The sequence below is a fragment of the Scyliorhinus canicula genome, chromosome 5 (genome assembly GCF_902713615.1).
Source record: "Scyliorhinus canicula chromosome 5, sScyCan1.1, whole genome shotgun sequence".
In the NCBI taxonomy this organism is placed as follows: Eukaryota; Metazoa; Chordata; class Chondrichthyes; order Carcharhiniformes; family Scyliorhinidae; genus Scyliorhinus; species Scyliorhinus canicula.
In genome coordinates, this window is record NC_052150.1 from 84,313,681 (window position 1) to 84,457,859 (window position 144,179).

The following is a 144,179-nucleotide window of genomic DNA, read 5'->3' on the forward strand; positions in this document are numbered from 1 at the left end:
AAGTCCCGAGGATATCAAAAGTGGATTGGGGACAGGGACTAAACAAAATTAACTTAGGAAAAACATAGATGATGAGGAAATTAATGGAACTAAAGAGTGACAAATCTTCAGGCCTGTTGGTTCCTGTCCGAGGATGTTAAAGGAAGTAGGAGAGCACATTGTAGACACCCTAACTATAATCTTTCAGAGTTCCCAGAAGTCGTCCATCTGGATTGGAAAATGGCTCATGTCACTCCACTTTTTAAGAAGGGCGAAAGAGGAAAACTAAGGAATTACAGACCACAGGGAATTACAAACCAGTTAACCTGACATTTGTGGTTAGGGAATTGTTGGAGTCTAGAATCAAGATTAGGGTAACTGAACAGCTTGAAAATTTTCAATCAATCACGGAGAGCCAGCATGGATTCATGACGGGTAGATTTGGGGTGGGATTCTCCGCCGACGGGATTCTCCGTTTTGCCGGCGCCCGGGGTTTCCCGAAGGCATGGGGCTGTCCCACAATGGGAAACCCCATTGACCAGCAAATAGCGAGCATAACGGAGAATCCCGCCGGCGGTTCGAGGCAGAAATGTGGCGCGGCGAAGGGGAGAATCCAGCCCCATGTCTGACAAACCTTATTGAATCTATTGAAGAGGTAACTAATAGTAGACAGGGGAATCTCTATGGATGTTGTTTATATGGACTTTCAGAAGGCAGTTGATAAAGTCTCACAGAAGAAACAGTTAACTGAGGTAAAACCGATGGAATGGAGGGCACATTACGGACTTGACTGAGAAATTGGTTGAGTGGCAGGCGACAGAAAGTAGGGATGAGTAGGTACTCAAACTATCAGGATGTGACTGGTAGTGTCCCACAGGGATTGGTGTTAGGGCCTAAATTGTTCACATTATTCATTAACAACTTGATTAACAGCACGGAAAGACATATATCCAGATTTGCTGATGACATAAAGTAGGGTGGCATTGTCGACAGTGTCGATGACTGCATTAAATTACAAAGGGATATGAATAGATTAGGTGAATGGGCAAAACTGTGGCAGATAGATTTCAATGCAAGCAAGTGAGAGGTTATCCATTTTGGACCAAAAAAGCATAGATGTGCGTACTTTCTAGATGGGATGAATCTAAATTCAGTGGATGTCCAAAGAGACCCGGAGGTCCAGATGCATAGATCTGTAAAATGCTACGACCAAGTGCAGAAAATAATCAAGATGGCTAATGGAATGCTGGTCTTTTATCTCGAGGACTGAAGTATAAGGAGGCAGAGGTTATGCTTCAGCTTTACAAAGCCTTGTTCAGACCCCACTTGGAGTACTGTGAGCAGATCTGGGCACCACACCTTGGGAAAGAGTTTTTGGCCTTGGAGGGAATGCAACGTTTACAAAAATGATGGTCTGGAGTCTCCGGTACCCCAGCCACGTGTTTCTCGGTGGTGCCCTGTTCGCTGCCCACAGGATTCTTTACTCCCGTCACTTTTCAATGGGTTTTCCCACTGAAGCCATGCCGCCGGCAAACCGATGAGCGGGAATGTGTTGCCGGTGAAACCGGGGAATCTCAACAGCTGGAGAATTCCAGCCAGTACCTGGACTTCAGGAGTTAATTTATGAGGTGAGATTATACAAATTAGGCCTGTTTTCTCTAGAATTCAACGTTAAGGGGTGATCTGATCGAAGTCTTCCAAGATATTAACAGGAAAAGACAGATAAACATAAACTGTTTCCACTGGTTGGAGATTCTAGAACTCAAGTCCACAATCTAAAAATGAGGGCCACACCATACAGGAGAGACATTAGGAAACACTTTTACACACTTAGGTTGGGAATGGTTTGGGTCTCTTCCACAAATGGCAATTGATGCTAGATCAGTTGCTAATTTTAAGGGCACTATTCAGTAGCCTCATTGAGCTTGAATTAGAGCGCGGCAAGGCCAGTGAATAGCGGGAGAGGCCAACAACGGGAACCGCGCCGGGCGTCAATCCGTCTGCCATGCAACGGGCACGCTTCTGTAGGCAAAATTGGGATTTTGCCGTAGCGTGGCGAGAAACCAATTATCACCACTTGAGCCCTATTTCCACATCATTAACGGGAGCCACCCCATATCCAACGGCCTCCTGTGATCCAGCCACCTCCCCAGCAAGCGGTCACACTGCTGCCGATTAGTACTCCTTTTGAAAAATGTGAATCTGGCGGAAGGGCTGCCGTGGGCATTCGAGAGGTGAGTAGCCATCATCACTCTCAGGCAAAGGGACCGGGAGCACTGGGATTGTTGCCCTTGTGCATGGTGGGGTGGGGGGGCGGGACACCCTAGACTGGGGTGGTCTGCCATGGGGAAGGGGGGGGCGGAGCTGGGGGGGTAGAGGTGGTCCGCTGGGGGGAGCAACACCGTGGGACTCTGCAATGCCAACACCTGGATCAAGTGTACCTGTTACGGGAGCAACCCCTGCCCCTGCCTGTCTGCCCCACCGACTACCCATAATCACCACTGACTGTGGAGGCCTCTGGTCATGCGACTGAAGGATATTGCTAATAAGGAATTGTCAATCGGAGTTAAGTGAGCACTTCACAACTCCCAAGTGGATTCCTGCGATTAGGCATGCCATGTAGCATGTAGGAGTCATTGGCTAGTATCCCAATCAGACCATGATGTCTGCTCATTCTGCCCGAGGCAACACCATGAACGCAGCAGCCAACATCTGGTCTCGGGTCCGGTGAGCGGGGCCCCCCGCTGCTGCTGGGTGTGCATCGGCAGGGCGATCTGGGGGAGGTAGGAAAATAAATGGTGGAATGGAGGGTCCTGGGGTGGAAGCTACTGGTACTTGTCAGTCTAACACCCTCTCCCTATTCCTTACAGATATTGAGCGGTATGGATGGTACTTTGCACCCCGTGGAACTTGTTCAAGTGGTGCTGCTGGGAGGCCAGGCGCCAGAGATGGTGGTGGCAGCAGAGTCGACAGACACTTGAGGCGGTAGCCCATGTGCAGTACCTTGCTCCACACCCTGAACATCTAGCTGCCAATCAGGCCAGGGTGAGACCCCAGAGGGGGAGGCCCACAATGGCCCAAGGTGTAGAAACATCACTGGCAATTCGAGCAGATGATGGACAGCGCGTGCCGCAGGAGGCTCCGTCTCAACAAGGAGATGATGTGGCGCCTGTGCCATGTCCTCGCGGACTTTGCACCACGTGGAGGATGAGGACACCCGCGCCCGGTGGCCCTCAAGGTTACCGTGCCCTGAATGTTTACGCCTCTGGATTATTTCAAGTCTCGAGGGGGGGGGGGGGCGCGTGTGGCATCTCTCAGGCTACAGCACACAGGTGCATCCGACAGAATGCCCCATGTCCAGGGGCTGATAGATTGCAAGCATGTCGTTTAACATGGACCGGGTTATCTGGGAGTGCCCTACGAGAACAGGAAGGGGTTCCACTCCTTGAACAACTAGCTCGTGTGTGACCATCATAGAGAAATACAGCACAGAACAGGCCCTTTGGCCCACGATGTTGTGCCGAACTTTTGTCCTAGGTTAATCATAGATCATAGAATATTGGACACTAAGGACAATTTATCATGGCCAATCCACCCAAACTGCACATCTTTGGATGTGGATCAGATCACCAGATGAGGATCACCTTCCAGAGAGACTTCCCAGGGAGTGTGCATGACAGCTACTTCCTGGGGCAGTCAGATATCCCCGGCCTCTTCGAGGACCACCTTAGGATGGGTGTCTGGCTCTTCGGGGATAAGGGAATATGCTCTGCAGCACCTCGGCAATGCCCACTTGTGACTGCAATAAGTTCCGCAGAGCCTCAGCCATTCCCATCTGAGTCCAGGACATGTCCCACAGAACCTCATCAAGGTCAGCCTCGTATTGGGTCATATCCCTCATCGAGTCGGACAGTCTACCAAGGCCCTCAGCCATGGCCGTCACTGACTGTGCAAAGCCTTGGATATCTTCACTCACGCTGCTGACACCATGCACCAGGCTCTCCACTGCAGTTGCTATCCTAGTTTGCCTCGGTCCCACGCATTCCCGGTGACATCTCCTGCGCCTGTAGCCTCTGGGATTCCTCTAATTGGCCAAGGGCCTACTAGAGTATTGTTCTGAATGTCACGGCCGCACTTTAACGTCTCCATCAGCTCCGGGTAAACATGTTCCACAGGCTCAGCACCTGACTGGGACCCAGCAGAGTCCTGGGATCTAGCTGACCTCCGATTGGTCTCTCACCTGGGTGTCCCTCAACTGTGTGGGGCTCACCAAATATGCCCCAGAAGCCTGAGGTGTGTGTATCTGCACAGGTGGAGGGTGGGGATGACAGCTCTACCACGACTATCATGGTGACATCCTCGGTGCTCTCCTCCGAGGTGGTCTCATGGCGGGTGACAACCCTGGATGAGTAGGTGCTGTCGGCTGGAGGTCATGCGGGAGAATGGACATGTGGTCAGTGAGAGGGATGATGGGTCAGTCTGAACAGCATTAACAACTCATGTGTGACAGTCCATCTGGGCAGGGCGGTGGCTCCTCACCTCTGTGGCAGGCACCAACCTCCGCATTGGTGGCCGCTATGTCCTCGGCCAACCCCAGAACCTCCAGGGCCCGATCTTGAAGGTGGTGAGGATTCGAATGCCTGGCACCCCGCCACCAGTCTGGGCCCTCTACAAGTGATTGTGGGACAGTTTCTCCTGCAGAGACAATGAGAGGGCATTGTTAGCCGCATGAGTGGTTCAGCATGGCTGGGGGGTGGGGCGTGGTTGGGGAGGGGGCTTGGGATGTGGGGGTAGAATGTTCCGGGGAGGGGTTTGGGGAGGAGGCAGTGTGGGCGGCCCGGGACATAGCCCGGTGCTGGGGGGGGGGGGGGGGGGGGGGGTGAGGGTGGGGGGGCGGCAGTGCTCGGTGCAGCTCATGAAAGGGGGGCAGTGCCAACTCACCCGTGCAGCCCGGTGCAGGCCGTTGACCTTTTTACAACACTGGGTGCCAGTCCACCCGGTCACGCTACCCGAGCTGACGGCCGTTGCCTGGGACTTCACCCCAGGCATCACTGTCTGCCCTGTGGGTCACCCTCCGGGACGCTTGGGGGAACAGGGGATCTCTCCTGGCCTCCATCGCCTCCCCAGGTCTGTGTCTGCAATTCTTAGGGTCTGACGTCTCAATGGAATGGCTGCGAGCTGAGTGGGGCTGGCTGTGCAAGTGCTGTTTAAGTGCTGCTCGGCCTTGTTAGCGGCTAGTTGCCGAGCACGGTCCCGACGAATAACCTCGCGAGCCTTCATTTGTGGCGTGAAGCCCGTGGAGCCTCCATAAGTGGACCAATTAACTTTGTATTGCAGTGATGGTCTGGCCGGACTGAGCCTATGCTAGTTCCTGCTCGCTACTACACTTACAAACATTTTGGCTGAATCGTGCCCTAAATCAGAGATAGATACATTTTTGTTAAGCCAAAGGCAGGTATATGGAGTTAGGGCACTGAAGCCCTGGCCCTGCTAACATGCTAAGATGGCACTGTAAAGCCAGCAGGTGGACTCCCAGGTGTGCAAAGGTGGCAGGGTCAGGCTGGCTGGGTGGCACTGCATGGTCAGGCCTTGAGGGGCCATGCCCAGGAAAGGAGGGTGGAGAGGGGGATTGTGAAGTGTGTGGATGCAGGGCAGATACACGGGGCCTCTAGGGAGGTTTGGGGGGTGAAGGGTTTGGGTCCTGGTAAGGGGTGGGGCCCTTGGGGACCACATAGTGGGGTGTCATCACTTGGGGGGTGGGGGTGTAATGCCCATGTGTGTAGGAGGGTGGCACTGCCCGTGGGTGTGGGGGACTCTCAAGCTCACTTAGAGATTGGGGCACCATTTCAAAATGGCGGCCCTATCTCGGAGGAGCCGGTATGGTCAGCGAGTTCAGCTCGCCGGTGATGAAAATAATTTGAAGTGTGGGCTCAACCAGTGAAAAACTCCCCAGGGCCCAAAACGTGACTCCTCGGTAGATAGCAGTGGGGAATTCGCCGGTGGAAACTCCCAACAAAACCCACCACAAATGACACTTGAAACTTTTCCATTAAATCACACCCTTTGTCATTTTACAGACTTTTGTGGAAGCATTATCAGATAATTATACCACACTCATGAAAGTATCTCTGTCCTAATTTTTTTTAAAAAGATAAACGTGGTGTAGAATCGCATCAGCAGTAAGACCAGATGAACACCTGAAACTCTCATTACTCATAAGACCGACCTCTCACGAAAATGACTCTATTGGTTACTGGGCAACTGATTTCTTATAGCCATGATGTGGAGGTGCCGGCATTGGACTGGGGTGAGCACAGGTGTCTTGCAACATCAGGTTAAAGTCCAACAGGTTTGTTTTGAATCACTAGCTTTCAGAGCACAGCTCCTTTCTCAGGTGAGTGATTTATTTTAGAACAACTGCTTCTGCATGAGGTGGCTAACTCTGTATGTGGCTTCTGCCTACAAAGGGGAAATTTTCACTTGGTGACAGTATCTGGGAGGATACAGAGAGCAGCAGTGTTAAGCTTTGCTGTTACTATTTTATGAGGACGTTTTGGTTTGCTGTCGGCGCAGCTCTGATGCTCCTGGTATAATCATGGAGGTCTAAGTTATAAACTAGCAATTTGGGGTTGCAGTCTTAACCTTATCCTAACCACTTGTCTACTCGGCATAGAACATCAAATACAGAAAAAAGCTATTTGCTCTGGGGGTGCAGATTTTTAAAAAAAAGTATTTTTACTGAAGTTTTTCATTTGAACAAACACACAACAAAACCAGAGGAATACGGGGGGGGGGGGGGGGGGGGGGGGGGCAGAGCATCAATAAGGCTGATCCAATACAACTTTACACTCAAACTGGTGCCTCTACATGGACCACCAGAGAATAAAGGAGAAAAGGATGAAAAAAAAGGATGAATGACAGGTGAGGTGAGAGTGACTGTCCTTCACATCAAGGCAGCATTTGACCGGCCGAGTATGACCTCAAGGAACCCAAGCAAAACTGGAGTCAATGGGAATCGGGGGAAAGCTCTTCGCTGGTTGGAGTCATACCTGGCACAAAGGAAGACGGTTATGGTGGTTGGAGATCAATCATCTCAACTACAGGACATCACTGCAGGAGTTCCTCAGAGTTATGTCCTAGGCCCAACCACCTTCAGCTGCTCATCAATGACTTGTCTTCCATCATAAGGTCAGAAGTGGAGATGTTTGCGGATGGCTGCACAATGTTCAGCACCATTTGTAACTCTTCAGATAATGAAGCTATCCCTGTCCAAAATGCAGCAAGACCTGGACAATAGCCAGGCTTGGGCTGACAGATGGCAAGTTACATTTGCATCACACAAGTGCCAGACAATGACCATCTCCTGCAAGAGCGAATCTAGCCATCACACCTTGACATTCAATGGCATTACCATTGTTGAATCCCCCGCAATCAACATCCTGGGGGTTACCATTGATCCAAAACTGAACTGAACTGTCCATATTAATACTGTGGCTACCAGGGCAGGTGAAAGACTAAGAATCCTATGGTGAGTAACTCACCTCCTGACCCTCCAAAGCCTGTCTACCATCTACAAGGCACAAGTGAGGAGTGTAATGGAATACTCTCCACTTGCCTGGATGAGTGCAGCTCCAACAACTCAAAAAGCTTGACACCATCCAGGAAAAAGTAGCTCGCTTGATTGCTCCCCCTTCCACAAATATTCAAGCCCTCCACTACTGGCGAACAGTGGCAGCCATCTGTACCATCTACAAGATGCACTGCAGTAACTCACCAAGGTTCTCGAGACACCTTCCAAATCCACAACCACTACCATCTAAAAGGACAAGAATAGCAGATACCAGCGAATCTAACCACCTGGAGGTTCCCCTCCAAGTCACTCACCATCCTGACTTGGAACTATATTGCCGTTCCTTCACTGTTGCTGGGGAAACATCCTGAACTGCTGAAGGACAGCAGCAGTTCAAGAAGGCAACTTATCACCACCTTCTGAAGGAGACGTAGGGATGGGCAATAAATGCTAGCCTAACCAGCGACACCCACAGCCCGTAAATCAATTTAAAAAGCAACATGTAAAAAGGTGCACAGCTTCCCTTGTGGCGATTGTTTGCAACGTCAAGAACAAAGAAAAGAACAGCACAGGAATAGGCCCTTTGGACCTCCAAGCCCATGCCGACCATGCTGCCCGACTAAACTACAATCTTCTACACTTCCTGGGTCCGTATCCCTCTATTCCCATCCTATTCATGTATTTGTCAAGATGCCCCTGCTTCCACCACCTCCTCCGGCAGCGAGTTCCAGGCACCCACTACCCTCTGTGTAAAAAAACTTGCTTCAGACATCTACTCTAAACCTTGCCCCTTGCACCTTAAACCCATGCCCCCTAGTAATTGACCCCTCTACCCTGGGAAAAAGTCTCTGACTATCCACCCTGTCTATGTCCCTCATAATTTTGTAGACCTCTATCGGGCCTCCCCTCAACCTCCGTCGTTCCAGTGAGAACAAACTGAGTTAATTCAACTGCTCCTCATAGCTAATGCCCTCCATACCAGGCAACATCCTGGTAAATCTCTTCTGCACCCTCTCTAAAGCCTCCACATCCTTCTGGTAGTGTGGCGACCAGAATTGAACACTATACTCCAAGTGTGGCCTAACTAAGATTCTACACAGCTGCAACATGACTTGCCAATTCTCATACTCAATGCCCCTGCCAATGAAGGCAAGCATGCCGTATGCCTTCTTGACTACCTTCTCCACCTGTGTTGCCCCTTTCAGTGACCTGTGGGCCTGCACACCTAGATCTCTCTGACTTTCAATACTCTTGAGGGTTCTACCATTCACTGTATATTCCCTACCTGCATTAGACCTTCCAAAATGCATTACCTCACATTTGTCCGGATTAAAATCCATCTGCCATCTCTCCGTCCAAGTCTCCAAATGATCTAAATCCTGCTGTATCCTCTGATAGTCCTCATCGCTATCCACAATTCCACCAACCTGTGTCGTCTTCAAACTTACTAATCAGACCAGTTACATTTTCCTCGAAATCATTTATATACACTAGAACAGCAAAGGTCCCAGCACTGATCCCTGCGGAACACCAACAGTCACAGTCCTCCAATTAGAAAAGCACTCTTCCATTGCTACTCTCTGCCTTCTAGCACCTAGCCAGTTTTGTATCCACCTTGCCAGCTCACCCCTGATCCCGTGTGGCTTCACCTTTTGTACCAGTCTGCCATGAGGGACCTTGTGAAGGCCTTACTGAAGTCCATATAGACAACATCCACTGCCCTACCTGCATCATCTTTGTGACTTCATCGTAAAACTCTATCAAGTTAGTGAGACACGACCTCCCCTTCACAAAACCATGCTGCCTCTCATTAATATGTCCATTTGCTTCCAAATGGGAGTAGATCCTGCCTCGAAGAATTCTCTCCAGTAATTTCCCTACCACTGACGTAGTTCAGTGGCCTGTAGTTCACTGGATTATCCTTGCTACCCTTCTTAAACAAAGGGACAACATTGGCTATTCTTCAGTCCTCCGGGACATCACCTGAAGACAGTGAGGATCCAAAGATTTCTGTCAAGGCCTCAGCAATTTCCTCTTTAGCCTCCTTCAGTATTCTGGGGTAGATCTCATCAGGCCCTGGGACTTATCTACCTTAATATTTTTCAATTCGCCCAACACCTCGTCTTTTTGGATCTCAATGTGACCCAGGCTATCTACACACCCTTCTCCAGACTCAACATCCACTAATTCCCTCTCTTTGGTGAATACTGATGCAAAGTATTCATTTAGTACTTCGCCCATTTCCTCTGGCTCCACACATAGATTCCCTTGCCTATCCTTCAGTGGGCCAACCCTTTCCCTGGCTACCCTCTTGCTTTTTATGTACGTGTAAAAAGACTTGGGATTTTCCTTAACCCTATTTGCCAATGACTTTTCGTGACCTCTTCTAGCCCTTCCTGACTCCTTGCTTAAGTTCCTTCCTACTTTCCTTATATTCCACACAGGCTTTGTGTGTTCCCAGCCTTCTAGCCCTGACAAATGCCTCCTTTTTCTTTTTGACGAGGCCTACAATATCTCTCGTTATCCAAGGTTCCTGAAATTTGACGTATTTATCCTTCTGCGTCACAGGAACATGCCAGTCCTGAATTACTTTCAACTGACACTTGAAAGCCTCCCACATGTCAGATGTTGATATACCCTCAAACATCCGCCCCCAATTTAGGTTCTTCAGTTCCCGCCTAATATTGTCATAATTAGCCTTCCCCCAATTTAGCACATTCACCCTAGGACGGCTCTTATCCTTGTCCACCAGCACTTTAAAACTTACTGAATTAGAACATAGAACATAGAACAGTACAGCACAGAACAGGCCCTTCGGCCCTCAATGTTGTGCCGAGCCATGATCACCCTACTCAAACCCACGTATCCACCCTATACCCGTAACCCAACAACCCCCCCCTTAACCTTACTTTTTATTAGGACACTACGGGCAATTTAGCATGGCCAATCCACCTAATTGTGGTCACTGTTCCCGAAATGCTCCCCTACTGAAACTTCTACCACCTGGCCGGGCTCATTCCCCAATACCAGGTCCAGTATAGCCCTTTCCCTCGTTGGACTGTCTACATATTGTTTTAAGACGCCCTCCTGAATGCTCCTTACAAACTCTGCCCCGTCTAAGCCCCTAGCACTAAGTGAGTCCCAGTCAATATTGGGAAAGTTGAAGTCTCCCATCACAACAACCCTGTTTTTACTCATTTCCAAAATATGTCTACCTATCTGCTCCTCTATCTCCCACTGGCTGTTGGGAGACCTGTAGTAAACCCCCAACATTGTGACTGCACCCTTCTTATTCTTGATCTCTACCCATATAGCCTCACTGCCCTCTGAGATGTCCTCCCGTAGTACAGCTGTCATATTCTCCCTAACCAGTAGCGCAACTCCACCACCCCTTTTACATCCCCCTCTATCCCGCCTGAAACATCTAAATCCTGGAACGTTTAGCTGCCAATCCTGTCCTTCCCTCAACCAGGTCTCTGTAATGGCAACAACATCATAGTTCCAAGTACTAATCCAAGCTCTAAGCATCCTCGAGAGTTCAGGATAAGTTCCTCACATCATTTTCGGGTGAACACCAGAACGTAACTCCCTCAACTCCAGCTACACCAATGGCACATGAAAAATGAAACATTGCGACCCCTCTCGCCTTGAATATCAGACCCATCTGTACCCTGGCGGGAGCCAATCAAGGATTCTTTAACCACATCATAATAATAAAAATATATAAAGTTCGCGAGAACTCCATTCCTTGGAGGATATTTTACATTTACCACAAAGTGCAACAAAATCCCCACCCTCAGGCACAGTACAGAGCGATCATCGATCCCCACATTCATACAGAGAAGACCAGCAGCTATCGATTGGACTATACTCAGTTTGGTCAGCACCTCCAAACAACCTAATCAACACAGGACAAAAGGAAATGGAAAAACTACCAGCAGCAGATCTCAGGATAAGAAGGACCAAGGCACAACCATAGATCTGTATTCCTTTGGCACATGCCCACAACTGTATAAAAGAGAAATGGCTGTTCGTTTAGGGAAAGCCATGATGTGGAGATACCAGCGTTGGACTGGGGTGAGCACAGTAAGAAGTCTTACAACACCAGGTTAAAGTCCAACAGGTTTGTTTCAAACATGAGCTTTTGAAGCACTGCTCCTTCCTCAGGTGAATGGAGAGGTATGTTCCAGAAACATTTATATAGACAAAGTCAGAGATGCCAGACAATGCTTGGAATGCGAGCATTTGCGGGTAATCAAATCATTACAGATCCAGAGATAGGGGTAATCCCAGGTTAAAGAGGTGTGAATTGTCTCAAACCAGGACAGTTGGTAGGATTTTGCAAGTCCAGGCCAGATGGTGGGGGGTGAATGTAATGCGACATGAATCCAAGATCCCGGTTGAGGCCGCACTCACGCGTGCGGAACTTAGCTATAAGTTCTTGCTCGGCAATTCTGCGTTGTCCCGTGTCCTGAAGACCACCTTGGAGAATGCTTACCCGGAGATCAGAGGCTGAATGCCCTTGACTGCTGAAGTGCTCCCTGACTGGAAGGGAACATTCCTGCCTGATGATTGTTGCACAATGCACGTTCATTCGTTGTCGCAGTGTCTGCATGGCCTCACCAATTGTGCATTAATGCGCCAATAAACCAAGGATACATTAACACTTGAAAACTCAGCCTCTCAGGATGTCCCTGATAAACGGAGATGCAGATTTTGTAGAACTGCCAACATTAACAAGTATCATAGAGCTGTACTTGCTTGAGGATTATCTGTCTTTCCAGTCATCTTTTCCAGTCTGTTTGCCTGGATATAGATCATGTGACTCATGAACCAAAGAGTTCCATGCTGGCAAGAGCTACTTCACGGACGAGAGGAGTTAGAGTATGGCCAACCCTGAATCAAATTTGAGAATTTGTTTTCCTTATGTGAAAATAATTCACTGTTTGCCCACCTACTGTTTAACTGTATCTGCAGCATGCCACCAATGTTCATCATTCAAAGGGGAATTACCTACTTTGCTGCAAATAGCAAAGGGAATTACATTAATTTTGATAAAACTGATTAAAACAAGAAACCAAATACAGCAAAGCACATTTATTTTTAATCAATGTTGCCAAAGACATATTCCTTTCAAAGGATGACACAAAGAGGCATTGTGGTAATTTATGTCTACATGGAAGTAATCGAGCAGTGCAGATCGGGTGCTTGGATTTCATCCCATTGAAATGAAAATGAAAATTAGGCAGTTCTATTATAGACAGGTGATGTACTCCACCAGATTATGACACAGACACTGAAGAGGAAAATCCACCTCATCTTGCACAATTCCACATAAAACAGGCTTCCATTTATAACACACCTCATCACCTCTTTCAGAAATGCCTCAGTGATTCACACACAATGAATTACTGAGGTGCAGTGACTCATGTCAGCAAACGTACACAGATTGAATTGAAACATTTTCTGCCAAGATCTAATTAAAAAATGTAGAATTCTTCATGTTTATAAGCTGTAAGTAAAATTTGTGGGCAAATTCTGAAGCACTTATCATGTCATTGCTTACCTCTGGTACATTTTGCAGAAAGCTGCTGAATGTTAAAAGGTTGTTTTGCAGATCTGACTTTTTACAGTTTTAATGTGCAATCTGCCTAGGCCAGCGCAAGCCATACTGTTGCTTTCTCACATTTAGTATGCAGTGGCATAGCTGTACATATTAAAGTTAGAAGCATAACTTGAGAAGGGAAAATTAAGCAGCTTGCAAGTCAATTAATCATCAAATTGTCAGCATTAATGACCAGAACAAATGCAAATACTTCAAAATAATTCACTATTTTTAGTTTATTTGTGCCACTGATTCAACCCAGAATTACATTTATTAAAATAAAATATGCATTTAAAAAAACATCAAATTTCACCTGCAAATACTTTTGGAAATGTTATCACGGGTGTTAGTGTGAAAGCTTACATTTCACATGGAGGTGTTATTTAAGTGTAAATTTATCACTCAGAACAGACTGAACACTCCATGCAGCTGCCATAGATTGCAGAATTACTGTTGGGCTTTTAAGTCGCCCCCAGCTCTTCCAGACTTGTAGACAAATGTGGCTTTGTAACTCTAACACACATTGGACAAATTTGATGCACTTTGATTGTAAAACCCGCCCATAAACTGGTGACAAAAACAAATTGTCTTTTTGGAGATTGTGACTTTCCCCACCCCTAAACCCAAACTAACTTCAGACAAGGAGTGTCTTTCCCGGGGGCCCACCAGTGGGCTCACCATTTAAATCCATCATGGTGGAGGAGGAGCTGCAGCAGCAATAATGGTGGAGTACGGGGGCCCAGTCGGTACCACACTGCATCAGGCTTCATTCGTCCATATGGACTTCATCATGGAGCATCACCTGTGTTAACTATGTGCACACCAAATGAATGCTCCCTTTCCTGAAAGACTATCACGAGTATATGAAACAATGCATAAGACAACTGAATAGTGCATTTCAAACAAACCGGATGTGACTTTCTCTATTGGCCTCCCCTCATGAATAAGTGTGCCTTCATCATGCCTATCCTAGGCTGGATCTAAGTGCTGGTGATGTAAGAGGTAGTTGGCTGCTCAGGTTGTACGAAAGCATTGTAGGACTGAGGTAGGCCTCAGCTCATTGCAACTGGCTCCAGAGAGTGAGTTGCTGCTGTTGTAACCCTGCAGCATGTCCTGAGTAGCCTGGTCTCACTCCCATCATATGCTGATGGGGCACTTTGAGTGGGACAGCAGAGTTCTGGTATGTACAGCTGCCAAAAGACCTAGAACTATGAGGCCAATAGAGTTGAACATGTTGCCATTCCACTGGGAGCATGATGCACCACTGTCCCTCTACATCTCATCCCAAAGCAATACTGGAAAGGGGAACAAGTAGCACCAAGGAGCAAGCAAGTTGGCGATTGGTTTTGGGACAGAGGTGAACGGAGTGGCTACAGACTGTTGGCTTTATGGCTCAGTTGTTCTTCTTCATCCTTTACTTCCATTTCATCCTCTGTTAGATGTATGCCCACGAAACCACCTCCTTTGTTTCCTCAGTATGGTATCCCTCATTGCAGGCTTCTGTTCCAGCAGTGGATCTGCAGGCTAGGATTACAGAATGTAAGAAAGAAAAAAGCTAAAGGGGTGGAAAGTTGTGTGTGCGAGGATAAGGCTGTCAGTTGAGGTGCCTATGGCAATTGTGATGGGATAGGTGCAATGAGGCATGTCGGGGGGCAGGGGGTCAAGTGCTTTGGGTCTGTGCTGGATAGGTGGCATGAGTTAGGGGAATTGCAGATGTCTTTACTGAAAGATAAGTGTGACGGGCTAGTAGATGGAGTGTTATTTTAAGAGGACAAGGTGGCATACTGGTGCCTCGGGTCACCAAGGAGGAAAGACTGGTGGTGTGGCATCATCAGCTGTCATGATGAACTGTGAGGGAGTTGGGAGTTTGCGTCATTGCATTGAGTGAAGTTAATGCCAGCCTTTCTGCTGTCATCTCAATTAATGTTGAGGTCCTATTAGGTAAAAGGAAAATCCAGGAGCATGAGATACCTGTTTTGTAATTCTTCAGCCTGCTCCTTACCATTGTTCCCAGTGGGCATAACTGTCACCAAACCTAGCATGATGATGCCAGTCTGGGCTGATGCTGTGGTTGAGAGATACCTTCAAATTATTTGGTAGAAATTACCACCAAAACAACTTATTAACTGCTTACCTTGTTGGGCAGTGTTCAGTGGCTGGGTGTCTGTAGAGGTTTTCAAAAAGTCTTGCCTTCGTGCGGCACAGTGGTTAGCACTGCCGCCTCACAGCTCCAGGGACCAGGTTCAATCCTGCCCTTGGGTGATTGTGAAGTTTGCACTTTCTCCTCGTGTTTACGTGGGTTTACTCCCACAGTCCAAGGATGTGCAGATTTAGTGGATTGACCATGTTAAATTGCAACTTAGCGTCAAGAGGTTAGGTGGGGTTACTGGGTTACGGGGATAGGGTGGAGGCATGAGCTAAAATAGAGTGTTCTGTCCAAGCCCCAATGCAGACTCGATGGGCCGAATGGTCTCCCTCTGCACTATAGGGATTCTATGTACCTAGGAGGGAATTGCTAACCACTGCCCGTGGATTTCCCGATGGCTTGGGGTGCCCACATTTGCCGGCTGCCAGGACAGAGGATTCCGCTGCTAGCGGAGGTCCGCTGCGCCAGAACCGCGTCCAGTATCTATATTCAAGTTTCACCAGAGGTACATCCAACATCATTCATATTAACTTACCTCAGGAAACATGCGTGCGCCTCTCTCTGCTGGTGGATAATGTAACTTTATGGCTATACAACAACCCATGATTTGCCTTAGGGCTTACTGTGTTACTCTTTTATTTGTGTAAGGCAATTTGAGATCTATCACAGTAACCTGCCTTTAACCCAAGCTGGCATACACAGTGGTAACATTTTATTCTCACCCAAATACCCATTAGATTTGTAAAGCAAATACACTTCAACTTTAGACTGGGTTATCTATTCAAGATCTTATTTATGTCAGAGAGAGTTTGTAATAATTTTTAGGTGCTCTTATTATGGCCAAGGAAACAAATTACAGCCCTAGCAAGGACTGCGTTAAACAACACCTCGAGTTGGACTTTGATAATGATATGGTACAAGTCCATTTACAACCTGACTTTCATGACAATTGGTCACAAGCGGTGACCAATGTTTGGTTAATTCAAGGAATCATATAATTTCCATTGTGGACAAAATTGAAAACTGCACTGCCAAGATCAGTTTTCCAAAGAACAGCAGTCAATTCAGCAGCTGTAGCCAGAAGATTCTCAACATCAACCTTCTGTTCATAATGGTACCATGATATCAATTCCCAACTTAATTCTAGGTAAGAAAAGCATCTTTGCGTCAAAGATTTAAAATAAAGCAGTTTTTTGTTCAATAATTGGATCAATAAAGATTTACTTTATTCAGCAGCATAGCTGGATAATCCACTGATTAACATATTCAGACATTTTACTGGCAGAATCACATGCCTAAATCTATAATCAAGGGATCCTGCATGCAACAAACAAAATAAAACAAATGTGAGACTCTCACTCTATAAAATCTGAAAAAGCACCGATAATAGGTTCAATTCCACAATTAACAAAATGTACAAAAGATCAATCTGGTTTAATGCGGCAATTAAATGAGATTTGTAAATTGTGTTTCTCAAACATGATGACTCATTCTTCATTTCACGATTACCAGGTCTCATGTATATGTTCCCTCTGTCAGTTCTCCTTTCTTGAACAGGCACTCGGCTACATGCTGCTTGGTACTTTCTGCTGTCTTTTCTTCGAAGGAATGCCTGTTTGACGGAATTCTTCCCTCTCCTTCAGATATTCCTGTTTACATTCTTCATATAATGCTGAATCTTTATAACTTAAAAGAACAAGACAAACAACATTATTTTAGCACAAAACTAATTTGTAGTAAAATACAATGGAAAAATAAACCAAAATAAAACATTTGAAACATACCGTGAACAAGAATTACCTTTTTACAAGCACTTTATAGTCTCCAGGCAGCACCAAAATGTTTTTCTATTTTATTAAAAGTAATGTTTTCCAGGTAGTTTGGAAATTAGCAGACATTTGAGAATTCACACTTATAATTGTTCATTTTCAGTGCCATAGAGGTAGATTGGTCACCGATGGTCAAACACTAACCTTCAAAACTAAGAATACCAGCAATCTGACTGTGGAAAAGAGGATAAGATTCTGCTGTATCAGAATCCAGTAGTCAAAATGTTAGGAAATTTATTTTCCTTTTAACAGTTTACATATGTGTATGGTAATTAAAATCAAACATTTATGACACCCCGAGGTATATGCTTTTATATGCTATTGTACTAATGCTATATCCTGAATGGATGTAGCACACTATGGCAATAAGTGGGCGTTTAAATATCAGGGCATATTACATCTGAATTTCTGCAAATTAGTTCTAAACACGTATCATTAGCACCTGTATTTGGACTCAGTGTTGTGCCTTGCATGCACAAATAATGGCCCAGATTTTGATTTCAAAATAGAATGAAGCTAATGGCACTTTCTGTTATTTATGAGTAAATGGTACAGCTGTTTTCAATACGATTTAGATACTTTAATTGCGGTTAAATCGGATATCAAATAATCGCTGTCTGGGTTTCACCAATACATTGTTAGCCTCTGAAAACAGCATCTTGCTTTCTGCCTCAACATGGACATGCGTTGAATTGCACCAAGTGGCTGCGATAGAGCAATAGGTAAACTAAATTCGTCACAGTAAATTAACTCTTGCCACTTCAAGTGTAAGTACCATTTTAATTGCACTGTAAATGCTAATTACTGCCATTCGACCTCTATGGCACTGAAAATGAACTATTATAAGTGTGAATTCTCAATCCTTCATGCTTAATTGTTGAAGACAAAAAAATATATTAATTTAACTTTTAAAATATTCTCCCACCTTTCCTTCCTCCTCTTTATTTTTCTTGATTTGACACTGAATTCACCTATTCTAGTTTACACATCTTTCTCAGTCCTTGCGCTGCTTCTTTCTCTAGCCTTTAATGTGATTGGTTAAGGAGATTGTGTTCCATGTTCTCTCAGGTCCCAGATGCTTTTATTGTTGTTACAGGTATTAGCTCACTTCCAATGATCCAAGCAGATTTCTGTCAAGATCCAAATGTCCATGGGCAAGTAGAATTGTTGGCTGGCAACATTACATACCCTGCTGCACCAAAATGTAGCCCATTATATTGCACTTCGTTATTCATAATATCCATATTTGTAATTTACAATGTGACACAAATTTTTAATACTTCACAACAGTATGTACATTTTAATGGTGAGTCCCATGGGATTTACCCGGTGGACCATACCATATGAAGTGAAAATGGACTTGGACTGGTGAAAGATCAAGGGTGGGAATTTCTGCGTAACCCACTGTGTGCTTTTCAGCAGCAAAGGCAGCCCGCTAGTAGGATCTTCGGGTCCCACCGTTGTCAATGGGATTTCCCGTTGAGTGCACCTCTTTTCGCCAGGAAACACGAGAAGGGGGTGCGCCGCTGGCGTGATCAGCCGGCAAATTCCGGCCCAAGTTTCTAAAATGTCTGTCTTTTTAAGCAGTCATCATGCCATGATTAAATTTAAAATGTGCTTAAAGATTTTCTAAATCATGAGTTGTACGAGGGGAACATTGCTTCTCCTCTTTGGATGAGTGACAAAACTAACAAAAACAATTATGAATTTTCAAAATTATGGTCTACACTACTTGCATAAAGTCAATGTGTCATTAACATTTATGCTTACTGTGTTTGAAAAGGAATTAAAATAAACTGGTTAAAGAAAACCATCCCCACGTAAGGCAAGTGTTAAAATTACTGATCGCTTTTCAATAACTTAACTCAGCGTTACCCAAAAGTAGAAGATATTTTAAGAAAATTTGATCTAACAAGATATTGTATGGAAGCCAACTTTGATCTTCATTTACAGTCTAATTAAATTGGTATTTCAATAGGAGACTTGCAAAAATTCTGTTGGGGGCGCACTCTGCCTGCGTGAATTGGAAGCAATTTCCAGCCAAGCGGGCGGTATAACCGCTGGAGCCCGAATAAGCGCGAAAGAACCTGATGATGATTACTTAGAGAATATGATGATTACTTAGAGAATACCTGCTCCCCCACCACTCCCTCCCCCATCCCAGTCGTCACATTTTGGCGCCTTTTCGGGTACAGGGAGGGAGAATTCAGTATGTCCAAAACCCAACAGCACATCTTGTGGGCCACACACTCAATCCCGCCCTTCCGAAAAGCGACTGGGAGGAGGCGGCAGAGGCAGAGAGTGCTGCTAGCCTTGCCAGGAGGAGACAGCCGGTGATCCCGAGGGGGGGGGGGGGGTCACAGATGAGGCCTCTGCCCTGAGAGGGACAGTGTGCCTGGAGGGTTCCAAAGGCCATGGTGCAGATGTCTTTTAGTTGGGGCGAGCACTGCTATTCCCCTGCTTCCTCTGAGTGGTGCTGCATTTCTGAGCAGCGCCAACACCTGGTGGATCAACGATTGAGCCATCCCCTTGATGATACCGCTCATGAGGGTTTCCAAAGGGACAGCCTGGGTGGACTCTCACATCACTAGAGGCTCTCTGAACATTTATAGGACACAGTGAGCACTCAGCAGTCTGAATCAGCAGGAACCTGTAAGTAGCACCAAAGGGGCGCATTTAAATAACATTCTGCAGCAATAGATATCTGAACCAGGCCACCCCGATCCCAGGGGGGAACATCCCGAATCCACGGACGTGACACCCAAATCGTTCCCTGCTATTGCCCCCAGCCCAGGCAACCATCCCCAGCAAGTGCGCCAATGTTTTGAGGCTTCTTTTCGCCTCTTGCACTCTCTCCTTCCCTCAATAGTCCAGTCCCTGCTTGTTCACTTCTGCCTGAAAGTGGTGGAGCAGCACGGAGGGGTGGAGCACGAAGAGTCCAACCTGTTAAATCCATGCAATCAATGGTTTTGCATGACCCCGTTGGCGCATGGTGTAAACTTCGCTAACGCCGCCAGCGCCAGCGGCGAATTGGAACATGGCGACGGTTTCGGCGCCTGGAGCAAATCTCGCGTTTTCACTTACATGCTATTCTCCGCCCGATCATAATTCTCAATGCTGGCAACGAGACGCAGAGAATTCAGCGTATAATGAAAAGATTTTTTTTTTGCAAAAACAAGGACTGGTTGTATATATAAATATCTGATTTTGATAGAAACAGAGGTTTGACCAGACTAAGAGAAAAATAAAGTCTGTTTTCACACCATATCAAAGTTGCAGCACACTCTAGACATTTATTTTGGCACCGGCAAGTCTCCTTCGCTCAGTTTTGTACGCAAAGTGAAAGTTACTCTTTTCTGGCCATTTGCAGACAATAGTAATGTCATACATTTTCTACTTAATGTCTCACACCTGGTTAACCTTTTTACAAGTCTTAAAGCAGTTTCATTTCTCACACCTTTTATCTTTAAAAATCTTCAGATAAAATTTCAGAAATTCCCAGGACTTACAAATTCAATATTTTTAACCGTGAGGCTGCTTGATTGAATACACATAAATATGTATTCAGCAGGTTATATATTAAATAAAACAGCAGCATAAAGTAAATGTGGGGAAAAAAAAGAGTGGCAAAATAATCTTTGTTAGTGAAGAAAAAATCCTAATGGGGAATATTATTCTGATCTTACTGTGTTTCAAATATTTATTTCATAGAATCCCTACAGTGCAGGAGGTCATTCGGCCGATCAAGTCTGCACTGGCCCTTGGAAAGAGCACCCTACTTAAGCACACACCTCCACCCTATCCCCGTAACCCCATTTAACTTTATTTTTGACACTAAGGGGCAATTTAATGTGGCCAATTCACCTAACCTGCACGGGCGCAATTCTCCGCTCCCCACGCGGCGTGGGAGAATCGCGGGAGGGCCCCCCGACAAAATTCGTGCCCCCCTGACGCCCCCCGTGATTCTTCTCCCCCTGCTCGGAAGAATCGGCGCTCGCCGTTTTTCACGGCGATTCTCCGACCCGGATGGGCCGACCGGCCTGCCGTTCGTGACCGTTTCACAACGGCAGCAACCACACCTGGTCACTGCTGTCGTGAAACGGGTGAGATATGCCTGTTTGAGGCTTGTGGGGGGAGTACAGGGGAAAGAGCACCACGACTGTGCTCGGGAGGGGACAGGCCCGCGATCGGTGCCCACCGATCATCGGGCCGGCGTCTCAATCGTGACGCATTATTTCCCCTCCGCTGCCCCGCAAGATCAAGCCGCCACATCTTGCGGGGCGTCTGAGGGTAAGACGGCCACAGCGCATGCGCGGGATCGAGCTGTCAGCGTTGTGACGTCAGCCGCACATGCGTGGGTTGGAGCTGGCCAACTTACTCATGCGCGGCTGACGTCATTAGGTGCGCCGGCCGCGTCATTCTCGGCGCGACGCCCCCGCAGCCGAGATTTACTGAGTGCTGCTCCTAGCCCCGCCGGGAGGGGAGAATAGGGGGCGATGAGCGGCCTCCGAGGCCGTCGTGAAACTCTGCCGAATTCACGACGGCCCTCCCGATTTTTCCCGGGAGCGGAGAACTCCGCCCCACATCTTTGGGCTTGTGGAAGGAAACCAGAGCATCCGGAGGAAACCCATGCAGACACAGGGAGAAAGTGCAAACTCCACAATCACCTGAGACTGGAATTGAACTGTGTGTAACAACAGAACTCGTGCAGGTCAATTGCAAACAGATGAATGACTGATTCACTCTGAGGACTGTGGGAAAGAAAATGTGACGGGGATAGAAAGGGGGGGGGGGGGGGGGGGGGGGGTGGTGCTGGAAGTGCCCCAGAGGGCAGGGACTTGGTGCAGAAAAGTAGCAGAGGGAAACATGCACTATTTCTGTTGTATAAACCCCAAGCCTTCAAGGAAGAGTAGGAAGCAGATACTTTGGTCAGCCACAGTTAGTTTACAAGCAGACTTGAGATAGTATGAAAAAAAGTAACTTTTCTCGAATGCAGAGGGAAATGAGAGTTAATACGTCAGTGGCTGACCCCATGTACTCTAAAACTCCCCAGAAAACGGAAGGTTTTCCCACCAGTCATCAAACTGGACCTTTTTACAATTCACATCCATCACACAGTAATAAATGACAGTATCTCACTGCTACACTCTTTACAAATGCTCCTATTCCTGGCTGTGGTTTGAAGCTGAGTTTCTCCTCCCTCGGGTCTTCCCACTTTCTTGGGTACTTTATTTGGAAACTTCATGGATGGCATATGCGAAGTACTCCACATCGGCAGAGGTGACTCCAGCGACAGAGATTCGACCATCCTTGGTCATGTAGACGGAGAATTCCTTTGTTAAACGCTCTACCTGGTCCTGTTTCAATCCTGTGAAACAAAACATTCCAATCTGGTCGGTGATGTGCTGCCAGTTGTGGATTGAACCTTCTTTCTTCAGGTTTGATACCAGCTGGTCTCTCATACCGATGATGCGGTTTGCCATTCCCTTCACCTCCTCTAACCATTCTTTTCTGAGATCGGCTGTGTTCATAATGGTTGCAGCAATGCGTGCTCCGTTCATCGGCGGGTTAGAATACATAGGGCGGATCAGAATCTTCAGCTGTGATTCCACCCGCTTTGCCTCTTAGGTGTCACTGCAGGCTACTGTGAAGCCACCAACACGCTCGCCATACAACCCCATGTTCTTGGCATAGGACTGAGACAGAACCAAGTTAATGCCTTGATCAAGGAAGAAGCGCACAGCCCAAGCATCTTTGTCAGCATTTCCACTTGCAAAGCCCTGATAAGCCATGTCGAAGAATGGGAAGAGATTCCTTTTCTTGACCACAGCTGCCAGATCCTTCCACTGCTCGGACCTCCGGTCTACTCCTGTGGGGTTATGGGCACAGGCGTGAAATAGGATGATCGACTGCACTGGAATATTCAAAATGTCCTCTAGTGCTCCTGCAAAATCAAAACCACAAGTCTTTGGATTTTAATAGCAGTAACCTTTGACTTCCAAACCAGCATCCCTGAAGATAGGTGTGTGGTTGCCCCAGGATGGTTTGGGTAGTTAGACCTCTCAGCTGTTCTTTTAGAACTGTTGCAGAAAATTGGCCCCAATCCTCAGAGAACCAGTTCCTGAAATGGTCTGCACAGTGATATACCTTCCACTCTTAATCACGTCACTGTTGTCACCTAGAGCCAACTCCACACAGGCCTTGTTGAAGTCTGCCAGACCACAAATAGGGAGGTACTCCTTGTCCACCTTCTTTGCTGCTATTTGTGCCTCAGCCTTTCTGACACAGTTCAACACGTACGGCTTGCCGGTGTCATCACGGTATCCACCGACGCCCAAGTTCATTTTCTTGGGGTTGCTGTCTTGCTTGAAGGCTTCGGTAACACCCAATATGGGATCGGGGGGTCCATTTCCACATGTGACCACACGGAACTGGCTCGGGCGGAGAGCGCGGCCAAGCCCGGATGGTACGTGGCTGTGGAGAGGATCCTGCAGCAGTTAAACATCGCCATGACCGGTGGAGTGAAGAGAAGCAGCGACGGAAGGCTGAGCGGCAGTTATTTATCACCTCGGGAAAACCGGCTTGACGAATCTTTACAATAGCATGCAGAATTAGGAAATGAAAGTTAGAATATTTAGTTCAATTAAGTCATGTAGAGAAAGCAAAATAGAGGTATAAAAAAGTTGGGATTAAGAGGTAATAACATTTTAAAAACATTTTATATTTCGAACAACAATTAAAATCTGAAGAAGTGAGACTCCACAGATATAAAAGCTAATTTTCAGTACAGGAGAACAAAGAACAAAGAAAATTACAGCACAGGAACAGGCCCTTCGGCCCTCCCAGCCTGCGCCGATCCAGATCCTTTATCTAAACCTGTCTCCTATTTTCCAAGGTCTACTTCCCTCTGTTGCCGCCCATTCATATACCTGTCTAGATGCCTCTTAAATGATGCTATCGTGCCCGCCTCTACCACCTCCGCTGGTAAAGCGTTCCAGGCACCCACCACCCTCTGCGTAAAAAACTTTCCACGCACATCTCCCTTAAACTTTCCCCCTCTCACCTTGAAATCGTGACCCCCTTGTAACTGACACCCCCACTCTTGGAAAAAGCTTGTTGCTATCCACCCTGTCCATACCTCTCATAATTTTGTATACCTCAATCAGGTCCCCCCTCAACCTCCGTCTTTCCAACGAAAACAATCCTAATCTACTCAACCTTTCTTCATAGCTAGCACCCTCCATACCAGGCAACATCCTGGTGAACCTCCTCTGCACCCTCTCCAAAGCATCCACATCCTTCTGGTAATGTGGCGACCAGAACTGCACGCAGTATTCCAAATGTGGCCTAACCAAAGTCCTATACAACTGTAACATGACCTGCCTACTCTTGTACTCAATACCCCGTCCGATGAAGGCAAGCATGCTGTATGCCTTCTTGACCACTCTATCAACCTGCATTGCCACCTTCAGGGTACAATGGACCTGAACTCCCAGATCTCTCTGTACATCAATTTTCCCCAGGACCCTTCCATTGACCATATAGTCCGCTCTTGAATTTGATCTTCCAAAATGCATCACCTCACATTTGCTTTGTTTTGGCAGTAATTAAAATTATTCAGACTATTAAACATTCATTGACACTTGAATAGACAAGCTTTAACTTTGTCTGCCATGTTCAGTATGTACAACTTCACGGCCTTTGTGTGTTTCGATGATAAGTCTCTTGGTGAAATACTGTTATCGCATAGTTTATGGAGGATCAGGACAACTAGGACAGATACTTCTGGATTTCCACATTTAACTGCATTTGTGGGTGCTGGAAATTGCTGTCCAAATTGCTGCCTATTATTGGTCAGTACTGATAGCCTCACCATTATCTTTCAGGCAAAATCCGGGCCAAATTGTTTCCTCTTCTCACTGCTAATCTGTATTGCTATATTTGACAACTGAAGTAAATTTCTGAGCTGACTAACGTAAACTAATCCCTTAATGAACAGTTCTCACAGTGGCAGTGGGTATGTGTATGCAGCCAGATTCTGGGAAAATTCTTGTGCAGTTAAGTAGAACTGAAATTTTTAATTGCTCAAATTGCCTACCCCAAATCAGAACTCTCACTATCAGGAAAATGTCCACACTCTACACCCAAGTAAATACAAAATTACAATTTTATTTGATAGAATTTTAAATTGATATTTCAATGACTGGCACGCTCATGTTGGTCACCATTAGAAAAATCACAGCTCGATTACGATGGTTTCCAGATCAGGTTGCAGCATTTGAATCGCAGTAATGATCATCTATCTCAGTAAGGATAGATAAGAAGCAAGGGAAGACACATGTCCTTTCTCACACTTGGGGAATTGCCCGAGTACCCTTGTACAGATCTTTGTTTGCCATGCAAAATAAAGGAAAAAATACTCCATGAATGTTATTTTTCTTATTTTAGATTCTTGATATAAAGTGAAATTATTCTTCAATTTATTTTCCAATCGGTATGAGAAGAAAGTTTGATATTAGTTAAATCCATCCTTCATGAGGACTGGGTGTGTCCCTCGAAAAAAACAGTCCCTTCACATGTGGGGTATGAATTTGAATCCAGCAAAAAACTTGACAGGTAGGGGGAAAGTCCATCTTGGATGCAATAATTTGTATTTGAAGTATTCTGTACAGTCTCAATCCATTTTTTATCTACAGTACGTGGGTGGCCATATTTCAGCAATTATTCTCAATAAGAGATTGTAAGTTTGGTGCATGAAATGAAAATGATATTGTGGTGTGACAGGAAATGTAGATATGTACAAAACTGGAAACGATCAATGGGGCTTCACTGTTCAGGAGGAAAGCTCATTTTTAAAGTAATTATGTTTCAAAAATAATGTCCTACAACAGGTGAGCTGCTACTCAAAAATACATCATCATACAATGTCATTATACAAAATATATGACTTTGGCCTGCTCAGTAAAAAGTACTAGATTTAATTCAGAAGGAGTTTGCTGCTACACACCACCTTAATTCTGAAGATCCAAACTAGCTGCAGATCAACGCGTTTAGTAAAGAGGGATGTCTATTGGAAACTGAATTGAGTTAACCAAACTCAATACACTTAGGTCCCTCATAGTTTGCAAAGAGAAGAGACTCTGAACTAAGCCAGGCTTCGGCTAAACTTTACATCAAAGCCCTCAAATCTTGTACTTAAATTAAAATTTCAAGCGTTTACATCCATGCTTATCTTCTGTGATGCCATTTTTCATTTTGATAATACCAAGCTTATGGTTGGACTACATTCATAGAATCCACAGAATCCCTACAGTGCAGGAGGCCATTCAGCCCATTGAGTTTGCACTGATCCTCCAAAAGAGCATTCTACCTAGGCCAACTCTCCTGCCCCATCCCACCACCTAACCGACAGACCTTTAGACACTAAGTGGCAACTTGATGCATGAAGATTTCAGTTCTTGCATTGGAAACAATGGAGGTTTATGGATTGAAGCAATTTATTTGTTCTTAATCTCTGTGGCTCAGTTGCATCAGGTACCAGAGGTAGGTCCAACCAAATAGTCCCGTCTCTCCCTTTCTTGAAAAGGTCTCCTTCCCTGGGGGTGAGGGATTTAAGCTGAGTGGGCTACTGAGTGGGTGCCAGTCTTCAGTTCCTGATATTATGATCTGAATATCTCCCCACATCTGCTTTGGCCTCTGCCCCATCACACAGCTCACCAACATTTGTTAGCCTATTTGCTCAAGCACATTTCCCCAGCCAGTAGTATGTTGGCTGTTGCAGAATGTCAAGTATGGATGCCAGGTTTCCCAGAATACCATCTGGAGATTGAGTTTATATTTATAGTTGTTGTTTTGCTGCAACGGCAGTAGGCAGTGAAGGAATGATGATATATTTCCAGGTTGGTATGTGACTTGGAGGGGAATTTGCAGGTGCACCTGCTGTCCGTATTCTCATTTTTCTCATTACTAAGTTTCATTGTTTTGGAAAGTGCTGTGATTTTGGTGAATTGCTGCAATGCATCTTATAGATCATGCACTGCTGCCACTTTGTGCCAATAGTAGAGGGTGTGAATGTTGAAGGTGTGATAGAAATTGACTTTTCTAATCAGCTATAACCATGACAGTAAGGGAAGATGAAAGAGGTTTAATTGAGAACTCATTAAAAATAATCAACTATAATCATATTAAGCACTACTTCAGTGCAACAATAGCTGGGAATCCACGAAGTGTTAATCCAGATAATACTCTTTAATTTTTAAGGTATAATATTTTGCAAGTTGCTTGAGACTGCAAGGCCAGTGACGTCAACTAGCTAAAAGGCCCCATTATATGGTTAAAAAATGGGCGGATGTCCAGAACAAGTAGTCCCGTTTCTATAGTAACAGCTAGTCGAGGGCTGATAATTTCTTAACGAAAACTGTGTTTTTCTAATTAAATTGGCAAGCAACGGAATGAGAAATTGGCACCAATACATTTAAATACATATATCTCTTAAATTGATAGACAGACAGTTTGGCCAAATTGAGTGAATTATAAATTAGTTAAAGCCAATCAATGGTAAAAAGAAGGCCAGACCTTAAGATAATCACTTACCGAGATGGAAAGACTCATTCCGGAATCACCCTATCTATATTTCTGAAACCTATTTCTTTGCTGCTTGCTAATCGCTATCTTTCTTTTGTTTAAATCACTTGTTATGTTATCCTGTGTATTATGATTTGACGAATTAACACGATCTGTAATCGAATGAAAACTCAACCACTGAATTCGCTAAAGACAATTAATCTGACTAGCTTGCTGCAGGGCTAGTCAGAACTTCCTAAACGTTGTATTGAAAATAAGCTTATCAGTGGCACAGCTGATAAATAAAGTACAAGTGAACTTTGCCAAAAAGCACAGACTTGACCTCTGTTATTTGGGAACTGAGAAGGGATAACGAATATCCAGGCTTCCCAATAGACACAGAGATCCATCAACTGGCGCTGTGAGCAAGGTGGTAGGCGGGGTGCCAATAAAGCAGGCTGCGTTGTCCTGGGAGGTGTCAAGCTTCTTTAGCGTTGTTGGAGCTGCACTCATCCAGGCAAGTGGAGAGTATTCGGTTACACTCCTGACTTGTACCTTGTAGATAATGTACAGGATTTGGGGAGTCATGGGGCAGAACTTTATGATCTCCTATGGGCATGTTTTTAGGCAAGGAGCCTCATAAAAGTCTATGGATGCCTTTCCCACCACATACCCTCCTGCCACCCTGACCCGGTCACTTAAGGGCCATTTCCCACCTGGCCTCAGCTTTGCGGCTGGCAGAAGGAGAGCGGCAATCAATGTGTGGGAAATCCAGCATGTTAGCCTGCATGGGTCTTGGGTGGGAAAGGGGTGGTGTGCCTCCTTCATGGGGCCCCCTATTCTGATCACAGGCCACACATCCCATTTCCCCCTCCAGAGAGAGCTCCACCATCCCCTGTGCAACTCTCACCTGAGTGCCCCTTACCCATCCGGCCTACGCAACTAGCCCCATTGCCCTGACTTGTCCTCCTCGCCTCTCAACTTCCCCATTGCCTCTTCTGGTCCCAACCTACCTGTCATCTAGTTCCTGGTTCTTTATCAGGGGCTGCATGCTGCCCTAATAGTGACGACAAATCCCGGTGGCACTGCTGGGGCCAGACGGCTGCCAGTCAGATTGGCTAGTAGCTCTTACAGACAGGATTTCCTCCGCAGATAGGGCAGGACACTCACCCCTAGCTAATGAATGCTTCGCAGGGCATTGGCTGGCAATTGTGCAGCCTGCTGGAGCGGGGGAGAATATCATCATGATTGGTTTTGGTGGCAGTGTGGGAAATCCTGCCACCTTAAAAATCCTGTCCATGAGGTTAGCAGCTCACAAAGAATGAACAGCTTCTGATGTGTTCTTGTCTGTGTGTGTGTGTGTGTGTGTGGGGGGGGGGGGGCCGGTACAGTTAAATTTCTAGTCAATAGTAACCCCCGTTATGCTGATGATGGGGAATTTAGCAATGGTAACGCATTAAGTCTCAAGGGGGTTTAGTTAGATTATCTCTTGTTAAGAGTTGGTGTGGCACACTTATTACTTCCAAATACTTGTCCAAGCCTGAATGTTTCCCACTTCTTATTGTATGTGGACAAGGACTTCACTATTATCGAAGGCATTGCAAATGGAACTAAACACCCTGCAATCATCACTGAACATCTCCACTTCTGATGTTATGATGAAGGGAATTCATTGATGAAGCTGCTGAAGATGGCTGGGTCTTGGATGCTACTCCCAGGGACTCCTTCAGTGATGTCTAGAGACCGAGATGATTGGCCTCTAACCCTCCTGTGTTAGTTATAACTCCAGCCAGTGAAGAGTTTTCCCCCGGATTCTTACTGACTTAAATTTTACTTGGTTTCTTGATGCTACATTTGGTCAAATGCTGCTTTGATGTCAAGGGCAGTCACTCTCATCTCGGGAATTCAAAGTTTTTGTCTGTAGTTGGACCAGTGTAATTGAGGTCTGGAACCAAGTGGCCCTGGCAGATTCCAATTTTATCAATGAGCAGGTTATTGTTGAATAAGTGTTGCTTCACAGCACTGTCAACGACATCTTCCATCATTTTGCTGATGGGTGAGAGTAGACTGATGGGACAGCAATTAGATTTGATTTCTCCTGCTTTTGGTGGACAGAACATACCTCAGCAATTTTCCACTTTGTTGGTTGGATGTTAGTGTTGTAGCTGTATTGAAACAGCTTGGTGAAAGACGCAGCTAATCCTTGAGCATACGTCTTCAGCACTACAGCCAAGATGTTGAGGCGCATAGCTTTTGCTGCATCTACTATTCTTAGCCATTTCCTGATATTATGTGGAGTGAATCAAATTGGCTAAAGATTGGCACCTGTGGGTGTGGGGGCCTCGGAAGGCACTTACACGTGAAATTGCTTGCAAACGCTTCAGCATTATCTTTTACATTGACATACTGAGCTTCCCCATAACTGAGGATGGGAATGTCTGTGGAGCACCTTTCCTTCCCGTTAGTTGCTTATTTGTCCATCATGATTCATGACTGGACGTGGCAGGACTGGAGACTTTGATCTGATCCATTATGGAGTCTCTGTGCTCTGTCGATAACATGCTACTTTTCTGGTGTTTAACATATGTAGTCCTATGTTGTAGCGTCACTAAGTTGGTACGAGGGTACCTCACTTTGTTTAGGTATGCCTGGCGCTGCCTATGGCTCCTTGAACCAAGGCTGGTCCCTTGACTTGGTGGTAATGGTAGAAGTGAGACATATGTCAAATCGTACAGTTACACATAAATGGGAAAATATAATTCTGCTGCTGCTGATGATGGCCACAGATAATTTGATAAGTTTTTTTTCCCCTCTGTTGAGCCCCAGGCCCAGTCTAGAAATATACCCTGCTAACTTGCCAATTAGGTCAGCAATGGTGCTACAGTAGTCCCCCGTTATACCGCGCTCCGCAATACCGCGGTTCGCGATATACCGCGGGGGGGCTTATGGACCCCAACTGTCAGTTGTGTCAATTTCAGCGGCCGGCTGATTATTTCAGTGAGAGCAGCTTCCCTCTCTGGATCAAAGTGAGCCGGCCGCTGAAATTGACACTGCCGGCTGCTCTCTCCCTCCAATCAGAAACATTAAAACTTAAAAGTTGGATTGGAGGGAGAGAGCAGCCGGCAGTGTCAATTTCAGCGGCCGGCTCACTTTGATCCGGAGAGGGAAGCTGCTCTCTCACTGAAACAATCAGCCGGCCGCTGAAATTGACACTGCCGAGGGGGGGGGTGGGTGTTGGGGGGGGGGGGGGGGGGGGGGGGGGAGAAGAGGGGGGGGCAGGTGTTGGGGGGGGAGAAGAGGGGGGGGCGGGTGTTGGGGGGGAGAAGAGGGGGGGCGGGTGTTGGGGGGAGAAGAGGGGGGGCGGGTGTTGGGGGGGAGAAGAGGGGGGGCGGGTGTTGGGGGGGAGAGGAGGGGGGCGGGTGTTGGGGAGACCCCCCTGTGGGTGTGGGGGAGACCCCCTGGGGGTGTGGGGGAGACCCCCCTGGGGGTGTGGGGGAGAGAAGGTGGACCTGCGGGTGTTGGGGGAGAGAGGAGGGCCCTGCGGGTGTTGGGGGAGAGAGGGGGTCCTGCGGGTGTTGGGGGGGGGAGAGGAGGGGGGCGGGTGTTGGGGGGGGGAGAGGAGGGGGGGAGAGGAGGGGGGCGGGTGTGGGGGAGAGGAGGGGGGCGGGTGTGGGGGAGAGGAGGGGGGCGGGTGTGGGGGAGACCCCCCTGTGGGTGTGGGGGAGACCCCCCTGGGGGTGTGGGGGAGAGGGTGGACCTGCGGGTGTTGGGGGAGAGAGGAGGGCCCTGCGGGTGTTGGGGGACGGGGGAGGAGAGGGGGGGGGGGGGGAGGGGGCGAGCCGGAGGGTGTGGGGAGGGGGCGAGCCGGAGGGTGCGAGGGGACAGGGGGCGAGCTGGACGCTGTGGGGGAGGAGGGTGTGGGGAGGGAGCGAGCCGGAAGGTGTGGGGGGAGAGGGGGCGAGCGGGACGCTGTGGGGGAGAGCAGGAGGGTGTGGGGGAGAGGGGGCGAGCCGGAGGGTGTGGGGAGGGGGCGAGCCGGAGGATGTGGGGGGAGAGGGGGCGAGCCGGAGGGTGTGGGGGGAGAGGGGGCGAGCCGGAGGGTGTGGGGGGAGAGGGGGCATGCCGGAGGGTGTTGGGGGGGGGAGAGGGGGCGAGGCGGAGGGTGTGGGGGGGGAGGGGTCTAGTTGGAGGATGTGGGGGGAGAGGGGGCAAGCCGGAGGGTGTGGGGGTAGAGGTGGCAAGCCGGAGGAAAAAAAAAGAAATTGACACTGCCGGCTGCTCTCTCCCTCCAATCAGAAACATTAAAACTTAAAAGTTGGATTGGAGGGGAGAGAGCAGCCGGCAGTGTCAATTTCAGCGGCCGGCTGATTTCAGTGAGAGCAGCTTCCTTCTCCGGATCAAAGTGAGCCGGCCGCTGAAATTTTAATTAGATCCACGATGGGGGTTTTAAATTTATTTAAAAATCTATGCTAGCGCTTCCCATTGTGAGTCTACGGGGGTCTGACCTCTCCCCCCGCCCCCCCGTAGACTCTCAATGGGAAGCGCTAGCATAGGTTTTTAAATAAATTTAAAACCCCCATCATGGATATCCGCGGCTCGGATACAACGCGGGTGGCTGTCTTGGACCCCAACACCCGCGTTATAAAGGGGGACTACTGTACTAAACCACTCTTGGTGAGAGACAATGCAGACCCACCCAGAGTATATTCTGTATCCTTGCTACCCTCAGTCTTTTTTTTTTAAATTTAGAGTAGCCAATAATTTGTTTTTCCCAATTAAGGAGCAATTTAGCGTGGCCAATCCACTTAACCTGCACACTTTTGGGTTGTGGGGGTGAAACCCACGCAGACATGGGGAGAATGTGCAAACTCCATACGGACAGTGACCGAGGGCCAGGATTCGAACTCGGGTCCTCAGTGCCTCAGTCCCAGTGCTAACCACTGCGCCACATGCCGCCCATCAGTCATTCTTCTGAATGGTGCTCAACATGAAACAGCATGATTCATATGCTGAGGGAGGGAAATCGGTGGTAGTCAGCAAGAGATTTCCTTTCCCATCTTTGACATGGAGCCTTGAAATTTTATGTGGTCCACAGTCAATGTTGAGGGCTCCCAGGACTGCTCCATTCTAAATGTATATCACTGTATTACCAGCTCTGATGAGTCTGTCCTGCTGATGGGAGAGGACATAACAAAGGGATGATGATGGAGGTGTCTGGGATAACAGAATAATACTTTCCACTATGAGTCTGACTAGATCAGTCTGTGCCTTCACAAGACTGTGGAAAAGTCTCCTAATTTTAAAGCGTCCCCAGATGTAATGAGGAGGAATTTGCTGAGGCTTTTGGACTGGGTTTGCTTTGCGAATTTCCAGAGCCTAGGTTTATGTCATGTGGTCTATCAAGCTTAATTCTTATTTGACTTTTATGTTGCAGTTTAATACAATTGAGGACTTGCTAGGTCTTTTCAGAGGACAGTCGAGAGTCGACCGCATTTTTGTGGTTGCTTCATGCCAGATTCGGCAAAGCATTGCTGAATTCGAGGGAAAAATACTGACCAAGTTGGTAACAGCAACATTTGTCAGTGGCAGAAGAGGACAGTCTGGTTTTCATAGAAGCTGGCCTAATTTGATCCATTTTGTCTATAAAGCAGAGATCAACTGAGGGGAGTGCTCTTTGGGTGGTTCTCATTGGGGAAAGACCTGCTGGGTCCTAAAGATCTCTTTGAAGAATGCAGACCTCTTTCCGGGTAACGCTGGGATTCTTCTGGATCTTTGGTATTCTCTTCTGGGAATATGTAAAGTATAAGTTGAACAGATGAGTGTGAAGATCTGAAATTACTGGGTCTGGGATGCCCTTTAGCATCTGACGTTTAGCAGGCTGAGGAACTTTTCTAACTTTGGAGGCTGCACGTGCTTCTGTTGCACTCGTATCCAGCGGGACAAAGAGATGCAATTGTCCAGATTGTAGGATTCCTGATTTATCAATCTTGAAATCAAATTACTTTGCAAAGTTCTTAGTAAAGTTCTATTCTGCAACTTTGTTTTGAAGAAAGCTTATTTTTGAAGAAACTGATACTTCCTGATATCATCACAACAAGAGTGACTTCTAGAGTGGAACTCAGTGCAGTCACTGAAAAGTGTTACTGCCTCTCAACTCCAGGGATTATTTGATATACATCCAGTTAGTGATACTCCAGATCATATTGTATTCTGCAGGCTACATTGCACCCAATATCAACTCCAGAATGCAGGCTGTTGTGTTATGCTGCTTCGGATAACACAGGCTGCTACTTGATGCAGTCTTAATTAAAGGATGCTCCAGACTCTGAAATGAGTTCAACTGTTTATTGAACTATTAACACAGTTCTCAAATGAGTTTGTCTCTCTGCTAATCTAACTGTAGTAACTCAGTCTAACTGTACCAGCTTGCTTTAAGCCACGTGCTGGGGTGTGATGCTACTGATCAACCCTGTCTAACTCTCTAGATGTCTGTCTGTGGAAAGAGGCAGGGTGTGAGTGCCTCATCCCTTTTATAGTGTCATGCCCCCTTGTGGTGATGCCACCTTTGAGTGTCCTGACTGCCCATTGGCTGTGTCCTATTCTGAGTGTTCATTGGTTGCATGTTTGCATATCGTGACACAGGCTATCTGGATTCATTTCAATTTTAAATAAAATCCTTCTGGAGGAATGGTTTCTCAAGCTAATGATTCATGCATCAGTGTCCTATCCTGGATGGAATTCTCCATTTGGGAGACTAAGTTCTCCTGCAGGAGCTGAATTGCGCCAGTTTTATGATTTCCTTGAGGTCGTAAAGTGGAATGCTGGCCCTGGGCACCTTATATCATAGCTTTATCCAGTCCACAAACCTGGATCCAATTCCAAACCGCTCCAGAACTGCCATCAAGTGCCCTCATTCTACCCGGTCAAATGCCTTCTTAGCATCCAATGCCACAAACACCTCTGTTTCCTTCCCCTCCGCCGGTGCCATAACCACATTCAATACCCTCCAAATGTTCGAAAAGAGCTGCCTCCCCTCTCACAAACCCCATCTGATCTTCACCTATCACCTTCGGAAGGCACTCCTCCAGCCTACCTGCCAGGACCTTCACCAATATATTTGCGTCCAAGTTTAAAAGTGATATGGGCCTATACGACCCACACTCCGTCGGATCCTTATCTTTCTTAAGTAACAGGAAAATCGATGCCTTCCCCAAAGTTTGTGGTAACACCCCCTTCCCTATCACCTCCTCAAACATCCCCACTATCAGCGGTACCAGCTTATTTTTGAATTTTTTTATAATATTCCACCGGAAACCCATCCGGCCCTGCCACCTTCCCCGACTGCATCCTCCCAATCACATCTTTTATCTCCTGTTCCATTATCACCCCCTCTAATGTAGCCCTGTCCCCTTCCCCTAACCTCGGGTACTCCAGCCCATCTAGAAATTCCTGCATCTCCTGGTCTCCCTCAGGTGGCTCTGACCTGTGCAACCTCTCATAGAATTCCTTAAAGACCTTGTTAATCTGATCTGGAGCTACCGCCAACTTCCCTGCCCTGTCCCGCACTTGGACAATTTCCCTTGCCGCAGCCTCCCTATGGAGCTGACCCGCCAACATACAGCCCACCTTCTCTCCATGCTCGTGAACTGCCCCCCTTGCTCGCCTCAATTGGCGCCTTCCTGGTAGATAGTCGGTCAAAGCTCGCCTGGAGTTCCTTCCTCTTTTCCAACTGTGCTGGGTCCCTATCTTCTGCATATCTCCTGTCTACCTGGTCTACATCGTTTTCTTAATACTTCATTATATTTCCTTGACTGTTTTCCCCAGAACATAATGCAGAATTGGTTCAAAGAGCAATACAGACTTGGCTGCAAGTGCACGAAATGCAACATATATACTGGCTATGGTGGTAACTCACATTGATGCAGGGCTCACTATATTGTTTAACATTGATCTTCATGGTGTTGTATAATACTCACTAGTAAGTAAGACATTCCTTCAGTGCAGCATTTTCTTTTCTGCATTTTACAACCATTAATAAGCCCTCTTCCTGGCAGCATTTGGTAAAGGCTGTAATGACACAAGAGTTCAGTCAGCCACAAATTATTAATGCATTCGTTCTTGTGAATATTACCAAAGACATGAATGAAGGTGTTAACCTTACACAGACACACATTGTGATATGGTTGGATCCCTTATAGAGGTTGATTGATCAAATGACTGATAAAAGATTGAAATCAGGTCAAATTATGCCATGGTATAGTTCTTCACCATCTAAATGAACCCAGAAGGGAATAAGTCCTGATTTGGAGCAATAACTAATTCAAGGAAAGCACCTGCTTGGTTTAGCTATTTTATAACAGCATTTGGTCAATTAAGAACATACATACAGATATAGTACTATCACAGTCTTCATTCAGCATCAAAAAACAAGATAACTACCTGGACACTGTGGTTTCAAAGAACCTCATCAAAGTATTAGATAGCTGTAATAATGGTTACTAGGGCAGAAAACTGTCGTAATTAGATATAACTCAATGCACTTTAACAGTGTGCTATTATCTGTCATTTGTTGGTGCTGAGACTTAGCTGCTTCAAAGTAATGAATCTAGAATCTACCCACACTGCTCAGCATCACTCAAATGACGTTATAACCTCTGTTGCCATATGGCCAGGTAAGGGAGAAAATTAAGAAAAAGGAAATGGTGAAAGACAAAAAAAAGGAAATAAACAATGGGAAGCAGTACAAGAAAGAAAAGTAACATGAGAAAGAAAATAAAGTACTATTCTTTAAATCCTGAGTAGTGACAGCCATCAACACGGCAATACCCACTCAGCATTACACTAATCAAATCCTCGTAACAGCCCAGAATAAAACAAAACATTCATCTTGGAACTGTTGTGTTCAATAAATTATTAATCCAAATTACTGATAGGAACTAGATATTGTAGCAGTATTCTGTGTATCACATAACTTTAGAGTTCTTAATTCTCTCATTGAATAAATCATTGTGCAGGCATCAAAGTAGCAAAAATTGATGGGATTGTCTCAAATGGGATTCTACCTACCTCCCTGGATTAGTCAACATAACCGTACCTATTTCAAGAATTCATTTTCATTTTCTACCTTTATCAATCAAGCTACTTAAATATCAAAAGGGAGAATGCTGGAAAATCTCAGCATGTCTGGCAGCATCTGTAAGGAGAGAAATGCGCTAACCTTTCGAGTCCAGATGACCCTTTACCAATTTACATACGACCAAACGAAGAGCAGGAGGAAGCCACTTGGTCCCTGCTCCGCCAATTAATAAGATCATGGCTGACCTGATTGTAACTTCAGTCCCGCATTCCTGTCTACCCCAATAACTATTTTGAAATTCTGGAACTTGTATTGCAAATAACTACAGCAGCCATTCAAGAATGATCTGAAAATTTGTTAGCAAATTCTTCAATCTAATAAATAAAGTAATTTTCATTCGCAGTGAAACAAGCTACTGCACTAATTCCAACAAGCAGTTTCTACAGCTGACTTTTTGCAATGGAAATTCTTAAAAGGGACTAAAACAATCTTGCTGCTCAGGTTAGTCTCCTATTCTTGAAAGGAGAAGGAAAATTAAACATACTGCCGTGATTTAATTGAAATTTTTAGGGGCACAAAAGGTGCACTTAAAAAAGAAATATCCGAGTGCTTAGAGAACACTGGACTTAAAATAAGGTTGCCTGCCCAAGTTACTTTTCAGTTCAGACTGCTAAACCTGTTAAAATGGAGTGTGATTAGTTCTGAAATGCCAAATTAAGGAATTCAAATTTAACATACAGTTGCATACTGAAATACTACTCGGTTTACCTACTACAAATGGTAATAGCCCCATTAACTCAGTTTCCAATTTTGTAAACATTCTTATTGCAAATGCTTTTTCTTTTCAACACAATGCAGAAGGTTGCTGAATTTATCCTGTGATAAAACGGGCAGAAGCCCTTAGCACATTTAATGGATGAAACCTTCCATCTTCGTTTGCAGCTGGGATTTCCCAGTGCTGCTGAGTGAGTTTTGGCTGGAACGCCAAGCTTTCCATTCTCGCTCACGACGGATCCTGCCATGGACCAGACCGGAGATTCTCGCCCAATATCTTTTGCCCAAACAAGCCAATGTTTTCGATGGGCGACTATTAATAAACAATTCACTTACAACTTAAATTTTCAAAATCTCAACCATCCAGGTTTTGGCTCTTTATCCAATGCAACATTTCTGCAGCTACTGATCTGTTCAAAAATACATTCACCTCCACCTTTGATGCCCTATTTCCTGTTGAAATTATTACTCATTCTCACCATTCCTCTAGGTTCAGCCTTAATCTCCGCTTCTAGAAGTTTAAAAGTTGGAGATTTGAATGGGTATAGCGGACAACTGGTTTAGCCCTTCATTCTCTGGGCCACGTAAAGTACGATTGGGCCTTGCTTATCAGCCAAAACTATTCTACTTCATTGTTCCATTTTCATTCAGGAATACAAAGATAACCCCAGCTTTTTCTCCCTAATGTAAACCATATTCTTAAACATCTCTATCATCATCAAGTCAGCATCAAACCTGACCGCTAAAGAGTGACATGCACAAGGCAATCTTCAGTTCAGCAAAGACTTTTTGAGGTGAATAATGAAGACAAGGAGTACAATCTGGAAGCAAGAATAGGGGTGTTAGGGCAAGGGCTCATAATGGCAGCAGAGGGGCAAGTAGGTGGAAGAAGACGACGAACAAGAGAAGGCAGAAGGAAGACTGAGTGGAGGGAATTTGCAGACCAAAATCCTGCATGAAAAGTTCACAAACAAGTGTGTCACAGGAATACCACATCATTTACTGGAAGGGAATGGATAAAGGCTCCAGAAATGGTGGATAGATGTCTAAATGGGGCATGGGTTTTCACAGGTGATGGGCCCGGATGGGGAAAAGATGGTTGAATTTAGGAACATACTTCTTCTTGAGGTTGTTAAGACTGGGCTGCTGGCATCCTTAACGGTCTGAAGATAGGTGGGCTGGCGAGAGTGAAAAGAGTATGCTGGATGAGTCCCAAGGATGAAAGGAGACCTGTAACCCCCAGCTCATCGGTTTGCTCAGTATTACTTTCCGAGTGATTGTAATTGTACCAAGTTCCTCACTCCTCTCCAACTCTCAATTTACAGCTAATACTGGAATGTTTCTTGTATCCTTTACAGTGAAGACAGAAGAAAAATATCTGTTCATTACATCCACCATTTCCTTAATATCTACAATTAACTCCCCATTCTCATTCTCCAGAGGTCAACACTCACTTTACTTACTCTTTTCCTGTTTAGATACCTATAGAAACTCTTGCTATCTGTTTTTGCATTCCTAGCTAGCTTTCTCTTGTACTTGAATTTCCTTCTCCTTTCACTCATACTCCGCTGTTCTTTATATTTAGACCAGTTAGTGACGGACAGTGAACTGCCAAGCATTGTTCAAAATTAAACCAGGCAGTTTGACTGTGATTAGTCAAGGCCTTGCCCTGTGGAATGAACCAGCAAATGGCTGTCACATACTTTGTTTAGTTGAAACAGGCACAATGTGTGCACATATTTTTCTGTCTGCAAAGAACAGAGCCCTGTGCATTAATGTATTTGGCGCTTCCAATTCACTCAAAAGCACCACATTGTGAGCCCGACTGACAATCTTAAAATTGGTTGTCAGTGTAATTCTTAGCACAATGAGGAATATTTAACAAATTTTGTCCAATCATGGAATCACATCTAATGTTGAACTTTGTGTTGTGGGTTTTGTAAATTATCCCGATGAGTGTAAGATTAAACACTTTGACAATGCGATGCTAGGTATATAGGCGGCACATCCCAAAGACTGGTGAATCATATCAAACAACATATCCCTTATGTACGGCCCTGTTCAACTGGTGCATTCTCCATGGTAATGCATATACTGATCAGAGTCCACTTGCCAACTAATCAGCACTCTCTTCTGGTACAGTATAAATTTGTCTCCTTTGGATTTTATTCTTGCAAAATGCCCTGATGAGTGCAAGAAGAAAAATGTTGACAAAATTATATTTTTTCAGCAATAAAAGTTTATTAATACATTCAAATTGAATAATTATTTTATACATTCCTCATACAGTGAACACTGCAAAATTTGGACTATGTTTTCTGGGGCCCGTAGGAGGGGGTAGGAAGTGGGGAGGAGGGAACCTAAACATTGGGAGGGAGCACGGGGGTGGAGTGCCCTTTGTCTTTCTGTCGCAATGGCATTCTGCCAGCAACTGCGTACTCCCACCCAGAGAACTATGGAACCACTTGAACTACCACATAAGGTCTCTTCTCACCACTGCTGTCAATTTACCAGCAATGGATGGGTGGACCACCTGGGAATCCATAACATCATAAGACATTGGAGCAGAAATAGGCCATTTGGCCCAGCGAGTCTGCTTCACCATTCAATCATGGCTGATATTTTCTCATCCCCATTCTCCTGCCTTCTCCCCTTAACCCCTGATCCCCATATTAATCAAGAACCTATCTATCTCTATCTTAAAGACACGCAGTGACTTGGCCTCCACTGCCTTCTGCAGCAATGAGTTCCGCTGATTCACCACCCTCTGGCTCAAGAAGTTCCTCCTCATCTCTGTTTTAAAGGATTGTACCTTCCGTCTGAGGCTGTGCTCTCAGGTTGTAGTTTTTCCTACTAGTGGAAACATCCTCTCCACGTCCGCTCTATCTAGACCTCTCAGTAATCTGTATAAGATATCCTATGTGATCAAGGGGGAAGGGACCCTTCTAATTGGACATTCTGTGGCCCACAGAGGGGTCTCCCAGCAGCAATGGCCACTACCACGGCAATACCCCCACAGCCCTCATCAACCTTTCTGCTTAAAGATCACACTATACCCTTGTACGCTTTAATAAATGAAAATACATCAATTAATTTTAATATTAGTTCAATCAAATGCAAATTCTGAATTTAGCTTAGTACTTTTAGTATCAATTATTTTGCTGGAAAAAGCATTAAGTCAATTTTTGTGGTCAGTTAAAAATAATCACAAATCACCACTCAAAGCACAAAATTTACATAATTTGAATTATCCGTTAACTCAAATTAGGATTGTGTAAAAAAAACTCCTGCACTCTTTTTTCAACATTGCTTAACTTGAACTACTGAATAATTCAAATGATGTTTCAAGCAAAATCAACTTTGAATTAACAAGAATAATTACATAAATGTACCTTTACCGTCATTGCTTTAGCATATTTGTTCCAGTCCAGTATTTGTGCAAGTATGCACACTAGCATGGATTTACCAATCGCATTCAATTTTCATACTCAAAAAGACAATATTGTACATTTTTAATTACCTATTTAATACTCTACTTTGCATATACCAACAGTAGATTTTAAACCTTAAATTAGCTATTATCAATGTTTTGTCACTTGTTTAACAAGAAGATTTTAATTAGATTTTTTCAGTAATCTGATAATTTGTTTGCTGGGAAGATGCAACAAGACTGCAAACCAATTACCAAGATTACACATTGCATGCTAATCCAATTTAAACTCTTAACAAATTAATTGCTGCCAATCCTGATTGATAAAGAACAAATCCTGTAGTTTCCATGTCATTTACTAAATGATTCTTCTTGCTTCCTTCCTCCTTATTCTTCTCTTACTCTCATCCATATTTACCCAAACAAGACAGACAGCCTATTCTCGGCCTCTGACATTGAAACAGATGGAGGAGTAATAAACAGAGCAGGCCAAAGTTCTTGACAATTTTTTCAAGTTTATTTTGCTTGTCCTTTCTCCTTTCGATGGCCGTACCATGGAACAAAGAGAGCTCATTTTACCGATCAAGACTTTTCTCTCAACGAGTCTGTAGAGTTCATCCCACCAGGAGAAAAGCTCCTGTTAAGAGTGTCCACACTAAAATCCAGACTCACTGCCTAGACTTGCACATGAAGAATGGCAACCTGGAGATACCAAAGGGCCACCAACCTCAGGGAACCATATCTCAGCAAGCTTTGCTTTTTCCCCCTGCATTTTCAAAGGTATGGAAGAAAGCAAAGATTAACAGCCCATACAGGTGTGATAGTCCAGTAGTTTTCTACCAAAATTACATGCAAAAGGAAATTCAATTCAGTTAGTACCCCAAAGGATAAAGTTCTCACACTGGGATACAGATATGGGTTTACTGTTAATTACATTGTAAAATAGTGAAACTATACACAATAAATTTCCCATATTTACTTCAGGCCTCATTTGTAACTGACTATATAACTCAAAACTGTGAGCTGCAAGCACAGCAGTTGAGCCATTTGATTTTTAGAAGGTCTCAAATTTAATAACACAAATTCCCAATTTAAAATACAATATTTAACATGCATGGGCCAGAAAGGTTCGCAATTTACATGCTATTTCAAATGTGTGAAGTATGAAATTTATTTCACATGCAAGGTAACAACTAGACAAGAATTAATTTCCTGCACGTCAGTTTTAAAATATCAATCAGCAAGTAAATTATTTACAATGACGGGAAAATTCTTCTTCCTTTATAAGGGAAAATGTTATATTCTGATTTTTTGCATTAAGAAAGCACTGGATACTTCAACAAATGCACTATCCGTCTGTTTACTGAAATAGTCTGCAAGAGTATAAATGTGAACAAAAAATGCAACACTAAACCAAAGTTTTGTATTCATTGGAAATCTAGCACAACTACTAGAAGTTCAGATCCTCATGAACATTATATGAACTGCGTTCCCATTGATCCTAAGTTATAGTGCTGTAGAAGACAAAGAAAGAAGATGTAGTAGATTTGTAAGCCCACAAATAATTTAGTACTTTTAAAAAAATTCATTTATGGGATGTGGGCGTCACTGGTTAGGCCAGCATTTATTGCCCATCCCTGGTTGCCCTTCAGAAGGTGGTATGAGTTGCGTTCTTGAACTGCTGCAGTCCTTCAGGTGTAGGTGCACTGTTCGGACGGGAGTTCCAGGATTTTGTCCCACCGACAAGTGAAGGAATGGCGATATATTTCCAAGTTGGGGTGGTGAGTGACTTGGAGGGGAACCTCCAGGTGGTGGGGTTCCCAGGTATTTGCTGCTCTTGTCCTTCTAGATGGTAGTGGTCGTGGGTTTGGAAGATGCTAAGGAACCTTGGTGAGTTACTGCAGTGCATCTTGAAAGTGGTACACAAGGCTGCCACTGTTCATCGGTGGGGGAAGGTTTGAATGTTTGTGGAAGGAGGAGCAATCAAGCGGACTGCGTTGTCCTGGATGGTGCCAAGCTTCTTGAGAAGTTGTGTGGCTGAAAAAGATTAACCAAATGAGGCAGAGTGGAGAGATCTGAAAACAAGGACCTTGAAATTGATTTCACTGGGGCACACAAACCAATTGCGAGTAGACAAGGATGGGTGTGCTAGATTTTAGGCAACAATGAGAGCACAGGACCTTTCGGCATGTGAAGGAAAAGAGGCTGACAAGAGTGCATTTTAAAGTCTTACAACACCACGTTAAAATCCAACAGGTTTGTTTCGAATCACCAGCTTTCGGAGCACTTCCTCAGCACCTAATCAATGGGGCAACCATACATATGGGTCGGTGAGTTAATGTCACAAAATCATAGAACGGTTACAGCACAGAAGGCCGTTTGGCCCATTGTGTCTCTGCAGGCTTTCTGAAGGAGAAATTAATGGAGAAATTGGTTCAGAAAGTACAGTAAAATTAGAACAGAATAGGTGAACTCAAATGGTATTGAAACCAAGGAAGTTGAGGAATTGCTCAGAAGGAGAGGCTGGAGGAGGAGAGGAGTGACAACATCTCTATTAGAAACTGGTGTCAGGGCTTGTTGGTTAGAGGTGTAATAGAACAAGAATTCTGAAGGAGAAGCAAGAGGCTTAGAACAAGGTGAGGTATTTAAAAGAAGAAACAATGGTAGAGGAACTGCCGACAGACCCAAGCTGTGCTCTGATGGTAAGGGCCACAACCTCCACCGCAATAGTTACAGCGGCGGCTGATGGAGAGACGTGCAGGGAGGCTTCACTGAAGAAAAGATGTTGCCAAATTTCATTCAGTGACAGGATCCCAATATGATTACCTATAGTTATAAAGGCATTGTTCGCAAGTGAATGGACATTTCGAGGGAACAGCAGAAACAAGGTTATCTGTTGAGCAACAATCAAATTTCAAGACAGCAGTAAGGATAAGTTGAGTGAGAGGGGAAGAAAGTTAGATGGGTGTCGGCAGCGCCGGCTCTAGGGTTGCTGGCGCCCCGGGCAAGCTGAACTTCGGCGCCCTTGGGGGGGAGGTCGGGGGGGGGGGTGGCCGGGGGGGTGGGTGACGGGTGGCCGGGGGGACGGGGGGGGGGGGGCGGGCGGGGGGGGGGGCGAGGCCGAGGAGGGGCGGACCCGAGGGGGGGGGGGTGGGGGGGCGGACCCGAGGGCGGGGCGGACCCGGGGCTGGGGGGCGGACCCGAGAGGGGGGTGGACACACGGAGGGCGGACCCGAGGCCGGTGCGGGGGGGCGGACCGAGCTGGGGGGCCGCCCTGGGGGCGGGCGGCCACCGCGCATGCGCTGGTTGGCACCGGCCCAACTGCGCATGCGCAGGACCCGAGTCTCTGGCGCCCCCGAGCACATGGCGCCCCGGGCGACTGCCCGAGTTGCCGGTGCCTTGAGCCGGCCCTGGGTGTCGGTAAGGAAGGTCAATAAGTGAAGAAGCTTTTTGTGTAGCAGCTCACAAGGAAACAGAACCAGCTCCCTGGATGGGTGCTTTGGAGAATGGCTCGAGAGGCACATCGGTTTAATCATGGAGCATTCAAGATTGGATTAACAGCAGGAGAGTAGGAAGGATACAAAGTACCCAAGAACAGATATGAAAGGCGCAATTTACGACCACGTCCCGCCGGAATCGGGATGGGCCTCAGCTGGTAGACCCCACGACAGGCCTCTTCAGGGTTTCTCGATGATCATTACGCCTCACGAGATCAAACAAGATCTGGATCCAGCCCACAATGGGCAGGACCCAGACTTTCAGAATTGTCTGCCCACGCCAGATCTATGGGCCTCACCGAGGATACCCGAGTTGGGTGGCGTTTAGCACTGGTCCCCACAAATGGGGACCAGGCGGAATGGCACTTGCGGGGAGGGGGGGGGGGGGTCTCCCAGGCGCTCACAGGCCCTTGGGTGGTTTGTATTTGGGCAAGGGGGCATCCTGGCATTGCTGAAGCCACCCAGGCACCTTGGCACGGCCAGTGCAACTTGAGCACCACCCTGGTTTGGCAACTACCAGGGTGCCCATCTGGCACTGCCAGGTTGGCAGGGGCGCTGCTTGGGTGCTAGGCTAGCAGTGCCAAGGTGCCCGGATGGCATACGAGGTGGGGTTCAAGGATCCCCCAACAGGTGATGGGGGGGGGGGGGGGGGGTTTCCGGGGATCGAGAGATGGGTGTCCTGATCTCTCCTGCACTGAAGAGCGGCGCTCTTCAATGCAGGAAACACGATGGAGTGTGGCCTTGGAGGGGCCTCCCGGCTGAGGCCTGAAAACAAAAAAAGAGTGCCGTTAGATAGCTGAATCATTCCCTCTGCTATAAGCACTGGGAACGCCCAGAGCAGACTCTTTTTCATCAGATTGTGCCCGAAAGACGACATGACAGAGTGACAGGAAGGCAGAAGACAAGGTTCCAGAGAGAAATCAAGCGGGTGATAAAAGCGGTAGAGGTCATGGCGTCACGTCCATAATATCAACCAAAATGCTTGCACAAATACACACTGACAATTTGGGTTACAGACATCGTCCCAAACATTAACCATCTCGAACTGCAAATAAAATTCAATTCATTGCTTCAACTCTCATCATTACATTTTTCAGAAAGAACACTACAGTTGCTGTGATTCAGTAGCCTCTCAAATCCAGAAATAAACTCTGAGGTCATGTTGTTCGATTCGCGAACCACAACAGCATGGGAGAAAAGAAATGCACTCAAAGTTCTGCATACCAAACTATGATCTACTAATTTAGAAAAGAGCTTCGTTCGGCACACATAATTTGCAATTCAGGAATAAAGGGAAAACTTCAGTGCAATTAAGGAAATATGTTGGCCTCAACGATCTCACTTACAGCAGTCCCAAGCTTAAGTTTTGATGCTGAAATCTTCCAATACTGGGAAGATAATTACTTCATTGGATTAGGAATTCATCGGCATTAAGACAATTGGGGTTAACAACGACATTACATTGCTACGTTACAGCGAGTACATTCCAAAAGTATTTAATTTGCTATAAAGCACTGGGGCATTCTGTGGTCAAAGCTCCTCTCCAAAGGAAGGCTTTCATTCTTCCATTTGAAATCTTATCAAGATCAGCAAATGGAGCCAAATATTCAGTGTATTACAAAAAATGCACAAAGCCATATTTTGAGTGGTTTCTAAATGTCCAAGAAACTCGACACACTTTACACGTTGCTTTTCCCCTACAGCATAAACTACTGCTTTGCCAAGGCAGAGACTGCAAAAAGGACGTGGTTACCGCAGACGATTCGTTGGCAATCTTGCCTAGCCAATTTACACCAGTGCTATGATTCTACTTGTGAATTTAACTCCCACTGCAGGTTCTCGGCGATGGAGGGTGGATTCAATGGGAAATCCCATTGACAACGGCGGGACCTTACACACAGAAAATCCCCCCCCTCCCCTTGTGTCTGCTGTATCACCGAGAAAAGACTGCAGTCTGGGTGAAAGTTAAAAAACAAGACTGAACTCCTGCCCCACCACTACCAATTCCACACATTGAAGGATAGGGCACAGCATTTGTGAGTGACTATATCTATTGCATTACCGACAGGGAGCGAGTACTAAATGGTTTTGTGCAGCAGCCTGGCAAACTCATTCCCTGTTGATTAAACCATCCATCATAAATGGGGTGGTTTGTCAGAAAGAAGCAGATATCCCAAAAGTGTAGACTCTTGGAAAAATCACTTTATGTTTAGAATGTTTGGTATATCGTGGTGCACAAGTACTTAAAATGACGTACCAGTTTTAAGCAAAATTAATAGTTACTTCAAAAATGGGATTGGAGAATCTCAAAATGCAGTATGTTATTGAACTAACAACTTAATTCTTATTCCCATCAGTGACACCAGAATGCTGCGAAACCTTCAGTAATGATCCTGTCTTTTGAAAGCTCTTTATAGCAAAACCTCCACACGACAGGAGGTCCCTTTTGCTTGTTAAGTGGAACTGGACCTCCCCCCACCCACCCCAGTCTTGATTGTAGGAGCCGTGCTTGCATCACCAAACAAGATTCAAGACACAATGCATTCACTCTCCAGCTACAGAAGGCACTGCCTGTTGGTACATAACCAAAACTGCATAGAAACTGGTCACCCAATGAGCTTCAGATCATTAAAACATGATAAAATGGCTCCAAGCTACAAAAAGAAAATAATAATCAATGTCTCCTTAAAAAAGGCTGCATGCTGCAGCATATAAACACCCTGCTGCTTTAATTACTCATTTCACTTCTCTATTACGGGTCTGCTTAATCCATCAGATGGTGGCTTAGGAACAATCATTGTAAAACAAGCTCATTAACAAATGGTAATCAGTAGTCAAGAGGCTAGGGGCATCCCAATGAAATATCACATGGCAGAAGAGATTTATTTTATTTAGAATATTTTCTATAATTTCTTACTAAACAGTCATAATTGCTCACAATTAGAAATGTACCTCATGTCTTTTTACTCTACTGATTCATCAAAATGAATTTGAATGATGCGAGAGGGGTGGCAAAACAGGTGTACCAAACAAAAGAGTTTATTCAAAATATCAAATTCTGCAAATAATTTAGGTATGCGTTTAATGTAAAATGTTTCCATTTGATGCTCTCTAAATAAAAACACATTGATGCTTCATTCACCAAAATGTGGCTTGCAATGATAAATGAATAAGTATTTCTAGTTCACAATATTAGCTATGTGCTTCCATTAAGTTATGTATTTCAACATTATCTCATCGGAGAAAGTTTGTACTGCTCCTATCAATGCTATCAAATAGCGTCTAAACAGGTCACACAAAAAATACCAACACAATCTTCCCATTACTACACTGAAACCTTGGAAGTCACTTGATAATGAAGCAGGGAACAAGTCAATAACAGTGGAAATGTAATTGCAGCTAATAGGGAGTTACTAATTTACAATGCATACCATTTATTTGGAGTTCACCTGTTTATTGTAGCTCGAGATTGTAAACAAAAAGTATTAAAATAAAAGTTTGTTGTTGTTGATCCCACAAGTCTCCAAATGCTAGACATTTCAGTGAAAAGATTTAAATTGACAATAACTTTCAATGAAGTTCCAGAATATTTTTAAAAGAAAAGTTTATCTGCTAAGTTAGAAGTAACTTGACACTCAGTGAAGAAACACAATCGAAAAGGTTAGTGCTGGCCTGAATGGTACTAACACATGGGTGATTATTACATACTACACAGCAGAAGCTATTTGACATTTACAATGCCACGACAATCATAGCTTCTAGATTGATCAAGGTTCAGTTAACATCACTGAATATCTAATATTCCAAATGTATTAATTCTCACCTGATGAGGAACAAGAAGATATTCAAACTAAATCAGCTCTCCAGTCAAGTAGAAAAGGATATTTCTGATCTCGCTTTTAAATTAACAAATAATAATATCTGCCTGTTTGGTATGGCTTGAATGGTGTTTTCTTTTTTCAACTTATCATAGCATGCATAAAGCTTCTTATTACAAGACTGAAGACTAATTTGAAATAGAATGAAAGACCAGAACAGATTAATTTGATTTAATAGAAAAACAGAATTAAGTTACCACATTCATCATACAAAGAGCCAATGTAGAAAATTAATAATGAATCCAACAGTGCTTATGATAAATAAATTTCATGTAAATAAGGCAACTTCATGGTTATCAACCATTCTAGCTTCCTAAAAAACTAATTAATATTCTATGGATAATGGCAGAAACTGCACTGATTTCTTTTCAGGAGCACTTTTACTATAATGCATTCAAAGGAGAATTTCAAAACTAAAAGAAAAAAAGTATTAATTTTTCAACTAATTTTATCCTGAGAAAGGATACTTATCAATTTGGGTGGGAATAATTTTACAACTCAATTTAAATAACTTTGAAAAGTACAGGTGCTTACTTAACTCTTTTCACAGCCATGTAGCAGCATTTCCATCCTGCTATTTAAGAAGTTGTATTTTGGAGGTGGTTTATACATTGTTCCTCAGTCACGGTTTGGTAAGGAAGGGGCAAGAAAGGTATCCACATAGGCTGGAATGTTGATGGTTACACTCGGTAGGAAAAATATTTTATAAGTGGCAAAATTCCTGGCGTGTGTTGCATTTATACTCTTACTTTAAATGCTTGTCCGGATAAATTTACCAGTGTTAAATTCAAGTGGAACTTATACAAATCAACAGCTTCTGATTGATTTTTTAAACTTTGCACCATCATACATTACATGCCCAAATTTAAAGATTAAAACTTGAATTGTGTATGTGTCTACTTATTATGGTTTAAACTACCTTTGACCAAAACCAAGTCAAGATTGACACTTCCTTTACAAGTGCAAATTCACATATGAATTGTCTAAGAAATCAGTTTAATACTGAAACACAACAGAAAATAATAAATGGTTCCTTGTTATACTTTTTCACATCGCTTAAAATCATTTAATGTATTTTCTATTGTTTCCCCACATGATTATTTTTCATCCTTTATCAAAATGTCTGGTGCTATTTATCGGAAACAATAATGAATAATTCTCTGGCACACCTTGATGATAACTTGGTATGGCTTGAAAGGTGTTAAAATTTAAATTTCAACTTGTACTTGTACAGTCTTTTTATTTTATTCATTCATTGCATGTGGGCATCACTGGCTGGGCCAGCATTTATTGCCCATTCCTAATTGCCCCTGAACTGAGTGGATTTGCTGGGCCATTTTTAAGAATCAACCGCATTGCTGTGGGCCTGGTGTCACATGTGGGCTAAATTAGGTAAGAATGGCAGATCACCTTTGGATATTAGTGAATCTGATGGGTTTGTCTGACAAATAACAATAGTTTCATGGCGGGGTGGGGCGGTGGATTCTCCAACCACATTGTGCCCTGCACAAATCCTGCTATATCGAGAGAATTGTGGCAGAGCCCTGAAAAAGAATTTGTGCCTCGCTGGGTGTGAACCAGAATGGGCGGCAAGGTAGCACAGTGGTTAGCACTGTCGCTTCACAGCGCCAGGGTCCCAGGTTCGATTCCCGGCTTGGGCCACTGTCTGTGCAGAGTCTGCACGCTCTCCTCGTGTCTGCATGGGTTTCCTCCGGGTGCTCCGGATTCCTCCCACAAGTCTCGAAAGACGTGCTGTTAGGTGAATTTGACATTCTGAATTCTCCCTCTATGTACCCAAACAGGCGCCGGAATGTGGCGACTAGGGGCTTTTCACAGTAACATCATTGCTGTGTTAATGTAAGCCTAGATGTGACACTAATAAAGAATATTATAATAAAAAAATTATTAGCACTATTATAATCATGATATAAATAGTCCGGGACTGTTCGAAGCCAGATTCTCCTGGTTTCTGGTATTATCCCATTCACTGGCACAACATAGAGCCAGTGAGAATCAGTATTGTTTTTCACCACTAGAGACCAGATGTGATGACCACGCCGGGGGGGCTCTGAGGCCATAGTGGCTCCCGGTACTCGGGGACATGAGAATAATGTCGACAGAAGATTTCAAATTTAAACAGAAAATATGATTTTAAAATATATTTCATATCTTTAAAATCTTTTTTTTAAAAATCACTACTTTATAGTCAGAGTTTTTCCAAATAAAGAAATTTCAATAGTCTGGAATAATCAGGAAAGATGTTTATTCACAAAATATGCAAACTCATGTACTTTTGGGGGGGGGGCGGGGGAAATCAATGATATATTGTACATCATAAAGTATAAAGTTCCTGTCCATTCTAAGATAACATAAGGTTTTAAAAACCCCAAAGAAAATCATATTCTGTAAACTAAAATTCGATACATTTTCACTTAGTGTTTTTCTAAAATGGCAATATTCGAACACCAAAGAATGCTCATTACTTTCTGAAAACACCAACATTTCCTTCTGAGGTAAAGGGTGGCGATTTCCTGTATATCAGAAATGCACATGTTACTGACTGCACAATGCGCACATCAGTGCAAACTAGGCCTTAGATTCAATGTTTTTTCTCTTTGAACAATGAGTTTTGTCTTTTCAATAAATGATAAAATTTCCACCATCACTTGCAGCTGCAGACCTGCTCTCTGTGGCAAGTATAGGTACAGCAACAGAGCATAAACTCCAGGTTATAATGTTTCTCCCCCTCTAAGTTCCCCCACCCACCATTGTCTAGAACATAGAACATATAGTGCAGAAGGAGGCCATTCGGCCCATCGAGTCTGCGCCGACCCACTTAAGCCCTCACTTCCACCTATCCCCTAACTCAATAACCCCTCCTACCCTTTTTGGACACTAATTTTAGCGTGACAATCCACCTAACCTGCAGGAGAAAGGGTTAACCCACCCTTAGATGATCTTTTCTACCTGCAAAATCACCTGGAAGCCCCTTACCACTTCCGCTAACTTTCTCTCTCATCTTCCAAAATATCAAGTCTGAAATCACAATCTTGTATGTGTATATCAAAAAACCTGCTGTGGACTTCCGGTTGCGGCTATGACTAGCTAAGCCGCACATTTGGAAGCTCCTGCAACAAAGGTGTTTTTGGGCCAATTGGAGGGCCCCAACGGCGCTGAAAAAACGAATCCCGGTGGGGGAAGGTCCCCTGAGGAGAACTAGACCGATTTTATGGTCGGTACCCGGAGTGGAGCGGCAAGAAAAACGGCAGCAGCTCCCCAAAAAAAGCGGGGGAAGAAAATCAAAATGGCGGCCGGCGGTGCACCGGAGGAGTGGAAGAAATGGGCGGAGGAGCAGCAGGCCGCTCTCCTCCGTTTTTTCACGGAGATGAAAGTGGAACTCTTAGAGTCCATGAACGCGACGGCCACCAGGTTGGTGGGAGCCCAGGCGATCCAAGAGGCGTCGATTAAAGATCTGCAGCAGGAGATGGCCGCGAGGGAGGAGGAGGCCACAGTCATCGGGGCAAAGGTGGAGGTGCACGAGGCACTCCACATGAAGTGGCAGAGCCGCTTCGAGGAGCTGGACACTCGGATGAGGAGGAAAAATTTGAGGATCCTGGGCCTGGAAGAAGGCCTGGAGGGGTCGGATCTCCCGGGATATGTGGCGGAGATGTTGAGCTCCCTGATGGGGGAAGGGGCCGGTCCGGCGCCCCTGGAATTGGAAGAGGCATACCGGGTCATGGCCAGGAGGCCTAGGGCAAACGAGCCCCCGAGGGCGGTGCTGGTGCGGTTCCAGCGGCTAAGTGATCGAGAGAAAGTCCTGAGGTGGGCTAAAAGGGAGAAAAGCAGCAAGTGGCAGAACTCGACGGTAAGGGTGTACCAGGACTGGAGTGCGGAGGTGGCAAAGCGGCGGGCCCGGTACAACCGGACAAAGGCGGTGCTACACGCGAAAAAGATCAAATTTGGAATGTTGCAACCGGCGCGCTTGTGGGTCACCTACAAGGACCAACATCATTATTTCGAGTCCCCAGAGGAGGCCTGGACCTTTGTACAAGAGGAAAAGTTGGACACGAACTAAAACCTGGGAGCACCGGCGGTCGTAGCCGCCGGGGGACTCTTGATTGTGCAAGTGGCCCTTTTCTTTTTCAGGCCAGGTCGGAACTGGGTAACAGTTTCGTGGAGTGTTTGGGGTGTTTTTTCTCGAACGGTTGACTTTTCTGAATATTTTGAAGGTTTCGAGTTGTTGGGTGTTTCTGTATATTTGTACTGTTGAAATCTCTATTGTGGGTCGTTGGCTTCTTATGGGGTGTTTTTTCCCGTTTCCAATTTCCCTTAGTTATTTACCCCTCTTACCCTTTTTCTTTGGGTGCTTGGGGGGGTTTTTTGGTTCTTTTTTTTCTTTTCGGGTTATGGTTATCTGCGGTTATTTATACTGTTTGATGGAGGGTGATGGTTGGGCACACTGTTAGTTGATAGTTAGTTAATTATTTTGTTATTTAAGTATGTAGTTAAGTATTTATGTATTTAGTTGCCATTGGGTATTTGTATTTATATCGTTAAGTTGGGGAGACGGGACGGGGGGGAGCGGGTTGATTATGCGGGTCTTTCTCGGGGGTTTTAAGGGGATCTTTCACGGGCGCAGATGGGGTGAACCGGGAGGAGTCGGAATGTGGCAGGAGCAGCCGGGTCAGCGGAGACCAGCTGACTCTCGGGAGTACGATGTGGGGTACATCGCGGCTAGGAGGGGTCCTAGCCAGGGGGGGGGAAGGGGGGGGGGGACTGGGGGGGGACACCGGGTTGCTGCTAGAAAGACCAGGGACGAGAAGGGGAGAGCCGGGGGGGGTGGGGGGGGGGGGGGGGGGGGCCATCGCTATGGGAAGCGGGTCAGAAAAGAAGGGATGACCCGGGGCGAGCAAGGGACAAGACATGGCTAATCGACAGGGAGTAGGGACGGGTCGCTCTGCGACCCGATTGATCACGTGGAACGTAAGGGGGCTGAATGGGCCGGTCAAAAGATCAAGGGTCTTCTCACACCTGAAGGGACTGAAGGCTGATGTAGCAATGCTGCAGGAGACTCATTTGAGGGTAGCAGATCAGGTCCGCCTGAGAAGGGGGTGGGTGGGACAGGTGTTCCACTCAGGCTTGGATATCAAGAACCGGGGGGTGGCGATTTTGGTGGGAAAGAGAGTGTCGTTTGTGGCGGCAGAGGTGGTGGCAGACAAGGAGGGCAGGTACGTGATGGTGAGGGGTAGGCTGCAGGGAGAGAGTGTGGTACTGGTAAATGTGTATGCCCCGAACTGGGACGACGCGGGTTTTATGAGGCGCCTGCTGGGCCTCATCCCGGGACTGGAGGCAGGGGGCCTGATCATGGGAGGGGACTTTAATACGGTGTTAGACCCTGGGCTGGATAGATCGAGTTCCAGGACGAATAGGAGGCCGGCAGCGGCAGAGGTGTTAAGGGGGTTCATGGAGCAGATGGGAGGGGTAGACCCATGGAGATTTGGTAGGCCTAGGGCGAGGGAGTATTCTTTTTTCTCCCACGTCCACAGAGTGTACTCTAGGATCGATTTTTTCGTATTGAACAGGGGGCTGATACCGAGAGTGCAGGACACGGAGTACTCGGCCATTGCGATATCGGACCATGCACCACATTGGGTGGACGTGGACATGGGGGAGGCGCGGGACCAACGCCCGTTGTGGCGCCTGGATGTAGGGCTGTTGGCGGACGAAGAGGTGTGCAGAAGGGTGAGAACGGGCATTGAGAACTATCTGGGTACGAATGACACAGGTGAGGTGCAGGTGGGGACGGTCTGGGAGGCCTTGAAAGCAGTGATTAGAGGAGAGCTGATCTCCATAAGGGCACACAGAGAGAGGAAGGAGAGGCAGGAAAGGGAGAGGCTGGTGGGGGAGCTCCTAGAAGTAGATAGGAAATATGCGGCGGCGCCAGAGGAGGGGCTATTAAGGGAGCGGCGTAGCTTGCAGGCCAGGTTCGACCTACTGACCACTAGGAAGGCGGAAATGCAGTGGAGAAGGGCGCAGGGTGCGGCGTATGAGTACGGGGAAAAGGCGAGCAGGATGCTGGCACACCAGCTTCGTAAGCGAGATGCAGCCAGAGAGATTGGGGGAGTGAGAGAGAGGGGTGGGGATGTAGTGCAGAAGGGGCAAGAGGTGAATAGGGTCTTTAGGGACTTCTATAGGGAATTGTATAGGTCTGAACCGCCGAAGAGGAGAGGGGGAATGAAGAACTTTCTCGACAAATTGGGGTTCCCAAAGGTACAGGAGGAGCTGGTGGAAGGGTTGGGGGCGCCGATAGAGCTGCAGGAGCTAATTAAAGGGATAGGCCAGATGCAGGCGGGGAAGGCGCCGGGGCCGGATGGGTTCCCGGTGGAGTTTTACAGGAAATTTGTGGACTTGGTGGGTCCAGTGCTGGTGCGAGCCTTCAATGAGGCGCGCGAGGGGGGGGTTCTGCCCCCAACAATGTCGCAGGCCCTGGTCTCCTTGATTTTGAAGCGGGACAAGGACCCGGTCCAGTGCGGGTCCTACAGGCCTATCTCCCTCTTAAATGTAGATGCCAAGCTGTTAGCAAAGGTCCTGGCAACCAGGATAGAGGACTGTGTGCCAGGGGTAGTCCATGAAGACCAGACGGGGTTCGTGAAGGGACGCCAACTTAACACAAATGTCCGGAGATTGTTAAATGTGATTATGATGCCAGCAGTGGAAGGGGAGGCGGAGATAGTGGTAGCGCTGGACGCGGAGAAGGCATTTGACAGGGTGGAGTGGGAATACTTGTGGGAGACGTTGGAAAGGTTTGGGTTTGGGGAGGGATTTATCAAGTGGGTAAAACTGCTCTATTCAGCTCCGATGGCAAGTGTGGTAACAAACGGGAGGAGGTCAGAATATTTTGGGCTCCATCGAGGTACTAGGCAGGGATGTCCCCTATCCCCCTTACTCTTTGCATTAGCGATTGAGCCGTTGGCGATGGCACTGAGGGGTTCAGGGGGGTGGAGAGGACTGACAAGGGGAGGGGAGGAACATCGGGTCTCGCTCTATGCGGATGATTTGTTGTTGTATGTGGCAGACCCGGAGGGGGGAATGCCGGAGGTAATGGGGATACTAGCGGAGTTCGGGGACTTTTCGGGATATAAATTAAATCTGGGGAAAAGTGAGGTCTTTGTAATACACCCGGGAGACCAAGGGGAGGGAATTGGGAGGCTCCCCTTCAAAAGAGCAGTTAAAAGTTTTAGGTATTTGGGGGTGCAGGTGGCAAAGAACTGGGGGACCCTACACAAGTTGAACTTTTCCAGACTGGTGGAGCAGATGGAGGAGGAGTTTAAGAGGTGGGACATGGTGCCGCTGTCGCTAGCAGGGAGGGTGCAGTCAGTTAAAATGACGGTCCTCCCGAGGTTCTTGTTTTTGTTCCAGTGTCTGCCCATCTTCCTCCCCAGGGCCTTTTTCAAGAAGGTAACGAGTAGTATCATGGGGTATGTGTGGGCACATGGCACCCCGAGAGTTAGAAGGGTCTTTTTGGAGCGGAGTAGGGATAGTGGAGGGCTGGCGTTACCCAACCTTTCAGGATATTACTGGGCGGCAAATACATCGATGGTACGAAAGTGGATGATGGAAGGGGAGGGGGCAGCCTGGAAGCGCATGGAGAGGGTGTCCTGCGGCAACATAAGCTTAGGGGCACTGGTAACGGCACCATGGCCGCTCCCTCCCACGAGGTATACCACGAGCCCGGTGGTGGCGGCCACCCTCAAGATCTGGGGGCAGTGGAGGCGACACAGGGGGGAAGTGGGAGGTCTGATAGGGGCACCACTAAGAGGGAACCACAGATTTGCGCCGGGAAACACAGGAGGGGGATTCCAGAGCTGGCAGAGGGCGGGTATTAGACAACTGAGGGACTTGTTTATAGAGGGGAGGTTTGCGAGCCTGGGAGAGCTGGAGGAGAAATTTGGGCTCCCCCCGGGGAACACGTTCAGGTACCTCCAAGTGAAGGCATTTGCCAGACGACAGGTAGCGGGGTTCCCCGCGCTCCCCGACAGGGGGGTGAGTGATAGGGTGCTATCAGGGGTCTGGGTCGGGGAGGGGAAGATCTCGGACATCTATAAGATTATGCAGGAGGTGGAGGAGGTACCAGTAGAGGAGCTGAAAGATAAGTGGGAGTTAGAGCTGGGGGAACAGATAGAGGACGGGACATGGGCAGACGCCCTGGAGAGGGTTAACTCGTCGTCGTCATGTGCGAGACTAAGTCTCATTCAATTTAAGGTACTGCATAGAGCCCACATGACGGGGACAAGGATGAGTCGGTTTTTCGGGGGTGAAGACAGGTGTATTAGATGTTCGGGAAGCCCTGCGAATCATGCACATATGTTTTGGGCATGTCCGGCACTGGAGGAGTTCTGGAAGGGGGTGGCAGGGACGGTGTCGAGAGTGGTGGGGTCCAGGGTCAAGCCAGGATGGGGACTTGCGATCTTCGGGGTTGGGGTGGAACCGGGGGTACAGGAGGCGAGGGAGGCTGGAATATTAGCCTTTGCGTCCTTGGTGGCTCGGAGGAGGATCCTGATTCAGTGGAGGGACGAAAGGCCTCCGAGTGTTAACACCTGGTTAAACGACATGGCAAACTTCATCCAATTGGAAAGGATCAAATTCGCCCTGAGAGGGTCGGTGCAGGGGTTTTCCAGGCGATGGCAACCCTTCCTAGACCTCTTGGATCAGAGATAGAAACTGAGGCCATGACAGCAGCAACCCGGGAGGGGAGGGGAGGGCGGGAGGGGGGGAGGGGGGGGGGGAGGGGGGACAACGACGAAGGAAGTACGGTAGCGGCGGTGGCACGGGCAAGGCCTGCCCGAGGACGCTGCTAGAAATGATAAGTTGGTCTGACTGTCGGTTCGCCGGCGGGGGGGGGGGGGGGGGGGGGACGCGCGGGTAGGGGGGGGGGGGGGATTCTTTTTCTTTTTAAGTAGGGGGGTTTGACTTTGTTTTGTTATAATTTAAATGTAAATGTTAAAATGTTTGTATTTTGAAAAATTCAATAAAAATTATTTAAAAAAAAAAAAACCTGCTGTGTAAAACTCATCTCGACTCACTGGCATATAAACCATTCAAGATGTCAGAACTGCTATTTCATTGCCTATACAGAAAGATGGTGGTACAGTGGTTAGCACTGCGCCTCACAGTGCCAGGGACCGGGTTCGATTCCAACCTTGGACGATTGTCTGTATGGAGTTTGCACATTCTCTCCATGATTGTGTGGGTTTCTTCCGGGTGCTCCGGTTTCCTCCCACAATCCAGAGATCTGCAGTAGGTGGATTGGCCATGCTAAATTGCCTCTTAGCGTCCAAAGGCAAGGTGGGATTACTGGGATAGGCTGGGGGAGTTGGCTCGGTCAGGTGCTCTTTCGGAGGGTCGGTGCAGACTTGATAATTCTATCTTTATGCTATCTCTTTTTATTCCCTTCTCATAAAACATTTTAAGCTAATTTAAAACAGATTTATTTTTAAAAGCGATGATGAAGTGCTAGTTAATAGGGCCTGGTTTAACATAGTGGGCTAAACAGCTGGCTTGTAATGCAGAACAAGGCCAGCAGCACGGGTTCAATTCCTGTACCGGCCTCCCCGAACAGGCGCCGGAATGTGTCGACTAGGGGCTTTTCATAGTAACTTCATTGAAGCCTACTTGTGACAATAAGCTATTATTATTATTATTATTATTAATAATAATCAACCAATATAATTTTGCATAGAACCTGCTATTATGTCTTTTTGCCTCTAGATGGCAATTGAGGTTCATTTGTTTGTGTTCTTCAATTTCTGAACTGTGCCTTACATTCAGTAATTAAATACTGTATGATTTACTGAAATTAATATCAAAAATGCAAAATTCATGTACATCTTAAAAATTATATATATTTAACACAAAGTTGGTATATATTTTACACTCAACATTTAAATAATTTTCTAACCACACACAGCTACATGTCCATCTCAATCAACTGGATAAAAACTGGCAACATATTCAGTGTTTCTTTTGTTATTCAAAGATTACTGTTATCTGGGAGAGCAGAATCCAGTATCCAATATACCAGAATGCTTTTGCTAGATCTATCGGACAAATTATAGTCAGAATTGTTTTTAAAAATCTCCTAAAATGCACTGTTCTCAATACAGAAAATATGCTAAATTCTGTATTGTGATGCGACTCACCGAGATCAAAATCATAAAAAATTCACAGTACCCAGACTTAGTTCCTCTATTTGCAAATATAGTAATTCTAAAATAGAAACTGCTGGCCTTTCTGCTCTTAGCATCACCACTCTGTAGAAACAAAAATAATTGTCCTTCTTCAGACCAAGAAAGTTTGGAATTTATCAAAAAAGTTTGTAGGCAGTTTTGTTTGCGTTCAGCAATAGCAGAGAAAACAAAACAATGGAAAGTGCAATCCTAACTCATTGCAGGAACAAGAACAGTAAAACAAATCATTACCAATGATCAGTGCCAATGGTTTATCGTCAGTAAATAAGTCAAATTCCATTTGTAAAAAATTGAGTTTTTGAGCGACATTTAGGGGATTGTATTGTCAAATTTCACTTATTCCATTTGTGAAAACTGGAAACCTACGACAAAGGGCATGAACTAACAGAATTGCAACAGAGTCCTGTGTCGAGTGTTTAGCCAGGTGTTTCCTGGCACTCACAGCGCCAAGGAAGGTCACGCTATCAAACGGGATTCTGTTGCAAACCAGGATGCAGGGAACACCCTGCCGAGGCCGCACTTGTCCTGTTTCCTGCACTGAGGAGCTCCGCATGCCAGGAGATCAGGACGCCATTTTAAATGGCAACCATCCCCCCCACCCCGACCCCCAAAAGCACCCACTCATCTATAAGAGGGTCCAGGCGTCCCTCCCCCATACCCCACCTCACACGGCCAGAGCACCCCTGGGCCTGATCTCCTGCACGGCACAATGCTAGCCTGGCACTGCTGTGCGCCTGGGTTATCGGCTGGCAGTCCCAAGGTGCCCAGGTGGTACCAGCAGTGCCATCCTGCCCAGAGGCCAACCACCCTGGGAGACCCCCCCCCCCCCCCCAAGGACCCTGTTTGTGGGGGCCAGTACTGAATGGCGCTCGCAACAGAGGTCTCCGAGTCAAAGGGGTTAGATTCCAACGCCTCGGGTAGATCAGGCGAGCTGAATATTTGAGAGACAATGGTCAGTTAGTCCTGCACGTCAGGTAGAGAAAATACTAATTTAATTGTTCTCCATGTGGAATGCAGGTGGGGCTCTCAGTTTGGAATTAATTAGGAAAAAGAGCTGCAAGATTTGCTCCAATTTGCAGCTGATGTAAGAAGTCTACAGTCCCTGAAGAGCCTTGTTTCTAAATGCAATCATCAGAGTTAGCTTGGAAACCTGTGGTACGGTAGTTGGGTATCTGCAAGCAAACTGATAAAGCAACAGAGGCATCCACAATAGTGAGGTATGTAAAGAAAAGATGGAGGGTCGCATAGCCAAAGAAATGATAGGCTAATGGACCTCCACAGAACCTTACCTTGGAATATAGCTGGAACACTGTGGATCATTAAAGTGAATTCTAGAGGGCTATGGCTTAACTTTGGATTGGCCCCAGGAAAAATAAATTAACCTTCAAGATTTTGTAAGATACAAGTGAACTCTTGTGGGGAAGTAAAAAGTAGAAGGGCATTTACATCATAAGCCCTTAAAGGCTAGTGTTAAACTGGTGGTGCTTGCTTGGTTTAATTTCCCTTTATAAAAAATAAAGATAATTTTTGTTTAAATTTCCAGGTTTTTGGATTTCTTCTTTAAATGTTAAAATCCTTAACAGGACTGTAACAGCATTCACTAAAAAAAGAGGCTGCAGGCACTTTGGTGGTTGAAGCTTGCTCTTTCATCCTCACCGAACAGCAACCAGTTTTTTGAAGTAAGAATGGCTACTTAAAGAGATACACTATTTCATATTCACTTGCTGCGGGAGCTGTGAAGTCAAGCTCCGAAACACATCAGGAGAGTTTCTTGGAAACTTTGCCACAACCTCACCGACACACTAGCAGCAGTTATTCTGGAAATTCTCTGGAGGGCCTCACCTAAAAAAAAAAATGGGCAACTCTACATTAAAGAAGTCATTAGCAAAAGGGGACTGATTAATTATCGGCATCTTCCTAGGTCCTCCTTCTATTCTTCCTGCAGATCATGAGGTTAGATAGAGCAGCATTAGCTGCTAAGGAGTAGGACGTGTGGGCAAAGAGGGCAAAATGGCTTCCTTCCTCACTGCACATCAAGAATATCTCACTTCCTCAGGACCCATCTCCAGCACTGTGTGTGAAAATTTGTCCGTTCTCTGCCTTGGTCCTGAGTGCCAGGCACTCCAAACCTTAGTTATAAGGAGTCCACATATTTTATGGGGCTCCTCACAGCCCTTCCATCACTTCAGATGATAGTTTGCCCTGTGGTGGTAGTCAACCCGTTGTTAAGCATCACCTGGTGGTTCAGGATGCCCACTCTAGCATGGTAATTCCTGCCACATCTGCTACAGAGGTAGACAATGGACTAAGAAGGTGCACAATTTGCTCGTACCCATTTTCTCTGGACCCTCCTTTCAGCGAGTTGAGATTTTCGTATCTGCTTGCCTTTTGTCCAGGTTTCACCACGAAAGTGGCGTGCACAGCAGACACAGGCTTAGTAGACTCACAGTTTGGTGCTCTGTCAGGTTTCTGTTGTTCCACGCTCTCTTACTCAGCTTCGAGTTAACAGCTGTAGCCTTTTTGATGTTTGTGCCGATTTCAGCATCAAGTGAAAGATTTTTGGTGGTTATAGAGCTGAGATATGTGAAGCTATCAACAAACTCCAGCGTCACATTGTCAATGCTGATAAATGGTGATATGACAAAATTCTGGACCATGACATTTGTTTTCTGATCAAACAAACTACTTTACAGGCATGATCATTGGCCACTGCAGATGTTCTTCGATATGGAATGCCAGTGCAACATCATCAGCATACCGCAACTCTGATGAAGCCTTGAAGCACCTTTGGCTTGGAATTTATGGATGCAAAGCTAAACAACTTTCCGTCAGTTCTGGTATGTAATTAGAAACACTCTGAAGGCATACAACAGCAGCAATGCCCGATACTTGGGATACTGTTTGATCCCAAGGTAATCATAGCTGACCTTAATAGTCATGTCATGGAAAGGGGACATCATATTGAGCAGCTTTGGCAGGCAGCCAATTTTCTTCAGCAGCTTAAATAGACTCTGCTCACATGGTCAAATGCCTGGGTGAGATCAATGAACACAATATATAGCAGTGTCCTTCATTCACAACATTTCTCTTGCAGCTGCTGGAGATCATGTCAACTGTGGATCTTTCAGTTCTGATACCACACTAGGATTCGGGATCAATGTGTTCAGCTACGATCCATCGTTTGACAAGGACAACATGGGAAAATATTTTTCTCAGCATGTTCAGTAGGGAGATGCCTCAACAGCAATGTTCGCAGTCATGAAATGAAAATCGTTTATTGTCACAAGTAAGCTTCAAATGAAGTTACTGTGAAAAGCCCCTAGTTGCCACATTCGAGCTCCTGTTCGGGGAGGCTGGTACCGGAATTGAACCCGCGCTGCTGGCATTGTTCTGCTTTACAAGTCAGCTCTTTAGCCCACTGTGCTAAACCAGCCCCTATACAGACACATAATATTTGCATCATATCCAGGGACACTGTGCCCTCCCTCCAGCAATGATAGAGAAGTTTGTGCAGACCATGTGCAGAAGGAGGCCATTCGGCCCATCGAGTCTGCACCGGCCCTTGTAAAGAGCACCTCACCCAAGCCCACACCACCACCCTATCCCTGTAACCCAGTAACCCAACCTAACCTTTTTGGACACTAATGGCAATTATCATGGCCAATCCACTGAACCTGCACATCTTTTGACTGTGGGAGGAAATCGGAGCACCCGGAGGAAACCCACGCACACACGGAGAACGTGCAGTCTCCGCACAGACAGTGACCCAAGCCAGGAATTGAACCTGGGACCCTGGAGCTGTGAAGCAACTGTGCTAACCACTGTGCCACCATGCCGTTTCAGGTATGCCAGTTTCCTGTGCTTGGTGAGTTTAAATGGTATAGCATCAGCACCTAGAGCTTTGTCCTTCGCAAGGTAGTCAATAAATTCTTCTCGATATCCACCTCTGCCATGACAGATAGACATGGTGCTTAGAGCTTTCTCGGTGACTGCCGAGTATAACTCAAGATGGTGTCCTACCCATCTCTGTTTATTGCAGTCTCAGACCATCCCTTGCCTTCGTTTTCAATGGAGCCGTTTTTTTGCTGATGGACCTGTTGCCTTTTCGATCATGCTGCGCAAAATTATGTCTGATCATCACTTGACTGCTAAACCTGCACATGTCCAGTTTAACACCTCCAGTCAAGTTCAAATTATGGTAACCAAAGAGGACCAAGATTGTATGCATGACCAAAATTGTATGTCGATTCCAGACTTCCAAACAGGCTAGCTTTATTAGCACAGCACTTATTTTGCACCTGCTTTAGCCCTTTGGCCAAGATAACACAGAGGACATAAATTCTGAAAAAGATGAAGGTGCATAACCCCTGTTAGTCGCAATGTTAATCTTTAATTCATCCACACAGCTGTGTCATAAATAGCATTGTTTCTAGTACAAAAGGCCGCACGATTCACAAGAAAACTTCTCAATTCCCAAACTTTGTACCCAATTTCAGTTTCTCCATTTGGATAAACTAAAGCGGTGCTTACTGCTTATAAAATAAAAGCAAATTACTGCGGATGCTGGAATCTGAAACAAAAACAGAAAATGCTGGACAATCTCAGCAGGTCTGACAGCATCTGTGGAGAGAGAAGGGAGATGACGTTTCGAGTCTGGGTGACTCTTTGTCAAAGCTGTACTGACTGCAGCCTTGGTTGTGAGGTGTAATTATGCTTTAGTTCTAACTGTACAGATAAGAGATTAAGTTAAATTTCTATTCAGCACAAATTAACAGATTTTAGCCATGGATGGCAAGGTGGCAGTGGTTAGCACTGCTGCCTCACAGCTGCAAGGACCCGAGTTCGATTCCAGCCTCAGGTTACTGTCTGTGTGGAGTTTGCCCTTTCTCTCCGTGTCTGCGTGGGTTTCCTCCGGTTGCTCCGGATTCCTTCTGCAGTCCAAAAATGTGTAGGTTAGGTGGATTGGCCACGATAAATTGCCTCAGTTTCCAAAAGGTGAGGTAGGGTTACTGGGTTATTGGGATAGGGTTGAGATGTGGGTTTAAGTAGGGTGCTCTTTCCAAGGGCCGGTGCAGACGCGATAGGCTGAATAGCCTCCTTCTGAACTGTAGGAGTTCTATGATTACAATGATTAGCTTCACTAACTTTGGATCAGGGTTTCAGAAAACTAGGGCCTGAAATTTTTGTCTTGCTTCCTACCATACAAAGATTTGGCAGGGAACACATCCCTGCCGACTCCAAGTGTCCTGCAGCATTTCATACTCAAATGAACGTGAAATGACTGCAGGCAGGACTTCTGCCCCTCACTCAGTAGGATGTCCTGCCTGAGAGAGCTGTCAGTCAAGTTGATTGGCCAGCATATCTCCAGTTCCTGCAGGGCCAAGAGCTGTAGTGGAATGAAGTGGAATTGCATGCGGACACCAGAGTCTAATTCAAGGCAGTGTGTGCGCTTGTGTGCACCTGGGGGTGCCCAACTTAAGAAAAGGGCTTCTGATGGAGGCATCCCCTATTCCCCTTCCTGCCCTAGATTCTGGCCCAGAGTTTGCTTTCGTTCACCATGCAAAGGCATCTGATATTCTAAGATCCATTCAAAGGGACAGTAATGAAGCTGAAAATTACAAAGGTGAAAAATTAAACAAGTTCTTTGAAATGGCAGCCTGCTTGCGTTTTAAAGCTTGAAAGTTGGAAGCAGGAACGAGTGAGGGAAGTAAGGAGTTCTACAGTGCTGAGGGATGAGAGGAAGAACACAGAGTGTAGTGCTCTAGGTGTGTATTTACTGTTCAACAGCTGAACAACAACACCACGCTCTGGAGCTATTGGAATTCCTGCTGAATTCCTGAAAAACGACAGACATATACTCCTGACATGGCTGCACAGCCTCATCTCTATAACCCAGGAAGACGAGTGCATGCTGGGGATCTCAGAGCGTTGTAATCATGACAATATTCAGAAAGGGAGACAAGTCCAACTGCAGTAAGTACAAGGGAGTCTCCCTGCTGTCTGCCAAAGGGAAGATCATTGTTAGGATCCTCTTCAACCATCTGCTCCCAGTGGCCAAAGAGTTCCCTCCAGAGTCACAATGGGATTTTCATCCAATGAGAAGATCGTAAAAAACTGCAGAGTGTGGTGAATTCAGCCCAACGCTTGCCACCTCCACATTGATTCTGTATACACCTCCCGCTGCCTGAGGAAGGCAGACAGCAGCATTATCCGAGACCCCTCCCACCCAGGCATTGCCTTTCTCCAGACCCTTCCATCAGGTAGAAGGTACAGAAGTCTGAAGACTCACATCCAGACACAGGAACAGCTTCTTCCCCACCGCTACAAGACTCAACGACTCCCCCTCGGATTGATCTGTTCCCTGTAAGAACACTAATCACGACACCCTATGCTGCTCCTGCTCATCTATTTTCTTTGTTTGGCCCCTTGTTCCGCACTGTAACCAATCACTGTTTGTCGATGAAACATTTGTCAATGTTCTCTGTTGATTATTCTTTTGTCTACTATGTAAGTACTGTGTACGTTCCCTCGGCCGCAGAAAAATACTTTTCACTGTATTCCAGTACATGTGACAATAAATCAAATTATCAGAGATGGGGCGCGATTTAACTAAATGGGAACAAAGTCCCATAGAGAGTACATTTAGCTGCGTCTTTCCCAGCGTTCGCAGCACCAAGAAACAACGCTATCAAATGTCACTCGGGTTCTAGCAGATTGGCTAGTCAAGGGAGTCAGGTGGGGGGGAGATCACAGCCAGTGGATGGCAGGATCGGGGGATGTTGTTGGGGGGGGGGGTTGTTCTGCTGACATGGGAGGGACTTGAAATAGGCACTGGAGAGGAGGTTGAGGGTGGAGGCAGCCAACAGGTGGGCCAGATGACGCACGGGCCGGGGGCCGGCCCGGGAAAGGCTATGGCTGACCAGCGTGGGGGGGTGGGTTGTGCCCCCCGACCAGGCTGATCACCTGGAACGTCAGGGGACTGAATGGGCCGGTTAAGAAGGCGCGGGTGTTCGCGCATTTGCGGGCCCTGAGGGCGGACGTAATTATGTTGCAGGAGACACATCTGAAAGTGTCTGACGAGACCAGGCTAAGGAAGGGCTGGATTAGCCAGGTCTTCCACTCGGACTTGGACTCGAAGTCCAGGGGGGTGGCAATCATGATCAACAAGCGGGTGCAATTTGAGGCGGAGGGCATAGCCGCAGACAGGTGGGGGCAGATACCTGATGGTACGGGGCAGACTGGAGGGGAGGAGTGGTGCTGGTGGATATATATGCCCCGAACTGGGATGACGTGGACTTCATTAAAAGAGTGTTGGGGAAGATCCCGGACTTGGATTCTCGCAGGCTAATAATGGGGGGGGGGGGACTTTAACATGGTCCTTGACCCGGCTTTGGATCGGTCGTGTCCCAGAACGGGTAGACTCCCAGCAATAGCAAGGGAGCTGAAAGGGTTTATGGAGTAAATGGGGGCAGTGGACCCCTGGAGAGCTAGACAGCTGACAGGAAGGGGCTACTCGTTTTACTCGCACGTCCATAAAGTATATTCTAGGATAGATTTCTTCGTACTAAGCAGGGATTGTATAGGGGAGGTAAAGAACACGGAATATTTGGCAATTACTATCTCAGACCATGCCCCGCACTGGGTAGACCTGCAGATCGGGGGGGCGAACTACCAACGCCCGCAATGGAGGCGAGACGTGGGACTGCTGTCGGAGGAGGGGATCTGTGAGAGGCTTCGGAGGTGTATGCAAAATTACCTGCAAGTGAATGACACGGGGGAGGTCTCAGCGGTGACCCTGTGGGAGGCGCTAAAGGAAGTGTGCGGGGGGAGCTGATTTCAATTGGGGCCCACAGAGCCAAGGCACACAGGGCAGAGATGGATAGATTGGTCAGGGAAATGGGCCGGATAGATGAAGAGCACACGGAGTCCCCGGGGGAGGTTTTACTCAGGGAGAGGCAGAGACTACAGGCGGAACTGGGGACACTATCCACGAGTAGGGCCGTGGAACAGCTTAGGAAAGCGAGGGGAGTGGTGTACGAGCATGGGGAAAAGGCTTGCAGACTGTTAGTGCAGCAGCTCAGGAAGAGGGAGGTGGCCAGGGAATTAAGTAGAGTGATGGATGGGGAGGGGCGCAAAGTGGAGGACCCGGCAGGATTGAATAAGGTATTCCGGGACTTCTATCGCAAGCTGTATACTTCGGAGCCGCCGGAAGAACCGGAGGAGATGAAAAGGTTTCTGGACGGGTTAACATTCCCAACAGTAGGTGGGGGGGGGGGGGGCGAGTGGATGAGCTGGGGGCCCTGATTAGAGTGGAGGAGGTATTGGGGGGCCTAAAGGCCATGCAGTCGGGGAAAGCCCCGGGGCCGGATGGATACCCAGTAGAGTTCTATAGGAAGTTTTCTGAGCTGGTGGGCCCGGTCTTGGCGAGGGTTTTCAATGAGGCAATGGACAGAGGGACCCTGCCGCCGACAATGTCGCAAGCCACTATATCACTGATATTGAAGCGGGGTAAAGACCCGGAGGCGTGCGGGTCCTACAGGCCAATCTCCCTGATTAATGTTGACGCCAAGCTCCTGGCAAAGGTACTGGCGGTTAGAATGGAGGACTGCGTACCGGAGGTGATTGGGGAGGACCAAACTGGGTTCGTGAAAGGTAGGCAGCTGGCGGCCAACCTGAGAAGATTACGTAATGTGATAATGATGCCCCCGGCGGGCAGGGAGGTGGAGGTAGTGGTGGCAATGGATGCCGAGAAGGCCTTTGACCGGGTGGAGTGGGACTATCTATGGGAGGTGCTCGGACGGTTTGGGTTCGGGGAGGGACTGGTGGATTGGATCAAATTATTATATCAGGCCCCGAAGGCCAGCGTCAGGACTAACAGAGAAATGTCGGAGTACTTTAGGCTGTACCGAGGGACCAGACAGGGCTGCCCGCTCTCCCCGCTGCTGTTTGCGCTGGCCATAGAGCCGCTGGCGATTGCGCTGAGAGCTGCAGAGGGATGGTGAGGGGCGGGGTAGAACATAGGGTCTCTCTTTACGCAGACGACCTGCTCCTGTACGTGTCGGACCCAGTGGCCGGATGGGAAGTATACTGGGAATGTTGAGGAAGTTCGGCCAGTTTTCAGGATACAAATTAAATACGGCCAAGAGTGAAATGTTTGTGGTACAGGCAAGGGGCCAGGAGCACAGATTGATAGGGCTACCGTTTAGGCTGGTTGAGGAACATTTCCGGTATTTGGGAATCCAGGTGGCACGAGACTGGGGCAGGCTTCACAAGTTAAATTTGGCCAGGGTGGTGGAGCAAATGAAGGGAGAGTTTCGGAGATGGGATGCACTCCCGCTGTCGCTGGCAGGGAGGGTGCAGACTGTAAAGATGACAATCCTCCCTAGATTTCTGTTTGTTTTTCAGTGCCTCCCGATCTTTGTCCCACAGTCCTTCTTCAAAAGAGTTAACAGGATGATCATGAGCTTTGTCTGGGCGGGAAAATCCCCGCGGGTGAAGAAGGCAATGCTGGAGAGGAACCGCAGTGAGGGAGGGCTGGCTTTGCCGAGTCTGATTAATTATTACTGGGCGGCCAACATCGCTATGATAAGGAAGTGGATGGTGGGTACGGGGTCTATCTGGGAGCGGGTGGAGGCGTCTTCGTGCAGGGGCTCCAGCTTGGCAGCCCTGGTCACGGCTCCTCTACCGCTGCCGCCGGCCAGGTACTCCACCAGCCCGGTAGTGGTGGCGACCCTGCGGATATGGGGCCAGTGGAGGAGGCATGTAGGGGAGACGGGGGCGTTGGTTTGGGCGCCAATCTGCGACAACTATCGGTTTACCCCTGGGAGTATGGATGGGGGGTTTCGAGTGCCCCTGCCAGCTGGCTGTGCTATCTGGGCACATTGGCAGTGTTAGGCTGGCACCAAGATGAACTGCCAGGTAGATGCCTGGGTGGCATCAGCAGTGCCAGGGCACCACCCTGCCCAAAGAGCATGCACCTGGGGACCTCCGATCCCCTGGAGACTCCCACGCGTGCCATTCTGTCTGGTCCCCATTTGTCTCTGAGGCAAAGGGGATTGGTCCCAAAGCCTTGGGAAACTGCATTTTAGAGTGAGAGTAGCTGTCTCCCTCTAATATGCAGATTTGCCAAGTGATCCCGCCCATTCACATCGCAACGTCTCGTGAGATCGCGTTAGACCTTGTGAGGAGGGCGGCACGGTGGCGCTCTGGTTTGCATTGCTGCCTCACAGCGTCGAGGACCTAGGTTCGACCCTGCCCACTGTCCTCGAGGAGTTTGCACATTATCCCCGTGTCTGTGTGGGTCTCACCCAAGATGTGCAGGGTAGCTGAATTGGCCACACTAAATTGTTCCTTAATTGTAAAAAAAAGAATTGTGTATTCTAAATATATTTTTAAAAAGATCTTGTGAGGTGTTGCAGCCGAATAGATCCCGAGAGCGGGATCTCCTGGCTTTTATCGGCCACATTGTGCCACGCTGATTTTCGGGCACAGCGTGGCTGTTGGATCGCTCCCTTAAATCTACACTGGGCAGCAAATACAAACAAATACAAGGAACAGCGCCAACCGCTGTACATGTTATTTTTCAACCTCACAAGTCTTCGAAGACTCATGAAATATCCTTCACATATTTGGCTGCCCTCAAAAATTCCACAATGACATGATGCCGTGATCCATGCCAGCAGAACCATCACAAAGCCTATCTCAAGTCAAACAAGGCAGTATTATTTGCATCAACTCTCTTCACCATTTTTCTCAATGTAATATTGCATCTCACCTCCAGCAAGTTACTCACAGGTGAGGGATAGTTTACAGAACAGACAGCGAACTGGACACCTACAGTAGGCACTTCAGCACTGGACAAGTGCCCAAGTGATGCCATTGCAAAATCCTCCACATCTGATGGCAAGAAGGATGGTTCAGCAACAGCATCCTTTCCCAAGACTACATGTCCAGCATTGATGCCCTAATCACTGAAAAAACAGTTCTGCCGGGTAAGATATGTTGTTTGTATGCCTGACACTATAGTCTCCTGAACTACTGTTCTGAATCATCCACTGTACTGAGAACTAAATTGTGACAGGAGACTCCCAAGAGGAACAGAAATGCTTTGTGGATATCCTCAAAGCATCCCTGAAGTGGGCAAGCATCACCACCAACTCATGGATCCCTGGCTTGTGACCAACCAAAATAGCGAACGTTCATTCAGGAAGGCAACAAACACAAGAAGAGGCTTCATCGGAAACCAACAGAGGTGAAGTACAGGCTTCAGAGAGAGCATGTAAATTTCCAAATACTTTATCCACCAGATCCTCCAAATACCACCTGTCCTGCATGTGGCAGTCTGCAGATAGCAGATAGGACTTCTCAGCCATCCCAGAAACTACTCAGCCGGAGTGGAAGCAAGTCATCCTTGATCCCAAGGGGCTACCTAAGAGAAGAGGAGGTAGTTTACTGTTTAGGAGAAAAGAGAGAAACGATCCCAAGAGGAGGAAGAATAAGAGACAGAGGGCTGGATTTTCTGGTCAATGGAGGGACTCAACTGTTGGGCCCAGATAGGGTTTTCGAGGCTGCCCATGTTCCCCCCATACCTGGGGTCTTCTAACTGGCTGCCTCTGCACTCTCCATCATATTAATCATGGTGGATGGGTTTCAGATGCAGGCCCAGTGGGCATGTAGCAATGTCAAGCTGGCGGCATTACCATGAGAGTGGACACTGCTGAGGCAGGCAGATGAATACAAGGGTGCCTAAATATGAAGTGTCCTTGGTTGCCCGTGTATAAAAATGTGATGAATTAAAGAGGATTGAAGCTGATAGTTATCTTACTGGAGGGGAAACTCCTCCAAAGGCCTATTTATTGTCAGGCCTTTCATCCTCACAGCCCTGTCATTGGGCACAAAGCCATTGGGTTTAATGGCCTACCGCCAGGAGACACCTCAGTTTGAGCTTGCAGCTGCTGTAGATGGCTTGATGCAACTCCAATGTCGATAAAACACCTGCACCACTCAAAATGATCCCGAAGTTGGAACTTATTTGCACTAAGTGGCTGCCAGCCTCTCAGTTCCCAGTCCTCACCGGGATAGTTCCCTGGGAGCAGGAATGTGTTGCGGAGCAATCCTGAAATAGAACAATACAGCACAGGAACGGCCCTTCGACCTCCAAGCATAGATTCCCCACTTTTTTCCCAGTCCCACATACCCCATCCGTTGGGTTCCCCGCTATTTTCCCATCCCCACATAACCCATCCCGTTCAACCCATCTCCATTGGACCTGAAAAATTCAGTCCAGAATCTCCCAGGAAATGGCAATGCTGGCCCAAACATTGGATGGATTTTCAGGTGTAGAAAATCTGAAGGACAATTAAGTCATGGATTCATGTATCGTAATGGTTGCCCTTTTTTATTTTGAAGAGATTGATGCTCCTTACCTCACAAAAGTCCCTTGGCAAACTATTTCAAAAACCAACACCCCTATCAGTGCAGTACAGTAATACTTCTTTTATATTCTGCATGAACCTCCTCCTTACCAATATATTTAAGTTTCCTTGCTCTGTTGTTATGAAGCAAATCAAATATTCCTGACTGATCATTTCATCCCTGAGCATTAGTAATGTAAATAATTCCATTGTAAAGTAATTCTTAACATTGCCATCACGCGCCGTCAAGGCTCTGCAACTGCTCTACATTAGTCATTCGGCAGTGATGTTCACAAATAAATCAGAATCATCATTTTTTTTTAAAGTACTGCATGGGTACAAAAGTGAATATGTAATGCTAAACCTATACAAATCATTGCTCTGGTTGTTTTAGAACTGTGCACCTTCAGCAGAAAAGGGGAGTAAAAATATTTATACGTCTTTAGCTACCTCCATACTTTGCATTTTTCCACTTAACAAAGAAAACAAGCCAATGACCAAATATACACAAATCAAGATTGACCGAGATCTATTGCTCCTTCTTAATACCATAGAAAGCACAAACAGACTGACCACTCTAATATGCATTTCTTCCATTTGCTAAGATAGTCAAATCAATTAATTAGTTGGAGCAACCGAATGCATGTACAAGGATACACTTCAGACTACTAAATTTGCAGATGACACCAAGATAGGGAGGAAAGTAAGTTGGCAAGAGGAGGTAGGAGGTCTGCAAGGGAAATAGTTAGCTAAAGGGAGTGGGATAAAATTTGGCAGATGTGGGTAAATGTGAATTTGTCCACTTTGGCAGGAAGAATGGAAAAGCAGTACACTAGTATGGTAACGTGGCCCCTTTAAGGCAGTGGGCTCCACGGACCACATGAACGTGGCCCCTTTAAGGCAGTGGGCTCCACGGACCACATGACCAGCTCAGGGCCAATTGCACGGGAACACACAAACCCCAGCCAATGGGGAATTTGCGTAGGTCCTGGGAGTAGGACCTTTGGCAGTGTGGACCAGGCAGCTGAACTTTAAAGGCCTGTTGTACAGTGTTCTGTGCTTGTTATCTAATTGCTTTTGTATTTCACCAATAAACCTCATTGTTTATTACTGGAAGCCACCAGTGTATGTCTGAGCCACCACAACTATTTAAGATTGGAGAGAGATTGCAGAATCCGGTGGTACAGAGGGATCAGCATATCCTGGTACACAAAAAGTTAATCTGCAGGTTCACAAATGATTAGGAAGGCAAATGGAATAGAATATAAAAGTATGTAAGTTTTACTGCAACTGTACAGGGCATTGGTGAGACCACATTTGCAACACTGTTAGTCTCCTAATTTGAAAGGATATAATTGCATGAAAGCAGTGCAGAGAAGGTTCACTTGACTCATTTCTGGGATGGAGGGTTTATCCTATGAAGAAAGGTTGAACATGTTGGATCTATACTCATTAGAGTTCAGGAGAATAAGAGGTGGTCTTATTAAAATATATAAGATCCCAAGGAGACTTCACAGGGTAGATACCAGTAGAACGCTTCCACTCGTGGGGACTGTAGAACTTGGTTTAAGTTTAAGAATACAAGGTCTCCTTTTTAAGACGGAGATGAGAACATATTTCTCTCACACAGTGTGAGGAATTCTCTTCCCCAGAGAGCAGTGGAGGCTGGGTCATTAAATTTATTCAAGGAAGAGTTGGACAGACAAGGAATGAAGGGTTATGGAGGTAGACAAGAAAATGGAGATGAAACCATGACCGAATCAGCCATGATCTTGTTGCATGGTGGAGCAGACACGAAGGGCCAAATGGTGTACTCCTGCACCTTAGTTTTAAAAAAACCCATTTTATTCTCCTTTTTCACATTTTCTCCAAAATTTACACACAATAAACAATAATCAGTAACGAATGTAATGTCAATCCCCATATCAATAACAACGATCCCATCCTACCACCAAGCCCAAGACATAGGCCCGTATGTTAACATCAACAAATAAGAAAAAGGAATCAGGAACCACCCATAGTCACCATTTACACACACAGTCCCCCTCCCCACAACCCTCCCAGCCTCCAAACCCCCTAATTTTCGATGTGATCCAATTCCCTAAAGTGCATAATGAATAACGCCCACGAATTGTAGAACCCCTCCATCCATCCCCTCAGTTCAAATTTGACTTTTTCCAGCGTTAAGAATTCCAGCAGGTCCCTCTGCCACGCGAGGGCGGAGAGGTTGATCTCCAGCCTAACAACATTCGCCTTTGGGCGATCAACGAGGCGGAGGCTACAATATCTGCCTCCGCGCCAGTTTCCAACCCCGGCTGGTCCGACACCCTGAATATGGCCTCCCGAGGGCCCGGGTCCAGTTTCACGTGCACCACTTTAGAGATTACCCTAAACACCTCCTTCCGGTAATCCTCCAGCTTTGGACAGGACCAAAACATATGAATGTGGTTTGCAGGGCCTCCCCCACAACGTTCACTCACATCTTCTACCCCCTCAAAGAGCCGGCTCATCCTCGCCCTTGTAAGGTGCGCTCTGTACGCCACCTTCAGCTGTATCAGGCCCAACCTCGCACACGGAGGTGGAGGCGTTCACCCTCCGGAGCACCTCACACCAGAACCCCTCCTCCATACCCTCTCCCAACTCTTCCTCCCACTTTGCCTTGATCCCTTCTCGTGGCACCTTCTCCTCCTCCAAAATAGCCCCGTAAACTACCGATACTACCCCCTTCTCCAGTCCCCCTGTTGTCAGCACCTCCTCCAGCAATGTGGAAGCCGGCTCTACTGGGAAGCTCTGGATCTCCTTTCTGGCAAAGTCTCGAACCTGCATGTATCTAAATATTTTCCCCTGCTCCAGCCCATACTTCGCTCCCAGCTCCTTCAATCCTGCAAAACGACACCCAAGAAATAAATCTTTCAGTGTTCTAATTCCATTCTCCTCCCATCTCCGAAAATTTCCATCCCACTTCCCTGGCTCAAATCTATGGTTTCCCCGAATCGGCATTTCCCTTGACCCTGCCCCCAATGAGAAGTGCTGTCGAAACTGCCTCCAAATTCTCAATGAAGCTATTACTACCGGACTCCCTGAATATCTCCCCGGGACAGTCGGGAGCGGTGCTGTCGCTAACGCCTTCAATCCCGACCCCCTACACACACTCTCCTCCATTATCTTAGTCATAAGATAATATCTTTTCCCAACTTCTTGAGGTATTTTTACTCATTATATCAAAAACTTTACTTCGTGGGAGTTATCATTAACCAGAAACTTAACTGTACTAGCCAAATAAAGACATTGGCTACAAGGGCAGGTCAGAGGCTAGGAATCCTGCAGCAAGTAACTCACCTGACTACCCGAAGCCTGTCCACCATCTACAACGTACAAGTCAGGAGTGTGATGGAATAATAATAATCGTTATTATTGTCACAAGTAGGCTTACATTAACACTGCAATGACATTACTGTGAAAATCCCCCAGTCACCACAATCCGGCACCACATTCAGGTACACAGAGGGAGAATTCAGAACGCCCAATTCACCTAACAAGCACGTACATAGAAAAACCTTTTAGGATTTGTGAGAGGAAACCGAAGCACCCGGAGGAAACCCACGCAGACACGGGGAGAACGTGCAGATTCTGCACTGACCCAAGCAGGAATTGAACCTGGGATCCTGGTGCAGTGGAGCAACAGTGCTAACCACTGTGTTACTGTGCCGCCCTCAATTGCCTGGACGAATACAGCTCCAACAGCACTCAAGAAGCTTGGCACTATCCAGGGCAACGCAGCCCGCTTGATTGACACCCCATCCACAAACATTCAATCCCTCCACCACTAACACATAGTTGCAGCAGTGTATACCATCTCTAAGATGCACTGCAGGACTGAACAAAGATTCCTTCGGCACAACCTTCCACACCCACAACTACCCTCTAGAAGGGCAGCAGATACCTGGGAAGACCACCACCTAGAGGTTCCCCTCCAAGCCACGCACTATCGTGACTTAGAAATATACCAACATTCCTTTACTGCCGCTGGGTCCAGATCCTAGACCTCGTTCTCAAGAAGCGCTGTGGGTGTACCCACACCAAATGGACTGCAGCGGTTCAAGGAGACAGCTCACCACCATCTTCTTAGGCAGTTAGGGATGAGCAATAAATGCTGGCCTAGCCAGCAAAGCCCACATCCTTTGAATAAAAAAAAGTGCAGGAATATCTGGCCACATTGGTAATATGTGGATACTTTGCAGTTTCAGGCTGGATAATCTTTTTCTGGGGAGCAGCCCATGTAATGCATGGCCCATGGCCAAGTAATAGTAATAGACTATCAACAGTAGTTATGGAAAAGCACATGCTTCTTTTTTCTATCCCTCACCAGAACGAATTGAACAGAATTAAATGACCAGAAATGTAATATTTTGAAGTCACATGAAAAGAGAAAAATCCATTCTACAAAAACAAATAATTGGTAATGAGCTAAAGCAACTACTACTTTACAACAATTCTGTTATGATTTCTGTTACACTCGGAAAACACAGTAGTTTATTTTATTGTATAGCCAACTCATGAGCCCTTACACTTTCTTACTCAATGAGAAAATTAACACAAAACACTTGTTAGAAAAATCTAATTTCAAAAACACAATGATGCTGACATGCACATTTGGAATTCCATTTAAAATTTCTAAAATTTGTTCTTTCCTTTGATCCTATCAACCACCCCCATTTGAAATCCCATAGTTGCCGTATTACATGAATTTGCCATAGCCAGTAGCACAGATTGGAGATTTACTCTCAGGCCTCTGACAATTAATCATCTAATAACTGGCCAGAGAGTGAGAGTGTGGCCTCCTCTGTGGAAATGTACCTGTTTGACACCATTTCACTGCAATGCATTTATGTAAACTTTCACCTGGAGGGAATTGACAGTATGAATGTCCTATTACTCCAAAACACAGTAGGTCAATGTTCTAATGAATTACACCATGATGCCGTGTTGTAACATTGCCGTTTAGTTTTCTGCACACCTATAGCAAGCGGGTTCTTTTATCCAATAATTGTATTAAGGTACAACTATTTTTCATGTCCTTTTTTTAAAAAATGCAAAAAAGCTTACAACCAATGTTAGTCTATTATAACAGGGTTAAATGAGAAAAATGAATTATATTACAAAGCAGGCAGCTTGTTAAAGGTGTGGCTAAAAGCTGCTGATATGTATTCATTAGAACACGCTTAATATGAAGCGACTGCATATGGTCTTTTTAGACTTTACCAGCTGGGGTTCTGTGAAGGAGTAACGGTTAACACTTTACCTAGTTTTGTCCTCCTACCTCAATCCTAATTAGGCTACTAACCCAGCTATGACTGTGAACGCCAACTGTCTGCCTTACAAAGAAACTAATTAATGCCAACAAATTAGATCAAGTCAAAATCAACATCAGCCAGAGTTAAATGCTCCTTAGAAACTAAAGGTCTTTGATATCAGTAATGGCTGCTGAATGCAATAATAAAGTCTCCTTCCTTTGAATAAAAGTCATTGTATTTGCCTTTCCTGGTTAGAACGTGTGAATCCCACTACAACTTCTAAATCAATGCAGTATGGGAAATGAGGATTGACATTTTTTTAATTCCTACATTGAGACCATATCTAAAGTAAGCATAAAGAAAGCTCTGGAAGTGCTCTTGTGAGGGGGAGAGCAATCCTTTGATTGTGGAGGAGTGGGGAGATATTCTTTGGGGAAATAGGTCTAAATGCTCAGGGCGAGACAGCGATTGGGTGGATGGTGGGTGAAGTGTAAGTGAGGAACAGTACTAGTTTGTATTGTTCTAAGAGATCTGTACAAACATCGAATTTAGCTATTTTAATTGGACCCTTGAAGTGTTTCTATGACTATTTGTGCTAAGGTGCCAGGCTAGCATTGTGTCTGCACCAGGGATTGGGCCCGGGGATGCAGTGTCTGCGTGAGGTGGGGTGTGGGGAGAGGGGGTGTGTCTGAGGACTCCCTTATAGGTGAGTTTGGGTTTGATCGCGGCCTTAGAATCTGTTGAAGTGCCTCTCATTTTAAATATTAACCCTTCTTTGAGGCAAGGTTGTCAGTTTAGAGTTTTATCAAATGGAACATTTCAGCATGTTTTTATTTTATTTTAACCAACTGAACAGACTTTGCAGAGCATTTATTTACATTACACCTTTCACATCCAATGGACATCTCAATGCACTTTGCACTCAATGAAGTAGTGCGCAGTCACTGTTGTAATGTAGTAAATGCTACAGCCAAATTACTCCCACTAACAGTAATGTGATAATGACCATATACCCTTCGATAATTTTAATTCTAACTGGCCACTAAGGAAAATAACAATAGTAGAGCTCTTTTCATCTTAGGCTGGCAAATAGTTCTCTCTGTGATTTCCAGGAAAAAAGAAAACATATGACAAGAAACTAGAAAATGTAAAAAATGATAAATTATTTTTCAATGGGTTACCACAACATAAATTATCCCCTATTATATTTCCAATCAATCTAGTGGGATATATCCATGTGGGAAATGCTGAATGTATGACAAAAGCATCAAAAAAAATTAATTTCTATAGCACTGTTAACCTCCACCCCCAAGTCACTTTACTTCACAGGGGCCTTATCAAATAAAACTTGAAACCAAAACAAATAATGGGATATTAGGATGGGTGACCAAAAGCTTGGTTAAAGAAGTCCATGGTCCATTTTAAATGAGGGTGCAAGTCAGAGAGAGAGGTGAAAATGTGGGGAGTTTTAGTGAAGAAGTTCCAGAGACCAGGGCCAGTGTGGCTGAAGACATTGCCGTCACTTACAGGACAATGGGAGAGGGGACGAGGTAAGAGTTGAAAGAATGCAGAGTTCTTGGAGGGCTGAAGGAGGGTAAAGAGCTAGGGAGGGGCAGGCAGGATTTGAACACTAAGACAAGAATTTTAAAATCAAAATGTTGATAGATCCAAAGTCAATATATTTCAGCATGCACAATGGTGATGGCCTAAGTAGCATGAAAGCAACAGCATACGCAACTCGGCAATATGATGAGTGAGGGAAATCTATGTGTTTTGAGGGATAATTTATTTTAAAAATCTAGTCCCATTTTGCATTTAGCATTCAACTTAATGTTAACCATAACCAATATTCCATAAGTGTTAAACGGTGCCATCAGAAGCTGCTTATTAAGGACTGCCTCAGGTCTTTGGAATTCTCAATAGTATTGCTATGGACAGGAGGGGGTTGAATTCAAACAGTCCTGACTTCTCATCTCCCTACTAATCTGTAAACAGAAAGGTGTTATCTTCATTTCCCCATTTATAAGCGGTGTATTTCCCCAACTCTCAGTTTTGGTGTCATCCAATTCTCTATTAATAGCCCCACAGCAAACTCGAGATAGCATGAACCAAAAGGGTTAGCTTATTTTACACACATTCAAAGGCAAAAGGAGCGCAGCAACATGACCCCCTTTTCATTCATGTAATAAAGGTGGAATAGAGAAAAGAAGGGAGAGACAGAGCAAAAAACCACAGTAAAATAAGACCATAAGACAAAGGAGCAGATTTAGGCCATTCAGCCCATCAAGTCTGCTCCGCCATTCAATCGTGGCTGATATGTTTCTCATCCCCATTCTCCTGCCTTCTCCCCATAACCCTTGGTCCCCTTATTAATCAAGAACCTATCTATCTCTGTCTTAAAGACACTCAGTGATTTGGCCTCCCCAGCCTTCCACAGCAAAGAGTTCCATAGATTCACCATCCTCTGGCTGAAGAAATTCCGCCTCATCTCCGTTTTAAAGGATTGTCCTTTCTGCGGCCTCTGGTTCTTGTTTTTCCTACTAGTGGAAACACCCTCTCCCCGACCACTCTATTTAGGCCTCTCAGTATCCTGTAAGTTTCAATAAGATCCCCCTCATCCTTCTAAACTCCAATGAGTACAGACCCAGAGTCCTCAACTGCTCCTCATATAACAAGCTCTTCATTCCAGGGATCATTCTTGTGAACCTCCACTGGAACATCCTTCCTCAGATACGGGGCCCAAAACTTCTCACAATACCCCAAATGGGGTCTGACCAGAGCCTTATACAACCTCACAAGTACATCCCTACTCTTGTATTCTAGCCCTCTCACATGAATGCTAACATTCCATTTGCTTTCCTAACTGCCGACTGAACCTTAAGGGAATCTTGAACGGGGACTCCTTTGTGTTTCTGATTTCCGAAGCCTTTTCCCATTTAGAAAATAGTTTCTGTCACCATTCTTCCGACCAAAATGCATAACCTCACACTTTTCCACATTGTATTCCATCTGCCAAGTCTTTGCCCACTCTCCTAGCCTGTCCAAGTCCCTCTGAAGCCCCCAACTTCCTCAATGTTAACTGTACCTCTGCATATCTTTGCATCGTTTGCAAACTTAGCAACAGTGCCATCAGTTCCTTCTTCCTGAGGTCAGAGTTCAGAATCAAAGCGTATTCTTTCACAGAGAAGTCAGCAAGTTTAAGACTGATGCTAGGTCATTCATTTTTTCCAGTAGATATGACTTCCATGCTAGGCTAGGCATGTAGAGATGAAGTAGTCTTGAAGGTGCTGGCACAGAGGTTCCAGTGTAAACAATAGAGGTGGGGAACCACATACTTTTTAAAAATTCATTTACAGGATGTGGGTGTCGCTGGTTAGGCCAGCATTTATTACCCATCCCTAGTTGTCCTTCAGAAGGTGGTGGTGAGTTGCCTTCTTGAACCGCTACAGGCCTGGAGGTGTAGGTACGCCCACTATGCTGTTTGGGAGGGAGTTCCAGGATTTTGCCCCAGCGACAGTGAAGGATCGGTGGCGATATATTTCCAAGTCAGGGTGGTGAGTGACTTGGAGGGGAACCTACTGGTGGTGGGTTTCTCAGGTGTCTGCTGATCTTGTCCTTCTAGATGGTCGTGGGTTTGGAAGGTACTGTCTAATGAACCTTGGTGTGTTACTGCAGTGCATCTTGTAGATGGTACACACGCCTGCCACTGTTTGTCAATGGTAGAAGATTTGAATGTTTGTGAAAGGGGAAGCAATCGAGTGGCTGCTTTGTCCTGGATGGTGTCGAGCTCCGAGTGTTGTTGGAGCTGCACTCAACCAAGCAAGTGGAGAGCATTCTATTACATTCCCGACCTGTGCCGTGTAGATGGTGGACAGGCTTGGGGGGGGGGGGGGGGGGGGGGGGGGGTCCAGAAGGTGAGTTACTCGCCGTAGGTTTCCTAGCCTTTGACCTGCCCTGGTAGCCACTGTATTAATATCTTTGGATCCTCACTATCTTCAGGTGATGGCCCAGAGGACTGGAGAATAGCCAATGTTGTTCCTATGTTTAAGAAGGATAGCAAGGATAATCCAGGGAACTACAGGCTGGTGAGCCTTACTTCAGTGGTAGGGAAATTATTGGAGAGAATTCTTCGAGACATGATCTACTCCCATTTGGAAGCAAATGGACGGATTAGTGAGAGGCAGCATGGTTTTGTGAAGGGGAGGTCCTGTCTCACTAACTTGATAGAGTTTTACGAAGAAGTCACAAAGATGATTGATACAGGTAGGGCAGTGGATGTTGTCTATATGGACTTCAATAAGGCTTTTGACAAGGTCCCTCATGGTAGACTGGTACAAAAGGTGAAGTCACACGGGATCAGGGGTGAGCTGGCAAGGTGGATACAGAACTGGCTAGGTCATAGAAGGCAGAGAGTAGCAATGGAAGGGAGCCTTTCTAATTGGAGGGCTGTGACTAGTGGTGTTCTGCAGGGATCAGTGCTGGGACCTTTGCTGTTCGTAATATATATAAATGATTTGGAGGAAAATATAACTAGTCTGATTAGTAAGTTTGCAGCCGACACAAAAGGTTGTTGGAATTGTGGATAGCGATGAGGACTGTCAGAGGATACAGCAGGATTTAGATCGTTTGGAGATTTGGGCGGAGAGATGGCAGATGGAGTTTAATCCGGACAAATGTGAGGTAATGCATTTTAGAAGGTCTAATGCAGGTAGGGAATATACAGTGAATGGTAGAACCCTAAAGAGTATTGAAAGTCAGAGAGATCTAGGTGTACATATCCACAGGTCACTGAAAGGGGCAACACAGGTGGAGAAGGTAGTCCAGAAGGCATACGGTATGCTTGCCTTCATTGGCCGAGGCACTGAGTATAAGAATTGGCAAGTCATATTGCAGCTGTATAGAACCTTAGTTAGGCCACACTAGGGGTATAGTGGGTAGTGGGTGCCTGGAAATCGCTGTCGGAGGAGGTGGTGGAAGCAGGGACGATAGTGACATTTAAGGGGCATCTTGACAAATACATGAATAGGATGGGAATAGAGGGATACGGACCTAGGAAGTGTAGAAGATTGTAGTTTAGTTGGGCAGCATGGACGCAGCATGGACAGCACGGGCTTGGAGGGCCGAAGGGCCTGTTCCTGTGCTGTACTTTTCTTTGTTCTTTTATGGCTTGCCAGTTCAGTTTCTGATCAATGGTAAGCCCCCAGGATGTTGATTGTGAGGGATTTAGTGATGGTAATGCATTGAATGTCAAGGGGCAATGGTTAGATCCTCTCTTGTGCGAGATGGTCATTGCCTGGCACTTGTGTGGTACGAATGTAACTTGCCACTTGTCAGCCCAAGCCTGGATATTGTCCAGGTCTTATTGTATTTGTACATGGGCTGCTTTATTATCTGAGGAGTCGCAAATGGTGCTGAGCATTGTGCAGTCATCCGCAAACATCCCCACTTCTGACCTTATGATGGAAGGAAGGTTATGAATGAAACACCTGAAGATGGTTCGCCCTGAAGAACTCCTTCAGGATGTTCCGAGACTGAGACGGTTGACCTCCCAACAACCACAACCATCTTCCTTGTATGACTCCACCCAGTGGAGAGTTTTCCCTTGATTCCATTGACTTCAATTTTCAATTCAAGGGTTCCTTGATGCAGAACTCAGTCAAAATACTGCCTTGATGTTAAGAGCAGTGACTCCCGCCTCACGTCTGAAGTTCAGCTCTTTTGCCCATGTTTGGATCAAGGCTGTTATGTGGTCAGTCCTGAGTGGCTCTGGTGGAATCCAAACTGTACGTCAGTTAACATATTCTTGCAGTGAAAGTACTATTTGATAGCATTATTGATGACCCTTTCCATGCCTTTGTTGATGATAAGAGAGTAAACTGATGGAATGGTAATTGGCCAAGTAGGTTTGTTCTTCGTTTTGTGATTTCTACATAGCAAAGTATCATAGAACCATAGAATCAGAGAATTTACAGTGTAGAAGGAGGCTATTCGACCCATCTAGTCTGCACTGGCCCTTGGATAGAGCACCCGACTTAAGCCCACACCTCCACCTTATCCCCGCAACACCACCTAACCTTTTGAACACGAAAGGGCAATTTAGCATGGCCAATCCACCTAACCTGTACATCTTTGGACAATGGGAGGAAACCGGAGGAAACCCACGCAGACACGGGGAGAAAGTGCAAACTCTACACAGACAGTCACCCGAGGACGGAATTGAACCGGGGTCCCTGGAGCTGTGAGGCAGCAGTGCTAACCACTGTGCCACCCCAGCAAGTAGGTGCCAGAATTTGTAGTTGTACTGGAATGGCTTAGCTGGGGTGGGCTCGTTCTGGAGCACAAGTACCATGGAGAACAGCCTGATCCCCTGACTCCTACTAAGCAGTCCAAATATGATACTAAATATGGCCACAGGGTCCTTCAAAGCTCTGAACTTTCTCCCAGTAAAATTCTAACTCCTTTTCTTTGAGGATTTAGCCTGATCATCAGCCAACAGGAGCACCTAATCAACCCAAGTTCCACAGCCATGGTGTTGACCAAAATGGCACATGTCAGGACGGAGTGGTGAGCACTGCTGCCCCATGGTGCCAAGGACAAGGGTTCGATCCTGGCACCGGGTCACTGAATGTCAGGAGTTTGCACATTCTCCCCATTCTGCGTGGGTCTCACCCCTACAACCCGAAGATGTGCCAAATAGGTGAATAGGCAATGCTAAATTGCCCCTTAATTGCAAATTTATTTTTAAATAGCACATGTCTGCAGAACCTCCTCAACTTTGCTCTTCAAGCTCTACATGGTGTAAATCCACCAGTGCCATCTTCAAGTAACTGAACTGAAACAACTGGGAATTTTGCCTTTTCCTGGGACCTGGATCTAGCCTCTGCCTTCTTCAGTCTGTCTGTGCAGCACCATATGGATTTTATCGGGTTTCAATTGAGGTTTGTGCCTGAGGGTTCAGTTTCTCTTTTCAGTTAGCTGAAATTTCTGTTTGAGTTCCAGTTAGGGTATATCTCATAAATGTAAAACTGTACAGTTTTACGAGCTGTAAAACCACCAATTCCGTTACATTATACGGTTTCCTACTGCTTCAACATTCCTTTTTACTCCCTCACTTGAATGTACCACGGTGCAGCAGTCAGTTTGCATATCTGACGTTTCTCTCCATTTAGAAAATAAGTTGCCTTTCCAATTTTGCGACCAAAATGGATAACCTCACACTTATCCGCGTTAAACTCCATCTGCCAAATTTTGGCCCATTCACCTAACCAATCTATATCCAGTTGTAAATTTCTTATTTACTCACTGCAACTTACTATCCCACCTATTTTTGTGTCATCTGCAAATTTGGCTATAGTACCTTCTATCCCTGTATTCAAGTCATTAATATAGATTGTAAATAGCTGGGGTCCAAGGACCGAACCCTGTGGCACCCATTAGTTACATCTTGCCATCCAGAAAAAGACCCATTTATCCCGACTCTCTATCTCCTGTCCGTCAGCCAGTCTGCTATCCAAGCTAACAGGTTACCCCTAATCCCATGTGATCTCACCTTGTGAATGAACCTTTTGTGTGGCACCTTAGCAAATGCCTTCTGCAAGTCCAGATATACTACATCTACAAGATCCCCATCATCCACTTGGCTTCAACATGCTTTTATGAAAGGGAAATTGTATTTGAGAAACAAAATAAAGTTACATCCGATGTAACAAGCAAGGTGGATTAAAGAGAACCATTAGATGCAGAGCACTTGGATTTCCAGAAGGCATTCAATGAGTTCCCACAAAGATAACTACACATGGTGTTAGGGGTAATTAACGAGTATGAATAGGGGTTTAGATAACTAACAAAAAACAAAGTAAGGATAAATGTGTCATTTTCAGGCAGACAAACTGTAACTCGTGAGGTGCCACAAAGATTAGTGCTGGGAAATCAATTAATTACAATCTATCCCAATGACTTGAATGAGGGGATAGAATGTACTGTAGTCAAATTTGCTAATGTCACAAATATGTCAGGAAGTAAGTTTTGACAAGGACAATATTGGTCTGCAAAGGGAGATAGATTAAGTGAGTGGGCTAAAAATGTAGATCGAGCATATCTGTGGGAAAATGTGAAGTTGTCCTCTTCGATAGGAAGAATGGAAAAGCAGATTAGTTAGATGAAGTGAAACCACGGAATGCAGTCGGATCTGGGTATTCTCATGCACAAATCGTAAAAAGCATGCAGGCACAGTGAATAAGTAGGAAGGCAAATGGAATTTTAGTATTTATTGCAAGGGGAATGGAGTATAAAAGTAGTGAAGTATTGCTACAACGGTACAGGGCCTTGATGAGGATACACCTGGAGTACTGCATACAGTTTCGGTACACAATGAGCATTTTAAAGGTGTGCAACACAGTGAGGTGCTCAAAGAAGTTGAAAGTGCCAGAGAAGTATTGGGATACCCAAGGTGAGATGTGGTGATCATGGCCTCACCGCCAACATGGCAGTTCGAGTGCGAGCATGTAACGGAAGGTATAGATAAGCACAGAGAATTCAGTAAGGGGCAAGGTGCCATCATCTATGATGAGGCCAAGACAGTCATATTGTGGATATTTTACAATATCATGGATGATAGGGGCCTTGCGCACAAGTTAGTGGACAGAGAGGGTGAGTGATTGTTCATCTACTGGTAATTTCCAGAGTTTAGTGGTGCCAGGAAATGGATATACAGGAATAGTGCCCGCCCTGGGTGCATATGTGGAACATATTTAAGTATAATGTCTTATCCAAAAAGTTTTGAAGTGCATTAATGTACTAAAGATTTACTTTTTTTATAAAGAGCACGTGCCATCTGACACCTAGAAATTGAAACTGGTGTATGGTTTCCCCAGTTGTAAAATTGGTGCCAGTCCAAAAATGGTACAATGGATACCAGAGGCACCCTACAGTTGTGCGAGAATGATGTTCAGCAAGCCAGTTCGTAACTGCACAATTATAATCCTACTAACACTTCCAAAAAGGATTACTAGTGTTCAGGAATGGGAATCCTGGCTGATTTCTCTCCTTATTCCCTCCCACCCGCCAAGACAGTGAACTGAATGATATAATGTTCTGACTGCCACTCTGGTTGAGAGCAGCTAGCTCCACATATCAGGGACTGGATCCGTATGGCTCAGTATCACATCACAGCATGCATTTATAAACTTGGTCATACAACTTTTTAATGTTGTTGCTGAATAATGTAGTGTTGAATCACAGTAATATAATGAATATTACACCTTTCTTCACAAGTGTTACTGTTTGAATACACTGCATACATCTAACACAACTGCAGAAATACTGCTAAAGGATAAATCATTGGGAGGTCTGGTTAGCTCAGTTGGTTGGATGGCTAGCTTGTGATTCAAAATAACACTAACAGCATGGGTTTGATTCCTGTTCCAGCTGACGTTGACCTGGGAGCTGTTGCCCTGCCCGAGAGTGGCAACTGACAAAAAATTGCCAAGAAAATGGCTCAGGATGAAGCGTCAGCAAACAATGAGCCAAGGGCTGACTTCAGGCACAGCACACAATACAAGATAAATCATTACCTTCCACCGTATTTGAACAGAGTTCTTTGGCCTTCTCTCTCACCATTTTGGGGATGAGGACATCTTTCTCCACATGTCGAAGTAGATTCACCTCTGGAAGATATAAAAGTGGTAACTTTAGTAGCTTAGTAGATAGAAGAAAGGGGACGATTGCTGGGATTTTCCCTAACATTTAGGTGTGCTGATTAAGATATTGCAAGTTTGTATTGCAGGCTTTATTCTTGCAGTCCATTTTGAACAAGGGTGTGACATTCACAATTATCCAGTCCTCTGGCAGCACCCTGTGTCTAAGGAAGATTGGAAAATTAGCACTACTGCCTCTGCAAATTTTCACTCTCACTTGCTCAGTAACCTTGGATGCATCTCATCCATTCCTGGTACTTTATCTATTTTACATTAAGATTGCCTTTCTAAAACCTCCTCCTTCCTGATTATAAATTATTGTGTACCAGTTACCTCCACACTTACCTGGCTGGGAAGCAGCTTCTTCCTTTGTAAAGAGAGATGCAAAGTACTTATTTAATGTCTGCTATTTTTCTTGCCTCCATGTGCAAGTACCCTTTTTAAAAAATCTCTAATCAGGCCTACACTTTCTTTCACCTCCCTTTTATTATTTATATGCTTTTAGACGATTCTCTTTTATGTTAGCTGGCAGTCTCTTTCCATGCTCTCTTTTGCTTTTCTTGTTAGTTGTTTCACTTCCCCTTTGGTTTTTCTATATTCAGCCTGATTCTCCATTGTATTTTCTACCTGATATCTGCCTTACGTGTACTTCTTTCTCTTCATCTTCACCTCTATCTCTTTCATCATTCAGGGCGCCCTGGATTTATTTGTCCTACCTTTCCCCTTCTAGGGAATATACTTTGAAATTTCCTGCAGTACTTCTTCTTTGAAGGCTGCCCATTGTTGAGCCACGGTCTTTTCTGCCAACATTGACAACCAATGACAAAGGTAAGTATAAGTTTGGAGTTCAGCAAAAAAGATTTAAAGGATCTAAATTCTAGATTAAGAAGCTAAAGCTCCAGGGCTTTAAACCTAGTATAGACCAGGCTTAGAACGTAGAACATTACAGCGCAGTACAGGTCCTTTGGCCCTCGATGTTGCGCCGACCTGTGAAAGCCCATCTACACTATTCCATTATCATCCATATGTTTATCCAATGACCATTTGAATGCCCTTAGTGTTGGCGAGTCCACTACTGTTGCAGTCAGGGCATTCCACGCCCTTACTACTCTCTGAGTAAAGAACCTACCTCTTGACATATGTCCTATATCTATCTCCCCTCAATTTAAAGCTATGTCTCCTCGTGCTAGACATCACCATACGAGGAAAAAGGCTCTCAACTGTCCACCCTATCTAATCTTCTTATCATCTTGTATGCCTCAATTAAATCACCTCTTAACCTTCTTCTCTCTAACGAAAACAGCCTCAAGTCCCACAGCCTTCCCTCATAAGATCTTCCCTCCATACCAGGCAACATCCTGCTAAATCTCCTCTGCACCCTTTCCAATGCTTCCACATCCTTCCTATAATGCGGCGACCAGAATTGCACGCAATACTCCAAATGCGGCCGCACCAGAATTTTGTACAGCTGCAACATGACCTCATGGCTCCGAAACACAATCCCTCTACCAATAAAAGCTAACACACCGTACGCCTTCTTAACAACCCTCTCAACCTGGGTGGCAACTTTCAGGGATCTATGTACATGGACACCGAGATCTCTCTGCTCATCCACACTACCAAGAATCTTACCATTAACCCAGTACTCTGTCTTCCTGTTATTCCTTCCAAAATGAATCACCTCACACTTTTCTGCATTAAACTCCATTTGCCACCTCACAGCCCAGCTTTGCAGCTTATCTATACCCCTCTGTAACTTGTAACATCTTTCCGCACTGTCCACAACTCCACCAACTTTAGTGTCATCTGCAAATTTACTCACCCATTCTTCTACGCCCTCCTCCAGGTCATTTATAAAAATGACAATCAGCAGTGGCCCCAAAACAGATCCTTGTGGTACACCACTAGTAACTGGACTCTAGGCTGAACATTTCCCATCAACCATCACCCTTTGTCTTCTTCCAGCTAGCCAATTTCTGATCCAAACTGCTAAATCACCCTGAATCCCATGCCTCCGTATTTTCTGCAATAGCCGACCGTGGGGAACCTTATCAAACGCTTTACTGAAATCCATATATACCACATCAACTGCTTTACCCTTGTCCACCTGTTTGGTCACCTTCTCAAAGAACTCAATAAGGTTTGTGAGGCACGACATCCCCTTCACAAAACCGTGTTGACTATCCCTAATCAAATTATTCCTTTCCAGATGATTATACTTCCTATGTCTTATAAACCTTTCCAAGACTTTGCCCACAACAGAAGGAAGGCTCACTGGTCTATAGTTACCAGGGTTATCTCTACTCCCCTTCTTGAACAAGGGGACAACATTTGCTATCCTCCAAGATAAAAGGTTAGGATTGTCAATGAACGACACGAAGGATGGTATGCGAGGGAGGGTTTTAGATTCCTGACACATTGTGGTAATTTTTAGGGCTAAGAGAAGGCTGTATAAATGGGATGGCCTTCACCTGAACTGGAGATGTCCCTGTGGGAAGCATATATAAGGGCAGTGGTGAAAGATTTAAACAAGTTAAAGGTGTGGGGGCAAGGGGTGGGGAAATCCATACGGTGTCAAAATGTGAGAGAAAAAGAGCAGCAGGACAAATAGACAGGATAGGAATTCTGTAATGGAGTCATGTAGCAAAACAGAACAAGTAGAAAGAAGGACAAATTCAGCTATGTGTATGTTGTATTAGCTTTTACAGGGACCTGAGAAAAAAAAGGCATGATTGAGAACTAAATATTCCAAGCTACAGGATCTTTAGAAAGCACAAAGAAAATGAGGAAACAAGGTGCAACAACAATATTGATGAGTTGAAAGCAGGATTTTGTCATGGTGGCCAGGCAATGAAAAATTTTTGGACTAGATATTAAGGAGTAATGGAGAATGAAAGATTCTGGTGGTCTACAGACACCCTGATAGTAATGATATACAGTAGTCCCCCGTTATACCGCGGTTCGCGATATATGGCGGGGGGGCTTATGGACCCCAACTTACTTGACTCATTTTAAACTCTTTTTGAAACAGCACCTTTTTTAGCCGCGATGATTAGACCGATTAGCAGCGATGATTACCCGCGATGATTAGACCGATTAGCAGCGATGATTACTGTACTGTAGAACGATTAGCCGCGATGAGTAGCCGCGACCGATTAGCCCAATTACACAGCCATAAAAGGGATACCTTTTCCAGTGCAGGTATCTTCGAGTTCAGTTACTGTCGTTCAAAATGTTTAAGCGCAAGTCTTACTCAGTGAGTCAAAAGATACATTTGATAGACCGGCTTTGAAACGGGGAAACGAAGGCAAAATTATCCAGAGAGACTGGTGTACCAGAGTCAACCCTCCGTGGGTGGGTGAAAGATGAGCCCAATTTAAGAGCACATGTTCGGACAGTTTCTCAGAGTGAAGGGCTTAGCAGGAAAAAGGCAAGGAACGCTAGTGACAGTAACTTGGAGAAGGCTGTGTTCACCTGGTTTGTCCAGGAACAGTCTGGTGGCACCCCCCTATCTGGACCTATCATCAGGACTCAGGCTGAGAAGTTCCATCACCAGCTCCACCCAGAGGACAGCAATTTCGTAGCCAGCAAGGGTTGGCTCCATCGGTTCCAGAAAAGACATGGGATAGGTGCAGTTACCATCAGTGGTGAACAGAGATCCGCCGACTCAGGAGCCGCAGCAGCCTTTCCCGACATCCTCAAGAACTACATGGTGCAAGAGGAGCTGACCCCAGAGCAACTCTACAATGCAGATGAGTCAGGGCTTTACTGGAAGCTGCTGCCTGACAAGACCCTAGCTGTCAAGGATGATGCCCACAAGACTCTGGGGTATAAGCAAGCCAAGAACAGGCTCACCATCCTGTTTGCCAGCAATGCCACGGGAACACACAAGCTGAAGCCATTGATTGTGGGCAAATTCAAGTCTCCTAGATGCTTTCACCACATCAACATGGAGAACCTACCCATTACCTACCGGAACTCTGGCAAAGCCTGGACGACAGCTTCCTTATTTGAGGAGTGGTTCTTCAAGTTCTTCGTACCCAGTGTCAGGGACCACCTTAGTGCCTGCAACTTACCGCAGAAGGCCACACTCCTACTGGACAACTGCTCAGCCCACCCTCAGGGAGATGTTCTCAAGACCAGGGATGGGCAGATCCAAGTGCTCTATCTCCCAAAGAACACCACCAGCAAGATCCAGCCATGTGATGCTGGCATCATTCAGACCTTCAAGTCTGTGTACAAAAAGGAACTGATCCTGGAAATGATAGACTCTCCTCTCACTGTCCCAGATTACCTGAAAGCCATCACCATCAAGGATGCCTGTTATCTGGCAGGGAAGGCCTGGGGAGCTGTGACAGAGAAGACCATCGCCAACTGCTGGAACAAGGCCCTAGGAGCAGCACTCCCACGACCCCAACATTACCCGGATGAAGAGGATTTCGTAGGCTTTACTGAAGCAGAGATCAGGGCAGCTGAGGAGAGGCTAGAGGACCAACTGGATGAGAACCTAACACTCCAGGATTGGGTGAACAGGTGGTCAGCAGCAGAGGATGACATGGCACCCGCAGAAACATTCACAGAGGAGGAGATCATTGACCAGGTCACCCAAGAGGAGGCAGAAGAAGAAGAAGAACCCCAGCCCACAGTGGCAAAGAGCCACTCGGATGCCATCACGCACCTGAAGTGGCTCATAGCATACACAGAGCAGCAAGACTTCGACCCGATATACATCCTACACCTGAAGAACCTCCAGAGACAAGCACAAGTCAAGATGAGGAAGGGGATGTGCCAGAGGAAACTCACAGACTTTTTTAAATGATTTTTAAAAATATGCGTGTAAGTACAATTTTAAGTATATTATTGTATGTATACTGTATATTATTGTATATATTTTAATAAATTTAAAACTTGATTTAAGACTTGAACGAACTTTGCTGTTTCTTATTTAAAACGCCCTTCCATTCAGCAATGTTCAGCACAGTCAGCGATGTTTCCTCTCGTTCAGTCATTTGGATATCCGCCATCTTGGATATCCGCGGCTCGGATGTCTGTCTTGGACCCGAACACACGCGTTATAACGGGGGACTACTGTAGTGGGTGGTGGGGGGAGGGGAACAGGCTAGTAAAAAATCTGTGAAATGTAGCAACAGAAAATTTAGTTATGATGGGGCAGTTTCATTTTTACAGACTGTGGAAATCGGAACAGTTAAAGTCATAGAACATAGAACATAGAACAGTACAGCACAGAACAGGCCCTTCGGCCCTCAATGTTGTGCCGAGCCATGATCACTCTACTCAAACCCACGTATCCACCCTATACCCGTAACCCAACAACCCCCCCCCCCCCCCCCCTAACCTTACTTTTATTAGGACACTACGGGCAATTTAGCATGGCCAATCCACCTAACCCGCACATCTTTGGACTGTGGGAGGAAACCGGAGCACCCGGAGGAAACCCACGCACACAGGGGGAGGACGTGCAGACTCCACACAGACAGTGACCCAGCCGGGAATCGAACCTGGGACCCTGGAGCTGTGAAGCATTTATGCTAACCACCATGCTACCCTGCTGCCCTGTAATGGCAATTTTCGAAAGAACATTTTTGGGGACAGTTTTCTAACAACAGGCCAGATTGTGTGGTAGAAATAAACATTCAGGCAAGAGGGTGCTCATGAATAATTCTTCAATCTGATCATTAAGGAAAATGCAAGCTACTTTCCCATTGACAAGGTCTCAGATGCTCTGTAGCTGGTGTTCCACGTTTTGGGTAGTTGTTTGACAGAACCTCCATGCGAAAGCCCATGAAGTCTGTAGGGAAAGCAAGTATAATATACACTGCTGACCATAAAATCTGGCCAAATATGCTTTGGAACTGACAAGGAAATTCATTTAATTTCAGGAAAACAGGCCATAATAGAATTAGTAGCACACAGTGAACCAGAATTTGTGGACAATCTGACAATTAGGGAACACCTTATGCACAATGACTACATTATAACCGAATTGGATCTTACTTTTTTCTTGGAGAGAAAGAAAAGAGAGCCACAACCAAAGGTTTAATTTAATTTTCTTAGAAATGAATTGACCATAGTAAACTGGGTAAAACTGTCAAACAGTAAACATACAAACATTTGGAAATATTAATAAAATTATTTGGGGTTTAATAGAAAACAAATAAATAACCTTAAAAGTCGATAAGTAATCATATCAACAAATGAGGTAAGCGACCCTGTAATAAGCTAAAAGAGGCTTACGCAACTGTTGCAAAAGGGAATACACAGAGAAGTCAGAAACAACATATCAAAGCCAACAGCAAAAGTTTTTATAAATATATTAAAGAGAAAATAAATAGTAAAAGAAATAGCCATTAAATATGGATGCAGGCAAGGATAGTTAAATGATAAAGGAACAGCTGACTTGTTAACTGAGTATTCAATTTGTTTCAATCTGGTCAAACTATCAGCAGTATAAAGAAATCTAAAATAAATTAATTGGAGAAACTGAGTGAATTTAATATAAGTAAATAAAATGGTAATTCAGACAATAATGGAAGATAAGATAGACACATTTCTACGGCCTGATGGTTTTCACCCAGGATATTAAAATAAATAGGTAAATAAATTGCAGCTGTATTAGTCATAAATTTTCAAAATGCTCTAACTTCAGGAATTGTGCTCTTCAATTAGAAGATAGCAAAAGTTACACCATTATTTAAGATGGAGAGGAGAAACAGTGTAACTAACTACAAATCTAACCGTTTAAAATTAACTGTAGGGGAAGTTACTAGACACGATCGGAAACAGTTAATGAGCTCTTGGACAAATATTAGCTGATCAAAGAGAGATATTGTGGATTTTTGAAGGCAGGTCATGTCTGACTAATTGACTTAATATTTTTGAGATAGTCAATAACATGATGGATAGGGAAGTGTATATAGATGTCGTCTATATGAGCTGCGAGAAGGCATTCGATAAAGATCCACACAAAAGATTGGAAACAATTAGTGTGCAAAAAACTGTAGGTAACTTTGTGATTGGGCAGTAATTTATTGGGAGGTTGGAGACAAGAGAGAAGGGCTAAGAGGGTCTATTTTCTGATTGATGAGTTGTGACAAGGGGTGATCCCCAGGGTTCTATACTGTGGCTGCAGCTTTCTCACTATATTTAGGAATGATTTGAATTAAAGGAGGTAGAGTTGTCGACCCAATGTTGCAGATGGCACAAAGGTTTGGCAGGCAAAGGGACAAAGTGTGTGGGAAAAGTTATGGCAGGTGGTGTTCAATGTGGGGAAGCGTGGGGTCGGAGAATGACAAATATTTTCTTAATGATGAGAGACTGGAAGCTGTGGGAGAGCAAAAGGATTTAGGTGTCCTTGTCCATAAATCACTAAAAGCTTGCGTATGCTGCAAAAAGTAATCACAAAGACTATGGGTATGCTAGCCATTATCTCAAGTGAGCACAAATCAAAAGCAGGAATTGATACTCAGGTTGTGCAAAGCCTTGGTTAAACCCCATCTGGAGTACTGCAACCAGTTTTAGGCACAGGGGGTGGGATTCTCTGATCCTGAGGCTAAGTGTTGACGCCGTCGGAAATGCCGTCACTTTTCTCGACGGCTTCAACATGGCCTCAGGATCAGTAATTCTGGCCCCTACAGGAGCCCAGCAGGGCACTGGAGCGACCCATGCCACTCCAGCTACTGATCCCAGCGTTAACTGGGTGCCGTAGGTTCCGCACATGCGCAGTGGCATTAGCGTCAATGTACGCATGCGCAGTGGCTCCCTTCTCCACACCGGCCCCGACACAACATGGCGTAGGGCTACAGGGGCCAGCGTGTAAGAAAGGAGGCCCCCAGCTCGAGAGGCCGGCCCACCGATCGGTGGGCCCTGATCGCGGGCCAGGCCACACCGGAGGCCCCCCCCCCCCCCCCCCCCCACCCCGGCCGAGTCTATACCACCCCCCACACACCCACCCACCCCCACAGGCCACCCCCGGACCCTTCCATGTCGAGGGCCCGCCGGCTGAGAGCAGGTGTGAACGGCCCGGGCGACACAGGTTTTCTGCGATGGCCGCTTGGCCCATCCCAGGCCGAGAATCGGCAGGGGTGGGCCGAGTAGAGCGGCCCCCGACCGCCGCCGTGCCGACCACACCGGCGCCAATGGCGCTCTGCGGAGAATCTCATCCTGGCGTCGGGGTGGCGTGACGCGATTCACGCTGGTTGCGGGGATTCTCCGACCCGGCCCCGGGCTGAGGGAATCCCGCCCCACATCTCAAGAAATACATAATGATCTTGGAGAAGTACAGCACAAATTCTTCAAAATGATACTGGGGCTTAAAGGGTTAAATTATGAGGATGGCTTACATTAACATGGTGCATACACACATGTGTATCCATTCTGGGGGCAATCCTTGTCCCTCCCCTATGGCCCCATTAACCACTACAATCCTCACCGACTGCCGAGGCCTCTGGTGGCCGTCAAAGTCACCTCAGCCCTGAATTTCTATGCCACAGGATCCTTCCAGGGAGCCTGTGTGGCATCTCACAGGCCACAGGTGTACCCAATAGTGTATGGATGTCCTGTTGGAAAACTACATAAACATCAACAATAACATTGACCAAGCCCATCAGGATGCCCGGCAGCAGGTTTCTCCTGCCACTGCCAGGATGCCCCAGGTTCAGGGAATGCCACGCATATTGTCCTGCGCTCACCGGGCCAATCTGGGGGTGCCCTACACTAACAGAAAGGGGTTCCACTCCCTGAACATATAGCTCGGTGAAACGACCACATGAAGATTATGCACATGTGTGCATGCTTCCCGGGATGGTCCACGACAGCTACATTCTGGGGCAGTTGTTCATCCCTGGCCTCTTCGAGGATGACGCCTGGCTCTTGGCGGTTAAGCTGAGGACATGGTTGATGATACCAGTGCGGCGGTCAGAGATCGAAGCTGAGACCCAGTATAACGAGGCTCATGCGACCCGCATTTTGAGGAGTCGGGTGCACTGAAAACTGACGTGTAACTCTCCAGTTGCACAGACCAGTTCTCTCTCCAAATACTGAGTCTCTTGGAAAGAGAAAAGTAAGTGGGCGTGATTTACCGTCACTCTGGCAGCCCGGAGCCTTATAGAGCCAGCAATCAGCTCTAGGGATTGGGGCACCAGCCTTACCAGGGCTTTGGGAGCTGTTAGGCTGCAAAAGGCACTGCAGCCTAACACCTCCCAAACCCCATCACAGAACTATCGGAGGTTCCCCATGCCACGTCCCCGGTAATCCTCGCCGCCATCCCACCCTCCCAATAACACCGCAGAAGTATAGCCGACACCACCCCACTCGCCCTCAGTGTCTGCTCCCCCTCCCTCCTTATGAAGGCATACCCCTCCATAGCATTCCCACCAGAGCCCACCCTTGGCACCGCCCAGCACAGGTCGGCACTCAGCACCTGTACAAGGGGAAGTGTCAAGGCACTGCCCCTCTCTCTCCCGCCCCCTCCTGGGGGGGGGGGGGGGGCTATGCTTATTTTTCCACTCCTGGGGTGGTCCCCTCACTAACTTACGTCTGGCCAAACCTGTTGTGATCCTTACTGACATCATGCCACATAAGCAAGGTATGAATATTTAGTGAGGAGGGACCATGTGGTGTTGGGGGGTGGGCAGAAGGTGGGGGACACTATTAATCTTTACATTGATACCAAACTATTAAAATGAGGTGACCTCACTGGCGAGGGGTGGGGAAAATCAGGAAATACAGTCTCCCAGGCAAGCATTGAGCTTCCGCATTCTTTTTAAAAATAAATTTAGAGTACCCAATTCATTTTTTCCAATTAAGGGGCAATTTAGCGTAGCCAATCCACCTACCCTGCACATCTTTGGGTTGTGGGGGCAAAACACACGCAAACACAGGGAGAATGTGCAAGCTTCACACGGACAGTGACCCAGAGCCGGGATCGAACCTGGGACCTCGGCGCCGTAAGGCAGCAGTGCTACTCACTGCGCCACCGTGCTGCCCTTGAGCTTCCTGATTCTTGAGGAATTTTGTGCCTGCGCTGCCAATCCTGTGGACAGCTAGTGTGGACTCAAAATTTATGTCTCGCAGGATGTCCCTTTGTACTTCGAATCTAAAGAATAATTCAAAATTAATTTCTATTCAGTCGTCAAATATGTAAATGCAACGGTTGTTGTTCTACCGGAAAGAAAATTGAAAAAGAACCTTCCAAATTTTGTTTTCTTTTAGAAAATTAATTTGTGTACAGTTTACATTGCTTGGTTTTAAGTAACAGAAGTTGTATAGGCAGCAATTACAGTGTAAAGACTCAGAGCAAAGGGTTGTGTTTGCATTGATGCTGCTCGCAGTTAATTGTTTATTATTCATAGCAAGGGTAAATATATGTTAATTTAGACTGTTCACGTAAAATATCCTTAAAGTCCAGTCGATATGATAGACAAACAAATCCTTACTTCAGTGCGAATAAGTTAAATGCTGGGGTTGTTTACTGGGGTTCAAAAACAGAAGACTGTCGCAAGCAGAAAAGTAACTGGCTACTTCAGACACAACTTTGAAACAGTCATTGCATTCCTCACCAGGGTATGACCTTGTTAAAGGGAACAACTTGGTATCTTGTCACTCAATCTATTGGTTTAAACTAAAGGTTCTACTGATAACAACCCATAGACTCTTTCCCTCCTTTTAAAGCAACTGACTAGTTAGAAACAATAAGTAATTAAGATATTGATTGAAAATGGAAATCTGAAAAACAGAAAATGCTAGAAATGCAAAAAAGGAGGTTGGTAAAAATAGGAAAGATGAAGGCACAAATATTTCATCAGGTGGCTACCTGAACTTCATTCAAGGTCCTGTTTAAATGCTAGTCTCTCTTGTGCATTTCCAGAAAACGTTATAAATACAGTTAAATTTGATCCTCTTTTTAAATTCAGTGAGCATTCATTAGAATTGCAGTTCTAATCGCCAATACTACCAAATTCACTTGGCGAATATTAAAACAAAAATCCATAAACATTAATTTTATCATTTAACAGTCTGTACCCTTCTAATGTTCTGGAATTAATTCAAACATGATCCAAACAACGATATAAATGGAACATCATTGATGATATTACTTGATGGATGTTTATTAAGATATTAAAGAATAAATTAACTGTGTTTGGAATATATTTATAATGCTATTAGCTCTTGTGAATATTGTGCACTATGCCATCATTTTCTATAATTGTAAAAGTTAACGGGAGGATCAGTGCCCTGCAGAAACATTTCATAGAACTTAGTTTGTTGTCACTTAATCATCGCTTTTAATCAAATTTTCACCTTTTTCAGTGCTGAATAACTTGCACATCTTGTTCTGAAGCAGATCCACATTTTAGTTAAAAATAGATTTTGACAATCCTCAATGAAGCTAAATCTTCAGCCTCATGCAAGACATTTTCAGAATATTTACAGAACAATGTAAGGATTAAAGTAATTTTATGAAGAATAATTATTTAAGTTGGAACTTGGTGAGTTTAATATTCAAGAAGACAAGTCCTATTGCTACAACTACAAAGAGTCTCCTTGCTGTCTGCCACAGAGAAGATCATTATGACGATCCTCCTGAATTGGCTCCTTCCAGTGGCTGAAGAGCTCTTTCCAAATTGCTGTTTTTGACAATCAAGGAGCATCACATACACGATCTTAACTGGGTGGCAAATCTAAGAAAAATGCAGAAAACAGCCTAACTGATGATTTTTTCAACCGCACCTTACAAAAGCCTTTGAGCCTGTCAATCTTAAAGGCTTATGAAGAATCCTCCTCAAACTTGGCTGCCCTCAGAGATTTCTCACCATCCTCTGCCTACTCCATGATGGCATGCATTGGTACTCCTCACCAATGAAACAACCAAAGAGCCCATCTTAGGTGAAGGCTGGAGTCAAACAAGGCTGTATCATTGCACCTACCCTCTTCACCATCTCCAATATTGCACCTCACCTACAACAAATTACACACAGGCATGGAGACAGTTTACATAACAGGTGGCAAACTGTTCAATCTACACCATCTTCAATCCAAAACCTAAATCACTCCAACCTCAGTAATTGAGTTGCAGTAAGCAGATGATGTTTGTGTGTGAGCTCGCTCAGAAGCTTGAGCTCAAAAGTTGTTGACTCCTTCTCCAAAGCATATGGCAAAATGGGCTTTTCCCTGAACACCTGAAAAACCACAGTCCTTTTCGAACTAGCTCCCACAGCATACATTCTCCCACTGATTACGATCTGTGGAAAGATCCTGGAAAACATGGACCATTTTCCATACCTTGGGAGCCTCTTCTCAACGGAGTCAAACATGGACAACATAACTAAATGTGCCATCTTTGTCTTTTGACTGAAGAAGAGAGCGTTTGACGGCCAAGGTCTCAAACCCAAGTAGGTCATGGTTTACCGGACTGCAGCTATCCCCACGTTTCTATATTCTTTGGAGACTTGGATAACCTCCCTCAAAGCACTGGAGAAGTATAATCAGCAGTGCCTTCGCAAGATCCTCCAAATCGGTTAGTAAGAAACACGGTGCAATAGCAGGGTCTTCTTCAAAACCAACTTGCCCAGCATGAATGTGCTAATCACACAAAATCAGCTCCAATGGGCAGGAAATGTTGTTTATATGTCTGACATCAGACTCCCAAATCAACTGTTCTCAACTCAGAACTAGGTTACAGCAGGAGGCTTCCAGAACGACGGTATAAATGCTTTAAGGATGTCCTCAAAGCAATCCAGAAGTGGTCAAACCTCCCCATTGACTCATGAGAGTCCCTGATCTATGGCCAACCAAGATGGAGAAGGTTATTTTGGGAAGGAACAATGTGTAGAGAGAGACAGAAGCAAAGTTTGGCATTGGAGAGAGCACACAAACTTCAAATAACTAATTTGCTCGTCTCTACGAGGACCAGCTGCCTGGCCTATGGCAGAATCTGCAGATCGTGCATTAGGTTTATCAGTCATCGGCCTTCTGAGGACCCATCGAACTGGAATTGAAGCAAGTCATCCTTGATGCTAAGAGAAGAATAGGTTCAGATTTTCTCACAAACAGAATAAATTAGTAACTAATTATTAGCTAATGATAAAACAAAGTGCAAGGGAATGGAGACAAGCAACAAAACCATGCTGCTATATTTACCAAATCAGAAAGCAAATAACAAAAAAAGAGATTTGCCACGAGAACACGCCTCACACAAAATTCAGGCCTGAAAGAGTTCAGGTGAATACAGGTAGCAGATTGGGTATTGTAATGGGCAATTTGCACTACATATTGCCTGTACTCTTGTCAGGATAGCACTTCATTGCCAAAAAATACTTCTTGAAGTGCAACCACTGTTGTGATGGAGCAGCCAATTTATGCACAGCATGATTCAACAAACTATAACAGGGCAAATGAACAGTGAATGTATTTTATCTATCCATGTTTGTGCACTGTGCTATATTACTGCAGAAGTATATACTGTTCAAACAGGGCAATTGAGACATACGGTACAATAACTACATTTAGTGTTGAACACCAATTCATAAGACACCAGGAGGTCTTGTTGCAATAACATCAAGAATTCATAGCCAATGTTCTCATTCACAATACCATTTGAACAAACCCATATATTGCCAGGGGGATTGTTCACAAAATCATTGAATTGTTACAACACAGGAGGCCATTCGGCCCATTGGGTCTGCACCAGCTCTCTGAACGAGCATTTCACTTAGTGCCTTATCTTCATCACCCTGAAATTGTGGCTTTTCAAATAATCATCTAATTCATTTTTGAAAGCGTCGATTGAACCTGCTCCACCACACTCTCAGGCAATGCATTCCAGCCCCTAGCCACTTGCTCCATGAAAAAAACAGAACCCAGATGTTCTTACGTTCCAATGCATTTGATGCTGTGCCATTAAAAAACATTTGCAAAAATATGTTTTTCCTGTTCAAAGGCTGTCAATAACTATAATGACATGGTGATAAGCCTTTTGCCAGATCGCCAAAGTAGAATAGTATATTAACTGATGCAACATAAGCCATTACAATAACTTGATATTCTGGAATAATCCTCACCTACAATCAATTCCCAAAGGTGCCAAAGATCAATGTCAGAGGCAGCAGCAATCTACTAAAGGGAGTGCTTCACAAATGCGCTAAGTGCTACTTTCACAGCATCAACTTGGGAACACAACAAGTTAGTAATTTTACCACAGATTTTAAGACATTGCCAAAAAAGTAGTTTTAAATATAGACAGAGTTTCCTGTGGCTTTTATTGACATCAGTGATCTGACTTTCCATCAAACTGTCACTAACCCAGTAAGCACCAGGTCTTATCACAAAGCCTATTCAGCTTTTCGCTCTACGTTAGTCACACACACAGCTTTCTATGAATCTTCTCAGAACACTACTTCCCTGGAGGGAAGGTGCAAAGATAAGACTGAACAACTTATCTGTGCTCTGCATCAAATATGTATCTAGTGCAAGCTACTGAAATGAAAAACATTCAATTTATTCAAATGTATCCCTGCACACAATATATTTATAATGAAAATGTCTAACTCAGTAGAACCTGCTTTAAAACATGTTAATAGCTGAAGAGAACACACAAGTTTATTAATGCAGCACTACAATAAGATTAACTGACATTTGAGGTTTATTATTTGTAACTTTTACCAATTATAACATTCTCAATAGAAAATATTAAGAGTGGTGCTTAAAAAGATAACTAAATTCTTAAATCTAATTCACTAACAGCAAAAGGTTTACTTGTGATGCTGATGGGTCCTTATTAAGATGCACGTTCAGAAATGTCAGACTCTTAACTGGCATGTAATAGTCAAATACATTAATTCCCTCACTTCCAATGAATTGATTCACTAACAAAGCTATCGGCTGAATTACCAACATAGCAAGCTGTCATCATAAATTTGGAATAGAATATGGAGAAACTGTGGATGCTCCAAGGAGATTTGACAGCATATGACATTCTCTTCCTATCTACTCTATAAGCTTTGTTTTTGACTATGATTTTACACTGTAATAATTACTGTAGAACTCTAATATTGACAGTGAATTAAAATATGGAATATAAGAAATAAGGCTAAAGGTGCAAGAACTAAATTTTATCTTTGATGTGTAAATGAAGCCTTACTTTCTGCTATTTAAATATGTTGGTTCCTGCATAATACACATCATAATAAAAGATGGGATGTTACAACTTGTTTAAAGAATACATGCAACAACAAACTATTGGTTAGTAACAGAATAATTAACTATGTGGATAGGTGAGGGTGTGGAAGAAGATCATCACATCTGAACCACTCTCCATTCATACATACACACCAAAATATCCTAAATGCAGCATTGAAACAAGAGAATTTAACATAGTCAAGATTTTGAATGTAGTACAATTTACAATATTTATAGATATCAGTTTTTTGGGATGCAATGTGAAACAAATTATAGCATTGTCCCTTCAATGAAAAACTACACAAAAGCAATGTGCAACATTATTCAGTGGAAAAGTGATGTATAAAAAAAGCTATAATTTTCATTATAAAACTTTGTGGTTTAGTACTGGATTTTAGTAAAGAACAACCTGCAAATGAGCAAAAAGATTCCTTCAATTGCACGCTGAATAAATGCACTCTGAATCAATGCAACCAATTTTGTGCTACTGGTCTGGTGTGTCCCAGATTCAATTCCTGCTCTGAGCTGAGTGAACTGGAGGCAGTACAACTGGCCCCAGTTTCCATGAGCTAGAGAGAGCAGAAAAAACAACAACGATTGCTTCTACTGACTCCTAAAAATACTAGTACGTGAACATTAGGAAAGGACAAGTTAGGGTCAGCAGTGATCCTGTCCATGACTGAAAATACTACTGACATCACTATTTAGTCTGACTCATAAATGAAGACCATTTAAGAAAGTTACAAAGCAGGTGATAGATTATGGATGCCACCTCCCTGCACAAGTACCTTCAATGGCATGTCCCAATGAAGACAAAGTACATATACGGTTCTCATATACTGTTCCAATTGTGGTAAATGAAAAGCTGTAGGTCACTGATTAGGGCACCACGGTGGCTCAGTGGTTAGCACTGCTGCCTCACAGTGCCAGGGAACCAGATTCGATTCCAACCTCAGGTGACTCTGTTTGCAGTTTGTACATTCTGGGCACATCTGCGTGGGTTTCCTCTGGGTGCTCTGGATTTCTCCCACAGTCCAAAGATGTGCAGGTTAGGTGGATTGGCCATGCTAAATTGCCCCTTGGGTGGGGTTGCAGGAATAGGGCAGTACCTTCATTTGCCTAGACCCCAAGTTCTTGGCAGTGGACTCAATATTGATTCTCTCCATTAAAGTTGCAGGAGTGCCACATTTCTAAAATGCAGTCCAGCAACTCACCAACTGACTTCAATAGCACTGCTCAGACCACTAACATGGAGAAGGACAGCAGTCGCAATATCAATGAAACGCCACAGGTTTTTAAGACACAATCTATCATGACTGGTACATATATCACTATTCGTTTATCACTGCTAGCTCAGAATCCTGGTCTTTCCTACTCAATGCCACCTTGGCAGCACCAGCACAAGAACAGTTGCTATTCACAAATGGCCAACTACAGCTCAGGGAGATTAGGGATGGTGCAATAAATGTGGCCTTGCCAACGATGCCCACATCCCATGAACAAATACAAAAAAAACTGCTGTATTTGCAGCTTTTTCCTTCCCTCTTCTATTTTTCCATGTTTTCCTCATGTGGTCCTTTTTCATCTTTTCACCCTCCAGTAATTTTTACCCTTTTGTGTCTGGTCCACTTCACAAGATGATTTTTTATATCATCTAATAGTCTTCAATTATGTAGTTTGTAGATCATTCAAACCACTTACTTGCCCTCTCTGATTGGTGCATCTGTTGATCCTTCCCCTTGACCTACTTCCCTTTTTCTCCAAACATTTTCCATTTGTAAAATGTAATTTGAGAAGCACTTTATTTGCAAAGCGAAATTCTCACCTCAAGTCACTTTGTACCACATCAAAGCCTAACATGCAACACATGTTCCAAAGTTGATCTCTGGTATACAACACAGTAATGTCACCCACAACAGGGGTGTTTACGAAAATTAGACACCTAAAAAATCGTAATCAAAGCAAATTCTGGTTCACTGTACAAGATCGAATCATATGAGTTTGTTAACTTTTGCTGCAATTTGCAAGCATAAATATTCCTGTATCAAGTCACTCACAGTCATTCACTTTTTACCAATATACAGTAATCTAATTTGTATTATATGTCAAATATAATTGGGGGCTAGTTTAGCTCAGTTGGCTAGACAGCTGGTTTGTGATGCACAGCGTGGTCAGCAGCATGGGTTCAATTCCTGTACCAGCGGAGGACATTCATGAAGGCCCTGCCTTCTCAATCTTGCTCCTCGCTGGAGGTGTGGTGATCCTCAGGTTAAATCACCACCAGTCAGCTCTCCCCCTCAAAAGGGGAAAACAACCTATGGCCATTAGAACATAAGAACATAAGAACTAGAGAACTAGGAGCATAAATAGACCGTCCGGCCCTTCGAGCCTGCTCCGCCATTCTATAAGATCATGGCTGATCTATTCGTGGTCTCAGAACCACTTACCCGCATTCTCGCCATATCCCATAATTCCTTTATTTTTCAAAAAAACATCTACCCTATCTTTAAATATATTAAATGAAGTAGCGTCTACTACTCCTTTCGGTAGGGAATTCCATACTTTAACCACCCTCTGAGTGAAGAAGTTCCTCCTTGATTCGGTCCTAAATCTGCTCCCCCTAATCTTGAGGCTATGCCCTCTTGTCCTACTTTCACCTACCAGTGGAAACATCCTTTCTACTTCTACCTTATCCATTCCCTTCAAAATTGTATATGTTTCTATTAGATCCCCCCTCAACCTTCTGAATTCCAGTGAATATAATCCCAATCTACTCAGCCTCTCCTCATACGATAACCCCCTCAACTCCGGAATCAGCCTCATGAACCTCCTCTGCACCCCCTCTAGTGCTAGCACATCCTTTCTCAAGTGTGGAGACCAAAACTGCACACAGTAGACCAAAACTGCACATTCTATGGCGACTTTGCCTTTCTATATGACCAATATAAACTGTATCCACAACATGGATAAGTTTGGAGGTAATAATCAAAAAACATTTTAACTAAAGTGATTAAAAAACACATTTAATTATTTAACAATGTGCCTTCCCATCAATCTTTGATAAACGGCCAGTTCTCTCATTCCTACTGAAGCATCTATAACCAGCACAAGCACATTAGGCAGCTTTAATCCATAAGCATTATTTATAACATTGTTCTCTTAAAATACTGACAGCCCATGCAAGATCATAAAATTCACTGCACAGATCAACCTGTGGTAGTATTATAAAATGGCAAATCACAGTTGCATGTGAGTCTTGTGGGCAGCACGGTAGCGCAGTTGTTAGCACTGCTGCTTCACACGCAGAGGTCCCAGGTTCAATCCTGGCTCTGGGTCACTGTCTTTCTGGAGTTTGCACATTCTCCCCGTGTTTGCGTGGGTTTCGCCTCCACAACCCAAAGATGTGCAGCGTAGGTGAATTGGACACGCTAAACTGCCCCTGAATTGGAAAAATTGAATTGGGTACTGTAAATTTATATATTTTTAAAAAGATGCAGGTGAGCCTTAAGGGTTTTTCCAAAGTGCGGCTCGTGATCCGCGAGTGGGTCACAGGCAGGTGTTGGGAGGGTCAAGGAGCAATTGGTCCCGGCGTTCCCATGGTGGTCCCGATTTGAGGAATAAGCGCCCAACTGCTGCTACCGGCTTTTATTTGAGAATGGCGGCCACTGCCACTTTTTAAATGAAAATAAACAAAGCTGTGTGCAGTCTACCAGCCAGAAGGGGCAACAAAGAAAAGGTCACGTGCCCTCCACATATATGCTTTTGGCTCCAAATCACGGAGCAGAGCTGCTTCCAATTTCCAGCTGCTCACAAGAGGACTGTGGAGGTAGATCATTTTCTTAGAGAAGGCCTGAGACTCAAAGGGCGCTGTACCGACTGGACAGGATCTCACAACAGAATCTGAAGAGCTTTTTTTGATAATGTAATAATCTTTATCATCATAAGTAGGCACACATTAACACTGCAATGAAGTTACTGTGAAAAGCCCCTAGTCGCCACATTCTGGCGCCTGTTCAGATACACAGAGGGAAAATTCAAATTACCTAACAGCACATCTTTCAGGACTTGTGGGAGGAAACCGAAGCACCCTGAGGAAACCCATGCAGACACAGGAAGAACATGCAGACTCCGCACAGACAGTGACCCAAGCTGGGAAATGAACTAGGACCTTGGCGCTGTGAAGCAACAGTGCTAACCACTGTGCTACTGTGCCGCCCATACTGTGAAGAGTCCAGGGTAGGACAGAGCAGTGCCAGTGTTAGCTCTGCACAGAGCTCCAGAGCCTCTGATTAGCAGCCTAAAGAAGAAAATTAGCTCGGGAACAAAGCAGTATAAAGATGATTTCTTGCGGCATGGTTTTGTCAATTGTGCCAATGCAAATAAGGATGCAAAGCCATGTGTGTTATATACAGGGAAGTACTGGCAAACAAGAGAAGTTTCAGATTTTGAAATAGAAGTGGTGGGTGAAAAATACCTTTTGAGGTTGAGACCCGAGTCAGTTATTAACTTACAGCTGACTATAAATTAAAAGACTACCCTGCTATACCTGACCTGTGATACCACATTAAAAACAAGCCAAAAGCCCATGAAGCTGTCAGCAGTCTGGAGCAGCATCTCCCATTAGTACCTAGCTCTGAGTAAAACAAGCATTTTGTTGCTATTGCCCTTCACGACAACCTACATGTAGAAGGTACAAAGGAACCAGGTGAAGTCTGCAACTAATATGCATGTTGCCCTCTGCTCCTTTGAACCTGATTAGAGTTAAATTGTGAGGACCAAGCAGGCTCCCCTTTCACATTAAAGGTAACCGAATGCTGACTGTGTCGCGAAGGTCAGCCAGCATGGGTCGCGAAGGTCGGCTGGTTGGAAAAAGTGGGTCCCGGGAAAAATAGTTTGAAAAACACTGCCTTAAGGAATGCGCTCCTAATCTCTGGAGTGACATCTAGTGGACAGGATATATTTTCCCCAAAGCGGGGATAATTGAAATAAGGAAATTTCATTTACATAGGGCCTTTTGCATCCTCAAAACATCCCAAAGTGCCTCACAGTCACAATTCATTTGATGTGCAGTCCCACTTTGGTTAGGAAAGTAAGCCTAGCAATCTACTTGCAACTGAGTAAATTTGTACATGTCTCTTTAATTGATTGACATTGCCAAGCAGGTCTTGCAAGATTTTGTTCAGTCAGAATGGATGTCTGATATTCGGAAACCATTAAATTAAACGAAAACCTTCAATGCTGACTCTCACTAATTTCAATATGACGAGAATAGTCAATCAACTAAAAGGTAAGAATGCTCAAAGCTGCTGGAACCACGGTTGGAAGGGACAGTTTGTAAGCTGCTCCAGTAGTGTACTTCCTCTTTACCACTAGTAAAAAATAAATCTAATTTCTTCATTAGCTCAGTAGACCATGGGGTTACTCAGCAAGGTCGTAGGTTCAATCAATGGTCTTTACAGATATCAGCCAGGGTAACTATAGGAACATTTCCATTGGTTTTGGTGTCCCTGGATGAGAGGCTTGCTGGGGGTTGGGGAATAGAAGGGTGGATGGGAAGGTGGGGCATCCAGGGCTTTACCTCCCAAATGCTATCTAGATACCTTTACTGCAAATTGAATCTGGATACATTTTATACAGGAGAGGCTAGGATTCTACTGTGATGCATGAGAGGAAAAGGAAATATGAAACACCGAGGCTTGCACAATAATGGTCAGGTACCTGAGATATGCTGGTGCAATGGAATAGTATGTAATCTGAGGCATTATAGTTGTAGTATAAAGGGTCTGGCAAACGTACGGTTAACGTGGGACTGAGTACAGTACTGCCTACACATTGATGTTAAGAGAACACATGACCTACAGCAAGTGGTCAGTCTGGTGTTGCAAAGAGCCGTATGCACAAGCAAGCATTGGGAAAACTCTTAGTTTAAACCCTTCACGGTGTGTATGTACATGGTTATTGTAGTTAATAAATACATAGTTAACCCACCGAAGACTTTTCAGGGACACAGGTTCAATTCTGACCTTGAATGACTGTCTGTGAGGGGTTTGCACGTTCTCCCAGTGTCTGCGTGGGTTTCCTCCGCGGGCTCCGGTTTCCTTCCACAGTCCAAATATGCGCAGGTTAGGTGAGGTTTCAGGGACAGGGCCGGGGAGTGGCCTAGTTAAGGTGCTCTTTCAGCAGGTTGGTGCAGTCTTGATGGGCCGAATGACCTCCTTCTGCACTGTAGGGATTCTAATCATTCAAATACATTAAGATCTACCAAATGGTATCCAACATCTTTACACCACAGTAGCAGAGAATGGAAAAACCAAAACTTCGCAAAAAATGCAGAGAAAATCTAAAATTCTGCAAAAAATTCAAAGCATTATGATCTGATATAAAGCTGAAGAAGTAGATGGGCAGAGGAAACTTGCCAAGGAGAAGCTCCAAAGAACGGCCTGAAAGTTGAAGGCAGAAATTTAAAATTCCTCACTGCAGAAGGCGCTATCAGCACCCCACCCACAAATATTTACTCCCTCTGGCACTGATGCACTGGCAACAGTGTATACTATATCCAAGATGCATTCCAGAAACTTGCCAAGTGACCTTAGACAGCAGCTTCTAAACCTACGACTGCTACCATCTAGAACAGTGGTTCTCAACCGGGGTCCACATGGACCCTGGGGGTCCATGTAACATTACTGGGGGTCCACACAAAAAAATTACCGAATTGGGGGTCCACGGTGATATTTTAGTGGTCCATAGAGCAATTCTACTTCAGAACAATTGTTATTACTGAGAATCAAGTAGAAGAAAAAAATGTTTGTTTTCATGATGAATATTCACCTTTTTCTCTCTCTCTCTCGCACTGACAAAGGTCAAAGAGAGATTATAATCTATCTAATTTACCTTGAGGGCTGAAGGGGCTCAGAACCAAAAAGGTGCATTTGCTGTGTTTATTATTGTGGTACTGTATTCTGAGAAAAAAAAATCCATACCGGTTGATGACAAATGGGTTTATTGTGCTTTAATGACAGTTGTTGTTGAAGATTGCCCGGGCTATTGTCCCCTAGGAACAGCCCGGAGGACCTTTAATGACAGAAGTAGCTTATTAAATACCCACGGTTGACCTGACGCTTATGCCACGTTTCTCCTTGACAAGTTTAATGAATGATTTAACACAGTAATCACTAGAAACTGTGTACATTTGATATGAATTGGTTATTTTTAGAGTAATTTAATTCAATTTAGTCAGTAAAAAGTTTTTTTCATTACTTTTCATATTAGAATAAGTTTGGCAACGTACGAAAATACCGCTAATCCGTTTCCAACCCTCACGGTAAGGTAGATGGACTTTAGGATTAGTTTACCACGCATATAAGAAGCTTTTTTTTCTGTGGAATGGCTATGGGGGTCCACAAAAAAAAATGAAGAGGAAAAGGGGTCCATGGGTTAAAAAAGGTTGAGAACTCCTGATCTAGAAGAACAATGGCAGCAGATGCATGAGAAAACCATCACCTGAAAGTTCCCCTCCAAGCTGCACACCATCCCGACTTGGAAATATATCAGTGTTCCTTCACTGTCACTTGGACAAAATCCTGGAAGTCCTTCCCGAACAGCACAGTGGGTGTACCTACACCACACAGGCTGCAACGGTTCAAGGTGGCAACTTCAGGGATGGGCAATAAATGCAGGCCTGCCAGCAATACCCATATCCAATGAATGAATTAAAAAATAATCTCTTGGACGTTCAGTTTCAATTCCCAGGGTGCAGAGTCTGCAGACTTAACATGGATGAGCTAAATCTTTGGGCGTGATTTAATGGCCGCAATGCACTTAAGCAAGAGTGCGACAAGGCTGTTAGTTCGCGGAAGAGGCCAAAATCGAGAACTGTGCAAGGCGCTGATCTGTTTGTGATCTAACCGGCCCATCCCTGGTGGCGAAATCAGGATCCCGCCGCAGTTTGGCGATAAACCAATAATCACCACTTAATCACATCACCATACAATTAACGGGAGCGATCCCCAATTTAAGGGCCTCCCCAGCATGTAGTTACGCAGGCGTCGATTGGTATACCTTTTTAAAAACGTGAAGCTGGTGGAAGGACTGCTGCAGGGACATGAGGAGATGAATAGCCATCTTCGCTCCTGGGCAATAAGCCCGGGGCACTGGCGTTGCTGCCCTGGTGCTTGGAGGGGAGTGGGGGAGCCCCCGCGGGCTGGCCTCGGTTGGGTGGGTCGTCATCGGGGGGGAGGAAGGGCGGGTTGCAGAGCAGCTGAGTGGCCACCCATGGTTTAGGCTAGGGAAGAATGGGTGTCTCAGCGCCCACGGGCCCACCATGCCACCCTCTGGATCTTGTGTTCCCGTTCCTGAAGCAAGCTCAGCTGCAGCCTGCCAGCTCCACCGACCATCCATAATTCCCCCTGACCGCGGAGGCCTCTGGCCATGTGGCTGAATGCTATTCCTAATAGGGCAATCGTGGTCAAGTGAGCACTTCACACAACCCAAGTGGATTCCAATGGATCGGCGTGCCATTTGGGAGTCATTGTTTAGAACATACGGTGCAGAGGGAGGCCATTTGGCCCATCAAGACTGCACCAACCCACTTAAGCCCTCACTTCCACCCTATCCCCGTAACCCAATAACCCCTCCTAACCCAAACAGCATCCCAAACAGACCATGATGCCTGGACACTGTGCCTGAACACTGCGGGAGGCAACCGCTCCGAACACCAAGGGGCTGGGACACAGCACCGGATATATTTTGGCGACAAGAGTGAGTGTGTGCACAGGGCAGGGCACCAGCGCTCGGTCCAGGTAACGTTACGTGCAGGTGTCTAGGGTACAATGCGTGGGGTCCAGTGAGCAGGGGCCCCTTGCGGCTGGCTGTGCATGGGCAGGGCGTGTCGGAATGCTCGGGATGTGGGGGAGGAAGGGGGGAAGCAATGGGGGAATAGGGGTGGGGTGTAATGGGGAATGGGGGGAGCAATGGGTGAATGGGGGGAGGGGGAGCAATGGGGGAAGCGGAGAAATGGGGAATGGAAAAGGAGGGAGCAATTGGGGATGGGGAGAAGGGAACAATGGGGGAATGGCAGAGGAGGGAACAATGGGGGAGGAGGGAGCAATGGGGGATTGGGAGGAGGGGGAGCAATGGAGGAAATGGAGGGTCCCAGGGTGGTGTACACCACTGGCTGTCAGTCTCTCACCCTCTCTTATTCCCAACAGATATCACACACAATGAATAATGTCTTGGATCCTGCGGAAGCTGCCTTCATGGTGCTGCTCATAGGCCAGGCAGCCAAAGGAGGCAGCAGCAGCACGTCAACAGAGACACGGGAAAGCGGCCTATGTGCAGGGGCCCACCCCACATCCCGTGCATTCCGGCACATGCCTTGTTTGCCTGGGCAGCGAACTATATAAACTTTGACAGAGACCAGGCCCAACAAGATGGTCGGGCAACAGGATTCTCTGCCATCGGCAGGATTCCCTCGGTCCAGGGGCTAATAGATGGCATGCATGTCGCCTTGCGCTCATTGGGCTGTCTGAGAGTGCTCTACGTCAACAGCAATCTATGCCATAGTCTGACGCCCGCCTGTCTGCTGAGTGCTCGCATTACACAATACCAAGTCAAATGTGAACTGCCCTCTGGTTGGTCCTGGAACATGCTAATCTAAGAAACTATCTCGAAAGCAGGTGACCAAAGTTTCAGTAGGGGAACATTTTGGAATAGTGATCATAATTCTGTAAGTTTTCGAATACTTATGGATAAGGACAAGAGTTTCCTCGAGTGAGGGTGCTAAATTGGGGGAAAGCAAACTACAACAAAATTCAGCAAGAGCTGGAGAATGTGAATTGGGAGCGGCTGTTTGAGGGTAAATCCACATTTGATATGTGGGAGTCTTTTAAAGATAGTTGACTAGAGTGCAGGACAGGCGAAATGAAGGCAGAAATGGCACGATTAGGGAACCATGGATGACAGGGAAAATTGTGAGACTAGTCAAAAAGAAAAAGGAAGCATACGCAAGTCTAAGCAATTAAAACAGATAAAGCTTTTGAAGAACATAGGGAAAGTAGGAACAAACTTAAACGGGGAGTTAGGAGAGTTAAAAGAGGCCATGCAATATCATTGGCAAGCAGGGTCAAGGAAAATCCGAAGGCCTTTTATACGGAACAATACAGTAGCTAGGGAAAGAGTATGACCAATCAAGGAAAAAGGAGGGAAGTTATGCGTGGAGTCAGAGAAAGTAGGCGAGATCCTTAATGAGTGCTTTGCATCAGTATTCACCAAATGGAGAGGGACATGACGGATGTAGAGGTTAGGGATGGGATATGTCAACATAATGAAGGAGGGAGCGTTGCATATCGTACATGCATTAAGGTAAACAAGTCCCCTGTGCTGGATGGGATATATCCTAGGTTACTGTGGGAAGCAAAAGAGGAAATAGCTGGGGCCTTAACAGATATATTTGCATCATCTCTGACCACAGGCGAGGTTGCAGAGGACTGGAGAATAGCCAATTTTGTCTCTGTTTAAGAAGAGAAGGTAATTATAGGCGGGTGAGCCTAATGTCAGTGGTGGGGAAGCTGTTGGAGAAGATACTGAGGGAGGGGATTGATTCACATTTGGAAGCGAATGGACATGTTCATGATAGGCAGTATGGTTTTGTGCGGGGAAAGTCATGTCTAACTAGTTAGATATGACTAACGATTTTTTTGAGGTGGTGACAAAATTAATTGGTGAGGGAAAGGCTGTGGATGTTGTCTACAAGGACTTTAGTAAGGCGCTTGCTAAGGTCTCTCGTGGCAGACTGGTACAAAAGGTAAAGTTGCATGGGATTCGGGGTGTGCTGACTCGATGAATAAAGAATTAGCTTGGCAATAGGAGACAGAGATTAACAGTGGAAGGGAATTTTTCAGAATGAACTAGTGGTGTTCCACAAGGATCAGTGCTGGGACCACTGTAGTTTGTAATATATATATATAAATGGTCTGGAGGAAAATGTAGATGGTCTGATTAGCAAGTTTGCACATGATACCAAGATAGGTGAAGTTGCAAATAGTGAAGGAGACTGTCAGAGAATACAGCAGAATATAGGTAGATGGGAGAGTTGGACAGAGAAATGGCAGATGGAGTTCAATCCGGACAAATGCGAGGTGATGCATTTTGGAGATCAAATTCAGATGTGAATCATACAGTAAAATGGCGGAACCCTCAGGAGCATTGACATACAGAGGGATCTGGCCGTTCAGATCTATAGTTCCATGAAAGTGGCAATGCAGGTGGATAAGGTGGTCAAGGCGGCATACGGTATGCTTGCCTTCCTCTGCCAGGACATTGAGTACAAGAGTTGGAAGGTCATGTTACAGTTGTATAAAACTTTAGTCAGGCCACATTTGGAATATTGCGTGCAGTTCTGGTTGCCACACTACCAGAAGGACACGGATGCTTTGGAGAGAGTGCAAAGAAGATTTATCAGGATTTTCCCTGGTCTGGAAGGTGTTAGCTACGAGGAGAGGTTTAATAAATGAGGATTGTTTTCATTGTAAAGACGGAGGGTGAGGAGAGACGTGATTAAGGTCTAGAAAATTACCAGAGGTATACAGGGTGAATAGTCAGAAGCTTTTTCCCAGGGTGGAAAACTCAATTGCAAGGGGGCACAGGTTCATGGTGAGAGGGGGGAAGTTTCGGGGAGATATACGAGGAAAGGTTTTTATGCAGAGGGTGGTGGGTGTCTGGAATGCTTTGCCAGTGGACGTAGTGGAGGCAGTTACGATAGCAAAGTTTAAGATGTATCTTGATAGACACATGAACGGGCGGGGAATGGAGGGATACAGATCGTTTGGACAATAGGTAGTAAGTCTAAATAAGTCATCTGGATCGATGCAGGCTTGGTGTACTGAAGGGCCTGTTCCTGTGCTGTAAAGTTCTTTGTTCTCTTTCTATGAACGTCTCATCCAGGCTGGCAGTGCCAAGGTGCCCAGGTGGCATTTTGCCAGCACCAGAGATGGGGCCTAGCGGTGCCCTCCCTTTGAAGTGGGGTGTGGGAGTCTCGAGGACCTCCTCATAGGTGTGTTGGGGGGGGGGGAGGGGGGTCTGAAGGCTGTGGTGGGGCTCTAGAGATCGGGGCAATATTTAAAAATGGCGCCCTGATCTCCTCTTGCACTGGTGAATAGAGCTCGTAGTTCAGGAAATGGGACTGAAAGCGGCCTCGGTGGCAATCCACCCTCAACGGGGCATTCTTTGTAAAGGCCTTGCAATGAAGCAGAGTCCCGTTTGTTAGCGGGGTCATTCTTGGCGTTACCAGCATCGGGAAACACCCGGCTTAACGTGCTTTACATGGGACTCTGTTTTATTTCCATTAAATCTTGCCCATTGTGTTTAGCTTTAGCAAGACGATGTAGTTAATGGGAGGAGCCAGAGGCTGAAGCAGTCAGACACTTGAGTTTCAGTTCAGTTTAGATTGGGAATGTGAACAGGCGAACAGTTTTTTGCCAAATGCTGGGAAGTTAAACAGTCGTCTGACACAGGCAAGAATCTGCAAGCTAGTTCCTGAATGATTGCTCTCTCAAGCGGTTTATCCCAGACATCTCATTGTAGCAAGTATTCCTAGGTTGGCCAACTTATTTATAAGTGGATTTTGACCTGTGATGGGTTTTGCTTGCGAGAAAAGAGAGCAATTAGGAGTTTGTGTTTCATTGTCATTGTTAAGCATTGTTTAACAGGTAATTATAGTTATTTTAATCTTACATTAATAATAAAGTTTTTTTGATATACCATATCCCCAATTGTGTGTGGAATAACTCCTGAAGCAAAGTATCCTTTCCTAACAGTCTTACAAATTCCGTTTACCTTGGCTGCACTGAAGATGTCGGTATTTATAGCCAACTGAACTGGGGCTAGAATAACCAGAGTCAACTAGTTAACTAATTAACTCTCATAGCAGAGAGTGAGGTTATCCTGTCTAATAATTTAAAGAACATTTTTTTATGTATCCAATTTTTTTTTTTTCAAATTAAGGGGCAATTTAACATGGCCAATTCATCTACCCTGCACATCTTTGGGTTGTGGGGGTGAGACCCACGCAGACACGGGGAGAATGAGCAAACTCCACACGGACAGTGGCCCGGGTCTGGAATCGAGCCTGGGTACTCAACGCCGTGAAGCAGCCGTGCTAACCACTACATCACCGTGCCGCCCCACCCCGTCTAATAATAATATTAATAATAATAATCTTTATTAGTGTCACAAGTAGGCTTATATTAACGCTGCAATGAAGTTACTGTGAAAATCCCCCAGTTGCCACACTACGACACCTGTTCAGATACAGAGGGAGAATTCAGAATGTCCAATTCACCTAACAGCAAATCTTTTAGAACTTGTGGGAGGAAATCGGAGCACCCAGAGGAAGCCCACGCAGAGAGAACTTGCAGACAGGCCACAGACAGTGCCCCAAGCCAGGAATCGAACCCGGGTCCCTGATGCTGTGAAGAAATAGTGCTGACCACTGTGCTCCTGTGATGCCCCTGCAAGAAATTTGGAACTTAGCCGATTTAACAGTAATTTCCAGTTACTGCTAATTGGAGGCTAGAGTAGATTTCAAAAAAAAATTTAAGAACAAAATAAACACTTTAAACTCCACCACTCACCAAACTGCAAGTCAGCAGTCAGTTTCCTCAGCTGCACTCCATGAGACAGCTTTATGCTCTGTACTCTGAGACTTGAATGGGGGAGGTGGTGTTGTAATAATAATGTAAATACATGGGAATAAACTAGAATAACTTGAAATACATTGGATGAAGACTTGGGGGGAGAAGTGTAGTATCAGGGTCCAGCACCATTAGCAGGGTTTTCAAACTGATGGTTGTAATCCCTGGGTGGGTCACAGGCAGTTGTCAGGAGGGTCATGAAGCAATCGGTTGTGGCATTCACATCGGTTCTGAGAAGAACTGAAGATGGTTCATTGTGTAATAAGGAAGAGAGACCCAGAGACACAAACAGGCAGGATCTCACAATTGAATCTGCTGGAGAGAGTTTATGAGGAGAGTCCACGGCATGACAAAGCAGTGCTGGTGTGAGCTGTATCCAGAGCTCTGAGGTCGGGATAGAGCTCATTTAAGAAGACACTAAAATCGGGAACACAGCAGTGTAAAGACGATTTCGTGAGATATGGCATTGTTAATTTTGCCATTGAAAATCAGGATGTAAAGCCCACGTGTGTTAGATGCAGGGAAGTACTTGCAAATTAAAGTTTAAAACCCTCAAAACTTCAAAGGCATTTGAAGACTAAGCAGGGCGAGTTCGAGGACAAACCTCTTGATTTTTTTTCAGAGGATACATAGAATTCACATAGATTTTACATAGAATTTACAGTGCAGAAGGAGGCAATTCGACCCATCGCGTCTGCACCGGCTCCTGGAAAGAGTACCCTACCCAAGGTTAACACCTCCACCCTATCCCCATAACCCAGTAACCCCACCCAACACTAAGGGCAATTTATCATGGCCAATCCACCTAACCTGCACAACTTTGGACTTGAGAACTTGAATCGTCAGCTGAAGTCCTTAGCAGAAATGTAACATTAAATATCAAAGCAAACAAAATCGTGAGGACCAAGCAGGCTCACCTGTCGCACTAAAGGTAAGCAAAAATGGTGTGTCACGAAAGTCAACCGGAGTGGGTCACGAAAGTCAGCCAGCGTGGGTCACAAAAGTTGACCAGTATGGGTCGTGAAGGTCAGCCAGTATGGTTTGCGAAGTCCAGCCAGCATGGATCCCGCATGGTCAGCCAGTTTGTAAAAGTGGGTCCCGCGAAAAAAATTTGAAAACACTGACCTAATGTATTAACATGGGACCTAGTACATTACCGCTCACAGTGATGTAAGAGAGTACATGGCCCACACTCGGGGTCAGTTTAGTATTAGACAAGAGCCATGTGCACAAGCAAGCATGGAGACAACTACTAGCTTGAACCCCTTACCATATTTTTGTAGATAATTCTTGTAGTTGACAAATACATAAAGTTAACCTACTTAAGACTACAAACATTTGATTAAGACTTATGATGTTACTGAATCAGCACCAGGGTCCCAGGTTCGATTCCCTGCTGGGTCACTGTCTGTGTGGAATCTGCACGTTCTCCCTGTGTCTGCGTGGGTTTGCTTTGGGTGCTCCGGTTTCCTCCCACAGTCCAAAGACGTGCAGGTTAAGTGGAGTGGCCATGCTAAATTGCCCTTAGTGTCCAAAAAAGGTTAGATGGGGTTTTAGGGTTAGGGTGGAAGTGAGGGCTTAAGTGGGTTGGTGCAGATTCGATGGGCCGAATGGCCTCCTTCTGCACTGTATGTTCTATGAATTCAACAAAATTCACCAGTTAGAAGTGGAAACTTGGAAAAACCTAGTTTCAACAAGCTAATGCTGCCATAAATGAGTAATAACATGACACACCTTAAACTCAGAGTAGAAGCAGGAATAATAGTGATGTAGTTCACATTTTAAATGGTAAATGTTACATAATAGAATCAGAGTGGTTACAGCACAGGGGCCATTTGGCTCATCTTGCCTGTGTCCTCTGCGCGAGCAGCTCCCCATGTTTTCCTCATAGCCCACAATTCTTTTTTCAGATAATTATCCACTTTCCTTTTGAATGTCACCATTGAATCTCCCACATATTCTCCAATAGTTCATTCCAGATGCTAACCAGATCAGTTATGGTATTATTGAATGGCAGAGCAAACTCAAAGAGCTGAATGCCCCACTCCTGTTCCCATGTCCTAAAAAATCTCATATTGCCGTTGGTTTTTTTTTAAATTGACCTTCAAGTGCACTCTTGCATCTGCACTCTTCAATGAGAACAGTTTCTCCCCATCTACTCTGTGCAGACCTGAAGATTTTGGACACTGGTGCAAGGCAGGGGGGGTGCCCCCGAAGTTCAAAGGTGGGGGTTTGGAGGGCATGGGGTTGCACATCCCTGAGTGGCACAACCACAAGTTGGAAGGGTGCAGAGGGCATCCAAAGGGGTATGGGGCTGGGGCACGTCCCAAGGGACAAGTGAGGTACTAAGTGGAGGGGATGGGTGGGGTGGGGTGGAGGGGGGTAATGGAAGAGCCAAGTGCAGTCCGGGAGGTGGGTGGTGGAGGTGAAGATCTGAAACGGAAGAGAAAATGCTGGAAAATCTCAGCAAGTCTGGCAGCATCTCAGGGAGAGAAAAGAGCTAACGTTTCGAGTCCGATGACTCTTTGTCAAAGCTCAGAGGTGAAGAGCTGAGCATAGGTGCTGTGTTCCTTGACAGCATATACATTTGATGCCCTGAAATTTAAAAAAAAATCAGTAAATGCTGGGAAAACCCAGCAGATCAGGCGTTATCTGTGGAGAGAGACGTGGAGTTAACTTTTCAAGTCCAACAGAACTCTGCTTTGAAACTGATGCCCGGGATTGACATTCAGAATTGCGGAGCTACACTTATCCTTAATGCAATAACAGGACAATGTGGTACTTCTCCATCGTGAACCGACTGAGAATTAATCCCCGTCCTGTTGGGCTGAGGGTCAATCTGAGCAATGACATGCGGCCCGTCCCGGCCCACCACTCCGAATTTACCTTGACTGGCGGGTTCCATGGTTGCTTCCGTGCCGACAGGCCCCTCCCCCTTCACCTTTCACCCTGGCAACCGCGCGGCGCACTTCCGGCGTTCTGAACGTCGGTGGGGGAGGTGATGTGCGTGAGCGCTGCGAGCCAGTGAGGTTTTTTGGCCGTTTTCTGATTCCGCTGCGTTAAAAAAACACAAATGTTGGAGTTAGTTTTAACCTCTGGAGGTGACGCAGGTTTTCATTTTAATTTATTTATTTTAATTTAATGGTGGCTCCCTCTTCCCCCCCCCCCCCCTCCCCTGATTGCCTCTCAGCCGCCAGCATGGTGAAAACTCTGCTGAGGTGCAACATAGACCTTGTGCCCGGAAATGGAGGGGGGAAGTAGTCTGTGAAAAATACTGCTCGAGAAGGGGCAACACAGTTAATATGGAGCAAAATCCAAATACTGCAGATGCTGCAAATTCTCAGATGTCTGGCAGCAGCTGTGGAGCAAGATTTGTATACAATAATATATCTGATCTTTTATTGTCACAAGTATGGAGTTACTGTGAAAAGCAAAGAGAAAGGAGTTTGGGGAAAATAATAAAAGGGAAGCTCAACACAGTCGAAAGATGGGCAGGTTAAGTGGATTGACCATGGCAAAATTGTCACTTGTGCTCAAAAGTTAGATGGGGATATGGGTTTACGGGAGTGAACCGAGGTAAGGGGATCTCTCAGAGGGTCGGTGCAGACTTGATGGGCCGAATGGCCTCTTTCGGTACTCTACGGATTCTATGAATTTCCAAATTCCTGGTCCTAACTATCTCTAACTACCTCATCTTCACCATGGATGACCTATCTTTCAACAACTTCATCCCTTACCAGGACAGTCTGAGGGCTGTCTTTCTTGAACAGAGGTCTGATCAATCTCCATCCACCACTCCTCCATCTGGCTGAACCTGTTCTCATATTGAACAAGTTCTTCAAATCCACTCACGTCCTCCAAATAAAATGTATTGCTGTAGATACACGGAAACATAGGAAAAGGAGGAGGCCATTTGGCCCTTCAAGCTCTGCCATTTGAATGACAGTTTTCTACAGTGTAAAAAAGGCCCTTCAACCATTGGGGCTGCGCTTACAACTCTGGTGCAGGTCAAATTTGGACTGTTTCTCTTAATTTATTTACTGATTTTGGTCTTAATTATCAGAATAGCTACAGTGCAGAAGTAGGCCATTCGGCCCATTGGGTCTGCACCAACCCTCCGAAAGAGCGCTGCACCTAGGCCCACTCACCTGCCTCATCCCTGCAACCTCATAACCTAACCTATACATCTTTTTTTTTTAAATATAATTTTTATTGGAATTTTTTACAGAAAATATAAAACATAACGACAAACAATGAAATGCAACAAAATAACCCATAATAACTGTAACACCCCCAGACCGTATGTATCACATCCCCCCAACCCCAATGAACAACAAAAGAACTTAAAAATAAATTTAAATTAAATAAACAAACATAGTCATTGTCCGCCCCCCCCCCCCCCTTGTCCCTCCCCCTTCCCCCCCTCCCCCCGGGTTGCTGCTGCTGCTGACCCAGTATCCTATCGTTGAGCCAGAAAGTCGAGAAAAGGTTGCCACCGCCTAAAGAACCCTTGTACCGACCCTCTCAGGGCGAATTTGACCTTCTCTAGCTTAATGAAACCCGCCATGTCATTGATCCAGGTCTCCACGCTTGGGGGCCTCGCATCCTTCCACTGTAGCAAGATCCTTCGCCGGGCTACTAGGGACGCAAAGGCCAGCACACCGGCCTCTTTCGCCTCCTGCACTCCCGGCTCCACCCCAACCCCAAAAATCGCGAGTCCCCATCCTGGCTTGACCCTGGATCCCACCACCCTCGACACCATCCTCGCCACCCCCTTCCAGAACTCCTCCAGTGCCGGGCATGCCCAGAACATATGGGCATGGTTCGCTGGACTCCCCGAGCACCTGACACACCTGTCTTCACCCCCAAAGAACCTACTCATCCTCGTCCCAGTCACGTGGGCCCGGTGCAGCACCTTGAATTGGATGAGGCTAAGCCGCGCACACGAGGAGGAAGAATTAACCCTCTCCAGGGCATCAGCCCATGTCCCGTCTTCGATCTGTTCCCCCAGTTCCCCCTCCCACTTAGCTTTCAGCTCCTCTACTGACGCCTCCTCCGCCTCCTGCATAACCTTGTAGATATCAGATATGTTCCCCTCTCCGACCCAAACCCCCGAAAGCACCCTGTCGCTCACCCCTCTCACGGGAAGCGAAGGGAATCCCTCCACCTGCCGCCTAGCAAATGCCTTTACCTGCAGATACCTGAACATGTTCCCCGGGGGGAGCCCAAATTTCTCCTCCAACTCCCCCAGGCTCGCAAACCTCCCATCAATAAACAGGTCCCTCAGCTGTCTGATGCCCGCTCTGTGCCAACCCTGAAATCCCCCATCAATGTTCCCCGGGACGAACCTATGGTTCCCCCTGAACGGAGCCTCCATCGAGCCCCCCACTTCTCCCCTATGTCGCCTCCACTGCCCCCAAATCTTGAGGGTAGCCGCCACCACCGGACTCGTGGTATACCTCGTAGGAGGGAGCGGCCACGGCGCCGTTACCAGGGCCCCCAGGCTTGTATCTCCACAGGACGCCCTCTCCATCCGTTTCCATGCTGCCCCCTCCCCCTCCATTATCCACTTGCGCACCATCGACACATTGGCCGCCCAATAATACCCCGAGAGATTGGGTAACGCCAGCCCCCCCCCATCTCTACCCCGCTCCAAGAAGACCCTCTTCACCCTCGGGGTCCCATGCGCCCAAACAAAGCTCATGATGCTACAAGTCACCCTTCTAAAAAAGGCCCTAGGGATAAAGATGGGCAAACACTGAAAAAGGAACAAGAACCTCGGGAGAACCGTCATTTTGACGGACTGCACTCTACCCGCCAACGATAGCGGTACCATGTCCCACCTTTTAAATTCCTCCTCCATCTGCTCCACCAGCCTGGTAAAATTAAGCTTATGGAGAGTCCCCCAACTCCTGGCCACCTGCACCCCCAGGTATCTGAAACTCTTCACTGCCCTCTTAAATGGGAGTCTCCCAATTCCCTCCTCCTGATCACCCGGGTGTACTACAAATACCTCACTCTTGCCTAAATTTAACTTATATCCCGAGAAGCCCCCAAATTCCGCTAACAGCTCCATCACCCCCGGCATTACCCCTTCTGGATCCGCCACATACAACAGCAGGTCGTCCGCATACAGTGATACACGATGTTCCTCCCCACCCCGCACCAGACCCCTCCATCTCCCTGACTCCCTCAACGCCATAGCCAAAGGTTCAATCGCCAGTGCAAAGAGCAAGGGGGACAGGGGGCACCCCTGCCTGGTCCCACGGTAGAGCCTAAAGTACTCTGATCTCCTTCCATTGGTAACTACACTTGCCATCGGAGCCGCGTAGAGCAGCCTCACCCATTTGATGAATCCCTCCCCGAATCCGAACCGCTCCAGCACCTCCCACAGGTACCCCCACTCAACTCTATCAAACGCTTTCTCCGCATCCAGCGCCACCACTATCTCCGCCTCCCCCTCCACTGCCGGCATCATAATAACATTTAGCCGTCTCCGTACATTCGTGTTGAGCTGCCGTCCCTTGACAAATCCTGTCTGATCCTCGTGTATCACCCCTGGCACACAGTCCTCTATCCTGGTGGCCAGGATCTTCGCCAGCAACTTAGCGTCAACATTGAGGAGCGAGATAGGCCTGTATGATCCACACTGCAAGGGGTCCTTATCCCGCTTCAGGATCAGAGAGATCAGTGCCCGCGACATCGTCGGGGGCAAAGCCCCCCCCTCCCATGCCTCATTGAAGGCTCGCACCAACACAGGGCCCACCAGATCCGCATACCTTTTATAAAATTCCACCGGGAACCCGTCCGGCCCCGGTGCCTTACCTGACTGCATTTGTCCAATCCCCCTGACTAGCTCCTCCAACTCTATCGGCGCCCCCAGCCCCTCTACCAGCTCCTCTTGAACCCTTGGGAAACATAGCCTGTTCATGAAGCTCTCCATCCCCCCTCTCCCCATTGGAGGTTCTGACCGGTACAGTTCCTCGTAGAAGTCCCTAAAGACCCCATTTACTTCTGTCCCCTTCTTCACTACATTCCCACCCCTATCCGTCACTCCACCAATTTCCCTAGCCGCATCTCACCTGCGGAGCTGATGCGCCAACATCCTGCTCGCCTTCTCCCCATACTCATATACCGCGCCCTGCGACCTCCTCCACTGTGTCTCCGCCTTTCTGGTGGTCAACAAGTCAAATTTGGCCTGCAAACTACGCCGTTCCACCAGCAACCCCTCCTCCGGTGCCTCCGCGTATCTCCTGTCCACATCCAGGAGCTCCCTCACCAGTCTCTCCCTCTCCTTCCTCTCCCTCCTTTCCCTATGGGCCCGGATGGAGATCAGCTCCCCCGGATCACTGCTTTCAGAGCCTCCCAGACCATCCCCACCCGGACCTCCCCCGTGTCGTTGGTATCCAGATACCCCTCAATACTTCCCCGGACCCTCCTACACACCTCCTCATCAGCCAGCAGCCCCACATCCAGGCGCCAGAGCGGACGCTGGTCCCGCGCCTCCCCCAACTCCAGATCAACCCAGTGCGGAGCATGGTCTGAAATCGCTATGGCCGAATACTCTGCATCCTGCACCTTCGGGATCAATCCCCTGCTCAGGATGAAAAAATCTATTCGGGAATAAACCCTATGGACATGGGAGAAAAAGGAAAACTCCCGCGCTCTCGGCCTCCCAAACCTCCAGGGATCCACCCCTCCCATCTAGTTCATAAACCCCCTCAGCACTTTGGCCGCCGCCGGTCTCCTACCCATCCTTGAACTGGACCGGTCCAGTGGGGGATCCAGCACTGTGTTAAAGTCTACCCCCATGATCAGGCCCCCCGCCTCCAGGTCCGGAATGCGGCCCAACAAGCGCCTCATGAAGCCGGCATCATCCCAATTCGGGGCATATACATTTACCAGCACCACCTTCTCTCCTTGCAGCCTACCCTTCACCATAATATATCTGCCCTCCTTGTCTGACACCACCTCAGCCACCTCGAACGCCACCCTCTTCCCCACCAGAATCGCCACCCCCCTGGTTCTTCGCATCCAATCCTGAGTGAAAAACCTGCCCCACCCACCCCTTCCTCAGACGAACCTGGTCCGCCACCTTCAAGTGGGTCTCCTGGAGCATAGCCACGTCCGCCTTCAGCCCCTTCAGATGAGAAAATACCCTAGTTCTCTTAACCGGCCCATTCAGTCCCCTCACATTCCAGGTAATCAGCCGGATCAGAGGGCAACCTGCCCCTCTCCCCTGCCGGCTAGCCATAGCTTATCGACTGCTCGCCCCAGGCCAGCTCGCCCCGCCTGACCCGTTCCCCATGGCGATAACGCCTCTCCTCTACCCCCCCGGCCTACACCAGCTCCTTCCTGGCCATTCCAGCAGCAACCCGGTATCCCCCCCCACCCCCCCAGGCTAGGACCCCTCCTAGCCGCGACGCACCCTCCATGGTACTTCCGTGAGTCAGCTGACTTCTGCTGACCCGACAGCTCCCGCCAAAACCCATCTCCTCCCGGCATGGGGTCATCCCCCTCTTGCCACACCTCCTTGACTCCGCTTCAGCGGGGGAAAGAAAACCAGTGAAGGCCACGCCCCCACCTCCAGCTCCGCCCCCCCCCGCCCCGCAGCACGGACATCCAGAGGAAAGCCCGCGCTTTCACACTGCCACACCCCACCTTTCTGACACAGCTCCTCAAAATCCAGTTTCACCCCAACCCCCAGCCCCGTACAGAAGAGAACATATAAAGCACATACCCCCAACGTTCCCCACATACCCCACACCCATACCCAACAGACAAACCCACCCGGAAACAGAGCAAAAAGAAAACCAGCATAAAAATAACACCTGTCAAAATTGAAGAACAGCAACAGCGAAAACAGCAACGGCCATAGTGTGTCTCCAGACCCTAGTTCGAGTCCAGTTTCTCCGCCTGTACAAAGGCCCACGCCTCCTCCGGGGACTCGAAGTAGTGGTGCCGGTCCTTATATGTCACCCACAGACGCGCAGGCTGCAGCGTTCCAAATCTGACCTGCTTGGCATGCAGCACCGCCTTCGTCCGGTTGAACCCGGCCCGCCGCTTTGCCACCTCCGCACCCCAGTCCTGGTAGATTCGCACCACCGAATTCTCCCACTTGCTGCTCCTCTCTTTCTTGGCCCAGCGCAGCACACACTCCCGGTCACTAAACCGATGGAACCGCACCAGCACCGCCCGCGGGGGTTCATTTGCCTTAGGCCTCCTGGCCATCACTGGATGAGCTCCCTCAAGCTCCAGGGGCAAATGGAAGGACCCCGCTCCCATCAACGAGCTCAACATCGTGGTCACATACGCCGGGAGATCCGACCCCTCCAGCCCCTCCGCCAGGCCCAGGAACCTCAAATTCTTTCGCCTCGTGCGAACGTCCAGCTCCTCCAAGCGGTCTTGCCACTTTTTGTGAAGTGCCTCGTGCAACTCCACTTTCCCCACGAGGACCACGGCCTCCTCCTCCCTCTCAGCGGCCTGCTGCTGCAACTCCCGAATCGACACCTCCTGTGCCGCCTGGGTCCCAAGCAGCTTGTTTGTAGTTGCATTCAGGGAGTCCAGCAACTCAGCCTTCAGCTCCGCAAAACAGCGCAGAAGAGAGGCCTGCTGCTCCTGCGCCCACTTCCACCAGTCCTCGGGTGTTCCGCCAGCCGCCATTTTGTCTTTCTTCCCCTGCTTTTCTTGGGGAGCTGCTGCAGCTTTTTCCTTTGCCCCACTCCGGGTGAGCACCATAAATTATGGGGAATGCTCCTCTAGACACCTTCCCCCACTGGGATTCGTCGGGACAGCGTCGACTGCTGCTAGAATTCAGCTTTCATAAAGGCCCTCAAGTCAGCTTGAGAAATCTGAGCTGGCCCTTCCCCCGCCTGCCTGCTTGTAGAGGCTCTTGTTTGCTGCTGCTTCCGCCCAAACTTGCACTGTTTCTGAGGGTCTGATAACCCAGAAACATACTATTCCTGGGGGAAAGTACTCCTTGAACATTCACCAACGGCTTTTCATCGAAATTCCAACCCGTGCCGCCCAAAAAAGAGCTCTTTTCTGTAACCTTGGGCAGGAGCTGCCACTGTGTGCTCACTCACGTCATGCTGCACACCGGAAGTCTCCTAACCTATACATCTTTGAACACTAAGGGGTAATTTAGTATTGCCAATCCACCTAACCTCGCCATCTTTGGACTGTGGGAGGAAACCAAAGCACCTGGAGGAAACCCGCGCAGACATGGGGAGAAAGTGCAAACTCCAGACAGTCAGTCACTCGTGAACCGGGATCCCTGGTGCTGTGCAGCAGGGATTTTGCACGTTTGTTGAAGTTCTTACCGCTTTCATTTGCTTCAGTGTCTCACTTCCTTCTCATCACTTGGAGGATGTACTTTGCTTGGCAGAGTAGTGTTAGATTTTCTTCCATTCAGAAACATTGCAGGTGATTTCATGTCAGCCATGAGATGTGTGGATCAAAGTGACAATAAGGCAAAGTTTGTCTTCCTTTGCCTGTCCGCATTGCGTAAGGATTATTTTGACCATCTGGATGTGTCTTTCTATAAACCCATATCCTTGAGGGTTACGGGGTGATGATGTTGAACACATACTGCTCAGCGAATTCATTAATTTCTCAGGATGTGAGCTGGGCGCCATTATCACATATTAATCTTTCAGGAATCCATTGCTCAGCAAACATAACTTGTAATACCGAGAGGATTGTTGCGGCCCTCAAGTTTTTCATATTCCAGATAAAAGGAAACTTTGAGTAGTACTGTGACTATGAGACCATTCTTTCTTGTGTGTGAATAAAGTGGTTCCCACAGTATGCCATGGTCCGGGTGGTACTTCAGTAGCTATTGTCTCTTTCTCCAGCGGGAGACTGGGAGATTCCTGGACCGTAGTGCCAGTAGGACGGTCTTCCAGACCATTCCGTTCTCCCTCTCTACCTGTCCGTTTCCCCGGGGGTTATAACTGGTCGTCCTGCTCGAGGCAATGCCCTTGCTGAGCAGGAATTGACGCAGTTCGTCACTCATGAAGGAGGACCCCCCTATCGCTGTGTATGTCGGCGGGGAAACCGAACAGGGTAAAGATACTGTGGAGGGCTTTTATGACGGTGGCTGTGGTCATGTCGGGGAAGGAGATGGCGAATGGGAACCGGGAGTACTCGTCAATCACGTTCAGGAAGTACGTGTTGCAGTCGGTGGAGGGGAGGGGCCCTTTGAAGTCCATACTGAGGCGTTCAAAGGGACGGGAAGCCTTTACCAGGTGTGCTTTCTCTGGCCTGTAGAAGTGCGGCTTGCACTCCGTGCAGATTTGGCAGTTCCTGGTGACGGTCCTGACCTCCTCGATGGAGTAGGTCAGATCCAGCTCCTGTCTTGATAAAATGGAAGAATCGAGTGACCCCCAGGGTGGCAGGGGTCCTCATGGAGGGCCCGGAGTTCGTCCACTTGTGCGTTGGCACATGTGCCGCGGGATAGGGCATCAGGAGGCTCGTTTAGCTTCCCAGGAGGATACAAGATCTCGTAGTTGTAGGTGGAGAGCTCGATCCTCCACCGTAAGATCTTATCATTCTTTATCTTGCCCCGCTGTGCATTATCGAACATGAAAGCTACCGACCGTTGGTCAGTGAGGAGCGTGAATCTCCTGCCAGCCAGGTAATGCCTCCAGTGCCGTACAGCTTCTACTATGGTCTGGGCCTCCTTTTCAACGGAGGAATGACAGATTTCTGAAGCATGGAGCGTGTGTGAGAAAAAGGCCATGGGCCTGCCCGCTTGGTTGAGGGCGGCCGCCAGAACATCGCTCTCGACTTGGAAGGGAAGGGATTCATCGACTGCGTGCATCGTGGCCTTTGCAATAACCGCCTTTATGAGGCTGAAGGCTTGGCGGGTCTCTGCCGGCAGGGGGAAAACCGTGGATTGGATTAATGGGCGGGCCTTGTCCGCATAATTGGGGACCCACTGGGCGTAATATGAAAAAAACCCCAGGCAGCGTTTCAGGGCCTTGCAGCAGTGGGGGAGGGGAAACTCCATGAGGGGGCGAATGCGTTCGGGATCTGGGCCTATGACTCCATCATGCACTACGTTGCCGAGACGGTCGGTGCTGACTATAATCGATGACCATCCTGTGCTTCTCCCCGGTCTTTACAACCACTACTTGAGCTCTCCAGGGGCTGTTGCTAGCCTTGATAATACCTTCTTTCAGTAACCGCTGGACTTCCGACCTAATGAAGGTCCGGTCCTGGGTACTGTACCGTCTGCTCCTGGTGGCGACGGGTTTGCAATCCGGGGTGAGGTTTGCAAAAAGTGAAGGCGGGTCGACCTTGAGGATTGCGAGGCTGCAGACAGTGAGGGGGTATAGGGCTGCCAAAGTTAAAGGTTAAGCTCTGGAGGTTGCATTGGAAGTCCAATCCCAGGAGCGTGGCAGCGCAGAGGTGAGCGAGGATGTAGAGTCGGAAATTCTTAAATTCTCTTCCCTGGACCGTGAGGTTAGCTACGCAGAACCCCTTGACCTCTCCAGAGTGAGACCCGGAGGCCAGGGAGATTCTTGATTAACTGGGTGCATAGGAAGAGAACAGCACCTTACCGTGTTGGGGTGTATGAAGCTCTCTGTGCTCCCGGAGTTGATCAGGCAGGATGTTTCGTGCCCATTGATGAGCACGGTCATCGTCGCGGTCGAGAGAGTTTGAGGCCGAGACTGGTCCAGGGTCACTGAGGCGAGTCGTGGTAGAAGCTGAAGATTTTCCTTGGGCGGTGTGCGGTCATCTGAATCGGGGTCCTGAGACTCCAGCCAAGATGGCGGTGCCCACGGGTCGCACATGGCTGGGGGTGGGCAAGATAGCGGCGCCCACGCATCGCACGTGGTCCCTGGGGAACAAGATGGCGGCGCCCAGGGCCCGCATGTGGCTCGGGAAATTGAAGATGGCGGCGCCCACGGGCCGCACGTGGCCTGCGGAGAGAGTTGTGGCGGCGGCCCTGGTTCGCTCCCGGAGACAACGGCGACCGCCTGGGCCTGGCATACCGCCATGAAATGCCCCTTTTTGCCACAGCCTTTGCAAATGGAGGAACGGGTCGGGCAGCGTTGCCGGGGGTTCTTGGCTTGCCCGCAAAAATAGCAGCGCCCCCTACCCCCCCCCCCCCCCCCCCCCCCCCCGGGGTTGCCTGGCAGCCGCGCGGCACAAGCTTGTGGGGGGATGCATCGGGGTCGGCCGAGGGTGGGTTCCACGCTACTCATGGGGCTGCCGCGCGTTCGGGGATGTACGCGCGGGCATTGCGGGAGGCCACATCTAGGGAGCTAGCGAGGGCCCATGCCTCCTTGAGGCCGAGTGTCTCTTTCTCCAGCAGCCACTGACGGATTTGGGGGACCGCATACCTGCAACGAATGCGTCCCGGATTAAAAGTTCCGTGTGGTCGCTGGCTGAAACTTGCGGATAGTCACAGTTCCTACCTAGTACCAGAAGTGCGCGGTAGAATTTGTCTAGCGATTCCCCTGGGATTTGTCGCCTTGTCGCTAGCAGATGCCGGACATAAACCTGATTTACTGGGCAAATGTAGTGTCCTTTCCACAGGGCCATCGCGGCCTCGAAATCGTCCGCATCCTCGATGAGCGTGTAGATCTCTGGGCTCACCCTCGAGTGGAGAACTTGCAGTTTCTGGTCCTCCGTGGGTGTAGTCGTGGCCGTCCTGAGGTACCCGTTAAAGCATGCCAGCCAGTGTTTGAAGGTTGCCGCTGAGTTTGCCGCATGGAGGCTAAGTTGCAGACACTCCGGCTTGATGCGGAGCTCCATTCTTCAAAATCTAGTCCAATAAATTGATGCTCAATCAATGACTCCAGAAGCGAGATTGGATGACAATTGAAGGCTTTTGGACTAGATGTTTCCCCCAGCAGCGCAGGTACAGAATGCAGCAGCTAGGGAGAAACAGACTCTTATACTCCGCCTTACTGGGCGGACAGCAGGCAGGCTTCACCAATGATCTTACTGTCTCAGGTACCTCCCACACCAATGATCTTACAGCATCAACCTAGGTACCGTAATACCTCTAATACCGACTACCATAGTGTACTAATATCATTTGATGATAAAATTACATAAAACACCAAGCAGGGCAGCATGCATATTTCCATTCTTTATTGAAGGGTTTTTCCTCTGCAACCATCTACCTGTTCCATTTGCCACAGAAATGATCCCAGAATGGTTTGTTGAAGGACCCACTAAATTCATGAGCAACATAGATGAAGCGTTCATGATCGAATTTCAATATGTCCAGCAGCCAAACTGTGGAAAGGTTTGTAAATAGTAGTGAAAATGACAGGACATGAGAAGACAAGATGCACGGTGGTACTGGCCTGCATGGTTGATGGACCAATATCAAAATAAAAAACAGAGAAACTTTGACTAGATTCATTAATGCAGTCAAGAAAAGCTCCAGAACACTCAGTGGACCGTAACTTCTCATATTGATCCTCTCTCTACCTTCTGCAGATCTTAATCGATCACTGTGTGTAGCGGCTAAAACTCAATACAATACTTTGACTGCACTTACGAAAGTTTCATACAGCCGAAATAAAGCAGTCTTTGTTTTGTAACCAGTGTTCCTATTGATACTGTCATAATATACACCAGTATATCATGGTGCAGACACACACTGATGGACATACACTAGGACCAATCAACATGCACAAACACCGCAGCCAATCAACAATTAGAACACACGTACTATAAAGATAGAGGGCATCACTTTTCCCGCTCATTCTGGATGCTGCCTCTCAGAAGCACAAGAGCTCACCAAGTACAGTACAAACTCACACCACGTGCTGAGAGATTCAGCTGGTTCGGACAGGCACAGGTCTCTAATTAAACTAGCATCGAGTAAACCCACAGTTGTAGTATGTCTAGTAATTTTATAAGAGTTAATAAAATAGGCGATACAGCCTGCAGGATAGGGTGTTCATCCGATCGGAGGTCCAAAGGCTCCTCAGTGAGGGGATCATAGAGGCCTGGGGGAGTCGCTGGTCGGGGGCCCATGACGGGGTCGCGGGGAACGAGGTGAGGCTGCGAAATGAGACCTCCATAGTCGTAGCAAGTTCAACAGTATCTTCAAGATTTTGGGCCCCCTTTTCCAGCAGTCGCTGGCACAAGTAATTTGATCTCAGGCCGACAACAAAGACATCGCGGACAGCAAGTTCTCTATTCTCTGCAGCAGTTACAGCCTGATAGTTACAGTCCCGAGATAGAGTTTTTAGTTCTGTGAGGAATTCTACGAGTGATTCCGTAGGCCGCTGGCGGCGAGTAGTAAACACGTGTTGCGCGTAGACCTCATTTACAGGCCTCACATACATTTTGTCGAGTAGCGCTAGGGCTTCAGTATATGAGCCGGTACAGTTTAGTTGAGTGGAAATTCTGTGGTTTACCCTCGCGTGCAGTAGGCTAATTTTCTGCTCCTCCGTCGTTTCAGCTGTGCTTCCTTCAGCCAGGTAGGCTTTAAAACATCGGAGCCAATGCAAAAAGATTTCTTTTGCCTCTGCATCCTGTGGGTCGAGTTCCAGTCGCTCAGGCTTGAGGGCTGATTCCATGATTGTTCCTTACTGTTTCTTAAGTGGATTAAATTGATGAGATCATCAATTCACGAGACATGTGCTTTAAGATATGAACAGTGGTTTTAATCTACTTACAACAGAGCCAGCCTGTAACACGATGAACCCTGGATGAACTGGTCGGCTGCCTCTGGGCATCGATCTTTATACAGCAGTCCAGGGGAGGAGCTGTGGCGGAGCCAAGGGTGGAGCCCTGTACAAACTCCTATGCATTCCCAGCGCTACTCCCCCTAGTGGTCGGGCAACGCAACTGCGCTTACAATAATATGGTATATATATTACAGTGTGAATTACATTCACCACAACTAGGACCATCAACATGCACAAACACCGCAGCCAATCACCAGTTAGCATCACTTTTCCCGCTCATTCTGGATGCTGCCTCTCAGAAGCACAAGAGCTCATCAAGTACAGTACAAACTCACACCACGTGCTGAGAGATTCAACTGATTCGGACAGGCACAGGTCTCTAGTTAAACTAGCATTGTGTAAACCCACAGTTGTAGTATGTCTAGTATTTTATAAGAGTTAATAAAATAGTGTTGAACCTTCTTCAGTGTTGGTGGCATATGCCTGCTTCACAAGTCCACAGTGCCCAACACTTCAATACAACCAAAACTCTACATGATTTTACTTCAGTGACTTAATACTGCTTATGTACCTTTGGCGAGTGATGAAATACTACTCTGTAATGTGTTATGGGATGCCCTGAGGTTGTGAAAGGCGCTATATAAATGCAAACTCTTTCTTTACTCTTAATCCTTAATCCATATGTATCCCTGTATAATCTTCCAACCACAAATTTATGACATGCATTTGTTCATATTTAAAGCTGCCACATATGGGTTCACTCCCCTAAATTGGCTATTCACTGGTGTGCATGTTTTCATGAACTATTACAGTTATGCCCACATCTAAATAATGAATAAAAATAGGGAACAGCAACAATCCCAACCCAGAACCTGTGAAATTCCATTCATGACTAGGTCCCATTTAGATTAATTTTCTTCAATAACAACCTTCTACATGTTAGATATCAATGAGCTACCTGGTGAGTCTATTACTTATCCAATAATTAAATGTGATCTGGATTTACCTGAAAGCTGGTGCACACTTGGGCTGTGAGTGTTGCTGGAAAGGGTTAATCAGACTGTTCCACAAGTCCGCTAAAATTATACTGCTATTGATTTCTCTTTCTATTGTATTAACAGTGAACTTTAGCCTTTGATTGCCAAACACAGAAGTAAGTCAATTTAAAGCTCTATCAGGCTATTGAGCCAGAGCTGCCCTTAAAGCAATGGTAAGTTTAATCACTTCAGTGAACCTAATTTAAAGATATACTAGTGTATACCACAGAGAACTTTAATTGGTTTTAACAAGTGCAGGATAAGCAATTAGCTATGCAAAGAGAAACGTTTGGATTGACTGAAAGGAAGGAAATGTACTGCATTAAAAAAAGATTTATAAGTAAGTGGGAATAATTTGTTCACAGAGCACAGCTTCAAGCAACATTACACAGACTATGTCAATTCCTAAGGTCAGAATGTGCTGGGGATCACTACCTGTACAATCCACGGATCTCTCCACTAATGTCAGTGAGGTAGAGCCCTGTGGTGCTGTCTTCCGCCTGAGGAATCAACATTAGCGATGCTGCACAAGTTATTTTTTCCCTGTAAAGGTTTCACTCACTGGAATAACAATTATAAATAATGAGTGAAACTTTCAATAAGATAACACATGTACAGATCTACAGAAAAAGAACTTGTAATTAACGTAATTGATTAAGAATAAGCCTATTAAATTCCCGCTTATGGAGCTCCATTTTAATTTCTATATAATTAGGCCATACCAAACATTGTGCATTGCCATGTGGAATGAGAAAGAGAAATGTGTACAAATTTGCACTTTGTAATGATATTTGGATTGTAAAGGCCTAAGATGCTGAGTTCGGAACTGTAACACATTTGAATCTATCAATCGCTAATAGGTCATTTTATAAGTAGCACCTTTTAAGTGTATGTTTATATTCAATTACATACACAGTATGTTTAATAAAATTGGCACTGCACTCAAGCTTGGCCAAAAGCCCCAGACTCCTAAAAAGATTATCTCAATGGGGTTCTGTTTTGACATGTTTAAGTGGTTATAGTAATGGTTCTTTCTGTGAGTTGGCACAGTTGTTTGGACTCCAGCTGAGAGTGAAGCTGGAAATGGGTGCTGGACCCTTAGAAATAGAGTCCATTGGAGATGAGGAGCAGCAGCATGCACTGGAAGGGCCGAGCACCAGGCATCAGGAAGCCAGAAGAGAGGAGTGAGGGGCATGAAGGAGAAGCAGCCACTAATTGAGCACAGGATCTATAGGCAGAGGTGCAGAAGCTTGTATATTACTGAGAACCAGTGCTAAAGTAGTCAGCAATTCTCTAGATAGATAGTCACAGATACCTGTCACTGTGAACCACTGGGGCATCTCACAAGCAGTTGCATATTGGTGCATCAGCCTGTTGACAGATGCTCTCTCTGCAAAAGCTAAACAACATCAAATTCATAACTCATGGGGCATCTCAGGCTCACAGGACACTGGGTCCTGTGCTTGTTGGGGTCCGGTTAAGCCCCATAATACCCTCCTGCAAGAGCCTCGGTCATCGTGGTGGTCTGCTCCACTTTCCATAATGTGGCTCTCATTGGAGGAAAAGGAGGAGGAATTGGAGGCAGAGAGAGAGACGATGCAGAACAGAGGAGCCCCGGCCTGTTGCATGACAAGTGGCCTCTTGTCACTCTCTCATGAGTGCCAGGCATCTTGCTTCCCTGTGGTGCAGTGAAAGAGTTTGGCATAAACTCTCTCCCTCAGGACAACCAGCAGCCTCAGTGATGCTGCCATGGAGTGCTGAGATGAGTTCCTGAATTCATCTGACCTGCCTCTGTTCCTGCCCTCTCCAGCTTTAATTGGACAAGAAACCCAAAGAGGGTTAAGGCCACCTTTATGTGAAAATTTGATCTTCAGTTGGTTTCCAACCAGATGTGGTTTCCGACACAGAAACCGACTTGGCTCTTTTCCCATCTCCGTGGCAAAAATCTAGCCCTCAGTGCCACCGCGTTTTACTGGGCAGCATTTTAGCAGTTTTGAATACAAATTGTATTGTGATTCGCGTAACGTCATTGGACGATGATATCCTTGGCAACTGGGTGTAATGTCTGTCCTAAATCTGAAATATCATCAGGCAATGGTTCAGGAAAACTGATAAGTATCCAGGTAGGATTTTACCCTCCAGCCTATATATTTACCACTGCGGGGTGCGTTAAACTCTCACCTTTTATCTTCTAAGTTATAACTTTGGGTAGAAAGTAACTAAAGTAATTAAAGTAACTACAATAGTGTTAAAATGAGATTGACGTGTTTTCAAATGTGGAGAGGGAATTTTACAGCTCCCTACCAGCATATATGAAGGCTGGGGGGCACCTAAAATATTATGAGTGGGCAGCTCACTGCCTTCCCACCTACCTCCTGTGCTGTCCCCATAATATTGTGGGTGGGTAAGGTATCAGCCCACCTGCACACCCTTAGGCCTAGTGAGACCCTTAACCAATTAATGGGCAGTTAATGGTCTCATTCTACCTCTACCACTATAATACATTGGACAGGTGAAGATGGAACAAAGCCAAGCACCCTGGGCTTACCTGTAAATCCATGTTCTTCCTTCTCAGGACTCCTTGTAGTCACAGCTGTGGCACGACTGAGTGCTGGCATCACTTTGCTCTTGAGGGCAGGACTTCCTTTTCCTGGGGACGTAAGTCCCACTCTCAATTTGTTGAGGCTGATCCCAGTGTATCATTGCTGCGGGAAAGGCTATTTTAAAGTCAGATGACTGAAGACTGACTTTCCTACCAGGAGGGGGTGAGCAATCCCCCCCCCCCCCCCCAACCAAAATTCATCCCAAGAGCTGCAAAATTCCACAAATGCAATGTTGACTGGAAATTGTCATAAATGCACCTAATCTTCAAAGTGGGAATTTGCATGTGACTTTTTCAATAAACATTTGTATACTTCTTCATGCATAACAGCATCAGTCAAAAAATGATCTGCATGAAGATGTAACTTAAACTTTAATTAGTCCCTGAAGCTTTACTCTGCCTATTGAATAAATTATTGGTAGAAACTGCAATGAACAAATAAATATAAATTAGGCTGTCTTTCTACAAAAGGTGATGCAGCTCAAATAAACAATACTTCATATTTAACATACAGTAAGTTCAGGTCTTTTGAAAGGGTTGTGTCATTTTACAAATGGGACCTGTAAAACCTCAACCAACAGTAAAACAAGCATTAAGCCTTTAATGTCGTGACCCATCTCAAGCTGCTTCATATGTAATTTGTCAAACAAATTTTAACAATGAGCCTCAGAAAGAGATATATAGCTTAGTCGAAGAGCTAGGATTTAAGGAGCATCCGCAATGAGCAGAGCAATATCAAGATACGGAGGGGTCTTGGGGGGAAAGAAATCAAGAGCTTACTGGCTGGACAGCTGAAGGCACTGCCACCAATGTGAAGCCATCAAAACTGGGGATGTGCAAGAGGCCAGAGTTGGAGAACTGTTGTTTCAAACTGCAGACATCTGTTATCATGCAATACTTCGAGCGGCTAGTTATGAGGCGGATCAACGGCAGTCTCCCAGAGGGTCTCAATCCATTGCAGTACGCCTATCGCTGCAACCGGTCCATAGCAGATACTATCTCCCTGGCCCTACAATCACCACTCAAACACCTTGACAACAAGGACACCTAAGTCAGACTGCTGTTCATAGACTACAGCTCTGCCTTCAACACCATTATCCCGACAAAACTAATAACCCAACTCTGCAATCCTGGATTAGACTCCTCCCTGTGCAGCTTGATCCTCGACTTCCTCACCAACAGACTGCAATCTGTCAGGATAGGTAACTAAACCTCCTCCACAATAATCCTCAACATCGGGGCCCCGCAAGAATGTGTGCTCATTCCTCTAGTGTACTCTCTATACACACACGACTGTGTGACAAGATTCAACTCCAATTTAATCTATAAATTTGCGGATGATACGACTGGTGGGTCGTATCTCAAATGACGAATCAGACTGCAGAAGGGAGAAAGATCACTTGGTTGTATGGTGTACCAAAAACAACCTCTCTCTAAATGTCGGCAAAACCAAGGAACTAATCACCGACTTCAGGAAGCATAGCATGACACCCCCCACCCCCATCACCCCATCTGCATCAATGGCTCTGAAGTGGAGATGGTCGATAGCTTTAAGTTCCTGGGGGTCACCATCACCAACAGTCTGTCCTGGTCCGTTCACGTTGATGCAGCAGTCAACGTGAACGGGGCTGGTTTAGCTCACCAGGCTAAATCGCTGGCTTTTAAAGCAGACCAAGTAGGCCAGCAGCACGGTTCAATTCCCGTACCAGCCTCCCCGGACAGGCGCCGGAATGTGGCGACTAGGGGCTTTTCACAGTAACTTCATTGAAGCCTACTCGTGACAACAAGCGATTTTCATTTTCAGAAAGCCCAACAACATCTCTACTTCCTATGAAAGCTAAAGAAATTTGGCATGTCTGCATCGACTCTCACAAACTTCTAAAGATGTGCGAAAGAGAGCTTCCTATCCGGCTGCATCACAGCTCAGTATGTCAGCTGCTTGGTCCAAGATCGCAAGAAACTGCAGAGTGTGGTGAACTCAGCCCAACGCATCACACAAGCTTGCCACCCTCCCATTGATTCTGCCTCCACCTCCCACTGCCCAGGAAAGGCAGACAGCACTGTCAGTGATCCTTGATTGCAGTCAAGGGCATTCAGCCTCTTATCTCCGGGTAAGCGTTCTCCAAGGTGGTCTTCAGCACACCCGACAACGCAGAATTGCTGAGCAAGAACTTATAGCTAAGTTCCGCACGCATGAGTGCGGCCTCAACAGGGATCTTGGATTCATGTCGCATTACATCCACCCCCCACCATCTGGCCTGGACTTGCAAAATCCCACCAACTGTTCTGGCTTGAGACAATTCACACCTCTTTAACCTGTGATTATCCCTCTCCCTGGATCTGTAATGATTTGATTACCTGCAAATGCTCGCATTCCAAGCATTGTCCAGCATCTCTGACTTTGTCTATATAAATGTTTCTGGAACATACCTTGCCATTCACCTGAGGAAGGAGCTGCGCTCCGAAAGCTCGTGTTTGAAACAAACCTGTTGGACTTTAACCTGGTGTTGTAAGACTTCTTACAGTGATCCCTCACACCCAGGCTTTGCCTTCTTCCAGACCCTTTCATCAGGCAGAAGATACAAAAGTCTGAAGATCCGCACATCCAGACATTGGAACAGCTTCTTCCCCATAGCTACTAGCCTCCTCAATGACTCTCCCTCAGACTGATTTGTTCCCTGTAATAACACTATTCACAACGCCCTATGCTGCTCTTGCTCGTGCATTTGCTTTGTTTGGCCCTTGTTCTGCACTATAGCCAATCACTGTTTACTGATGTACTTTATTGATTATTCTTTTTGTCTACTGTGTACGTTCCCTTGGCCGTAGAAAAATTTTCACTGTATTTTGGTACATGTGGCAATAAATCAGTCAATCAATCAATCAAATATTTGTTGGGCTGAAGTTAGTGACAGAAAGAAGGGATAGTGGGGGATAAGGAATGATTGCCAAACCTGGTGCCAATACAGGTCCACATGCACAGGCTGAATGGATGAACATGACATGCACTACAGAATAAGTGAATATTTCGATCTAAGCATCTTGTTGCATTACCTCAGAGCCCCCACACAATGGGAACTTAATTTGGCTGTGCGGTACCATTTTACTAGACACTTAAGGACACATTGAGGCATATCATCAAAACCTTTGGTCAAAGAGGTGGGTTTGATGCAAATCTTCAAGGAGGAAAGCTTAGGCAGGGAATTCCAGACTTTAGGCTCTCAGCAGTTGAAGCCACATCCACCAATGGTAGTGCAATTAAAATCAGGGATGTACAAGACGCCAGAGTTAGACGAGAGCAGGTATCTTGGAGGATTCTGGACCTGGAGAAGATTACAGTGATCGGACAGGGTAGAGGCCAAGGAGGAATTTGGAAATGAGGAAAATTATAAAATGTAGGTGTTGCTCAGTCAGCAGCCAAGCTAGATCAGCAAACACAGGATAAGGGATGAACAAAACTCTTGCTACAAGTTACGAAATGGATAGCCGAATTTAGTTTGAGGTTAATTTTAGAGGGTGGAGGATTGGAGGTATGCTTTTACCAGGCGAGAAATGGAATAGTCTAGTCTCGGCGTAATAATTGCATGGATAAGGGTTTCATCACGACACATAGAAACTAGTGTGTCATCTCTGTATTCTCTGAGGCTTAAAACACATGATTATTGGTACAGGGTCGGAATCAGGTGATGTTATAGGGATGGAAGTAACTTTCTTAGTAATGGCATGGATATATAAACAAAAGCTTATCTTGGAGTCAAATACAATATCAGTGGTGCGGAAAGTGTGGTTCAGCCTGAGACAGTTGCTGGGGAGAGGAATGGAATCATTCTCACTTGCCATAGACAAACAAGCTGAGTGAGTGCAAGGATTTCTATGGATTGTAGACTCCCCCATTGTGCTGAGTGCTATTGACTGCATGCACACTATGTAGTGACCATCACATGAGCTTGACTATTCCATGAACTTAAAGGAGTTACACTTCCTGTATGTGCAGTTGGTGTATGACCATACACAACATATCACACAGATGAATTCCTCTTATTTAACTATTTAATTTGTTGTCAGATCAAGCAAGATAAATACTCAGGGATATAGCTAATTAAATAGCATACAGGAGATTGGATATAATCCAACACAAAAACATCTTTCTAAATTTTAATATAAAAAGTTTAATTTAAAGGAATAAATCATGGCAGGACAGCTCCAAGGCCTGGTCTGCTCCTCTTGTTCCATGTGGCAGGCTGGGGCAGTGCCAGTCCCCAGGGTCAGCATGTATGCAGGAAGTGTCTCCAGTTACAGCTCCTGGAAGCTCGAGTTTCAGAGCTGGAGCAGCGGCTGGAGACACTGTGGAGCATCTGCGAGTCGGAGAGCATCATGGATAGCACGTATAGAGAGGTGGTCACACCGCAGGCTCAGACTCCGCAGGCAGAAAGGGAATGGGTGACCATCAGAGTAAGAGTGCGAGGCAGGTCGTACAGGAATCTCCTATGGCCATTCCCCTGCAGAACAGATATACCACTTTGGATACTGTTGAGGGGAATGGTCTCTCAGGGGAAAACAGCAACAGCCAAACTCGTGGCACAACGGTTGGTTCTGCTGCAGAGGGAAGTGTGACAGTGCAATAGTTATAGGGGATTCAATTGTAAGGGGAATAGACAGGCATTTCTGTGGCCGCAAACAAGACTCCAGGACGGAATGTTGCCTTCCTGGTGCTAGGGTCAAGGATATCTCGGAGCGGGTACAGGACATTCCGAGGGGGAGGGTGAACAGCCAGTGGTGGTGGTACACATCGGTACAAATGACATAGGTAACAAAAGAGATAAGGTCCTAAAAGCAGAATACAGGGAGCTAGGAAGGAAGTTAAGAAATCGGACCTCGAAGGTAGTGATCTCAGGATTACTACCAGTGCCACATGCTAGTCAGAGTAGAAATGACAGGATAAATAGGATGAAAACGTGGCTGAAGGGATGGTGTCAGGGGGAGGATTTCAGATTCCTGGGGCATTGGGACCGGTTCTGGGGGAGGTGGGACTTTACAAACTGGACGGGTTACACCTGTGCAGGACTGGAACTGATGTCCTCGGGGGGCTATTTGCTAGAGCGGTTGGGGAGTGTTTAAACTAATGTGGCAGGGGGATGGGAACCGATGCAGGAAGTCAGAAGGTAGTAAAACAGAGACAGAATCAAAAGGCAGTGAGGGGGAAAGTGTAAGACAGAGAAGCCATAGTCAAAAATCAAAAGGGCGACAGTACAAGGTACAGTGACTGAGGGGAGCTCAGTGATACTAAAAGGAATAAAACGGGTAGTAAAAACATAAATGGAAAGCGACGCGGTAGCTTGTTACATGAAGATATAGGTTCAACGACAAGTAAAATTAGGAGAAAAGTTAAGAGGAAAAGTAACTTAGTAGAGGTTACCGATCAAGGTGTTAAGATTCAAAACAGAGGTATAAAAGCCAACATAAGTGTACTTTACCTGAACGCTCGTAGTATTCGGAATAAGATAAATGAGTTGACAGCGCAAATCATCGTGAATGACTGTGATTTAGTGACCATTACTAACACATGGTTAAAGGATGGTCACGACTGGAGTTAAATTTCTAAGGGTATCAAACTATTCAGAAAGACAGAGGAGATGGTAAAGGAGGTGGTATAGCTCTGTTATTTAAGGATGACATCGGTGCTATGGAGGATAAGGCTGAATCCTTTTGGGTGGAAATCAGGAACAGTAAGGCGAAAAAGCCACTGATTGGAGTAGTCTATCGGCCACCAAATAGTCACATTATGGTGGGGCAGGCAATAAACAAAGAAATAACTGTTGCATGTAGAAATGGTACAGCGGTTATCATGGGGGATTTTAACCTACATGTCGATTGGTTTAACCAGGTCAGTCAAGATGTGGAGATGCCGACATTGGGCTGGGGTCGGTCAAGGCAGCCTTGAGGAGGGGTTTATGGAATGCATCCACGATAGTTTCCTAGAACAGTATGTAATGGAACCTACGAGGGAACAAGCGGTCCTAGATCTGGTCCGTGTAATGAGTCAGGATTGATTAATGATCTCATTGTTAGGGATCCTCTCGGAAGGAGCGATTGCAATATGGTGGAATTTAAAATACTGATGGAGGGTGAGAAGGTAAAATCAAACACTAGTGTTTTGTACTTAAACAAAGGAGATTACAAAGGGATGAGAGAAGAGCTAGCTAAGGTAGGCTGAGAGCAAAGACTTTATGGTGAAACAGTTGATGAACGGTCGAGAACCTTCCAAGCAATTTCTCACAGTGCTCAGCAAAGGTTTATACCAACAAAAAGGAAGGACGGTAAAGAGAGCGAAAATCGACCATGGATATCTAAGGAAATAAGGGAGAGTATCAAATTGAAGGAAAAAGCATACAAAGTGGCAAAGATTAGTGAGAGACTAGAGGACTGGGAAATCTTTAGGGGCAACAGAAAGCTACTAAAAAAGCTATAAAGAAGAGTAAAATAGATTATGAGAGTAAACCTGCTCAGAATATAAAAACAGATAGTAAAAGTTTCTATAAATATATAAAACAAAAAAGAGTGGCTAAGGTAAATATTGGTCCTTTAGAGGATGAGAAGGGAGATTTAATAATGGGAGATGAGGAAATGGCTGAGGAACGGAACAGGTTTTTTGGGTCGGTCTTCATGGTGGAAAACACAAATAACATGCCAGTGACTGATGGAAATGAGGCTATGACAGGTGAGGACCTTGAGAGGATTGTTATCACTAAGGAGGTAGTGATGGGCAAGCTAATGGGGCTAAAGGTAGACAAATTCCTGGCCCTGATGGAATGCATCCCAGAGTGCTAAAAGAGATGGCTAGGGAAATTGCAGATGTACTAGTGATAATTTCTCAAAATTCACTAGACTCTGGGGTGGTCCCGGTGGATTGGAAATTAGCAAACGTGACACCACTGTTTAAAAAAGGAGGTAGGCAGAAAGCGAGTAATTATAGGCCAGTTAGCTTAACTTCGGTAGTAGGGAAGATGCTGGAATCTAGCATCAAGGAAGAAATAGCGAGGCATCTGGATGGAAATTGTCCCATTGGACAGACGCAGCATGGGTTCATAAAAGGCAGGTCATGCCTAACTAATTTAGTGGAGTTTTTTTAGGACATTATCAGTGCAGTAGATAACGGGGAGCCAATGGATGTGGTATATATGGATTTCAAGAAAAGTTTTGACAAGGTGCCACACAACAGGTTGCTGCATAAGATAAAGATGCATGATGCATGGCGTTAAGGATAAAGTAGTAGTATGGATAGAGGGTTGGTTAATTAATAGAAAGCAAAAAGTGGGGATTAATGGGTTTTTCTCTGGTTGGCAATCAGTAACTACTGGTGTCCCTCGGGGATCAGTGTTGGGCCCAGAATTGTTCACAATGTACATAGATGATTTGGAGTTGGGGACCAAGTGCAATGTGTCCAAGTTTGCAGACGACACTAAGATGAGTGGTAAAGCAAAAAGTGCAGATTATACCAGACGTCTGCAGAGGGATTTGGATAGGTTAGGGTCTGGCAGATGGAATACAATGTTGGCAAATGTGAGCTTATCCATTTTGGTAGGACTAACAGCAAAAGGGAATATTATTTAAATGATAAAATATTAAAGCATGCTGCTGTGCAGAGAGACCTGGGTGTACTAATGCGTGAGTCGCAAACAGTTGGTTTACAGGTACAACAGGTGATTAAGAAGGCAAATGGAGTTTTGTCCTTCATTGCTAGAGGGATGGAGTTTAAGACTAGGGAGATTATGCTGCAATTGTATAAGGTGTTAGTGAGGCCACACCTGGAGTATTGTGTTCAGTTTTGGTCTCCTTACCTGAGAAAGGACGTACTGGAACTTGAGGGTGTGCAGAGGAGATTCACTAGGTTAATCCCAGAGCTGAAGGCGTTGGATTATGAGGCGAGGTTGAGTAGACTGGGACTGTACTCATTGGAATTTAGAAGGATGCGGGGTGATCTTATAGAAACATATAAAATTATGAAGAGAATAGATAGGATAGATGCGAGCAAGTCGTTTCCATTGGCGGGTGAAAGCAGAACTAGGGGGCATAGCCTCAAAGTAAGTGGAAGTAGATTTAGGACTGAGTTTAGGAGGAACTTCTTCACCCAAAGGGTTGTGAATCTATGGAATTCCTTGCCCAATGAAGCAGTTGAGGCTCCTTCATTAAATGTTTTTAAGATAAAGATAGATAGTTTTTTGAAGAATAAAGGGATTAAGGGTTATGATGTTCGAACCAGAAAGTGGAGCTGAGTCCACAAAAGATCAGCCATGATCTCATTGAATGGCGGAGCAGGCTCGAGGGGCCAGATGGCCTACTCCTGCTCCTAGTTCTTATGTTCTTATCCTGGCAGTAGCCACGATTCCTTCATTCCATGGCAGGTGTCTATGTCACTTGTATTTGAAGCACCACAGCAAGTCAAAGGCTATTAGGCCACAAGGATTATCCATTCATGATCGGGCTCATGAGTTCACTCTGGAACCCTTGTAAACACGTGCAGAGCATGCCTATAACAAGAACCATGGTGTCACATACAATATCATAAAGCACACTATTGTCTTCTTCCATCAATGTTTCTGCACCCTGGACTACTCTGGATGAGCCTTTCTCAGTAGAGTGAGCATTAAGATTTGTGGTAGTATGTTGCATAATCTCACCAGTATGAGAGATCATTCCTAGCCACCACCTATCAGGTAAAGAGGAGGAGCACAAGGAAGAGGAAGTGCACCAAGTGGAGGAACAGAAAGAAGAAGAGTGGCTGTAATATCGACAGTTCCTTTTCTGCAGAGGCATGGCATGATCAGATAATTCATGATTGATAGCAGTAACCTAAACCTCCAAATTCACCAACAGTCCCACATTATCTTTCTGTTGTTACTGGCCATCATATTATCCATCAAATCAGCAGTAAATGCACATTCCAATCAATTTCATAATTTTATTATGATATAATATATACCTAAATAAATTAATCAGACCAGTGCATTTCCCTCAGTGCCAGTTTTCTATAAGCTTTTGTCTCTACCAAGTTTTCCTTGAGGTGCCTCCTCAGTGGCTGCAGCATGGGTGGCGGAAGATTGCTGGAAGGTCATCTCATTTAAGGCTAAGGTGGATAGGGAAGAGAGAGAGGAATGACAATGATTGTTAGAAGAGATTTTGGAGGTTGATCAAGCTCTCCAGGCAAAGAGGAAGGAGTTGCAGGCAAGGTTTGACCTATAGTCCACAGGAAAAGCGGTGAGTCACCTCAGGACGCTGAGGGGAGCTGTCTATGAGTATGGGAAGAAGATAGGGCTTATGTTGGCAGGTCAGCTACGAAGGGAGGTAGGGGTGAGAGAGATAGTTCCAGTGTGGGATAAGGCAGGGGAGTTGGTTGTGGCTCCGGAACAGATGAATAAAGTGTTTGAGGAGTTCTATAGGGACCTGTATAGGTTAGAGCCACCGGAGGAGGAGCGGGAGATGAGGGAGTTTCTGGGTGGGTTGGAGTGTCTGAGATTGGGAGAGGCGGATTGGAGGAGCCAGTGGGGGAGCAGGAAGTGAAAGTGTCGAATGGGAGGATGCAGGTAGGGAAGGTGGCTGGGCCTGATGGGTTTCCAGTTTAATTTTATAAAAGATTTAAGGATACTGCGCCATTGATGGTTGGAATGTTTGAGGACATGATGGGTAGGGGTGTCTTGCCGCAGTGGAGCAGGCTTCCATCTCGCTGTAGTTAAAGAAGGACAAGGATTAGGTGGATGTGGGTTGTATAGGTCCATATTTTGCTGAATGTAGATTCCAAGATATTGGCAATGGTGTTGGCATTAAGGTTGGAAGGGTGTCCCCGAAAGGTGATTGGGGAGGATCAGACGGGGTTTCTAAAAGGAAGACAGTTGTCCTCGAATCTGAGGAGGTTGCTGATCGTGGTGCTTTCTCTGGCAGACGGGAGGGAGACAGAGGTAATGGTGGCGTTAGATGTGGAGAAGGCATCTGATCGGGTGG

General features: G+C 46.1%; 1 protein-coding gene and 1 pseudogene across 1 annotated transcript; both read right to left on the minus strand.

The window, feature by feature from the left end:
• Positions 1 to 16,489: 16,489 nt before the first annotated feature.
• cmc1 (C-x(9)-C motif containing 1) lies at positions 16,490 to 117,864 on the minus strand. Its single transcript, XM_038797311.1, has 4 exons — positions 117,766 to 117,864; positions 85,874 to 85,966; positions 35,669 to 35,759; positions 16,490 to 16,986 (listed from the first exon to the last, which is right to left on the minus strand). Exons 1-4 carry the CDS (start codon positions 117,782 to 117,784, stop codon positions 16,866 to 16,868), a joined length of 324 nt encoding a protein of 107 aa, XP_038653239.1. The 5' UTR covers positions 117,785 to 117,864; the 3' UTR covers positions 16,490 to 16,865.
• LOC119966099 lies at positions 21,742 to 23,677 on the minus strand (annotated as a pseudogene).
• Positions 117,865 to 144,179: the final 26,315 nt, after the last annotated feature.

Excerpts from the sequence above, each read along its gene's own strand:
- cmc1 (XM_038797311.1), bottom strand. Across the intron at positions 35,760-85,873 it reads CTGTTCAAATACGGTGGAAG|CCTTTACCAAATGCTGCCAG; the intron begins GTAATGATTTAT and ends GTGTCATTACAG. Across the intron at positions 16,987-35,668 it reads AAGGAATGTCTTACTTACTA|TTATAAAGATTCAGCATTAT; the intron begins GTGAGTATTATA and ends TGTTCTTTTAAG.